This window comes from Aedes albopictus, chromosome 3 (genome assembly GCF_035046485.1).
Source record: "Aedes albopictus strain Foshan chromosome 3, AalbF5, whole genome shotgun sequence".
In the NCBI taxonomy this organism is placed as follows: Eukaryota; Metazoa; Arthropoda; class Insecta; order Diptera; family Culicidae; genus Aedes; species Aedes albopictus.
In genome coordinates, this window is record NC_085138.1 from 330,355,420 (window position 1) to 330,499,598 (window position 144,179).

General features: G+C 40.0%; 1 protein-coding gene and 2 long non-coding RNA genes across 3 annotated transcripts; 1 reads left to right on the top strand and 2 right to left on the bottom strand.

The window, feature by feature from the left end:
• Window positions 1-28,598: 28,598 nt before the first annotated feature.
• On the bottom strand, window positions 28,599-29,427 carry LOC134291570 (uncharacterized). Its single transcript, XR_009999163.1, has 2 exons — window positions 28,805-29,427; window positions 28,599-28,693 (listed from the first exon to the last, which is right to left on the bottom strand). It is a non-coding gene; the product is annotated as an uncharacterized LOC134291570 (long non-coding RNA).
• Window positions 29,428-58,827: 29,400 nt separating this feature from the next.
• LOC109402318 (uncharacterized) lies at window positions 58,828-89,215 on the top strand. The gene is made up of 2 exons (XR_009995708.1): window positions 58,828-70,517; window positions 86,897-89,215. It is a non-coding gene; the product is annotated as an uncharacterized LOC109402318 (long non-coding RNA).
• Window positions 89,216-89,999: 784 nt separating this feature from the next.
• Window positions 90,000-91,653, bottom strand: LOC115260339 (uncharacterized). Its single transcript, XM_062858048.1, has 2 exons — window positions 90,825-91,653; window positions 90,000-90,765 (listed from the first exon to the last, which is right to left on the bottom strand). The coding sequence occupies exons 1-2, from the start codon at window positions 91,118-91,120 to the stop codon at window positions 90,000-90,002; spliced, it is 1,062 nt and encodes a 353-aa protein (XP_062714032.1). The 5' UTR covers window positions 91,121-91,653.
• Window positions 91,654-144,179: the final 52,526 nt, after the last annotated feature.

Here is a 144,179-nt window from a genome sequence, read left to right on the forward strand (position 1 = left end):
GCCATATATGAAGGTATCCTTGGAGAAATTACTGGAGAAATTATTGCGGGAATTATTGGAAAAATCCCTGATGGCATTCATGACGAAATTCTTGGAGAAATTCCTGGACGAAGCACAGGAGGCATTCCTGGAAGAACTTCAAGTGGACTACCTGGAGGAATCCTAGAAGGTATTTTTTTCAGCATTCACTGCAGGAATTTCTAGAGAATCCCATCAGGCATTGTTAGAGAAATCTTTAAAGAAATCTTCTTGAAATTCCTCCACATTGCATGATGGGGTTCCTATAAAAAATCTTGTTCTGATTGCTTTAGAGGTTTCTCCAAGGATTCCTATATATATCCTTCCTGCTGTGACTCATCCAAGGATTCCTACACAGATTTCTCCAAGTATTTCTATTGAAATTTCTCTGATTCCTCGACAGTTTTGTTCAAGGATTCCTTTAGGAATTTCTTGTAGAGTACAGCGTATATTCCAACTAAGTTCTCTCCAAGAATTCTTGCAGGGATTTCTCAAAAAATTTCAACTGGGGTTTCTACAGTAATTGCTCTTGAGAATCCTTGAAGGATTTCTGGAGGATTACCAGCAAGAATTGTCTGAGAAATCCCAGCAAAACTTCTTCATGGATTCTACCAGAAATTTCTGAATAAACCCCGGCAGCATTCTTGGAGCAATTCCTAGTTAGATCTCACGTCAATTTCTAAATTCTAAGAAAATTTCTGAAATCGTAGTAATTCTTTGCATTAGTTTTCGGAGGAATCCCAACTGTATTAACAAGCGTTGGCAGCTCTTTTTTCATTCTCCTAAACAAACACGAGAAAAAGAAAGATACAAGAGTGGGTACTTGCTTCCTATTTTATGAGGTATTACAGCAATTTTTTTTTGCAGCAATAAAAGGTTTTTTCAGGAATTTTCTCCTGAGAGTTGAGAGCGTTTCCAGTGAGGTAAAAAGCAGAAGGACTTGTGTTTTATCACAAACAACAACTTTGTAGAACACACGTAAGTTCCCAAAAATCCCTAGAAAAAGTTGATACGAAAACTATTTTAAGTAGTCGTACACTGTTTCCAAAGGCCCAATTTCCTGGTAATAATAATTTTGGACCTGAAAAGTTTATTTCAGAAGGTTAGTGTTAGTAGCAACTTTGCAGAAGACACCAATACTCTATCTTCATTTATAATAAAAGTGAATTTAAATAACATGGGCTGAAAACTAACGTTTCATGTTTCACCCAATATACTACGAAATTTCTGCTAGAACTTCTGAGGTATTCCTCAGAGCATTCATTTGAACAATTTTGTGGGAAATGGGAGAGTATTTAATTTCCCGTTTTATTGTGATGAAAACCCTTGAGGAATTTCTTGCGGAATTACTGTGAATTGCTTATGCAGAAAAAGCAAATTCTTTGCGTAAGTTTTTGTCAAAAACTACAATAATTTTAGATGTTATTTCTGATATACTTTTAATTAGGTTGCTGACAGATTTTCATGAGGAATTTCGAGAACTTTTATATAATTTATGTCTGCAACTTTTGACGAAACATATTAGAAAAATATCTAAATGGAGATGAACCAACAGCAGGATAAAAATTATTTAGTAATAAATGTAATGTCCAGAATAAGTTTTGGTGGAATGTCACGAATATCCTTTAGATAATTTCCTGGTAGAATTTTGTTGGTAAAGTCATACCTTGAAGTTACATTCTAATTTTCTAAAACTCATATCAAACATTTAGCAAAATTTAAATATGTTGTGAATTCCGCAATTGCCTCCTTCATTCTACTAAGAATTCTAACCTCTACAAATATTTGAAACAGAAATTGTACCTGATAAATGACTAAGTATGGCTATTCTACAAACTTCAAAAGTTCTGACGGAGTAGAAACATTTAGGCAGAAGTTCTAGTTATTGTTATCGTTTCTAGCAGATTTTCTTAAAATCTCAAAATGTATATAAAAATAAAAATAAAAACACTGTGAGCCTTTTTTTACCATTGCTGATTCTATTTTAAAAAGAGACGTTTCGGAATGTATTAATTAATCTGTGGAAAAACTGGGAATTGAACTCGGACCTCCTGATTTATGGTCACCCATCTTAGCACCTGCACCACACAAAATCGTATCCTCGAAAATAAAACCATCACTTGTTGTGTCTGACTAATCTAGAACGTAAGTTGAACTAAGCCTGTATAGAGGCTGAAGAAGCGATGTGAATTTTACGAAAGCATGCTTTGGGTGACGTGTCAAAAATTATTTGATTAAAGGTTGAACAACAGATGATTAATTCTGCATGTTGGTGTATGTTTTGAAGTTGGTTATTCAGATGAATAATATTCTACTTGATATTCAGCCATCTATGTATTGCTGATTAAAGAGGTTGAACAAGCCATACTTCAGACCAATATTTAGTTGTCATTTTATTCAGCCACTGACACCATTTACTAGCCACTGTTCAGTTACTACTCTCACTGTTCAGCATTCATTGTTACTTGGGCAGCGCATACGACAAACTAACGGCATTCGATGCTGTGGAAATATCTACAAGACCAAACTGAACTGAATTCCTTCATTTTGGAGCACGCACACCCACACACTTAATTTTGAATACCGTTCGAGGTAACAATTTTATGCTGTACAAACATTTTTCTAACTATTTTAAAACAGCCTTCATTTGAACAAAAGCTGAGCACAAGAGGTATAATCATTTATTCAGCTCCCAAACATCTAATTTGTGCGATTTTATTCAACCTTTAACTCATTCGAGGATCATTGAAAGGCTGTTTTAAGGCTGAATAACCACTTAATTAGTAACTATTGTGTAAAAAATGGACTTTCGTAACATTTTATTTACCATTTGCGGCTTTTTATTTCCAGAAGAGATGCTTAGGAATGTATAAATGAATCTATGGGAAAACTGGGAATTAAAATCCGACCTCCTGATTTATAGTCACTCACCTTAGTACCAACACCACACCCAATTGTATACATATCCTAGAACACGAAAGTATTACTTGTTGTGTCTGAATAAACAAGAACATATTTGATTAAAGGTTGAACCAAGGGGGTGGACAGCTTTGCTCAGAGCAAGCTTTTGTTGATCGAGCAACTGTGAGTTGCTCCCATTTGCTCAAACATTTTCCTCTGGCCCAAGTAGTCAGACATTTGCCAAACACTGGACTTGTCAATTTCGCATGGATTAGAGGTCTCGGGATTGGAGCACAAATATGAATTCTGAACCTTAAATTGTTAATTGATCGGACTTGCGTGTAAGAAATGCGAGCTCTACTATGACATGACATTCTTGGCGAAGTTTACTTATGTGACAAGCGGAATTTTTAGTTCCAACAGTAGCAGCAACTTTCGCATAGAAGGGGTTAGTTTTTAAAATTTCTCAAATCAATCTACTCCGATCAATTGATTGGCGCAGTATCATAACGACCGAGGCCATAATACACCAGGACTTTATGGCGCATTTTCCGTCGCATAACGTCCGAACACGCAGATATACCACACAGTTCCTGGAAAGAAGTCACGTAGAATATCTTACGGATCTAAGTTTTTGGACATTATTCCGCAAAGAAACGCGTTTTAACAACCGGGACATTTTGACCTCGGACGTTATGATCCGGCCCCCGTCCGCATAAGGTACACCGGGGCAAGTTGAAACGGGTGGGGCAAGATCGCGTTTAATCCGCGCGAATGCGGTCGGTCAGTTTTTGCGGTGCCCGGTTTTACTCAGCCTCGCAGAAACATACGCGATAATTCTAGTCAATTACAGCACTGGATTCCGCATTAGCATACTGCAGATACTCTTTTTCCCACTCCAGATTGGGTCTTTCACCCAACAAGGAAAAACACGAAACATTGATGGGGTAGGACTGCAGGCGGTACACACATTTTTCACTGCGTAAACAAATAAATCCAATGGTTGCCATGTAAGCTAACATTGTGCTGAGCAAAGCGAGTTGCTCAGAGCTGCTCAAAATTTGCTCCCGATCAGCTCCGAGAGTAAAAGCTGTTTTCCCCCTTGTGTTGAACAAGAGATGCTTAATTCTACATATTGGTGTACGTTTTGACGCTGGTTACACAGATGAATAATATTCGATTTAACCTAATATTCAGCCATCTATGTATTGCTGATTTAAGAGGTTGAACAAGCCATACTTTAGACCAATATTGAGCTGTCATTGTATTCAGCCTCTGACACCATTGACCAGCCAATGTTCAGCTATTACTCTCACTGTTAATCATTCATTGTTACTTGGGGTGTTCGGTAATTTTTTGACGATAATAGAGCAACTGAATACAGCAATATTGGTTTATTTACCTTTTGCACCCGTTTTGGACAGTATGTGTACTAAGTCTCAGTAAAATCGATTACCGTAATCTGGGAGGTAGATGATCAGCGGGGTAAAGTTGATCACTATGTGATCCTCGTATTTCAACCGATGAGGATGCTACAGTTCTGATTCAATAGAAAAACAATTGTGTGTATATATTTTAGTTTTTTTTGAAGGTTTTATGGCAATTGTGTAAGATTCTACATAAAACTATTGCCTTTATTAGACGTGTATAAAAACACGTTAAAGAGACTGTCTTTCAAAAATTGTCTCCCATCATCGCCTTGTATATCAGATGGCTCACAAATCACTTTAATTGATTCATGGTAGGCTTATTGAACATAGATTTGAGTTAAATTTGATGTAGATATATAAGTTTCATTTGAAAATAGCATATTTTTGCAAAAATGCGATGTGTTTTTTATTAAAATTGTAAGAATTTTGAATACTTATTTAGATTCAGTATCATCGAATTTAGTTTGTTCGATTTCTCAATATTAGAATGTAATGTCATTGGTTGATCAACTTCACCCAGGATTGAAAATTTTCAAATTTGGCCATTTCAACATTTTTTACAAAATGTAACAGTTTCTTGTAAGAATTTCGTTTACGGAACTTGATACATGTCCACTTAGTACATGTTTTAAACGTATTTGTTAGGAAGCATATGCATTGTACCTGATTTTGTTGAAAAGAATAGAGGAAATGTCATGAATTCCCACTACCAACCCTCCACCCCCCGCCCCTTCCCCGATTACGGTACCGAAACTACAGAAACAATTCTGATGTTCTATTTTCATCAAAAAAGTACCGAACAGGCAATACAGGATTGCGTGTGCACCGATGACCACGATGCTACTCGATGCCGCGGAACTATACTACCGAGTTTTTTTTTTTTGCTACTGACGACCGAACAATGCAAATTAAACAAGATTCTGGGGCTATTAGGGCAGGAGCACCTATTGTGGGCACTTGTTGCTATAACTCAGTCAATTTTGAACCGAATGACTTGATTTTTGAGACACGATCAGATACGCACAGTATCTTGCCATGTGCAAAAATTCAAGACAATCGGTTTGAAATTGACTGAGTTATAGCAGCAAGTGCCCAAAATAGGTGCTCCTGCCCAAATGGTCCCAGATCCTATTCGAAACGTTGGTGCCAATTCTGGTAAGAAGCTTAATATGTACAAACAACCTAATACGTTTTGTTTTCAAAAGAAAAATAATAGGTAAACCACAGAGAGTAACAGACGTAACACTCTTCAAAACGGCTTGGCAAATGCATTCAACGATCAATTTAAATTTCATTTGATTTCCGCGATCCTTCCAACAGAGACGCTAGTGTTCGATCGCTTTAACGTTTACCAGTGTACACGTTGCTAAATGATGCAAACGAACATTACAGGCGATTTGTGTAGTAGTGTGCGTGTTAGACAAACGTCAAATCAAAATCCATCATGGCCGACATTGTCTCGCGTGATTATACCAACAGGTGGCAGTGTGCTCATGAAAAAGACATCATGCAAAATTTATTGATGAATTTCTTCTAAGAGTAAAGTCTGTTTATCTGGCAAACAATAAAATAAAAAATGGCTGTGTCAAATGGCTTAAGAACAGAATATGACCCTTTCAGAACACACCGTCGGCGAAAAGCATAAAACAAGATGCGGAATATGAGATGGTGATCGTCAACAAGACCTTTGCCTCCGGGTGACCGCGTGGTATTTATTGGCCGTAGTTTTCGATCGGCCTGCGTGTGTCACTCTGTCCTTTACTCCACCTGTGCAGTAGTGGACGGGCTCATTTACTCCGTTCGGGGTGTGAATTTTCCCTGTGGCATAATTTATTTCGTTATAATGTGACATTTTAATGAGTTTTATCTCTGCGATCATATTTATTATAATTGAGTCCGGTTTGGGATCGGTTCCGCGAGATGCTGCGAAGCATAAAATAAAGAAAGACAGCGAATCGAATCGATCAGTTTTGAATTACAATATTCTTGCGATGATACTTGAATTTGCTGTCTTCATTAATGGGTGACAGCCTTTTGAAACGCATCCTGAATGAAAACATCATTGACCTTCTTCATCCTTGGAAATTTATGGCTTTAGGTCCGAAGAGTTTTACACATGTACTCCACCACGACTTGTTGCTCGGTCAAGATAAATCGCTTCTTGGGTATAATCTTTTGTCAATGTACTCACAAATGATGCATAGTCCCGGCCGATCTATTTGCTTGCAAAACACCATAAACGATTTATTAGCTGTATTGCCATCATCATCCAGCTTAGATACGCAAACACTTTGTCGAAACGACGCAGCAGCAGAATTAATAGGGAAACATTTGTTCTCCAGAGAATCTGAAACAGTTTTCGCCATCGTCATCCTCGCGTGGCCATCTCTTCTTGCTTCAGGAAGCATCGGTTTATTGTGAGATCATCCCATAAATTATTTACATCACATTTGCGTTGAGTCGTGTAGCACCCTCAGTAGTAGGCACTTCCAGGGCGCATAACATATTTCGAGCTTTCCTCCTCTGGAGAAGGGCATTAGTCCTACGTCATGTTGAATTATGACAAACAGCAGGAGGGTTCTTGAACTTAAGGCAAGCAAAACATGCAAACAACTATGACCGGCCAAATGCCCCGCTTTGAATATTTAATTAATCCGATTAATGCGACTAGTAGCAGCGGACCTTCACCCGTAACGAACGGAGGCGTTCAATTATTCTGTCAATCAAGCTTTCCGCGATAAAGGGAGGAATAAATTGTTTTCCAACAACTATCCAATGTGCCATTCTCCCCTGGACTTTTTCGATGTCACAGTTCTAACAACCGTTTCAAAAAGACTATTATCTCCCGATTAATCTGTGCGGGCGGGTGCTCGAGCGAGAGCTTTCAACTGCCAAGCCGGAACAGTTGGGGCTGGGAGAAATAAAATCCAGCACCGGACAAAGTTTGTGCGGGACAAACCCAGGAAAAAGTTTTGCGCTTTCAACAGCCAAACAAAACTGTCGGAGGAAATTTACGACACGTTGCGAAATAATGTGCCAGGGAACTTCTTGGCTTGGGCGATAATTAATGTTCTTTTAAAGGAGCGAGCGAGGAATCAGAAGAAAGTTCTAATTGTTTTGAAATGGGCCTGTTATTGCATCTGTGTCTTTCATTGCTCTACTCTACAAGCAAATAGAGAAATAATGTAGCAACCCAGATGCTAATTGTTTTGCTTCTCAAAACGAAAGAATATCCACTTCATAAGAAAATATTAGCTCATCATAACTCAAAGAATTTTTCAAGGAATTTCTGGAGGATTGTTTTAGGAATCCCCATAGGAATTTAAACAAAAAACTAGGAAAAAAAATCAAAATGAATTCCTACTGAAACTTTCCATAAAAATCCTTAGAATACTAATAGAGTCTCTGTTGTTATTTCTGAAGGTATCTGGACATTTATGAGAAATTGGAGAAACAATATCTAGTGGAATTTCCGTATGGGTAATTCTCGCTGAGACCGGCTCACTATTCACACCTTGTCTTCAAAAATGTTTAAGGTGGCGATTTTACGAAAGTCCTCGCTAGAAAAGTAAAGAAAATGCATTTGATTACTCAAATTGATGGATCCCCCGTTAGTTAGAGCCACAACCATTTTTGCAGACCCCTCGATTTTGGTCAAATGGTGGCATATTTAAACCGTTATAACTCGAAAATGTCTCCAAAAACCACCTCAAAACGAATTGTTGTTGAAAAGAGGAAAGATAGAGCTACTATTTACAATAATAAAAAGTTGGGTCAGCCATATTTATTTTGGCCGCCATCTTGGATTTTTATACCAAAACATTTTTTCACCATGATGGCAACCATTGATTTTCAAAATTTTTGCATCAATTGAAAGCTGAGAAATTTCAGAACATATCCAAAAATTGGAGATGTCTTTTTCTTCTTTCAAAAGTTATCTACCGTTTTGTAAACCATGCCGAAAATTTGGAGAAATATCTGGAGAAATGTTCTGACATTTTTTTTGAATAATTTTTTGGAAAACTTCCAGAGAGTGACTATGAAGGAATTTCTAAAAAAAAACTATTTTTTAAGAAATTTCTGGAGAAACCGTGGGTAGAATTCACAAATGAATCCTTGATAGATTTTTAGAAAATCTTTTTGGAGGTATCATTGGAGGAATTTCCGGAAAGCCTTAAAAGAGTTTTTGATGTTTTTTTTTATTTATTTTATTTTATTTTATTTATTGTCCTTCATCGGGCATTAAGTCTTCATGAAGTCTGTCAGGGAAAAGCCTCTAAGGGCCGATTTCTTCACCTCGGCTTAACCGGTAAGCCGGGCTTACCCATACAGTTAAACCTGGCTTAACGCTTAAGTCAGGGTGAAGAAATCGCCCCTAAATCCTTAAAAGAGTTTTTGGTGCATTTCCTTAAAATCTCACCAATAGAATATCTAAAGAAATCTCTGCTAGATTTTCTAGAGGAAACCCCGAACAAATAAAAAAAATCCTGCAGGAATTTCCTGAAGCAATCTATGCCAAATATGAAATAAAAATATTTTTGAAATTTCTGGAGCACTTCTTCCTAGAAAAAATCTAAAGGTATTCCTGAAGAAAATTTCTGAATGAATTATTAGATTTTTTTTTAGGAATCCGTAAAGGAATAAATCACTGGAGGAATATCTTAATAAGTCACAGAGACATTTATACGTTTAAATGCGCTTAGTGTAGAATTACAAAATTGTTGAAATTAAAAAAATGAATGCGCAAAAAAGGGAAAACAATCCACATAAGCGATTGTCTTATAATTTGGAAAAGAAATTTATGGTACGGTTTTTGCATCAATTGAAAGCTGAGACATTTAAACAGAACATATCAAAAAATTAGAGATGTCTTTGTCTTCTTTCAAAAGTTATCTACCGTTTTGTAAACCATGCCACTTTTGCGCACTGGCCCCGGTGTCGGCCGTTTACACAAATGCAGCGTTATTTTGCAGTGTTTACAGACATGAATTTAAAATCTGAACCCACTAATGGAAAGCTGAAGGTTTAAGCTTTACAAAACACTAAAAAAGTAATAAAAGCAAAGCCCGCATAATTGAGAAACAGTCAAAAACGGAAATGAACTTCCGATTTGCTAAAATTTTGCGGCAGGTGCCTTTGTGTATACATGCAGGCGTAAACTCGGATGCCGTTGAATGTCGTTGCCGGGTGCGCATGGAAATGTATGGAGAAAACGTGGCTTAATTTACAAAACTGCAGATAATTTTTGATACAAAAAAAAGACATCTCTAATTTTTTGATATGTTATGTATAAATGTCTCAGCTTTCAATTGATGCAAAAATTTTGAAAATCGGTGGTTGCCATCATGGTGAAAAAATGTTTTGGTATAAAAATCCAAGATGGCGGCCAAAATCAATATGGCCGACCCAACTTTTTATTATTGTAAATAGTAGCTCTATCTTTCCTCTTTTCAACAACAATTCGTTTTGAGGTGGTTTTTGGAGAAACTTTCGAGTTATAACGGTTTGAATGAGCCAGCATTTGACCAAAATCGAGGGGTCTGCAAAAACAGTTGTGGCTCTAACTAATTTCCATCAATTTGAGTAACCTAATGCATTTTCCTTACTTTTTTAGCGAGGACTTTCGGAAAATCGGCACCTTAAACTTTTTTGAAGACAAGGTATAAATAGTGGGCCGGTCTCAGCGAGAGTTACCCATATGCATTTCTGAAGGAATCTCCAAATGAAACAAGTCGAGTTCCAATAGAAATCTCTGGATTTTTTAATACATATTGGAATACTTAAATCAATTCACGAGGAAATCTCTGTACGAACTCCTGTAAGTCCTGGAGGAACTCATGCATGGACTACTGGAAGAAATCAAACTAGGACATCTGGAGGAATCTCTGAAAAAAAGATCTTGGAGACATTTTTTGGGAAATTTTCAATAGAATCTATCATGGAGAAATTATTGGAAGAGATTTTTGGAAGAGTTCGTGATAGGTTTATTATCTGTATGAACTCATAAAGGACTTCCTGGGCAGTGTCTAAAAACAAAATTCTGGAAAAAAATCTTAAAGGCGTATTTGGAGTATTTTTATTTTCATATCAAACCCCTGGAGAAATTTTTGAAAAAATCTGAAGAAATGCCTGAAGAAATTTCTGAAAAACACCTAGAAAGATTTCATGGAGAATACCTGAGAAAACGCTTAAAGGACATGTAAGAAATCATTGTTTTTTTTTTTAAGAAAATACACAGTTGAATACCAAGATGAATTTACGAGGGACCCCAAGTAACCACTGGACACGACTATTTGCCCTGCGTGTTGATATAGCGCTGTCATAGGTCTGATGTGCTCCATAAGAAAGAGATAAACCAGCCTAGGGCTGAAAATCTCCATAATAAAGTAATAAGAATATGCTCTATATTGTCCGAATAAAAACCTTTTAAGACCAAAAGAGGTAAATGCAGTGCTTGTGGTTATTTGAAAATCTTTGCACGAATATATGCAAAAAATCCTGGAGGAGTTCATGCTTGAACCATTGTATGAAATCATGCAAGGATCTCTGGAGGAATCTCTGGAGAAATTCTTGGAGCTATTCCTTCAGTTACTTCCAATGGAATCAAACTTGGAATCACATGAGAAATTCCTGAAAAGGTTCATGAAGGAATTCATCTGTATGAAGGAATCCTAGAAGAGCCCCAATGAAACCGCTAAAGAAATTTCCAAAAATATTCTTCGACAAATCTTTGGAGCACCATATTCTAGAACATTTTTAGAACGAACCATTGGAGAAAATTTGCAAGGAATCCCCAAAGACTTTCTTAGGAAATCAGTGGCGAAATTTGTGAAAAAAATCTTAAAGAATCTCACGAAAATTTTTCATGTAACTACTGGAGGAACTACTAACAAAAATCTTGGAAAAATTGATGGAGAATTTCTGAAGGATCTTCTAAAAAAGCCTTTGAGTGCTGCATGTAAGAAATTTATCTATAGACTTCAAAAAAAAATCTCCTTCCAGCGGTTTTAGAATAAATTTTAGAAGCAATTCTTGGAGATTTTCTAAAAGAATCCCTGAAAGAATTAGTGATGAAAACTTTGTAGAAATATCTAAAGGAGTTCGTCATTTTAGATTTTTAAAAGGATTGCTCTGGGAAATCCGAGAGACTTACCTTCCGGTGGAGTCATACAATTTCAAAGTAAGTCATGTAATGCTTTCCAGAGATGGTGAAATTTCTGGAGGGTCCTGGAGCTCTAGAAAAATTACTGAAAAGATTCGCGAAGGAATTTGTGCAGCAATCCACGCATCTATTCCCGAGCAGAAGAAAATAACAAGTGAATAACATATCAAGGTATTTATCTTAAATACTACCATACCTTGGTATGCCCTTCATTAGGTGGTAATAAGAGGCAAAATAACGAAAACGAATACCAAAATTTTGTATAAATAACACCTAGAAAATAACAAGTCTTGTTATTTCAATAATGAATGCATACCTAAAATTTCAATTGCTGTATTTGTTATTCCAAAGTTATTGAATAACAAACAAATAACATTTCTTGTTATTAAATGTTTCATAATATGAACATATTATGTTCGATGACTTAAGGCGAAACTGGAAGCATTTTCTCATTTTTTTTTTTATTTTGATTTTTCATTAAATAACGAAGCAATATTTTCAAAATCGGTTTACGTGCACATGTAGAGCATGGATCAAGGTATTTTCTGATTTTTTTTTGTGGTGGAAAAAGTTTTCCATTTTTGCAGAAACCATTTTTTGTGAAATTTTATTCAAAAATGGTTTCTGCAAAAACGAAAAACATTTTCCACCACGCAAAAAAACCAGGAGATACCTTGATCCGTACTCTACATGTGTACGAAAACCTATTTTGAAAATATTGCATCGTTATTTTATAAAAAATCAAAAACCAAAAAGTGAGGAAATGCTTCCAGTTTCGCCTTAATGATGTAATAGCAAATACATACGTACATACGTACAATAAAGCAGCAATAACAATTTTAGATATTAGAGCACGTTGCTCTTCGCATGGTATTTGTAAGGTATGCCCTTCTGCTCGGGTTTTATGAAGAATTTTTGAACAGTTCCGTCGAAGATTTTCCTAAAGTAAATCCTAATCTATTGTCTGAAGATATACATGCAGTAGTTTGGGAACTAATCCCCGAAATATTTTCTAAAAGACTTCTTGGAGATATTTCTAAGAAACTCTTCATCATGTTATTAAATATTACAGGTTGTTTTTTAGATTTCTTGATCTATGGAAGAGCTTTTGAAAAAAAATAGAGGAAATTGTAAAGGAATCTGTTGCAAATACTGTTAAAAGAATCAAAGGAATGACTGGAGAAAATCCTGAAGAAATTTGTGAAATATTTTCAAAAAGGGCCAGCAAAAAGAAGGATTTCTTGAGGAGTTTATGGAAATTTTCTAAAGGAATTCAGGGAAAAATTCCAGCAATTCTTTTGAGGAATATTTGTAGAAAACTTAGAAATTTCTGAAAACGATCTAACAAGATATTCTAAAGTAATCCAAGGAAGATTTCTTAACAGAATTGCTTGCGATATTTTTGAAAGAACCTCCAAAAGCACAGTGATACATATTGCCCTCTACTGGAATTTACCAGGTTTGTCTAAAATATACTGAAAAAAATTGTAATTTAAAGGCACGAATTGTTGCTAATTGAGTAGCTGAGAGATGAAATTTGTGAAAAAATCGCGATCTGGTGGGATTCGAACCCACGAATCCGTATTCGCTACACCGGCGAATCCCTAAAAAACATTTCCGAATCAATTTCTGAAAAAAAATTTGAAAAAATTTTGAATTAATTTCTAGAAGAAGTTCTCAAAAAAGTTCTGGAAGATTTTTTTAGAAATGGCAGGAGAAATTTCTGAAGAAATTCATAACAAATTATAAAGGAATTGGTTAACAAAAACAACACAGGGTTTTCAAGCAGTTCTTGGAAGATTTTCGAAAGGAATTCAAGGAGAAGTTCACGAAAATCTTTTGAGGAATTTCGTAGGAAAACTCTAAACACAGGCAAACGGACATCTCACTCTACTCACTTCGCATCGTTGTTCAAATATTATATGGGTCGCAAATCGTATTCACTCGTATCGTTTTTGATCCTGTTTGAGGTTTGCTCACTACTGCCACCTACCGAGTGATTTGCGTAACACAGCTTGGTTAGCATTTTGTTTTCGTTACGATGATTTCAATCGCAACTTGTTCCAAGTGGTACGCCTGTTTGTCTGTGCTCTAAAGAAGTTCTCGGAAGAATTTGTGAAAAAAAATGTGCCCAGAAATTCTGAAGCATGCGAACAAAATTTCCCGAGATACCCGGGCAGTGTTCAAGTACTGACGACCAAAATGCGATATTGGTTTGTTTAAGATAAGAGGTAAAAGTACTGAAAATAATAGCAAATATTTGTTCTTGAACCATCTAACCAATAGCAAAATATGATATTTGAAGATCAATCTAATAGCTCGCTGCTATTTGCTAGATCTTACCAAGAGCTAAATGGGCTATGATGATGATGTTCCAGGATTAAAATTGATTTATTATTTTCAGTACTTTTACCTCTTATCTCAAACAAACAAATATCAATTTTTGTTCTCCATATCAAAATATGCTATTATTGAGCTTTTTTCCTCTCTTCTGCATGAAAAAAGAAAAACAAAAAAATGACATCTTTTAATTTACAATTGGATATGAAGTCCTGGAGAAAATTTTCGAATTAATTCTGAAAGATGGTTTTATGAAAGAATCGATGGAATATTTTAGTGTCTTCTTCTTCTTCTTCTTAATGGCTCGACGTCCTCACTGGGACTTGGCCTGCCTCGCTTCAACTTAGTGTTCTTTGAGCACTTCCACAGTTATTAATTGAAGGGCTTTCTTTGCCTGCCATTGCATGAATTTGTATATTGTGAGACAAGTATAATGATACAATATGCCCACACGGTAAAAAATCTGCAGTGATATGAACGGATTGGCACTTGAATTCGCACTACTGTTTAATCAGTTTGTTATCAATTAAATATCATTCGAAAAAGAACATCCAATGCCTCTTCAATTTTAATTGAACTTCACTTCAATTCGTTGTTGACAATGTTTTGAATTCGAACCTAAAATTTAAAAAAAAAAAGTGCTCACCACACCCAGATTCGATACCAGGACTTTGAGATTCACGATCATCTGTTTTACCACTACACTACTTCACACTTGTTGGAGAGGTTCGATTCGAAGCGAAACACATTTTATCACCTGTCATCTATATTTGCTTTCATACCCAAAACAGTCATTATCAAATCAACAACTTTTCACTTTGGATCGTACTGCTTTTTACATTAGTGCAAATTGAAGTGATTTTTAGTTGATTTCTCCAGTGGGTTTGTTTTGGTTCTCAAATCAACACTGACAGCATTGCGATTTTAAAGGAAAAGCCTTTCTGATCATGCTGATTAGGATGTTGAATAGTTAAGGGATTTTTCCCTTACATTGAACGTGCAGATTTTTTACCGTGCAGGGAATCGAGAAAATTTTCCCGACCGGAACGGGAATCGAACCCGCCATCTCCAGATGGGCGATCCATAGCCTTGACCACTAGGCTAACTGGAGACCCCGGAGTATTTTGGTATATCGTATTGAAATTTTTATGGAAATCTTGGAATATTTTGTAATCGAAAATTTAGATAAATGTCTGGAGGAATGTTCTGACATTTTTTTAAATAAATTCTTGGAAAACTTCTAGAGAGAAACTATGAACGAATTTCTAAAAAATGCTATTTTTTTTGAATTTAAGGTTTAAATTTACACATAACTCCTTGTAAGATGTTCAGAAAATCCGAACTTTTTGGAGGCACCATTGGAGGAATTTCCAGAGAATCCTTAAGGGGCTGTCCATAAACCACGTGGTCATTTTTTTGGGACTTCTCTTCCCCCCCCCCCGCGTGGTCATTTGTCCATACAAAAAATTTTATTCGTCCATACAAAATGGTCATTGACCGAACCCCCCCCCCCCCCCTCATGACCACGTGGTTTATGGACAGCCCCTAATGGAGTTTTTGCGTGGATTTTCCTATGAACTAACCAAAAGAATATCTGAAAAAATCTCTGATAGATTTTCTAAAGAAACCCCTGAAGAAATAAAAAAAAAAAAAAATTGGGGAAATACCCGAAGCAACCTATGGGAGATATGAAATAAAAATATTTGTGAAACTTCTAGATCACTTCTTTCTAGAAAAAAATTCTAAAGCCATTCCTCAAGAAATATTTTTAAATGAATCATTGCATTTTTCATTTAAGGATTCCTCCCTAAAGGCATTCTTGTGGGAATTTCTGAATGAATCACTGGACGAATTTCGGAATAAATGTCTATTGGGATTTGTGATAGAATCTCCAGCCAGGAAAAAATCCTTTCACAGAGACATTTGCACGTTTGAAGGCGCAAAAAAGAGGATTTTTTAAAGATTTGTAAATATATTCAAAGATTATAAAATTCGATTCTCTGCTAAAAAAAAAGCCCCCTATTCATTTTTCAGAAACAAGCTAAAATATAGTGGATTTTTTCTTGAAAAAGTTTTGGAACATTTCGCACATTTTTTACATTTTCCTTTTTTTGAAGACGTGAAACATTTTTAAAAACATGTATGCAATATTCCTAATTACGGTTAAATCATTATTTAAAAAAACAACACTAGTGTTTATTTTTAAGGATTGATACAGTATCTTAAAGATATATTCTTTAAAATATTGCATCGATATATTAGGCTTTTGTGAACGTTTTCAACTAATTTACAGTTTCAGGGGTTCTGGGAGTTTGTGGGATATACATGTAGTTCTCAGTGGATTTTCATGCGTGGTTTCAGGGGTACCGGAAAGCCTTGGAGAGTGGGGGTTGATGTGCGTTTCAGAGGGTCTCAAGGGGCTGCATGGAGCCCCGGGGGATTTGAGGGAGTCAAAAAGGGTCTCTAGGGCGCTTCAGGGTATCTCAGAGACTTTTCGGAGGGTCCAAAAAGATTTCAAGGGGTATCTGCTACGTTCCATAGATCTTCAGGAAGAGGCCTCAGGAGCGCTCCAGGAGGTTTCAGGGGCGACTCAGGAAGTCTCAAGGGCATTTTAGGTCTCAGAGTTTCCTGCCAAGGGTTTTCAGGGGTTACCCATTTTAAGATTTGTTCACAATGCTCCTCTACCTCAATACTATGTCGTAATGTTTCACTGGTTCAACGAGGCACTGTCAATAACCCTAGTGTGGCCAACATGAAAGTGGATAGCTCTTTCGACTTCAATTTTTTTCAGTTTTTTATGGGTAATCAAAGGGGTATTCTTTACGCCGCCAGATTACATGGGTACATACGAAATGGAAACACTTATCTCTTTTCCCGTCGCTTCGTTTTGAATAACTTTTCTTGAGGCTTCCTCAACCTCTAATACCCAATCCCGACTAAGGGCGGGGTATAGTTTGAACATTTTTGTATTTTATATCTGATAGCTAGGCTAGGATTGCTTAGCATATCTGAAAATAACTGATAATGTCTTCTGAAGCGTATTTCCTTTTTTATCATCTAAAAATTTATGTTTTGGTGGCCTCACAGATGTAAAATAATTTTGCGGAATTGAACACTAGCATTATTTTTCCAAAAGTGATATGAAAAATTAAATTTTCCTAAAGAATATTTAAAAATCAAAACATTTCAGCAGTAATAAAAAATAGAAGAAAAAGAAATTAATAAAATCACGAATAAAAAAGTATTTTCAACCAAATCACGTTTAAATCGATTTAAGATGACGAATAATGATGTTGAGATCCTAATAAAAACACATTTCGTTGCTATAGTGAAAGAAGAAACATGAATTAACTTGAAATAAATGGACTTTGTACCATTAAACTATCTTTTATCATGTGTGAACTTTTTCCCCAAGTATGGGGCAAATGTTCGCATTGAAGTACTTGCATTAAAAGCTTTATTACTATAGCTACAAAAAGTTTTGAAGGTTACATGATAGGGAATCGTAAAGCAATAAAAAACGAAATTATTGTCTTTCCGCTTAATAGTTATTTTGTGGAGACTGTTAGCTGCAAACTTTTGCCCCAGCATTTGCTACAACTCTTGTGAAGCCATCAACCTTGCATCTTGAAAAATACAAAAAGTAAATTTTCTACCTCACCTTTAGGGGGATTGATCATTTTTACCAGAATCACGTTATTGTAGTGAAAAACTTTCTCGAAGACACCATGATGCTAGACGGCATGGTTAAATCAGCAATTGTGCCATATAGTAGTTGAATTCTTTGCGTGCAATATAAGAAATCTTTAAAACATCATTTCGTAAAAACACCGTTTCTCGAGAATGGCTTGACGGATCTTCGTGAAATTTTGTTGGTAGTTGCACAACCCCTAAAACTCCGTAGTCAACCTTTTCCTTTTTTGATATCGTGCATTTATCTGAAATGGCGAACAAAAAACCTCGGAATTTTTCGATTTTTCAAAATTTTAAATCAATGCCCCTCCCCTCTCCCAGTAGAGGGAGGGCCCATACTTCAGATTTATGAGTTTCTAGTCGGGAGCAATCAGAGAAGGCGAAATTAAATTCTATTCCCTTATGCAAATATTGACCTGATTCCAGCAAAAGCTGTTCAGATATTATGCCCAGGAAGTGAGGTAGAAAGAAAAAATACTCACCTACTTATCAACAAAAATAAAACCTGGTTGCGACAATCCGCGATAAATAACCGTCCATTTCCAGCCTGCAAGAGATCAATAAACTAGTCGCTGCAACCTCCCAGTCATTACCTAATTAATATGCAATTAATCTGCATTTGATAGCATCCCTTGCCATCGCGGCGTGGCGGTTCTGATTTCGCAACTGAGGAACTATTCCACCGCTATGGCGAGGACTGCAGCCATGGAAATCGGATCTAACGTCGAGCTCTACATCGTCATCAATAAGGTCCGGGTGAGCAAACGGGTGCATCGCGTAAGGAGGACATATGCAGAGTATGCAATGAGAGCCGGCTGCTGGAAAGTAAACTGTTACCGAGGCACTTCTGTTGAGCCACCGCATCGCCAGCACTGTGTCACTATTAGTGCAAATGATGTTCCCCTTCTCGAAGTTGAATTGCATACGCAATCGTTTGAGTAGGTTTCGATCAGGAATAGCATAGCATCATGAGTGGAACTGGAAGTTGTAATCCGCACATACTAGGCGGGCTTATCGACGCATTTAACCGACTAATGTGCTGATAATAATGAGTGTTATCCAGCCAGTGTGTGACCCACTTTCAGTATGGAGAACCGTTGTATGGATAGAACTGAGAACGTGGATTACGTTACTACTTTTTTTCCCAATAGAGCATTTCAGTGTACATAAATGATAAAGACATTATGACACAAACGAGCTTCCGAATCGAATGGGATGAGATTACAAAATAAACTGAATCTCAGTAAAACATGACGAGGACAAAGTCGTGTGATCATTAAATTTTAGTTCCTTTTCTTTCGCTATGATGTCTCATATCTGTAGCATTTATTGAATAGTCCATACGTGATGAAAAGTTTATTTGTGCACAGCCGGAATCAAATTGCATTGCATCTACCCCACAAAGTGAAATAAACCGATCAACTCTCCATTCGAAAGAACATGCAGGGCAGAAGTTCATACCTTGAATAGAAAGTACAATTTCATATTGTCATGCAACCGTTATGACTCAGCGCATGTAAAGTAGCACGGTGGAAGTAGATAAATTTGACATTCATGAGAACACGATTTGACCTCAAGAGAAACCAGCAACCAGAGCGAAGTACCTCTGTGTACGTTATGGAATTATTGAGTTTGCACATTCAATCGTTACAGGTAGCATGATTTTATACACAAAACATCGTTAACATTTTTGTAATATTTCTACAAATAAGTGATAGATAATATCCAGTCTAAGGATATATCCCAAGAGAAATATAAATATGAATAAAGGAAAGAATCACAGACGGAGTCCCGGAAAAATCCAGATGAAAACACGGGAGGAATCCCGGAACGATTCTCGGAAGGAATCCTTGAAAGTATTACATGAGGAATTCCAGAGAGAATCTTGAAGCAATCTCTGAAAAAATTACAAAAAATCTAGAAAAGAATCCCGAGAGGATTCCATGAAGGAATTCCTGAATGCATACAGAAAGGATTCCTGGAGAAACCATTAAAAGAATCTCGGAAGGATTCTCTGGAGAGAAACCTCTGAAACATTCAAACTCGAGATGAAATACCTAAAGGAAATCTGAAAAGAAACAAAAAAGGAATCGCAGAAAAAATCTTCGAAGGAGTCTCTAAATGAATCTCGAGAGGAATATCTGAAAGAATGACGTTAGGAATTCTGCGAGAAATCCCTAAAGACATCCCGAAGGAAATCCGCGAAAGAATCTTGTGAGTAATCCATTGATTGATTTGTCTTTATTGCAGAAACTTTCAGCCCTTGGCTGGTTCGTCTCTTAGGAAACCATTAAAGAAACCTGGGAACAATCAATAAAATGTTCCCGGGAGGACTCAATGAAGAAAGCCTGGGGGAATTCCTGAAAAAATCCCAGGAGAAAATCCAGGAAGAATAGTAAAGTAATCCTAGAAGGAATCATGGCTGAAATTCGGGAAAATTATTTTGGAGTAACGCCTGAAAATAGCTTAGAAGGACTCCCTTTGAATATTCTGGAGGCATCCCTCAATGATTTCCGACATAGATCTCTAAAAGGGTCATGAAAAGTTCCCTGAAAAAATCATTCAAAGAATAGTAGGAGAAATCCCGGTAGAATATCAGGATAAATCATAGATCATATATCATCAGACAGAACCTCCAAAGAAATTGTTGAATAAATCTCGGGAGGAATACATAGCTGATAAAATTCCATAAGGTATTTCGGAAGAAATCCGTAAAATAATCACAGAAAAACCCTTAATAGAATCTCTGATTTAATTTTGAAACAAACCCTTGGAAAAGTCAATAAATAAATACAGGGAGGAATGAATGAAGGAATCATGTGTGAAATTCCTGAAGGAACACTGGAAAACCCCTGGAGCAGTGCTGAAAAATTCACGGTGAATATCATTTGGCATTTTTCAAAGGTAGTCCGTGACATTTAAGTTAAATATTCGAAAAATAGCGATTTTCCGTGACTTTCTTGCAGAACTGGTCTAGCCGCACAAGTTTTTCATAAACCGTATTCTCAGGTTCAGCTTCTAAAATGAGCTGTAGGTGGTTGAATTAAGATATGACGAAATAAAATTTTCAGCACTGCCCTGGAGAAATCCCTGATGAAATCTCGGAAATAAAATTGAAAGAATCCTGGAAGAAATCCCTGGAGAAATCGAAAGGAATTCCAGGAGTGATCGATGAGGAAATCTTGGGAGAAATCCCTGGAAAAGTCCTGCAGAAATCTTCAAAGGAATCACTAAATGATTCTCGTTTGTAATTCCTGAAGCAGTACCGATGATATCCCTAATGAAGCCCCGGAGAAAGTGTCGGAATGAATCTCGGGAGAAATCTCTATAGGAAAAAAAACAAAGAAAGAAGCCTTGAAAAATCGCAGAATGAATCTTAGGAGAAATCCGTAAACAACCCGAGAAAAATTGACGAAATTCCAGAAAAAAGTCTTTGAAAAATTCTGGAAGAATTTCTGAAGAAATTTTAGAACAAATCCACAAAAGCAATCCTGAAAATGATCAATGATGTAATCCCGGAAAGAACCCCGAAAGAAATATCGGGGGAAAACGTTGATATATTATTGGGGCTAATCTTGGATGGAAACGTTTGAGAAATCCTTGAAAGAAACCTTGGAGACTTTTTTGTAGAAATCTCAGAAGAAATTCCGGAAGGAATTTCTGTAACAATTTTTGAGGAATCTGTGGAAAATCTCGGAAGGGATTTTCCCTTTGAGAATACTGGAAGGAAATCCTGAGCGAATGAGAAATTCCTGGAAAAATACTTGAAGGTATCGTGAGCAGAATCCAGTTCGGAATTCCTTGGACGAATACCCACAAGATTCTCGGGAGAAACAACAAGATAAAACCTTGTAGAAATCCTAGCAGAAATCTTTGGAGAATTATCGGGAGGAATTGCTGAATATTTTTATGAAAAAAGTCCCTGCTGGATCTCTCTCTCTTCTTGGCGTAACGTTCTCATTGGGACAAAGCCTGCTTCTCAGCTTAGTGTTCTATGAGCGCTTCCACAGTTATTAACTGAGAGCTTCCTCTGCCAATGACCATTTTGCATGCGTATATCGTGTGGCAGGCACGAAGATACTCTATGCCCAAGGAAGTCAAGGAAATTTCCTTTACGAAAAGATCCTGGACCGACCGGGAATCGAACCCGTCACCCTCAGCATGGTCATGCTGAATACCCGTGCGTTTACCGCCTCGGCTATATGGGCCCCGGATGATGGGTCCCTGCTGGATGCCGCACATATAGAACAAGGTATCCTTTATATGAATTACGTCAGTGGCATCTTTGGCAGTAATTTATAACTGAAAATCGACACATGGCTCATATACACTTGAACGGCTTTGCTTGCCCTATACCTGTTTCCTACATGCTTGCAGCAATGCATTGGCCTCAACTGAGAAGATTCCACACAGATTGCCACTATTTTTTCGAACTTATCTGGCAAGTCAGTAACAAAAAGTCTGGCAACATCTAGCGTCACTCGTAACTTTGAAAATCTTAAACTTTGATAATATTTTTATTCAAAAGTGCTAACTCTAATTTTACTGCATTGAATATTAAAAACTAAAATGACATTGTCGATCCTTCTCTTCACCTACTCAGTCATTTCTTAGTCAATGAATGCAAAATTGATCGAGAACTATCCATGATTACAGCCACAATTTCCACCAAAAACACGACAAAGTAATCAAATGGTACAAAAGCTGTGTTATACATATTTAACCCTAGTATGATGTTGGGGTCAATACGACTCAGAGAGGCTCGCTGAACGTAAACGATTGCAAGTGGTACGCCAAGCCTAACATCTTAGCAGGGTTAAATGTATATTATACAAATATTCATTGAGTCTCATCCAATAATAAAAAAAACAAGTGTCAGGCATCCGACTTTGAATGTGCAAGAAAGTTAACGACAAAAGAACATTGAACTTCAGCGCATCTGCTCCAGTTTTGGCGCAATGACTGTGATAAAAGACACATAGTTTTGTGTTGACTAAAATTTCCTAGGTTGATAAGATAAATTTTCAGAACACCAAGAGAATTTCGTTGATCAATAATCTGCCTTGAAAATAAAAATCTGGCAAAATCGTTGGTTTCTCTTTTTGTCTTTTTACCTCCTAAAAATCTGGCAGTGCCAGATAAATCTGGCATAATGGCAACCCTGGGATAACCAACCACAGTAGCTTATAGCCTGCCCAGATATTCCATAATCTAGGGGGACGAAGGGTATTATCGGCAGGTTTGTTCTTTTCGTCATTGGGGTTTTTGTGGGCCGAATTTTCTGAAATTTGGGTATGTAATTCAGCTTGGTTGGGAAGGATTTGGGGGCTGCAAGATGGTGAGTCGATAAAGAGAGCGTCCAACATAGCTCTGGTCCTCACAAGTTCCTACCTCATGCTGCCACGGGTCAAGCGATGACAAAGACCGCCAGCTAAGAGTTGTGTGCTTAGCTGGTAGTGCAGCCTGGGCACTGTTGTCTGACTTCAGCTAGATTGAGGAGGTACGACCCGAGCGTCTGTTCACCAAGGAGGTGCGGCTCAAACAGCGTCTGTTCTGGCATCCAGCGGCTGAGTGAGAAACGCTGCACCACGCCCAGCTAGATCCAAGGTGGTAGCCCCATCAGCGTGGTCGTCCTAGTGTTGGTTGGGACAGGACGAGACAGGACAGGCGAAACAGGAGTGTTGTCGTAGGCCCAATAAGCAACCCGTAAAAATCCCCATTGCGAATAACATAGGAGAAAATACGACTCGATACAATCGGCAAAGACCCACGCGACGAAATAAGGACTACGATTGGAAACTTGGAACATGGAATTGCAAGTCACTAGGTTTCGCAGGATGTGACAGGATAATCTACGACGAACTACAACCCCGCAACTTCGACATCGTGGCGTTGCAGGACAGAAAGTGTGGAAAAGCGGGCATCGAGCGGCTACCTTCTACCAAAGCTGTGGCACCACCAATGTACTAGGAACAGGATTTATAGTGTTGGGCAAGATGCGACAACGTGTGATCGGGTGGCAGCCGATCAACGCAAGGATGTGCATGTTAAGAGTTAAGGGCCGTTTCTTCAACTACAGCATCACCAACGTCCACTACCCACACGAAAGGAGAGACCTGATGACGAAAAAGAAGCGTTCTACGCGCAGTTAGAGCAAACATACGATGGTTGCTGAAGGCGTGACGTGAAAATCGTTGTCGGTAACATGAACGCGCAGGTAGGAATGGAGGAAATGTACATACCGGTAATCGGGCGAAACATCCTGCACGCCGTATCGAATGATAACGGCCAGCGATGCGTAAACTTTGCAGCCTTCCGTGGTATGGTAGTCCGAAGCACCTTCTTTTTTTTTTTTTTTATTCCTGTTCGGGTTTGTCACTGCGACCAGTTTTTAGATCTATTGTGACATTACCCGTATCCTTAGTGTAGTGCATGTCGCATTACTCAATTGCCATTGAGGGGCAATAAAGTATCGATTTTGATACAGTTTTTGTTTTGTTTTGTTAGAAAACAAAACAAGAGTACTGATATTGGCCATGCATCGGAAACCTAGCATCACCCTTGTTTTACTGCTAAATTCTCCCCAGGTTTAGGACCCCGGTTTTAACATTAGCAGCAATATCATTCCAATAATGGGACATGTGTTCAGTAATAAGGATTCTAGTATGTTCCTTGCGTACTAGCACTTTCCAGTCTTCGAAGAGTTAGTACATACATGGATCCCTAACCCAATTTGATTTCCTTTGCATTGAGTTTAGCCTCAGATGGTGAGGTTTTTAACTATATGCAAAGTAAAGTTGGTAAACTCAGTTTTATTAAAAAACTGGAAGTCTCCAAACACCAGTAGTAAGGACTAAATACTATAATTCCTTGAATTACCAGAACACATGTTCCAAAAATTGAAAAATAGGACGACACTAGATTTCGGTTTGGTAGATCTATCACCGCAACGCAACCCAAAAAGGCGATCTACCGACACTACGGGCTCCGTTAAAGATCGAGCATCTTTTAAACCCCCTCAACCATTCATCCCTCAGCACGGGTCGCCTGACACCTTGGATTGGGGTTACCTGTTCGGTGGACTTTTACCCCCGGAACAGGTGGTCCGTAGTGCTATTCTAAGCCGGCAGCTACACGGCAAGCACCTTCTTTCCTCGCAAACATATCCACAAAGCCACCTATAGATCACCCGACCAACAAACAGAAAATCAAATCGACCACGTTCTAATCGACGGTAAATTCTTCTCGGATATAACCAACGTCCGCACATACCGCAGTGCGAATATAGATTCGGATCACTACTTAGTCGCTGTATGCATGCGCTCAAAACTTTCGACAGTTATCACCACGCGTCGAAGTCGAACGCCGCGACTCAACATCGAGCAGCTGCGTAACGTAGAAGTGGCTCAAGACTACGCGCAGCAATTAGTAGTGGCCCTACCAACGGAAGAGCAGCTTGGCGCAGCTACACTTGAAGATGGCTGGAGGGACATCCGATCCGCCATAGGTAGTACCTCGGCTACAGCACTAGGCTTCGCGACTCCGAATCACAGAAACGACTGATATGACGGCGAATGTGAACAGTTGAAAAACGAGAAGAAGGCAGCATGGGCGAAAACGCACAGGCACAACTCAGTCTTCCGGAGGAAGAAGCGCCAGCAGGAAGAACGAGATCGCGAAGCGATGGAAGAGTTGTACCGCGCTCGCTAAGGACACACGAAAGTTCTACGAGAAGCTGAACCGCTCGCGCATAGGCTTTGTGCCACAAGCCGACATGTGCCGAGATAATCACGGGAATATTCTCACGAGCGTGAGTTGGTCGAGAGGTGGCGGCAGCATTACGATGAGCACCTCAATGGCGACGTTGCAAGTATCGAAGGTGGCGTGGTACAGATCTAGGAGTATGTGCACAGGACGAAAGACTTCCGGCCCCTGACCTCCAAGAGATTGAGGAGATGGTTGTTGGCCGTCTATCACCGATTGCAAGAGAGTTCGTGGGGCAATATCAGGCTGGATTTATGGGTGAACGCGCTACAACGGACCAGATGTTCGCCATCCGCCAGGTGTTGCAGAAATGCCGCGAATACAACGTGACCACACATCACTTGTTCATCGATTTCAAATCGGCGTATGATACAATCGATCGAGAACAGCTATGGCAGATTATGCATGAATACGGATTCCCGGATAAACTGATACGATTGATCAAGGTGGCGATGGATCGCGTGATGTGCGTAGTTCGAGTATCAGGGACACTCTCGAGTCCCTTCAAATCTCGCAGAGGGTTACGGCAAGGTGATGGTCTATCGTGCTTGTTTGTCAACATTGCTTTTAGGAGAGCGGGGATAAACACGAGTGGAACGATTTTCACGAAGTTCGTTCAGCTGCTTGGTTTTGCTGATGATATTGATATTATTGCTCGTAAATTTGAGACGATGGCGGAAACGTACATCCGACTAAAGAGTGAAGCCAGACGAATCGGATTAGTCATTAATGTGTCGAAGACAATGTACATGATGGCAAAGGGCTCCAGGGAGGAATCAGCGCGCCCGCCACCCCGAATTTATATCGACGGTGATGAAATCGAGGCGGTTGAAGAATACGTGTACTTGGGCTCACTGGTGACCGCTGACAACGACACCAGCAGAGAAATTCAGAGGCGCATTGTGGCAGGAAATCGTGCTTACTTTGGACTCCGCAGAACTCTACCGTCGAATAAATTTTGCCGAAACACGAAGTTAACCATCTACAAAACGCTGATTAGACCGGTCGTCCTCTATGGGCACGAAACATGGACCCTACGTGCAGAGGACCAACGCGCCCTTGGAGTTTTCGAACGGAAGGTGTTGCGTACCATCTACGGCGGAGTGCAGATGGAAGACGGGACTTGGAGAAGGCAAATGAACCACGAGCTGCATCAGCTGCTGAGAGAACCAACCATCATCTGTACCGCGAAAATCGGGAGGCTACGGTGGGCGGGTCACGTCATCAGGATGTCGAGAGTCATCCGACCGGTACAAGAAGACGTGGAGCGCAGCGAGCTAGGTGGGTCGACCAAGTGGAGGACGATCTGCGGACCCTACGCAGAGTAGAGATCCGCCCCTTTAATTTATTTAATAATCATCAAACTCACCAGTCATATCTACCTGAGACTGTGTGAGTATGAACCTTTGTCATAATGCTTTAAGAGACAACCAACTACGTTGGCAGATCTAATGACCTATACTCAAGGAAGTTCTTGAAGTTCATTAAACTGACAACGAACTCAGCTCCTGAAAACACACAGTTACATGAGACTGTGTAAGCATAAACTTCATTCATAATGCTCCAATAGATCACTGATCCCACTTGTAGATCAGATGGCCTGAACTCCAGGGAGTTCTCGAATCCTTTTAAGCTTTTAACTCTTAAAGGCTTAAGGCTGTATATCTCACAATATCACGCTTTTCATAATACCTAAGGTAGCACAGAACCATCTAAACACATTTATTTATTGAAATTATGTTTGATGTAGTATGCTACAGTATAGGTACAAAGTGGTTTTCTAAATAACATCAGAATTTTAAATGCAGTTTTGTAATAGTTGAAATGCCCAAAGTATCCCCCATCTCATATGGTGCTATATTAGATGTATCCGATTGGTGCATGGACAACTTTTTTGTTCATTGATGGATTTAGTTCGAATTTTACATACATCCTACATACATACTCACGATTAATATGTGTAAAAATTGTGGAGATCCATTCACTACTCTGGGAGTTATAATGTCATAAATTTGAAAAACCATGAAAAATTGTAAAAAGAAGCCCCGCACGGCGGTAATTGATTGTTTTCGAATATATCCAAGCGGAAGTCTTGTCATTCCCGAAAGTAATTTTTGAAGTCCTGTGACCGTAACAGGATCAAAACTCAAATACACTCAGTGTGTAATTTCCGAAAAGCCGTCGTCTTGCACATATCTGTCAGGTGCTTTGCGATTTCCATATACGTGAGTCAAGTATACGTAGACACTCAGTACTTCATCTACCATCATCAGCCTTTCAATTCGCGGAGTAGTGTGCGGTAGTTCGGCAGCAGCAAAGCATCGCGCGCTGGCTTTGCTAGATTTTTGCGATTTTTTCTCTTTTCTCTGCGGGGCTCCGACGACGGGACGCCAAGCAGTCAGTAGTGTGCGGTAGTTCTAGTTCGGCAGCAGCAAAGCATCGCGCGCTGGCTTTGCTAGATTTTTGCGATTTTTTCTCTTTTCTCTGCGGGCTCCGACGACGGGACGCCAAGCAGTCAGTAGTGTGCGGTAGTTCTAGTTCGGCAGCAGCAAAGCATCGCGCGCTGGCTTTGCTAGATTTTGCGATTTTTTCTCTTTTCTCTGCGAGTTCCGACGACGGGACGCCAAGCAGTCAGTAGTGTGCGGTAGTTCTAGTTCGGCAGCAGCAAAGCATCGCGCGCTGGCTTTGCTAGATTTTTGCGATTTTTTCTCTTTTCTCTGCGGGGCTCCGACGACGGGACGCCAAGCAGTCAGTAGTGTGCGGTAGTTCTAGTTCGGCAGCAGCAAAGCATCGCGCGCTGGTTTTGCTAGATTTTTGCGATTTTTTCTCTTTTCTCTGCGGGCTCCGACGACGGGACGCCAAGCAGTCAGTAGTGTGCGGTAGTTCGGCAGCAGCAAAGCATCGCGCGCTGGCTTTGCTAGATTTTTGCGATTTTTTCTCTTTTCTCTGCGGGGCTCCGACGACGGGACGCCAAGCAGTCAGTAGTGTGCGGTAGTTCTAGTTCGGCAGCAGCAAAGCATCGCGCGCTGGCTTTGCTAGATTTTGCGATTTTTTCTCTTTTCTCTGCGAGTTCCGACGACGGGACGCCAAGCAGTCAGTAGTGTGCGGTAGTTCTAGTTCGGCAGCAGCAAAGCATCGCGCGCTGGTTTTGCTAGATTTTTGCGATTTTTTCTCTTTTCTCTGCGGGCTCCGACGACGGGACGCCAAGCAGTCAGTAGTGTGCGGTAGTTCGGCAGCAGCAAAGCATCGCGCGCTGGCTTTGAAAAGTGTACAGGCCGCGTTTTCATTCGGTCGTCGTCGTCGTCTATTTGACTGCTCATCTTCGTACGGGGCGATTTAGTGAGTTTTTGGTGGCAAAGTGTACAGGCCGCGTTTTCATTCGGTCCTCGTCGTCGTCGTCGTCTATTTGACTGCTCATCTTCGTACGGGGTGATTTAGTGAGTTTTTGGTGGCAAAGTGTACAGGCCGCGTTTTCATTCGGATCGTCCGCGTGCACGTCGTCGTCGTCGTCGTCTATTTGACTGCTCATCTTCGTACGGGGCGATTTATGATACGATAAATGCAACATCAACATTTTTTGCGATTTTAGTCAACAGACATTGAAATGTTCGTCACGTCAAGTGTCGGCCCAAGTTCCAAAGCCACGTTGGTTCAAATCACTTTATTTTCTCTTTCGTTAATTTTCGCACTTCGAAAACTATCTGAATGGTTCGTCATCTTCGATGTCGGCATATGTTTTGTTTTAGTCCAAATGAAAATAAGTGGTTTGATATTAATAGGGTTGCATGAATCACTCCACTTACCAAAGTGAACTCATATCATGCGCCCTTTCCCCTCCCCACTAACAAAAAGTCCTTCCCATGACAGACGTGGAGACGCAGAGGTGATCTCGGTCTTTAGTAAGCAACGCACGTCATAATAACATTCCTTTCCTTCCTCGATGACCGTAAGGACGTGGCCGGCGCCGTTATTGACCTAATAAAGTTTGGAATTCTCGAAGATGCACATTGAGGACGGTAAGCTACTCCCAAGCTCCGTCTGTTGGTTCCTTGTGCAACTTCGATTGTTCTGGTCAATCACGGAGTAGCAACTACGAATAGTACGGTCATCTATGCTCTCATGCTCTCATGCTCTCATCATCAGCCTTTCAATTCGCGATTACAATCCGTTGAAAAAGTGGTACACTCATTGCACAATTATGGGTCACACACAATTATTAGTCACTTTTCAGTTTAATAGATAAATACTAATTAATGGCAAGCTTTTGTTAGCCATTATCATTTTTCGTTCATAAGTTGATCTGTTTTGTGTCATTATACGTATCGTACACGGACTCTACGTCAAAACATACATATTTTCGATATTTTTTTGTGCGGCGCAAAACCATATGTCAAAGAAACGCTTCGATTGTGAATATCGGAAAGTGCGTGCGCTGCCTTCGTAAGCTCTCTAAAAGCGAGCTTCAGTAATTTTCAAGTGCAAAATGGTATCGTCACCAGAACAAAGGTATAATTAACGTTCTAAATCTAGAAATTCATGCGACTGCAGCCAATTAAAGCTTATTTCTGGCAAAATGTAAGTGATTCATTATTGTGCTAAGGAACACCGAAAATCACACAATTATGGGTCACTTTTTGTGCAGCATAATATTGACAGTTCTGCGTACATGGGCATTGCATACTTTTAGGCGTTTATCGGCGGTTGTGTTGAAGATTTTGTCCTAATTTTGAAAAAAATGATTCCAAATCGTTAAAACACGCTTCGTTAAGAGGTTTGAGACCAGTTTCAGATTCTACTTTAGTTGATCTATCGAGAATAAGTGATCAATCAGTGAAAAAAATAGACAAAACATTATTGTTTAGCCGATTCATCTTGAGTGACCCATAATAGGCAACAAATTGACCCATATTTGTTACACAGCCAATTTTGGCCCATTATTGTGGTTTTCATTATTCATCATCATTTTAGTAATTTTCACCGTCTAAAGTGAATTTTACAAGCAAATTTTTATATAAAACAAAAAAGAGTTTCAATGAAGAGAATATAAAATAAAAATAATGAAAGTGTTATTTTTGTATGTAAATCAATTCATATTATGAAATTATTGTTCCTTGAGTGACCCATAATTGTGCAACGAGTGTACTACACTGATTAATCGAAATCCAACAAATAAGGAAACCCCATTCCCTCGATGCACATTTGACTGCAACGCCAAGTCAATTAATTAGGTCCAACTTTCGCGCGTTCAAATAAGGAATCTATGCCAGGGCAGCGAAACGATTTGCGGTTTGAGATAGGTAGGTACACAAACACAACACACAGTCAAAGGCAAACCGAAACCTGTGAGTGATTGCCGTGTCTAGTTTTGGTTTAGTGCGGTGGACATGCGTCCCCCTACTTATGGTTCGTTATGATTTACGCAGGGTGCTTTTTCACGCGCAGTTGGTCGCAGTCATGTCGTGCCATAAATTTCTGCACTGATGGTCTTGGAGCACTGCACTGCTGCGCTGCGGTTCGAAAATAAAGACCTCATGCAATGGAACGAGAGCGAGCGAGGAGAGTCAAGCTGCCGTATCGCTCAATTAATGGAAGAATTTTATAAGCGGATTGGGAGACATAAATATTTTGCCATCCTTATTTGCTAAGTGGGTTGCGTTTGTGGTGACTTGAATTGGTTTTCATTTTTAATAACGAAGAGTATGTGCCCCGGAATGACTTCCATTGAATCAACTTTGTTGGTGCGCATTTTGTATGGCTGTGTAATTGGACTTAGCTCGTTTGAAGCCATTTTAATGGATTTGTTATTATAAGCATCAATCCGTTCCACGTACATTACTCAAGTTTCAAAACTCGTAGATTCTCTACTAAATTAGTAACGTTAAAAAATATAAAAAAAAGTTTCACCAAATTTAAAATTATGACTATTTACAAACACCAATTTTTGTTTGGAGACCCAAACTTAAAAAGCTATATTAAATCCCGCAAATTGAATACACTAGGGTCTTGAAAAGGTAAAGCAATTTTGATAATATAGCCCAAAACCAATTAGGTATGCGACGAGTCGAGGCGAACATCCGAAATCGATTTTTACAAAATCTGGTCAGTTGTTTGCTTCGCAGAATACATATACCAGCATAAAAAAAAAACAGAATGTTGACCCTTTTTTCTATTCTTGATCAATCGTTTGCTAACCTTATTCATCCAACAATTCAAATTCGAGTTTGAAATTGTACCCCGTGTGGCTGAAACCACTGCGAAACCATTTTAATCAGAATAAACACTTCAAATGTGATCCACGCGGCACAACCGCACCACGAACACACGCGGTCAGAAATTCCATTATACTTTGGTGAAAAGTTTTCAGATTATTTGAACTCTACTTTTGAGGTGTGCCGACCGAATGTTTTCGCGTCGCAACTGCTGGTGCTGATGAGACTCCTACACAATGGAATTCGATCCAATTCTGTGCGGCAAGAGGGGGGACGGAGCATGAACGAATAAAGTAAAAATTTGGATGGCACCCAGCTTGTTACCTTTGGTGTTCCTGCTGCCGCCGCAGCCATGTTCGCCACGGTCGCGGTCGGTGGCCCAGCATGGTTGGGTTCATTTGAATAAAATAAATAGATTGGGTTTGTGCTCCACGATCAAACGGAATCTTTGTATTTCGGCGCAGATTGCGCTGTTCTCGTATTCCATTTTAGTTGGATTTCAAATGTAAATATTCGGTGGGTGTCGTGATGGAGAGTACCAAATTCATCAAAAGTTGAACGAGTTTCTTATTTTACGCAAAGAGGTCTTGCATTAGTAATGACTTTAGGTGATGGAGCATCATATCCAAAGATCTAAAATTTAATATTCAATTCAATCTAATATTTAATATTCAAATGAACTAGGGTGCCTGTACCAGTTATGGTTACATTTTTTAACATCGGTTCCTTTTCGCACTATTTGCATTCATTCTTTATGGGATTAGCCATAACTGGTACACTATGGCGAAAACCGGTGCAAGGAAGCCAAAATTTAAAGGAAAATGATTTATTTCTACTATAATTCGAGCAAAATGTGAAGTTTAAATGAGTACAACCATCTTTTGTGAACGTGATCTGATGTTCACAATTTTTTTCTTGTTGATTTACATCGTTGAAGGGTGAAAATCAACTATGGCGAATAATTGGTACACTTACCCTATATAGTTGCGCCCACCGCAATTTCTCAGTTGTCTTTTAATCTATTATTACGATTTATTGCAGTAATCTAGCTCACTTATGCCCAACTACGCCTAAAAATCAATTCAATCGTATGCAAGACCGCAAGAAAGTGAGTTCATACCAACTGTATTTTTCAGATTAGTATTCCTGACTAAGCAGTTTCAAATAGCCAACTGGTAAGTCTTCCGATAACAAATCGGTTTCTGCAACAACCAATTTGTCACAACCCACTTGTAACAGCAATCAGATAAACAAAATTCATTATTATGATTAGCATAATGAAACCACTCGCCAGTTGCTTGGCTGTGTGCCAAACTCTGCACGTCGGTATTCTTCCACATCGCATCGTTGTATACCAGGACACTCTCTCGGTCAGATACTGTCAATACTGTCTTGTTCCTGGCAGCATCGTCCATCTCTCCCACACAGCGCGACCATCATCTAAGGGTATGTGGAGTGTATTTTAGCGGTTCAAGATATAACAAAACGTTACCTTCAAGGATGATTTGAATCAGTTGGCAATCTTTTGACTCATTTGAATGATGCGCATTTCAGAAGTTCAACCCATCCCAGACAACCAGGAGTCGCATAAGAAACCGCGTTGTACATCGTATAAAGTACTATTTTAAGTCACTATTCGCATAATTGCGTACTGCGATAATTGTACGACTTTGCTTGGTACTTTTCTTGTTGTGTCAGTTTACCTCGCATTGGTGTATGGATGAAATCGCATAAAGTACAAATAAACTCGTTGAAGTGTACATACAAACTCGCTAAGCAAGAAGGGTTTATGTTGGCATTACGCGATTTTATATGTGATAACAATTAAAGAGCTTCTGTTGTACTGTAGATGCAGTGCCAAAAAGCTACAAGAAAGTGAACAGCCATAATTATGATTGCAAAGTCATCATTTTGTGAGTAAGAATATCATGATAATTAATAATTTATCAGCTTGTTTCATAAGTAGCGTTTGAAGTTGTGTGTGAAGTGTGGCTCGACAATCCAGAGGTCATTAGTTCGATATCGAGCTGACAGAATTGTTTTTTTTTAATATTAATAAATCGCAAAAGATGCTAAATTGCGTCGCAATAGTGCACGCGGTGCATCGCAAGTCATATAGCGTTATTATTGTTCCGTCAATGCACGTATAGCGCCTCCACTTTTGTACGCATAAGGCACTTTTGTTGCATCTTATGCGATGTAACTGTAGCGCATAAAAGTACGTATAACATGAACATGAACTTCATTATACGTGCAAATTGGTTGTCTGGGATATCTGCCCAGCGTCCGTCCTATTTATAGGACAGTATACTTTTGAGATGAATATCTCGGTAATTACACAATATTTCAGCGTACTGTCTTCGAAGAAGTTGTCCAGAACATCCATACTTAGAACATGGTGAAAAATCAATTTAAAAATTGGATCTCTAAATGGTACAAACTTTGCTCCAAAAATTACATATGCTCGGGATGTATGACTAAATTGATTGTAAAGTAAATTTGTTTTCCTGGTACCTTAATCATAGTTATTTCAAGTTGGTGTCTTCGTCGGAGTAGTTCATACGAAAGTGAATCGTGTAACCATATGATTTTTAGTTGGAAATTTTCTCGCTAGATGGTGCTGTAGCACATATAATTGATTTGGCTACATCTTAGCTCAATAAACAGATACAATTTTGGTGTTTTGTGCAAATATGTTTATCTGACCTTAGTCCGGTAATGTCCGGTTATTATCAGTAAGAAATTCTTTGAACAGGCACTTCGATTTTTTCTATGGTTGGGATGTGTTTCAACAAATATAAAGTTCCCATTGAGGATTTCTCGCTGAATTCCTTTAGAGATTGAGGAATCTGGGATTTCCTAACCGATTTTTACTGGGTTTTTCCCGGGATTTCTTTTGAGATGTATTCCGGAATTCTTTCATTGGTCATTCCCGGTATTTAACCTTCAGAACTTTGTCATGGATTTGTCCATTTTTTTTTCTGGAATTTCACCCGAGATTCTTTCAGAGATATTTTCCGGTAGTTCATCAGAGATAACCCCCGAGATTCCTTCAGTTATTCTTCAAGGGATTCCATTGCGAATTTCTTACAATATTCCTCCCGAGCTTCTTTCACATATTATTCTCACGATTGCATTACGAATTCCTCCAGAATTCATGCTGGGGTTTCCCCCGGGCTTCCGTTAGGCTTCCTTCGGAGATTCCTCCGGTGATTATTTCACTGATTGCTACTGGGAATCCTTTGAAGACTTTTCCCGGGGTTCCTTCCGGGTTCTTTCACGAACTATTCCCGAGTTGCATCAGAGATATTTCCAGGGCCCATCAAGAAGGATTTTCACCCCGATTATTTATCATTGATACCTCCCGAGATTTCGTTATTTATTTTTACTGGGTTTCATAGAGGGATTCTTTCAAGCAATTTCCTATCAATTTTATCAAAAGTTTATTCTTTCTTAATTGATTTCTTTGTAGGGTTTTCCTGGAATTCTATCCAGGAACTATTCGTTGATCTTTCTTGGGTTTTCTTTAGGAAGGATCTTCTCCTAAGATTTCTTCATGGATTTTTTGGAAGTTCTGTCAATGATTTATCCACGAACTCTTTCTGAATTTCAGTTAGCAATTGCTTCCGGAACTCCTTCATTGATCCTTTCGGGTTACCTTCAGGGATATTTCCCTAAATTCTATCACGCATTCCTATCGGTATTCCTCCATTGATTTCACCCAGGATTTCTCTGAAGATTTCTTCCTGGATTTTTCCCAGGGCTGCATCAAGGACACTTCCGGAATTCCTCCTAGGTTTTCTCCCAGAATTCATTCAGATACTTCTCTTGGGCTTCCTTCCTATATATTCCCCTAGGGGTATCTTTCGAAATGTCTTAATAGATTACACAGAAAAAAATATTCATGTAAAATTCAGCGAAAAATCATGCACATAAAGGGAATGCTAGAGTTAGTGCATATTTACAAGAGATATCATGTAACATTACGTTACGTTCGTGTAAATTTCCGCTAATAGTCGCGTAACCGGTTGGAATCCATGATAGTTTACGCAATGGTTGGCGGAAATTTACACGATGGTAATGTAATTTTACATTATATCTCATATAAAAGTGCACTAACTCTAGCATTCCCTTTATGTGCATGATTTGTCGCTGAATTTTAATTACATTTTTTGTGCACTTTCTGGATTCCTCCAAGGATTTTCCCCGAGATTTCAACAATAATTTTCTTGGGATTGTTTCAGAGATTTCTTTGAAGATTTCTTCAAAAATTTCACTTGATATTCCTTCAGTGGTTTCTTTCAGAGATCACTCCTGGGATTTTTTCAGGGTTTTCTCTAGGATATTCAAATGGACTCCTTTTGAGGGTCTTTGAGGGATTATTTTTAGATTAGAGATCCCTTCAGAGGTTTCTTATGAGCTTTTTTCAAGGATTCCATTCGGAATAGGACACGTTCGATGTAGTACTAGAATTGTAGTAATGAGCTGAATTTTTGTATGGTGAGAAGGTCAATTCTCCGTTTCTGCAATGAATTGATTCAAGAAGCGTGGGTATTATGATTCCTTGGCTAATTGTATGCTGTTTGAGTAAAACTATGGGTAACCGTGTTGTTGTTTTCTCCATTTCTTACAACTTAAACTACTCAGTTACCCAAAGTTTTGCTCAAACAGTATCAAATTAGACAAGGAATCCTAATACCCACGCTTTTTTCACGATTTTCTTGCAAAAACGGAGAATTAACCTTCACACCATACAAAAACTCAGCTCAATACTACAAATCTAGTACTACACCGATCGTGCCCTATAGGAAGCAATCAGTGAAGTACTAGATTGAAAGTAGTGAGCTGGATTTTTGTATGGTGTGATGATCAGTTCTCCATTTCTGTAATGAAATGGTACAAATAGCTTAGGTTATATGATTTCTTGACTAATTTGATGCTATTTGAGCAAAAGTTTGGGTAACTGTGTTGTTGTATTATTTATTTCTTGCAACTTCAACAACACAGTTACCCAAACTTTTGTTCAAACTTAATGCTGTTTAGGAAAGAAACCATATAACGCACGTTGTTTGCACCATTTCATTGCAGAAATGGAGAACTGATCATCTCACCATACAAAAATCCAGCTCACTACTTTCAATCTAGTACTTCACTGATTGCGTCCTATTCCTTTAGGAACTATTCTCAAGATTCATTATTTGTTCCTCTATGAAGTAGTTCAAAAATTCTTCCCGGAATTTCTTATCCCGGGTTTGCATAATTTGTTCGTTCATTGATTTTTTTTTTCTGGGATTCCGTTTTAGATTTCTCACGGTATTTGCCTTCCTCGTACACCAAGTGTACCGAAAGGCTATATGTTCACTCCAAACATGAAATCTTGATAGAACCCCCGGAGGGCCAAGCCTTACCCAGCCAACACAAAGTCGTAAATGATGTTGAATAGGATGCTAAAGTGGAGGCCATATGCGTGCTTCCATTTAACCGCGTGTAAAGTGTACGCATATCGCCTCCACTTTAGCATCCTATTCAACATCATATGCGATCGTGTGTTAACTGGGTATATACTATTCAACTCAGCTCGACGAGTTGAGATGATGTCTATGTGTGTATGTTTATATGTGTGTGTGTGTGTGCGTGTGTATGTGTACACAAATGTTATCTCACTTTTGGATAGTAAATATCATCCGATTTCAACGCTCCGTTCCGGAGTTATGGCCATTTAGGTGTTCCGGACTGGTACCCCAGGAAGGGGCCAGATATGAAATTGCAACAAACCCATGCATGCGACCCATCCAACCATGGCATTTTCGATTATCTGATGAACAGTAAACAGCAAAATAGTCGCAGACTATACCTGAACCGGTAGTGTTCCAGAACCGGTTCCGGCTTTCCCGCCGGAAGTGGCCAAATATAAAAGTGAACCAAACCCATGCATGCAATACATCAAATCGCAACTTTTTCTATAACCTAATGAACGGTAAATAGGAAAATAGTCGCAGACTATATCTGAACCACTAGTGTTGCGGAACCGGTTCCTGGTGTCCCGCCGAAATTGACCAAATATAAAAGTAAACCAATCCCATGCATGCGACACATCAAATCACCGCTATTTCTATAACCTGATGAATGGTTAACAGGAAAATGGTATCAGACCATATCTGATCCGGTAGTGTTCCGGAACCGGTTCCGGCAATCCCACCGGAAGTGGTCAAATATAAAAGTGAACCAAACCCATGCATGCAACACATCAAATCGCTGCTTTTTCTATAACCTGAGGAATGGTAAGCAGGAAAATAGTCTCAGATCATATCTGAATCGGTAGCATCCCGGAACCGGTTCCTGGTGTCCCGCCGGAAATGGCCTAATTCATGCATGCGACACATCAAATCGTGGCCTTTTCGATAACTTGTACAATCAGCAAGAAAAAAAGCTAAGCCCACATTAGAAACTACTGATAGTGTTCCGGAATCGGTTCCAGGTGTCTTGCTGAAAGTGGCCGAATGTAAAAGAGAGCAAAAAAAAAACCCAAATTAATCCACCTAGTGGTGATAATGCCTTTCTCGTCGTATATGTTCTCACGACCTTTTCGTCGACGTAAATCAAAGTGTTCCTGAATCCTGATATTTAAAAAAAAAAAGTAAGCATTTTATCAAAGCCATCATTGAAATGACTTAAAACCTATTGATGGCACATAGTCCGACGTTATGTTCAACGTATAAGCAGAGCTGAATAATATCACATTTCTCAGTTGACTGCTTGAGCACCTTCACTAACACTGGGGGCTGATCAATATCAACACGATACTAACAAGTCCAGTTGGCCTAGTGGTTAAGGCTATGGATCGCCAGTCCGGAAACGGCGGGTTCGATTCCCGTTCCGGTCGGGAAATTTTTCTGGACTTACTTGGCATAGTGTATCATTGTACTTGCCTCACAATATACAAATTCATGCAATGGCAGGCAAAGAAAACCAGGCAGGCAATTAATAACTGTGGAAGTGCTCTAAAGTACACATAGTTGAAGAGAAGCAGGCCAAGTTCCAAAGCGAACGTCGAGCCATAAAGAAGAAGAAATGATCACAAAAGCTGCTGTACTGTCAAACCCCGCGTATTCGTCACTCTTTAATACGACACTTTTTAATTTGTACCCCGCTCATTCGACATTTGTCGAATTAAAAAATGATCAAATGTCACAGTATCATACACTGCAAATACGAATGATCAGATATTGTGGTGTTACTCACACCCACAGCGGCTCCTCGTGCAGCTGCTACTTCCAAAAGTTCAAATTTGTTGCTTTCCGACACCTGATCCGTTTGGTGATCAACCGCAGTGAACCTCGGAAGCCAACAATCGTAAAATGAACAAGCTATCAATTCGTACCACCTTCAGATTTGTGTTCAAAAACAAATCATACAATCTAAACAAAACTAAAATAGAGTTTGTTTCTCTTCATTGTCGAATTTCACATTTTACCACTTTCGGTTCTCTCTAAAACAAAAGCTCTCATTTTTGAGTAACGCCCATGCCGCACAGGGACTGTGTTGGAAACACACATTTTTAAAACTGCTCATACGCTCACATTTTTGCAAAATATCAATATTTTTCGGTATTTGAAGGTGGTTTATAAACCCAGTGAGGTTGCCATGTCGAAATTATTGCAAAATACATGCTCATGTGAGCGTACGAGCAATTTAAAAAAAAATGTGTGTCTCCAACACAGTCATGTGCGGCATGGATGTTTACTAAAAATGTGCAGGCCGAACACATTTTTGAGCGAAGGCGTTTTTGCGTGTTCACATTTTACGACTTACTGATTGTCCCTGATATGGTCTTAGACTAGTTTCATGCAAATTGTTGATCAGTTTTCCTAAAAAGTCGCAAATTGATGTAATGCATGTATGGTTTTGGTTCATTTGTGCATTTCGCCAGTTCCAGCGAGGTATTCAAATCTGGTTCCGGAACACTACCGGTAAATGTGGCCTGAGACTATTTTCTTGCTGATCGTTCTTCTTGTTATCGAAGAAGCCGTTACTTAATGTGTGCGTTTGGTTCCGTTCTACATTTGACCACTTCCGTCGGGGCACATGGAACCGGTTTCAGCACACTATTGGTTTCCCAAAGTATGGTCTAAGATATTTTTTTCATGTTAACCGTTCATCAGGTTACCTAAAAGTTATTTAATGTGTCGAGTTTATGGGTTTGGTTCTCCTTTACATTTGACGACTTCCAATGGGGCAATCGTAATCCGTTGCGGAACACTACCGGTTGTCCCCAACATGGCCGGAAACTTTTTTTTTGCCAAATCAAAATACCTAAAAATCCGTGATTTGATGTGTCGCTTGCATGGGTTTCGTTCACTTTTATTTTTGGCCATTCCCGGCGTGAAACCCGGAACCGGTTCCGCATCACTACCGATTCAGATATGTAAAATATTTCCCTGCTTACTGTTCATCAGGATAAAAAGCCACTAATTGATATGTCGCATGGATGGGCTTGGTTAACTTTTATACTTTGGCACCTCCGGCGGGACATCTGGAACCGGTTCCGATATGGTCTGACAATGCTTTCTTGCTAACTGTTAATCAGGTTACCGAAAAAGCTGCGGTTTGATATGTCGCATGCATGGTTTTAGTTCAATTTTATATTGGCCACTTCCAATGAGACACCCGGAACCGGTTTCGGGACACAACCGGTTCAGATATGGTCTGAGAATATAGTCCTGTTTACTGTACATCAGGATATCAAAAAAGACATTATTTGATATGTCGCATGCATGGGTTTGGTTAACTTTTATACTTGACCACCTCCGGCGGGACATTTGGAACCGGTTCAGGAACACTACCGGTTCCGATATGGTCTGAGAAAGTATTCCTGCTTACTGTTCATCGCGTTATCAAAAAAGCCGCGGTTTGATATGTCGCATGCATGGGTTTAGTTCACTTTTATGTTTGGCCACTTCCGGCAGGATACCTGGAACCGGTTCCGGGACACTACCGGTTCAGATATGGTCTGAGACTATTTTTCTGCCTACCATTCATCAAGTTATCGAAAATGCCGTAGTTTGATGTGCCGCATGGATAGGTTTGTAGCGTTTTCATATCTGGCCCCTTCCTGGGGTACCGGTCCGGAACACCTACCTAAATGGCCATAACTCCGGAACGGCTGGACCGATCTGAACCATTTTCAATAGGAAACAATGGGACCAGATTCCGCGTCGAATGAACCGTCGGTTATTAAAATCGGTTGAGGTTTACTGCCAAACAGTGATGTGAGTTTTTTTGTACACATACAAACATACGCACACACACACATACATACACATACACATACATACACACACACAGACATCACCTCAATTCGTCGAGCTGAGTCGATTGGTATATACAGGGTGTTAGGTTCATGAGTGCAAACTTTTTAAAGGGTGATAGAGGACCATGAATGGTGTAAAAAATTGTTCTACGCATATGGTCAAATCTCAACCGTTACGTAGTTATTGGACTCCCCATGTTTTTGACTCTTATTACCTTAACTGGCTATAACTTTAAAATGGTCAAACTTATTGCAGTTTTTTTACCCTTATTCGAAAGATTATTGAATTTTCTATCAAATAGCATCTTTGAACCGATTGGTTTAGCTAAATAACTAAGTTTTCTAGAGCAAAATAGCTAAAAATAATGTGTTTTTATTTGTTTATGCCCATTATCTTTAAAACATGCGTAATTAATTAAAATTCTTACTTTGGCAAAGTTGTGGCCCCTGTTCTACTCTACAATTTGTTCTTAGTCGCCAAACTTCTAACTCTTATCGTTTTCTTGTAATTTTGATTTAAATGTGCAGCACAGTGCGCAAATAAGTGCTAACCATGACGATTGCAAATTTCTGATCTGAAATGCGACGTTTAAATCGAAATTGCAAGAAAACGATGAGAGATAGAAGTTTGATGTCAAAGAACGAATTGTAGAGTGAAACAGGGACCACAACTTTGCCAAAGAAAGAATTTTAAATTATTACGCATTTCTCAAAGATAATTGACAAAAACAAATTAAAACACACAACTTTTAGGCTATTTGATCTAGAAAACTTAGTTATTTAACTAAACCGATCGGTTCAAAGATGTCATTTGATAGAAAATTCAATAATCTTTCGAATAAGGGTTAAAAAAGTGCGATAAGTTTGACCATTTTAAAGTTATAGCCAGTTAAGGCAATAAGAGTCAAAAACATGGGGAGTTCAATAACTACGTAACGGTTGAGATTTGACCATATGCGTAGAACAATTTTTTTCACTATTTATGGTCCTCTATCACCCTTTAAAAATTTTGCACTCAGGAACCTAACACCCTGTATGACTTGACCCCTCCGGAGGCTCTATCAAATTTTCGTTTTTGGAGTGAACATATAGCCTTTCGGTACACCTTGGTGCACGAGAAAGGCAAAAAATATTCTCGACACATCAAATGGTTTTTAAGGTATCCTGATGAACGGTTACCAAGAAAAAATATCTCAGATCATGCTTGGGAAAACTAGTAGTGTCCCGGAATCGGTTCCCGGTGTCCCTCCGGATATGGTCAAATGTAGAAGGGAACCGAACTCCATGCATGCGCTTCATCAAATCGCGGTTTTTGCGATCGCTGTTATGAGCAGCTCGTTCGTTACCAAAGCACAGAGATTTGGGACTGATCACTGGCTCTAAGGCAAGATTGATTGCATCGACGAAAAGACCATGAGTTCGACGAGGAAGGTACTATCACCACTAGGTGGATAAATATGTTTTTTTTTTCAAAATTCTTTCTGGTATTCTTTCCGTTGAATAATTTAGAGATTCCTTCAGAGATGTTTTAATTGATTCTTCACGGATTTACATTTGTGATTCCTCCCAAAATACTCTCAGGCAGGGATGGCATTACGTCCAGTGCAGCTCATTTCACTGATTATTCGACAGTGTAATGAACCAGTATGGGAACGTATTCTACAAAAGGCAGGAATATGTCAAAAATTGATATTAAATGCATAGCCATTTATGGCAAATTAAGGCGTTACGAAGGTGTTTTCGGCGGTTTGTGAGGGTCTCAGGTGCGTTACATGGGGTCCAAGGGGCTTTAGGGGGATTTCAGAGGTATTTCAAGAAGTTTCAGAGAACTTTTAGAGTCATCATCACAAAATCTTTTGAAACGCCCCTAAAATGCAATTTGATTTAAGGGTTTTCTTGAAACCTCTTTATACTACCCTGATCTAAAATGCCTCGAAACGCCACTGAAACCTCCGTAATCCCAACGAAATGCCCTTGAAATCATCATAATACTAAACAAAAAATCTTTTGAACGCTCCAGAAACCTCCTGAACGCACCTTAAATCCCCTTGAAAACCCCTGAGATGCTATCAAACGCCCTTTAAACTATTCCTAGAGGCACCCTTACAATTTTCCCTGAAACCCCCGGAAAATCTCTAAAATGACTCTGAATAATGTCTTGAAACACCCTTTAAACTCCTTGTAATACTCTTAAGACCCCCTGAATTGCCCTTAAAGTCTCTTGAAACCTGTCTGAAACCCCTTTAATATTATTGAAATGCTCATGAATTCCCCGTCATGGGATTACGGGAAACGCCAACATAACCTGACAGGCTCTTGAAATCTCCTGAAACAACAACCCTATGAAACGCCTCTGTAGCCCCTTGGAACCCTCTGGGCTTTCTGGGAACCTTCTGGAAACCTCCTTATAGCGAGTAATAGCCCATTATAGCCCAAATCCAAGTTTTGCACAAATTCCCCTCTTTTTATGCCTTTTTTAGTTTATGTAAATTTTTAATGTAAGTATGCGCCCCCAGCCATGTGCATAAAAAGATGTTCCAGTGTATTGGTAACAAAATATAACTTACGGTATTTACGGAAGATGATGGAAGACCATCAACCTAAAGGCATCCTCATCGGGGAGGAATAAGGGCGATGCTATAGTTAAGAGTAAAAAGAGGAGTGTGCGAGAGAGTGTGTGTGCGCGTGTGAGCTGTTTTGCTGAGCGTACCTAGAAAACATTTGACAAGACGCACATACCTGTCATAGTGAGCGCGTTGCAAAGCGTCTTTTCAGGCGTCCAACCACTCGGTCAAGTGCTTTCACGCGCGTGTGGACGCTTTTGCCGCTTGTGTTTGATTTTCATCAAAATGGCTATTGATGTGGAAGCTCTGATTTCGCTCGTGTTTTCGAGAAAACCGCTATGGGACCAACAAATAAAGCTGTATAAAAACAAAGTGATCGCGGAAAAACTGTGGCGGCAGATTTCGACGGAATTGGGCAACGACGTGACATGTAATTTCGAATCAATTAGCAATTTTTTGCTTTGAATTAATTCAATGTTTTACTTTTTTGTTTTCAGCGGACGAGGCCAAGAAAAAATGGAAATCGCTACGGAATTTGTTCGGAAAAGAGCTAAAAAAGGTTCCGGTTGGAAGATCCGGCGATGAAGCACCGCTCAATTTCGAAACCTACACTACGTGGCCGCATTTTGAATCAATGCTTTTCCTGAAGGATCAAATGCGACCCCGAAAATTTGGCGTAAATTTGCAGCCCAACGACGTTGACAATTCGAGGAACTCCGATACACAAGAAAGCGCAATCCAGCAAGCAAGGGAGCAAAATGAGGTGGTTGAAATTCAAGATGCACCGGAGATTGATCATACCGATGAAAATGATGACCGACCACAGCGACGGCCCCACAAGAGAGGTATTCAGCAGCAACTGATTGACATCGAGGCGAAGAAATTGAAGCTTCTGGAAAATAAGGTACGTAAAGGAACCTCCGGCGATGACGAAGACGAAGCATTTTTCAAAAGTTTGTTGCCGCATGTCCGGAAGATGCAGCCCGAGAAAAAGTTGGTGTTTCGCGTGCAGGTGCAAAATCTAGTGCAAAAATTCGTCTACCAGAAGAACGGATTGCTAAACGATCCGAATCAGAACCTTGATGATTCCAGAGCTTCTAGCTCGGCAAATAACGGCACATTTCAGCACTCCTCGCCATTTCGACGTACCAATGAGCTGTTTTGATACTGGTTTACGAACTCCTCTTCGATCTGATGTCCCACAGTATTACGACACACCAAATATCCGTCATCATGTTGAAGAAGCAGGTACCGTGCAGGAAATGGAACCGGCTGATACCTCAGCCCAACGATCCACAATAATTACATCGAGCAGACAATACTACACGGTCATCACGTCTCCGATTTCCAGCGTACTGACACAGCTGTAAACATGTTTGAAAATTAAACGATACAATTTGTTGAATTTCATTTATTTCCCTGAATTCGTTAAATAAAACTCGATGGTTGGATTCAATAAAAAAAAATCAATTATTCAAAGCTTATTTTTGTTCATAAATTCCATGAAGTAATTTCTAACGAAAGTTCCTGTTTTCGTTGAAATCTTATTGACGTAGTTGTTAGTTCTTCGTTCACCCAGATTCTGCTCCCCGGCTTCCTCCAGTTGCCTGTCAAGTCCTTCTCGGTCAATGATGGGCAGCCCATTTTTTTCCCATATAATATCGATCAAACGCCCCACAAGAAATGAAAAATGTTCCATAAAAGCATAATGTTATTTGCAATTATAAAGAATCGATTTCCCATACAATAACATGATAAGCCCATACATAATACATTCCGCTACCATATACACAGCAACAATTTCCATAACAGAGATGCAATGTATCAATACGTCAGGCAGAATGTTCATATACGTCTGTTAGAGAAAATCCTTAACATAAACAAAATATACCATAAAGATTGTAAATATGTTCCATAATCTGGCAAATACTGCTCCAATTATATCTTCACATGTTCAATATTTATTTCAATAAAACCCACAATTTTATACGAATTGGTAACCCAAATTTTGCTAAATGTTCCATTGATCTTTTATTGAAATCCATAAAAAAATGGTCAAGTTAAATGAATTTTCTTGATAATATTTTATCCATGTTAAGACCCCTTGAAGGCTCTATCGTTCAAATGCTTGATTTGAATTGGAAACCCTATTTCTACGAACATTCTGCCACTGTAATAGCTAAAACGTTCCCTAAATATAACAAATGTAACCCATAATTCATTTGCTAACCTACTAAACCCACATAATTCCCATTGAATATAAAAAACATTCCTTAAAAGGAAGATTAAAATTCCACAGAAAATAATGAAATACCCATACACCAGCAAAACTGTTCCATAAACATCCTAATCGACCCAGATAATACAGCGTTTTATGGATCATTTGCCTAGAAATCTGTAAGCAATTCCACATTTCCGGACGATTGAAACATTCTCAATACTCGTTTTGAATTTTGAGAACTTGGAAGGTTGTGCTACAGGATCATAGATGGTGTGAATCAAGGATGGGAACACTCACTTGCAAAGAGTTACACTCACTTGCTATTTTATCAGCTCAGAAGCGTGCAATCAAGAAACGATGTATGGACTACATTTGCCTTATGGATCTGTCCCGCATGTCCGGAGTGTGCAGACTGCGACGAGACCGCGGAGCATGTGCTCTTTGAATATCCACGTTTCGTGGAGCAAAGGTCGAGTATGCAGGAGGTATGCGGTAGAGATATCACGCCTGACAACATTGTTGAAAGGATGTGTATGGGGGCGGACGAGTGGGACTCCGTTACTTCCACGGTTTCTCGAATCGTACTTGAACTACAGAGTAAATGGCGAGCCGAACAACAGCTAGTTGAGTTGGCCCCCCTTCCCCATCCAGGAGCTTGAGTTCTACGGGTAGTCTAAGTACTAGCCAGGACCCGAGCCTCCAGGGGAGAGTGAACAACTTAAGGCGGTAGCTGGTGGAACGCTTACTATTAGAGCAGCGTTTCTCAATCATCATTTCTCAGAAACTTTTTTAGAACGAACTTTTCTAAAATTTATTGTATGTCTGATGGGGCAGCATCACAATCAAAAATAAGAACTTTGCTAGTATTTGTAGATTCCAGTCAAAGCATGCATTAAAAGCAGAATGGCATTTTTTTTGCAACGTCCCATAGTAGAGGTCCATGTGATGCTTTGTACTCTCAAGCGAATGGCAAAGAGAGCAAGTCTTGCTCGAGATTATGGAAATACCATAACAACCCCATGAGAGTTATATAACTGGGCAGTAGGAAGTAAGCAGCTGCGCTTATGCTAAAGTGCCGGTAGTGGCGCTTTTCTGATAAATGCGGTAAACGTGATAACAGTGTAAACAAGCAGAAAAGTTTGCGCTACGGAATCATAGACGGCGCTCGTGTTCCATGTGTTTTTCACATATACAGCGGCGCCGCCTGGCACCTATCCACTCGAAACATCATGTGCAACACGGGTGGAAAATGCCAGTTAGAAAAAAAGAAGTAAACAACTTGAAATTTGTATGGTGATGTAATCAATTCTCTGTTACTGCAATGAATCCAGAAGAAACGCGTAGGGATAATGATTTTGTTTCGAATTTGCAACTTTTTGCCCCAAGGCACAAATCGCTGCGATGCGGAACGAGTGCAAGCCAACGATTTGTCCATACAAGAAAAATGATTTTACTTTTAATGTGGTGGCGCCATCTCTGAGAAAAACAAGCTTTGATTTCTTACTGTTGAACAGACAGATAAAAATATAACTAAATTAAATTTATGTTACATATCCACTGAACAGTACATTCAAATATCAGAAGATCTCGAAGAAATATATAATAACGATACAAAACAATACCAGGCACTCAGAAATTCCATAGTTTTTTGCCTATTCCTGGTAACAAAGTAAAGGCAACTAGGTGTTCTAATTCAGGAGATGAATCAAAAATATTTACCATGATCGGAAAAAAATAGAAAAGAACATGTTTGAAATTAGCTCTAAGACATATAAAACCCTTCCAAATGACTGAATAAATTAGACAAAATGTTGTTATGGCCTTCACTGGTTCACAACAAATTAAACTGAAAAAAAAATATTCGAACAAGAAATTTTTTTCCTTTAAAGTGCTCATCTTGTGATGTATGGACGGTTGGGAGGGAACATAGTTACCTATCTTGAGACAAAATTTCATCGAAATCAAAAATGTTTTTTTTTAAATCGACTTTGAATTTTTTTTAAATGATTTTTTTCAGTGTTGGATGTTTTTCTTAAAATTTGACTTATTTTGTGATAATCACCTATACCACCCATACCCCATACAACACTTTTTTTTTGTAGGTGTTCATTTTTTTATTAAACACATTTGAAAAAAAAACGATCAAAAAAGTTTAGCCCTTTTCAAAAAGTCAGTCAAGAAAAAAAATTAAAAAATGAGTATGCAAAGTGTCTTATCTGGGCAAGGTCTACACACCAAGAAAGTTTCGTTGTAATCTGAGAGGGTGCTGCCAACATTTGTTCGAGTTGGCGGGTAATCCGTATATAAAAATTGTTGTTTGTTAAGAAAATGATTGTATTTTCGCTGTTCAAAGTTGTGCCCATACTTTCTGGGACACGCTATATTATCGGTATACTGCCGTGATTCTGCAATGTAACGTAAGCGACATTCACAGTGTTGGCCATGCTTGAAGAGGACCTCCAGGCACTCGGAGTTTTCGAGTGACACGTGCTAAGGACGACCTTTGGCGGTGTGTGGCAGAGAATGATGCACCACAAGCTCGCCGCACTCAAACTGCAAACACAGCGTCTAGAAAAAGCCACGACCGGAAGTAAACAGTGGACAGGGACAGGGCATGTTGAAGGAATGGTGGGCGAACACTAGGCCGTCCCTATTTTTGCAAAAGTTGGAAATGTTAAAAGTTCAATATTGCAAAACGATCGTTTTAGCTAAAAAATCATCATGCCAAAATTTGAAGTCCCTATCTCAAGGCTAAGTGGTCCCCCTCGGGGCCTAAAGTTCTCAAAAACTGTATGGGATCAAAAAAATAATGAAATTTTTTCGACGAAAATAATATCCTATTCTACTAGAATCGGTGATTTTAGGACCCTAAAGGGCCAAAAATATGCTCAGAATTGCGATACCTCATTTCGTTTTTGAGTTATCGGACAAAATATGGCAGGTTTCCTCAAGTATTTCAAAAAATCTGGAGCTCGATTTGAATAGGTCGTATGTGCTTTTGTCGATTAAAAATTCGATCAGTTGAATTCGCTTATTATAGCGAAAATCGTTGAAATTGAGCAAAGTTTATACATACAGTAGAATCCTCACAAAACAGGCTTTCTGTTTCATCATTAAAAGTTTGCAAAATATCTGCCATATTGCTACAATGACTAAAATGAACTGATCGAATTTTATATCGACAAAAGCACATACGACCTATTCAAATCGAGCTCCAGAAATGGTCAAAATGTTCATTTTTAGGTAGTTTTTGTCAATAACTCAGAAACGAAAGAAAATATCGCAATTCTGAGCACACTTTTGGCCCTTCAGGGTCCTAAAATCACCGATTCTAGTAGAATAGTATATTTTTTTCGTCGAAAAAAATTTCATGATTTGTTTTACCCCATACAATTTTTGAGAACTTTAGGCCCCGTGGGGGACCACTTAGCCTTGAGATAGGGATTTCAAATTTTGGCATGATGGTTTTTTAGCTAAAACGATCGTTTTGCAATATTAACATTTCCAACTTTTGCAAAAATAGGGACGGCCTAGTTGGTGTTTGCTATTGATCCGATTGGCACCAGAATGTTAGGAGCGCAAAGAGCACGGTGGACGGACCAGGTAGAGCGTGATTTGGCGAGCATTGGGCGTGATCGAGGATGGAGAGCGGCGGGCGCGAACCGACTAGTGTGGCACACGGTTTCAAAATCTCGATTATTATGGAACTTTCATGTACCTCGGATTTTTCTTCGAAAATGATAAGCCTTTGGGCAGGGCCGGATCTAAGGGGGGGCCGGGGGGGCCCGGGCCCCGGGCCCCCACATTTTAGGGGCCCCCACAAAAACATTTTTTGGTTGCTAACATTAACTTTATTTTTCATATTGCTCAAGTACTGTTCGAAAATAAGGAAAAACATTTTTGGTCATCTCTCCGAGGGGCCTCCACATCCGCTCGGGCCCCGGGCCCCCACAATTCTTAATCCGGGCCTGCCTTTGGGCTATACATATATTCATAATCGGAAGTCTAGAAAATATTTCATCGACGGAAATTTGTCCATACATTTTGTATGGGACCTTTCTTAGGCTAAAACAGTATTTATTAAATTTTAGTATGGAAAAAATCCAAAAACTCATCTAAATCAAAATTTTTGCGATGAAATATTTTCAAACTTTCCATTTATGCAAAATAGCCAAAATACTGACATTCTGTGAAGACAAATCCGAGGTACATGAAAGTTTGTTAATAATTGAAATTTTGACACCCTTTAAGTCGTTATTTATTATGCCACCTTAATTTGCAAATTTTCTAGATAGGTATCTAAACAAAACTAAACTTTTAAATGAAACGAATAATTAGACTCTCTTGTATTTTTGTGCTCGTCGTTCTTGGTTTTCGTCCATCTTCTAGCTTATCGATCACTGACAATCCTTTCTGAAACCTACGAACGAACGTTGAGATAGGTTGAGATGATCCGATGATGTAAAGGCAATAATTTCAAAAAAAAAAAATGCAATTTTACAATTTCAAATTTTAGCATGCGAGTTTATCTATATCCTTTTGCGATGGGTTAGCTGATTGTATTCTATCTTGAGCGAAATCTCAACAAAGTCAACTGCAAAATCCCACAGATGTAAAAATATACTCTAAAGAGAAACTGGGCAAAATTTGATTAATTTCGATGGAGGAGGTACGAAGTTAGACAACTTCGTAAATGGCGCAAAAACTACCGACTCGCCTTTTACTATTGTTGATAAGGTGTTATTGTTCTCTTGTGCAGATAAATGGATGCATTTAATTGTTTGACCGGCTAGAAAAACTGGAAAATCTCCATTTTGAGGATTCTCTATGAAACTTAACATCAACAACCAGAGCAGCACAACGTTTGTCGTGAGTGCCTGTAAAAATATATATTGTATGCTCTCGCACACTGCACACTGACCATCTAGGAAAAGCATTGTCAAAATCAAAACGACACTAATTAGATCTTGCCCTGTGACCTATCTTGCCCGTGACCCTTATATCTTCGGAAAAGCCTATCATGATCATGATTATAGGGAAAAACTCAATGCAAGGTGGTTTTCCGAAAGGTTTGTAATTTTTTATCACCTAATTCTTTGTAAACGACAACTGCTGCTCAAAGGAATTAAAATTCATTTACAGTTAATGTATACGAAATGCAACCATGCCATTTGATCCATTGGAAAAACTTACAGGATAATTAGAACCACTCCTCGTACCCAATTAGCTAACCAACACAGCATAAGTGGTAATGCTCTTCGGCTATTCGGCTGAGCCATCAGCGCGAAGCATTTTTCGTCCACAGGTGCTGGCGCATGGATGAATTATTGGAAGGTCTAATTCATTGTAGCTTCTCAAACTTCACATTTGGCCTCACAAGTACTATGTAATATTTACTATTTTTTTATATTGCAGAATACTACATTTCGTCATTCATCGTCATTGATGTAGGTTTTGTCAAAAAATTTAAGTCTGAGAAATTTAAACTAATTATGATACACATAAAAATAAAGTTTATATTTAAAAAAAAACATACGAATTAGCGTTCAAGTGTAAAAATACGAATTAGTGTTCTAGTGTCTAGTGTTGAACGGCTTCTGTAGTCGTTATTGCACGAAACCGTACTCATGCATCATTGCCATTATATGGTGGCAGTTTAAACTGAACAATGGGTTTTCGAAAGAAAACTGTTCTCGCTGTTACGTATGTTTGTCTATGATATAATCTTTATATGAAACAGCTGGGGAAATAGTCATAAACTAGATAAGAGTGGACAATGGGATAGGGTTCAAGATAGGTCATTGGTCAAAATTCTCAAAAATGTAATATATCGATGCAACCTAGCATAAGACCTTCACATTCAACATTCTGCGATCTGCCATCAAAAAGACCAAAAATCACGAACGGAACTGTTTTCAACTGCCCACAAAGACTGGACAGTGACCACGAAGACCAGATTCCTCGAGATGAAGAAACTGGCATTAAAGTGCTACTGGGTTAAGCCCTCCCATCGCGACAAGATCGAATATCCATGAGGAGGGTTACAGTATTTTGCGCCCTAACACGTGAAAATCAATATTGTCGGGCCGTCACCAAACCGGACTTCGCACAATCAAGTCGCGACGCGACCCAACTCGCGACGTTTTTTAGTCCTGTCAAAAGTAGTGCGCATCCTTCCCGTTATTGTCAGCAACACAGCGCACTAGATGCGAAACAGTTGCGACACTTGTGGACCAAGAAATTGGCAATTTTTGATTGAATGTCGGTCTTGATTCCAACCGGATAGATAATATCATCACCAACATTGCTGTCGTTTCGTAAAATGGCTCATAGTGTTAATGGATTACGTGACGTCATATTTGCTCGATACACTCTAAATTCACGGTAAAACACACTAAAATCGTATTTCTCAACCATGTTCCCGCGAGTCTATGGTATGTATAGTGTCTATAATCTATATAATTTTTCATTAGGGCCTAACTGACTTGATCGATTTCTCTTCGTCGACTGTCTCTTACGATAACAACTTGACCAAAACGAACAAAATCATTATTCTTTTTGTTTCTATATCAAGATGTAGTCGTCTTCTTTGCATTTCAACCAAAAAATCTTTGGAAATTTCAATATACATTCTGTAATAATGCAACGTAGCCGATCCTTCGTCATCCCACCCCACTCGACACAGCTGCGACGTAGCGCTCTAATATACGGAGCATGTCTCTGGAACAACCTTCCGTTAGAGACGAAATCCAAACCAACTCTAGATGCCTTCAAACGATCGCTACACTCTAAAGAATTTTCACGTCCGATTTACGTGAAATATCACGTAGCTCATCCTTATTCACAAAATCTCAAAAGTTACCTGACGTTAGTAACTATCACCCGATAATCACGGCGTATGCACCGCCCTGTTTGGTAAAGTCCACCAAATTTTCACATAAATCGTTTGAATGCGTTTGTGTTAGTGAACTTCTGACTTCGAAGTTTCCGCAAAACGAAAGTTACGTGACTTTCAGGTGTGAAAAAAATATTCAATATGGCGTTGAGAAGCAGTTTGGTGCACAAGCTGTTGCTGATTTGAGTTTCCGTGCAAGTTGCAGCAAGTATTGAAATAATTTAATTGTATAAGACAATTGATAGTTATTTATTAAAAGGAGTTATGACTTTTTTATATTTTTTTATTAATTTCAGAAGCTGGAAGAAGGTGTTATTATACGACTGACGGTGACGGAGGTCCTACAAAGTTTTTGCATCAAAATCCAAAGATTGTTTGTATTAAATTATCCAATTTTAGAAGATCCGAAGCGTATATATATATATTTATTATTTATGAATGAAAGTGTAGATTTAGGTATGAATTACTCCAAAATAAAAGACTGATAAAGATTTTTCTTACATTTTTAAATATTAGTACCAGCTTGTACCGTATTTGAGGAGACAAGATTCTTTATCTCTATAAATTGCATTGATATATTTATTTTACAATTGCATAATTTGGCTTTTTTCATTGCATTTTGTAAGAATTTAAAATCTCTTGTCCCTTCAAATACGTTGCAAGCTGGTGCGACAGCTTTATTTTCATTTAAAAATAGTGTATAAATTACGCGAAATTCACGTAGAACTAACCATGTTCTCCCGTAAAAGTTACCGGAAATTCCAGTAGCACTCGCCCACATTTCACGTAAATACTTGTCAAGTTTACCTGATTTATCACGTCGATCAACGAAGCTCAAATTTATCCAGCTACCTGACATTCCGATGAAGGTTACGTGAAAAATATGGTGGACGAAAACCACCTATCTTTTCACGTAAATCGGACGTGAAAATTTTTCAGAGTGTATAGATAATACTTACAGAAACTTGTCAACTACTTAAGGGGCTGTCCATTAATTACGTGAGGGTTTATGGAGGGAGGGGGGGTTTGAGAAATCTTACGCGCCATATAAAATGTTCTGGGTTCTCATATAAAAAATCTTACAAGGGGGAGAGGGGGTGTCGGAAAATCGGTAAAATTCCCTTACGTAATTAATGGACAACCCCTAAGTATATTGTTAAAATAGTACTTCAAAAATGTTTGTTTCCTTGACCTCTCCTAAACATTTAATGTAACAGGTTCGCGTAGTTGATTAAATAAACTATTAAGAGAGGATCGATGAAGAGAATTTGAAAATGTCAGTTAGGCCCTAATGAAAAATCAGTGTCGAATATAACCTATAATATAGCAGGAGGAATCGTCTTCCGACAGTCGGGAAATCATCTTCGGACAGCCGACAGGCAGAATAATTGTCTTCGAACAGCCGGAGGAATCATCTTCCGGCAGCCGGAGGAATCGTCTTCCGACAGCCGGTGGAATCAAGATGATTTCTCCGACTATGGAAGGATGATTCCTACTCCTGTCGAAAGTTGATTCATCCGGCTGTCGAAAGATGATGCCATCTTCCGACAGCCGGAAGAATGAATCATTCTCCAGCAGGAGGAATCATTCTCCGACAGCCGAAGAAATCGTCTTATGACATGATCCTTCTGGGTGTCAGAAGACGATGCTTTGGACTGTCGGAAGGTGATTCCTCCTGCTGTCATTCTTTCGGCTGCCGGAAGACGTCATCATCTTCCGACAGGCGTAGGAATTACCCTTCTACAGTCGGAGGAATCATCTTGATTCCACCGGCTGTCGGAAGACGGTTCCCCCTGCTGCCGGAAGATGATTCGCCCAGCTGTTCGAAGACAATTCCTCCGTTTGTCGGAAGATGATTCCATCGGCTGTCGGAAGACAATCCCTTCGGCTGCTGGAAGATTCCTCTGCAGTTCGAGACAATTCTTCCGCCTGTTGGAAGATGATTCCTCCGGCAGACTTTGATCTTCCGAAAGTCGGAGGTATACTTTTCCGATAGCCAGACGAGTTACGTTTCGACAGCCCGATAAATTTGGTAGAGGAATCTTCCGGATGCAATTTTTAGTCTTCGGTTTTTGCACTTCAAAACTTACGTTTGTTTTTCGCCTGTCGTCCTCCCCGATTTGTAATGCACCGACGTTCCTTATGGCCGGGTCTGTAAATGTTATAATAGTTTAATTCATAATCTAAATCGTGAATTTAACAGAATTCCTTACCTTTTTAGCGTTTTCTTTGCCAAAAACTTTACTGGCGGTCTGAGACTGGCGGCAATCCACCAAAACAAAGAACAACCAACAGTACACGCATAAGCAAAAGTACCGAAATATACGTTAATTTTACCCAACACGGAAAAACGACAAACCCAAAAAAGTATTTTCAAATTCAAAATTTACATCAGGCCAAATCATTTCAATAGGTCCTATCTGCATTTGAGAGGCTCTTTTTTTCACTTTCTCTTTCAATTAGGCGCCGTCAACAAATTACGTAACGCTCTTGGGGGAGGGGGAAGTATGGCTGAGCGTTACGGCCCATACAAATTTTTTCGGGTTTTCATACAAAAAAGCGTTACGAAGGGGGGTCGAAAAATGTCGATTTTAGCGTTACGTAATAAGGCTGACACAAATTTCGATTTTCTCTTATGTCACACCCCCCCCCCCCCTCCCGGAAATTTTTGGTCGGAATTAGATATTATGAGGGGGGACACAAATAAATTATTTGGGAAATTTAAAAATTTTAAAGTGAAATTAGGGTCGTCGAGAAAATTTGTTTACAAATCCGATGAGTTTGACGATCTCGATTTTGCCATTTATTTTATGCACATTTATACACATTTATTATTTATCATCCCCTCCCTTGACGAGTCAAATGTGACTTTAACTGTGCGCGCTGTTTTTAAATTTTCTGTGGGAGTGAGCAGTATAGACACTATAGATTCCATAGACTCGCGGAGGCGAAGACAACTGTAGCCAAACGAACTGTCAGTTCGTGTAGCCAAACGAGCATGACGTCACGATTTCAATAGCGACAATAGATTGCGTGACGTCATATTCGCTCGGTACGCTCTAAATTCACGGTAAAACACACTGAAATCATATTGTCCAACCATGTCTCCGCGAGTCTGGAATCTATAGTGTCTGTAGTGAGCAGGTGAGCAGGACAGGGCCGAGGACAGGGCCGAGGACAGGGCCGAGGACAGGGCAAATTCGTACAGAGCCTCATATTGTGGGCTTCGTGGCCGTGCGGTTAGCGGCGGCAGTCGTCTAGGCGTATCGTTAGCCTCGGAGTGTGGGTTCATAACTAAATCGCATTTATGCATTAAGATTTCTAAGAAATAGACTCTCAGTGCGTATATTTAATAATGAGAATGCATAAATTAATTTAAGTAAGAGAATGTGTAATTTTTAGACTCCTGTACGGTGGCAACTTATAATAAAAGCGCCGCAGTTATAGATTCTGTTTCTGACTTTCCGTTTTTGTTAAAAAATTTCAAGTTTGTATATTTATTAAGTAATATTTATAAAACTGTTAGTACAACTCCAGAAGTTCCGCATAAGGGATGCAGTGCAGTCTTACGTTGTCTTGCCATATCTGCGAGAAGTGATATCAGAAAAATGGCGTGGTGAGTAAAACGAATCGGCCCCTTCATTTTATGTAACCACGAATATTATCCTTATCCCATATTTAATTACACTATATCCTTTGCAGAGCACCAGATTGACACCGTGGGCAGGTTCCTGTTGGTGGCTCAGATATGGACATGCCAAATCGGAACATTATTTGTGGACCAGGATGCTCATCATAGAGCCCAGCAGGCTAAGGGAACGTTCATATATTACGTCCAACATTTGGGGAGGGGGGGGGGTCGGAAAATGTGACAGTACGTGTATAAGGTATAGGGAAATAGCGTGACTGAGGGGGGAGGGGGGGTCTAGAAATCCCGAAAAACGATGGACGTAATAAATGAACCTTCCCTAAGGATTCTCAACAGAACCATTGAAAGGGAAAATATTGAACTTTGTCAAAATAGGGTCCTAAAGTTAAAGACGAAATCTCGCTTATATTGAATAATACGATCAAGCATGGTGTTCTAATCGGAATTGTACTTTACTCGAACTTGAAAAACAAAGGAATAATGAGAAAATTCGAAATAAGTAAAATGGTAAATAGTTCTACGGTTCTACTTTGACATTTGAGGTCAACCTTGTGTGACTGAGCTCGACATTTTTCGCTCTGGGATTTCGAAAATGTTCCTATCTGACATACACGGTGAAAAAAAAATCACTCAAAGTATGTGTTATAAGCTAGGGACGAGACAAAAGGCTAAAAAATAAAAATTATATATTTTCAACTACGGTTAATAAAAACGTCAAAAATTGAGTAAATATGTACTCTTGAACCATATATTGTGGTTTGAAACAAGAATCCCGACAGGACTTTAGGAGCCTATTATTCATTTTTAGATAAAATAAATTTGTCATTAAGCTTGAAACGCTTCATGTTGAAATTTAGCTGCTAATTCACCGATTTAATATATTGAAATGAAATTCCTAAAGAAAAGCGTAATTTTACTTAAATTTATACATTATACCCCAGACAGACATGTGATACGAGTGTGATTCCTGTACAACGGTCAGTGTCATGAAAATTCTAACAAGACTGACTTGAACTGAGAGAATTTTCAGTATGGCTGTTGCAGATGCAACAATGGAAACAACTTTCCGAAATCTTATTACGTTTAATGGCACGCTGTCTCGTGCAGCGAATAAAATTTTCCTACAAATACATTTTATCTTTAGGTTATGTTTTAGGTTATCTTTAGTAGTGTACTTACGTTTGTAAGTTTCCTTTTCTTTTGCCGGGTCGATCGAGTATAGGTTTAAATTTTGCACAAATAGCTAGTTACCTTTAGAATTTAAGTAACATTTGGATTCAATAAAGCCGGCGCAACATCCTTCCAATTTGCCACGATCACTAATCTAAGTAGGTATAGTTTCATTAGATTTTAAGTACATATAAGCATGATCACTTTTTCTCACCAATAAGATTTAGGTTTAACATTAGATTTAGTAATTACAGATATAGGTGCACTACTTTTACGGAAAAAATAACTAGTCTTAGGTTCTTCTAAGAGCATCGCCACGGGCGTCCCTATCTGGGTCCCTATCCCTATTTCCGGGCCCTGAATAGGGACCCATGTTCACACCGGTGGTATCTAAACGGGAATGAAAAATAAGGACGCGACATGGGATTAGCGATGGGTTTCCACATTTGGGGACCCACTCAAATCTTGCACTGAGTTGCTATTCCGATGATTTGTGTGACGTCACTTTCTCTATTTATATTTTGCGTTGAAGTGAGCTGAGCAGTGGTATGGAAAATGAACAGCACTGCCCCCATTCACACAACAGTCCCATGTGAATAGGAAACCCAGCAAACATGGGACTGTTATGCGAATAGGGACAGAGCAGTGGATCAATAAAGCATGTGGTGAATGATGCACTTTGTCTTACGTGACTATAAATAGATGTTTTCCAGAACCCTATCACAAACAAACAGACGCAACACTAATAATTCCCACGTACACCGATTCCACAGTTTATTTAAAAATTTAATAGTTGGCCAACTGTCCATCTGTGGCGCTCGCAGCGTTTTTGTTCAAGTTTTACATTTGCTCACTATTGTCACCTAGTTTATGATTAGCCACTCTATTGGCCAAACTCAGTCCTTTTAGATTGGGTGAATATGTTTCCGCGACTATGATTTTGAATAGCAAACATATCAATTGAAAGAAATTGCTATCAAAATCATCGTCATGTAAACATAATCCCCAATCAATGCCAAACACGCTATTTCACAAAACGCTCAGTAGGTGCCGGTAGTGAGCGAACGTCAAACAGGAGCAAAAATTATGTGAGCGCCATCTGCGAACAATTTGCATACTACAGAATGTTTGATTTAAATATTCTTTAAAAAATAAAACGATAAGAAATGACTAGAGGGAGACTGGAGACGTATGCTTGTCTGTGACGAAATGTTAGAAGTGTTGCGTGTGTTTGTCTGTGACCCTTTTTGCCTTTGTGATTTTATGCAAGATTCATCAAAAGCCATAAGGACATATTTTATTTGTTTCAGTTTGTACTACGTCCGATAAAAAGTAAGGATCACTTTTAGCAACGCACGGTGGAAAATCAATATGTTTTTCAAGTCCCTAAACCCAAAATAGAAACCACTGGTGGGAAGGTGGGGTGCTATCTTAAAATAGCACCCGACAAGGAGTGGTATAATAGGGATAGCGATGAGGACTCCTGTGGCGAAGCTCTAACTATAACTGCAACCGTATCTAATTTTCTGCTCGTCATCTGCTGACGTTTGATTTCTTCTTACTTCGCCTCGCTGCTATCGCTGACATTTCTCGGCTGTCACGTCATCTCCACTCCGTCGGGAGCAAAGTATTCGGAACGGCAGGTCAGCGATCAATGAGGGTAACAGTCAGGTGCGGCGGAACACGTAAAGTGTTCGCAACAATGGCACTCCCCGCATAACCAAATACTGTTTGTGTTAATCTCCACACAGTATGTCTCCTTTATCAGTTACTGTTATACTTATGACACACATGTGATACAAGTATCACTGTACAATTGCCCTTGAAATGAGTTCCACACAGATAATTCTCTCTGTTCAAGATAGTCTTGTTAGAATTTTCTTGACACTGTGTACCGTTGTACAGGAATCACATGTCTGTCTGGGGTATTACTGTACCACGTACAGGTGTTTCTCTGTTGAAAATATGGATCTCGAAGCTTCCGATCATAAAGAACGGTCTGTGAAGACCATACCAAGTTGTAACAATTTGTCATATTGTGCTGAAATTATTGAGCAATATAGCTCGCAATATAGTGCCGAAAACTCAAGTGGCATGGTGGCAATGCAGAATGACCTTTTCTCAAACGGTTTGCGAGTTTTTTTTGCAACACACTTACACATGTGCATTTCACTGTACTCCACTTAAATTCAACAGTTTCTCAAATAGTAGCTTTCATTAGTATCTGTACCGATCGCACTTTGCAGTTTGCATTTAGAAGAAAAAAGCAAAAAAATTTCGCCCGCGAGCTGAGTGAACAACAAAATAAAAACTTGACTCGGAAAATGATTTGAAGCTCTTGGAGTGGTCTGGATGGAAAAAGGTATGTTTTGCATGACATAAATTATTCTTGTGTTATATCTCATCGGATTATAATTGTTTTGCAGGATGCCGGAACCTGATCCGGCCTGACTGCGTGAAGTGTCCCGCAAAAAAGATTCGCCCTGCTGGGGGCGGAATCCGTGATTAAAAATCCGCTCTTACCACAGAAATCTTCAGTAAATCAGTTATTCGCCGTAGGTATTATCGAGCCCAGCATGGGACGTTGAATTTGCTTAATAAAAAAATCCAATGAACGCATAAACGCTTTTATTTTTAAACAGTTTAAATATAACCGAGCCATATATTATAAACTTAAAATACAATGCAAGACCATAAATGAATAGTAACCCATACAGTGTTCGTTTTTCTTCTAGATTTATTGTTAAACTGATATATAACCATTTGTTATGCAGTGCATTGTCTGAAAAACTGGATAATATATTGACCATACCCTTTACTGTATTGCGAAAAATTTGTTCGAGAAAACGAGCGATTATTTATGGTAACCTATCTTAACCGCCTATTCCACATACTGTAAATTGGCGGATTACCGTTTGTCAAACTGGCAAATCTGTACATGGTATGGTTCGCTTACTGTTATCTCCGATAGTCTGAGAAATAGTTCAATGACAATAGGCTCCTAAAGGCCTGTCTCAATTTCTGCATAATTCGATCAAGGATTGATTAAAACGATATGTTTACTCATTTTTTAAGTTTTCCTATTAAGTAAAGTCCATAAAACATATTTTCAAAATTTTTAATAACTTTTGCAACACTCCTTGTTTAGCACTCAATTTTGGGTAAATTTTGTTTACCGTGTATGTCAAACAGGAATATTTGCTGTCAAAAGTGAGCCAATGTAACCTTCACGTACCCGATCCCCGATAACTCATTTTCAAAATGCTGGCATTTCGTGAATTTTCCTCCGATTTTTTTTTAAGTCTCCCTTGATTGATCATAAATGGACTACCAAGGGGCCAGACACGTACAATTCGTGGTTTAGTATATTATAGTATACTGCAATAGATTAGTGCATCGTAGCAAACTCTGCAGCCGATTTTTTCGATAAACAATGTTTGATTTTTGATTCATCTGTCACAGTCTTGATTTCAGCCAGTACGATGACTTTGATGGTAATACATTAATTTACAATAGTATACATTCATGTATTAATATACTAATATACTTCTAATACACTCATTATGCTAATACATGTCTAGCCCCTTGTGGACTACCTGCTTTGCGCGCAGCCACAGTTGATCAGCAGGAGTAAATCAATTTAATTTTGTATGGCGAAATGCATCTAAACTTGAATTACTTGAAATACAAAGCTTTTCCCGAAAAAATATTTGGTAGGCTTAATAGTGGTCACCATTGTGCACAACCACTACCAAATATTTTTTCGAATAATGTGTTCCACTTTGAAGAATTTGCCTTTAGATGGTATTCGCCATACAATATTTTTGCGATTTACTTTTAGCGATTTTTCGCGCATAGAAGCTAGCGCCACATTGGTCGATGCGGAGAGTAGGAAAACAGCCGATGTGGTTAATTCATTGGTGCTTATTCATTACACTCAGGTGGCCATGTAGTATCCGGAACAATTCCGGATATATTCCGGATTGTACTGGAGTCAGGGGGTGGGGAAGGGGTCTGTTTTGCAAAATTACTAAAAGTGATTATTTCGTGTGTGTAATTGTGTCTCAGAGGCCCCAGCAGAACCTGCTCCAGGTGTTACGGAGCGGTCATATCAATTGATACATACTTAAGTCATTTTTTTCTATCCCATTCTTTCGAAATCATGAGGATTGATACGTGGCTCCGCATGTTTTGGTTGGAAATCAGAAATGTCCCCGATGACACCCCCGTAGAACCTGTGCTATATGTTCCGAGGTGGCCATATTAGTTGATACATACCCAACTAACAAAAGTAGCTGCATAAGAGCTTATGGAACAAACGCATATGCAAAAGTGGTTAATTAAGCACTTATACAGCAAAAATGTTAGTTGGGCACTTCAGTCTATCGTTTTTGACTTAGTCATTCGAAATCATGAAGATTGATATGTCGCACGGCATGCTTAGGTTGAAAATCACAAGTGTCCTCAATGAGGCCCCGCGGAACTTGTCACGGGGATCCGAATGGGCCAACTTATTCAAATCTGGTTATTGCAGTTGTGTTTCACTGTTTGGCTGAAAATCGATGATTCAAACAACAATACACAAAATAATCACTTTTAGTCATTTTGACAACCAACATTCTATCTAGCAAAACATTTGATCTACAACTAGATGTCTTTAGCCGTAACAGGACACCATTTGCAAAACACTGTTTTCACGCGAGCGTAACGCTGCGCTCCCAAAACTAAATCAAGAATATTTCCAAAACTATACATTTCTCAGTAAAACCTACTTCGGCAATCTTGTTCACATCAATCCGAAGAAGAAATGTCTAAAAGACTCTATTATTCAAAACTTCATAACAGAGCTGATATACGCATTTCAATTTGAAAATTTCAAAAACAAGATTTCTGCGATGGTGTCCCGTTACGAAATGTAACATGTTACATCATGTAAATTGGAACCAAATCCTCATAAAACAAGTATTGCACCAGAAAGTACATCTAATAGGTTTGTTATAAAACCTGTTAAACCATATGATTATGAACATTATATTCGATTGCAGACGTCATTTGTTCACGAAAGTTAGTTCCTCGCGGTGTCCCGTTACGCTGGAATGTGTCTATTCTATGTTAGTTTTGGGGAAACGTTGAACTTGCCGTTTGGTCGAGGTTAGAGAGAACCAGGGAGAACAAAGTTTTTTTTTTAAGGGGATGGGATTATGGGGGCTAATTCATAGAACATGTTAAAAAGGTTATAGCTTTTAAAGAGTATGCTGTCATCACAAAACTTAATAAAACATCACTTTTTATACTGATCCACCAGAATACCTGCCCTTTGTTTACGTAGTTTCCGCGGAGAGCTGAGAAGTGGGCTTTGTTCCAGTAGGAGCGTTACACCAAGAAGGATAATGAAAATATATACACCCTATACTATCATTTCATCATGGTTACAGATTTTTGGTTAAATATTTGACCAAACCAAACTTATTTATCCACTTATGAATGTCTTAAAAATTTTCGTAACGGGACACCAAATCTACGCACTCATTGTAACGCCTAAGATAACGCGTCGATCAAGGTAACCCATATGTTGGAAGAAAGGTCGCCACGAGTACTAAGATAATCCTGAAAATCATTTTTCTAAAGCTAGTAATAAACTCGCTATTACAACAAATATACTATTTTCGTAACGGGACACCATTAAATTGCGGCTATTGCAAAAAGTGCTTAAAACATATAAAAACCCATTTTTATGAAAAGTGTCCTTTGGGTGTATAAAATATACGTTACTATTGTAAAAGAACAACAGGGCAGTCAGGCCATGGTGAGTTCCGTATCACCCGTGCCTATCCCTGCGGATGACAAGAGATCTGATGGATTGGATCTCACAAAGAGGAACGGAGGTTGACGTTTTGGACGGGAGATGCGATAACAAAAGTGCAACGTAATTGTACTGACGAAAAGCAAGTGAAGACTAAATCTCGACATTATCCGTATTTATGATCGATTTGTGAAGTGGATGATTAGAAGGCATTTGAACTTAATTGTCAGTAAATTGTCTATCCTAAATTTCTTAATTATAATTAATGGAAAATTGATTAATTTGTAGATCCTAAACCTAAATAGTACGGAGTCCCCGAGCAGAGGGAAAAAGCTCAATAATAGCATATTTTGATATGGAGAACAAAAAGTGATATTTGTTTGTTTGAGATAAGAGGTAAAAGTACTGAAAATAATATCTCAATTTTACTCCTTGAACATCATCATCATAGCACATTTAGCTTTTGGTAAGATCTAACCAATAGCAGCGAGTTATTTGATTGATCTTCAAATATCATGTTTTGCTATTGGTTAAATGGTTCAAGAACAAATTTTTGCTATTATTTTCAGTACTTTTACCTCTTATCTCAAACAAACCAATATCACATTTTGATCGTCAGTACTTGAACTCTGCCCGGGCGATAATCACATGCATTTGTCGTTCATTGAGTCAAAATTTGTAAGTCATGCTAATTTGAATTGGATTCTATTATACTACTGTTAACTTATCAACTAAATATGTTAATCCTAGATAAAATTCGTGCGAATTCAAGCAAAACCGAATTAAGAAGTGTTTCGGAGTAAAATAGGAAGGACACGAAATGTAAGTCCAAAATTGTGTACATTTGAGCATTACCTAACCTTCAACAAATATACTTACAGCTTGAAGCTGCATTCGCTGCTGAAAAGACGTGGCCACTTAATACCTATCCGAAACAACTATACTACATTAATAAAAAAATAGTTGTAATGTTTTCGAACTTTACCGTGCCAGCAGGCATATTAGAAAATAGGAAGTAAGCAGCTGCGCCTATGCTAAAGTGCCGGTAGTGGCGCTTTTCTGATAAATGCGGTAAACGTGATAACAGTGTAAACAAGCAGAAAAGTTTGCGCTACGGAATCATAGACGGCGCTCGTGTTCCATGTGTTTTTCACATATACAGCGGCGCCGCCTGGCACCTATCCACTCAAAACATCATGCGCAACACGGGTGAAAAATGCCAGTCAGAAAAAAAGAAGTAAACAACTTGAAATTTGTACACTGAACGGCGGCTTGCGGTGAAAATTACTATTCTGAGGGTAAATTTAAATGCACAACGCCACTAAATTTGTGCAGACTAAGTTTCGTTTTATTTCAACAGATTTATGTTTTCAATTTTACCATGGACTCGATTTTCAATTAAAAAAAGTTTCTGTTGGCAACCGGATTCAAACCAAGAACCTTGACATCACCAGGCTCGCACGCTACCACTCAGCTATCGAACCGGTTGATGTGAGAAGAAACAAAACGCACACAAGAAGCATTGGTGAGTCGATGGTCATGTTTTACCATGGTAAATTTAAAAACATTTTTATGCTCTTGTCATTACTGCAAGGCTCCTTTCAGTGTATGGTGATGTAATCAATTCTGGAGCTCGATTTGAATAGGTCGTATGTGCTTTCGTCGATATAAAATTCGATCAGTTTTTTTTAGCAATAGTTGAAATATGGATGATATTTCGGTGGCTTTTAATGATAAAATTGAAAGCCTGTTTTGTAAGGAATCGCTTTTATGTATTAATATTGATAAATTTCAACAGTTCCCGCCATAAGAAGCGAACCCAACTGATCGAATTTTATATCGACGAAAGCCCATACGACCTATTCAAATCGAGCTCCGGAATTCTCTGTTACTGCAATGAATCCAGAAGAAACGCGTAGGGATAATGATTTTGTTTCTAATTTGCAACTTCTTGCCCCAAGCCACAATTCGCTGCGATGCGGAACAAGTGCAAGCCAGCGATTTGTCCATACAAGAAAAATGATTTTACTTTTAATGTGGTGGCGCCATCTCTGAGAAAAACAAGCTTTGATTTCCTACTAATATCAATGAAAACTTCATTTTTCTTACATAAAATGCTATTACTTCACCTAGATATTTAAATACGTAACCAGTCAAATTTTGAGTAAAACAAATCTGGAGCTCGATTTGAATAGGTCGTATGTGCTTTTGTCGATATAAAATTCGATCAGTTTATTTTAGTTGTTGTAGCAATATGGAAGATATTTTTGAGACTTTTAATGATGGAATGGAAAGCTTATTTTGTGAGGATTCTGCTGAATGTATCAACTTTGTTCAATTTCAACGGTTTTCGATACAATAAGCGAATCTAACTGATCGAATTTTTAATCGACAAAAGCACATACGACCTATTCAAATCGAGCTCCTGAAATGGTTTCCTATGATTGAATTTACCCTTTTTCATATGCTGGAAAGCTTGGGGCGAAACAATCATTTTGATAATTCACACCCTTGGCGAAGAGGTGCGTGGAATGTGTCAATAAAAGAAAAATCCCCTTTAAAATGTAAAATTTATTTCAACGAATATTGGCTCCCTTGTTCCATCCAGACCACTCCAAGAGCTTCAAATCATTTTCCGAGACAAGTTTTTATTTTGTTGTTCACTCAGCTCGCGGGCGAAATTTTTTTGCTTTTTTCTTCTAAATGCAAACTGCAAAGTGCGATCGGTACAGATACTAATGAAAGCTACTATTTGAGAAACTGTTGAATTTAAGTTAAGTACAGTGAAATGCACATGTGTAAGTGTGTTGCAAAAAAAAACTCGCAAACCGTTTGGGAAAAGGTCATTCTGCATTGCCACCATGCCACTTGAGTTTTCGGCACTATATTGCGAGCTATATTGCTCAATAATTTCAGCACAATATGACAAATTGTTACAACTTGGTATGGTCTTCACAGACCGTTCTTTATGATCGGAAGCTTCGAGATCCATATTTTCAACAGAGAAACACCTGTACGTCCCGCATAGAAATTTACAATTCACGATATCGTTAAAATCATAAGACATTCATTCGTGGAATAATAACTACAAAAGCAATAATAGTTCTATGATTTCATGATTAAAATCGAAAAAAGGAAATTATTCAATACTTTTCAAGTATCATAACGTTTGTGATAACGATGCATTGAATGATACATGAATAATTTCTAATAATATATTTCCATCTAGGTGACAATGGATTTTAATATTTGCAGACTTTTTTAATGTTTGAACATTACAATGGCATGTAATTACTGTAGTGTGCGCTTCCAGTTCTTTATCAGTGACAAATTTAAGGTCTTCTGAATACTTCTGAGCTTTTCTGAGCACAAAAAAACTACACTCCAGTTGGACATTTTTGCTGTAGCGGGGACGAGTGCAGGGATCCCATTGTCATCGAAAATTGCCACTCTTGACGGCTGCTGTTTCCATGTCAGCAGCTACAGTTCTCTAATTTCTGTGAATGCACTTGAAAGCTTACCTTTTCCGACTTCCACTGCATTCCAAAATTGAACTCCCCATTTTCATGTTTCCACCTGGCGATTCCTTCATCGGAGCAGTCCCGCTGCTGATGGTCTTTACCAACTGCTTTTTCCTTTCACAATAACACTGGGTTCCAACCTACCGCGAGCACTGATTCCGCTTGGTGTAGTGCGTAAGCAGCACACGAAGAATTATCAAACAAATTGAACACTTAAATCGCGGTTCGATTCCCGATTCAACAGATAAAAACGCAGCGGATGTAAACAATGATTCACATAATCATAGGTAAACTTGACAGTGTCCGACAAATGCCCACAGGGGTGTATTTTTTTTCGGGTCGATAAAGCAGGTTTGGTGAAATATTTCCGTTTTGTTTTTATCATTCGCTGTATCATGAAGTTGATGATAAAGTGATTATAATGTGTATAATTCAGCATAATTTTTGTTCGAGAAATATGGCATTTTTGAATGGTAACGATACTTAACAACCCATTCAGTGTATCATTAAAACTCCCAAAATTATAACTTCTATCATCAATATGATTTGTGGTATTACCGATTTATAATCCAGTTTATGATAACACCAATGATGAGAAAATCTTACACTGTACAATAGATGTATGATACCGTTTTATTCGGGGTGGTACAGTAATACCCCATACAGACATGTGATTCCTGTACAACGGTACACAGTGTCAAGAAAATTCTAACAAGACTATCTTGAACAGAGAGAATTATCTGTGTGGAACTCATTTCAAGGGCAATTGTACAGTGATACTTGTATCACATGTGTGTCATAAGTATAACAGTAACTGATAAAGGAGACATACTGTGTGGAGATTAACACAAACAGTGTTTGGTTATGCGGGGAGTGCCATACTGAAAATTCTCTCAGTTCAAGTCAGTCTTGTTAGAATTTTCATGACACTGCGTACCGTTGTACAGGAATCACACTCGTATCACATGTCTGTCTGGGGTATAATGTATAAATTTAAGTAAAATTACGCTTTTCTTTAGGAATTTCATTTCAATATATTAAATCGGTGAATTAGCAGCTAAATTTCAACATGAAGCGTTTCAAGCTTAATGACAAATTTATTTTATCTAAAAATGAATAATAGGCTCCTAAAGTCCTGTCGGGATTCTTGTTTCAAACCACAATATATGGTTCAAGAGTACATATTTACTCAATTTTTGACGTTTTTATTAACCGTAGTTGAAAATATATAATTTTTATTTTTTAGCCTTTTGTCTCGTCCCTAGCTTATAACACATACTTTGAGTGATTTTTTTTCACCGTGTATGTCAGATAGGAACATTTTCGAAATCCCAGTGCGAAAAATGTCGAGCTCAGTCACACAAGGTTGACCTCAAATGTCAAAGTAGAACCGTAGAACTATTTACCATTTTACTTATTTCGAATTTTCTCATTATTCCTTTGTTTAGTTCGAGTAAAGTACAATTCCGATTAGAACACCATGCTTGATCGTATTATTCAATATAAGCGAGATTTCGTCTTTAACTTTAGGACCCTATTTTGACAAAGTTCAATATTTTCCCTTTCAATGGTTCTGTTGAGAATCCTTAGCCTGCTGGGCTCTATGATGAGCATCCTGGTCCACAAATAATGTTCCGATTTGGCATGTCCATATCTGAGCCACCAACAGGAACCTGCCCACGGTGTCAATCTGGTGCTCTGCAAAGGATATAGTGTAATTAAATATGGGATAAGGATAATATTCGTGGTTACATAAAATGAAGGGGCCGATTCGTTTTACTCACCACGCCATTTTTCTGATATCGCTTCTCGCAGATATGGCAAGACAACGTAAGACTGCACTGCATCCCTTATGCGGAACTTCTGGAGTTGTACTAACAGTTTTATAAATATTACTTAATAAATATACAAACTTGAAATTTTTTAACAAAAACGGAAAGTCAGAAACAGAATCTATAACTGCGGCGCTTTTATTATAAGTTGCCACCGTACAGGAGTCTAAAAATTACACATTCTCTTACTTAAATTAATTTATGCATTCTCATTATTAAATATACGCACTGAGAGTCTATTTCTTAGAAATCTTAATGCATAAATGCGATTTAGTTATGAACCCACACTCCGAGGCTAACGATACGCCTAGACGACTGCCGCCGCTAACCGCACGGCCACGAAGCCCACAATATGAGGCTCTGTACGAATTTGCCCTGTCCTCGGCCCTGTCCTCGGCCCTGTCCTCGGCCCTGTCCTGCTCACCTGCTCACTACAGACACTATAGATTCCAGACTCGCGGAGACATGGTTGGACAATATGATTTCAGTGTGTTTTACCGTGAATTTAGAGCGTACCGAGCGAATATGACGTCACGCAATCTATTGTCGCTATTGAAATCGTGACGTCATGCTCGTTTGGCTACACGAACTGACAGTTCGTTTGGCTACAGTTGTCTTCGCCTCCGCGAGTCTATGGAATCTATAGTGTCTATACTGCTCACTCCCACAGAAAATTTAAAAACAGCGCGCACAGTTAAAGTCACATTTGACTCGTCAAGGGAGGGGATGATAAATAATAAATGTGTATAAACACAGAAAAAAATGTTGTGTAATATTACATCTGAACCGCTGCAACCCGATCATTACGTCGGTTGCATGAATATTACACAGGACGATGTATACATAAGAACAAAAGATTTTACATCAAAACGATGTATTCGTACATAGGAATCGTGATTACATCGATTATTTAGTACATCGGAATGAATTACATCGGGCGGGTTGCATTTATTTTTTGCTGTGAATGTGCATAAAATAAATGGCAAAATCGTCAAACTCATCGGATTTGTAAACAAATTTTCTCGACGACCCTAATTTCACTTTAAAATTTTTAAATTTCCCAAATAATTTATTTGTGTCCCCCCTCATAATATCTAATTCCGACCAAAAATTTCCGGGAGGGGGGGGGGTGTGACATAAGAGAAAATCGAAATTTGTGTCAGCCTTATTACGTAACGCTAAAATCGACATTTTTCGACCCCCCTTCGTAACGCTTTTTTGTATGAAAACCCGAAAAAATTTGTATGGGCCGTAACGCTCAGCCATACTTCCCCCTCCCCCAAGAGCGTTACGTAATTTGTTGACGGCGCCTAATTGGCTTCTTTAGCGGTGTTGAGATAATTCCATATTCTGAATCTGCATGCGAAACTGAGCCGAAATCCAAATTTTCATGAATTTTGGTGCCCGGGAACCTATTTAAAAATCAATTTGAAGTTTGCATGGGAGCGATTTGTCGAATCACCCCTCGTCGCATTTTGTACTGGGTGGAGCTGTCAAACAGTTACCCAGCTGTCAAAAGGTGATTTCAAAAAATCTCTTTGAAATTGATTTTAGGTACCAAAATAAAGTTCAAAAAATCTGAAAAAAATCATAGTGGCTCAGAAAAAGGTGCGCTTTCATATAAAATAAAAAAATCGATACATTTTTCTTAATTTAAAAACCCAATTGAAAGAGAAAGTGAACAAAAAGAGCCTCTCAAATGCAGATAGGACCTATTGAAATGATTTGGCCTGATGTAAATTTTGAATTTGAAAATACTTTTTTGGGTTTGTCGTTTTTCCGTGTTGGGTAAAATTAACGTATATTTCGGTACTTTTGCTTATGCGTGTACTGTTGGTTGTTCTTTGTTTTGGTGGATTGCCGCCAGTCTCAGACCGCCAGTAAAGTTTTTGGCAAAGAAAACGCTAAAAAGGTAAGGAATTCTGTTAAATTCACGATTTAGATTATGAATTAAACTATTATAACATTTACAGACCCGGCCATAAGGAACGTCGGTGCATTACAAATCGGGGAGGACGACAGGCGAAAAACAAACGTAAGTTTTGAAGTGCAAAAACCGAAGACTAAAAATTGCATCCGGAAGATTCCTCTACCAAATTTATCGGGCTGTCGAAACGTAACTCGTCTGGCTATCGGAAAAGTATACCTCCGACTTTCGGAAGATCAAAGTCTGCCGGAGGAATCATCTTCCAACAGGCGGAAGAATTGTCTCGAACTGCAGAGGAATCTTCCAGCAGCCGAAGGGATTGTCTTCCGACAGCCGATGGAATCATCTTCCGACAAACGGAGGAATTGTCTTCGAACAGCTGGGCGAATCATCTTCCGGCAGCAGGGGGAACCGTCTTCCGACAGCCGGTGGAATCAAGATGATTCCTCCGACTGTAGAAGGGTAATTCCTACGCCTGTCGGAAGATGATGACGTCTTCCGGCAGCCGAAAGAATGACAGCAGGAGGAATCACCTTCCGACAGTCCAAAGCATCGTCTTCTGACACCCAGAAGGATCATGTCATAAGACGATTTCTTCGGCTGTCGGAGAATGATTCCTCCTGCTGGAGAATGATTCATTCTTCCGGCTGTCGGAAGATGGCATCATCTTTCGACAGCCGGATGAATCAACTTTCGACAGGAGTAGGAATCATCCTTCCATAGTCGGAGAAATCATCTTGATTCCACCGGCTGTCGGAAGACGATTCCTCCGGCTGCCGGAAGATGATTCCTCCGGCTGTTCGAAGACAATTATTCTGCCTGTCGGCTGTCCGAAGATGATTTCCCGACTGTCGGAAGACGATTCCTCCTGCTATATTATAGGTTATATTCGACACTGATTTTTCATTAGGGCCTAACTGACATTTTCAAATTCTCTTCATCGATCCTCTCTTAATAGTTTATTTAATCAACTACGCGAACCTGTTACATTAAATGTTTAGGAGAGGTCAAGGAAACAAACATTTTTGAAGTACTATTTTAACAATATACTTAGGGGTTGTCCATTAATTACGTAAGGGAATTTTACCGATTTTCCGACACCCCCTCTCCCCCTTGTAAGATTTTTTATATGAGAACCCAGAACATTTTATATGGCGCGTAAGATTTCTCAAACCCCCCCTCCCTCCATAAACCCTCACGTAATTAATGGACAGCCCCTTAAGTAGTTGACAAGTTTCTGTAAGTATTATCTATACACTCTGAAAAATTTTCACGTCCGATTTACGTGAAAAGATAGGTGGTTTTCGTCCACCATATTTTTCACGTAACCTTCATCGGAATGTCAGGTAGCTGGATAAATTTGAGCTTCGTTGATCGACGTGATAAATCAGGTAAACTTGACAAGTATTTACGTGAAATGTGGGCGAGTGCTACTGGAATTTCCGGTAACTTTTACGGGAGAACATGGTTAGTTCTACGTGAATTTCGCGTAATTTATACACTATTTTTAAATGAAAATAAAGCTGTCGCACCAGCTTGCAACGTATTTGAAGGGACAAGAGATTTTAAATTCTTACAAAATGCAATGAAAAAAGCCAAATTATGCAATTGTAAAATAAATATATCAATGCAATTTATAGAGATAAAGAATCTTGTCTCCTCAAATACGGTACAAGCTGGTACTAATATTTAAAAATGTAAGAAAAATCTTTATCAGTCTTTTATTTTGGAGTAATTCATACCTAAATCTACACTTTCATTCATAAATAATAAATATATATATATACGCTTCGGATCTTCTAAAATTGGATAATTTAATACAAACAATCTTTGGATTTTGATGCAAAAACTTTGTAGGACCTCCGTCACCGTCAGTCGTATAATAACACCTTCTTCCAGCTTCTGAAATTAATAAAAAAATATAAAAAAGTCATAACTCCTTTTAATAAATAACTATCAATTGTCTTATACAATTAAATTATTTCAATACTTGCTGCAACTTGCACGGAAACTCAAATCAGCAACAGCTTGTGCACCAAACTGCTTCTCAACGCCATATTGAATATTTTTTTCACACCTGAAAGTCACGTAACTTTCGTTTTGCGGAAACTTCGAAGTCAGAAGTTCACTAACACAAACGCATTCAAACGATTTATGTGAAAATTTGGTGGACTTTACCAAACAGGGCGGTGCATACGCCGTGATTATCGGGTGATAGTTACTAACGTCAGGTAACTTTTGAGATTTTGTGAATAAGGATGAGCTACGTGATATTTCACGTAAATCGGACGTGAAAATTCTTTAGAGTGTAGCGATCGTTTGAAGGCATCTAGAGTTGGTTTGGATTTCGTCTCTAACGGAAGGTTGTTCCAGAGACATGCTCCGTATATTAGAGCGCTACGTCGCAGCTGTGTCGAGTGGGGTGGGATGACGAAGGATCGGCTACGTTGCATTATTACAGAATGTATATTGAAATTTCCAAAGATTTTTTGGTTGAAATGCAAAGAAGACGACTACATCTTGATATAGAAACAAAAAGAATAATGATTTTGTTCGTTTTGGTCAAGTTGTTATCGTAAGAGACAGTCGACGAAGAGAAATCGATCAAGTCAGTTAGGCCCTAATGAAAAATTATATAGATTATAGACACTATACATACCATAGACTCGCGGGAACATGGTTGAGAAATACGATTTTAGTGTGTTTTACCGTGAATTTAGAGTGTATCGAGCAAATATGACGTCACGTAATCCATTAACACTATGAGCCATTTTACGAAACGACAGCAATGTTGGTGATGATATTATCTATCCGGTTGGAATCAAGACCGACATTCAATCAAAAATTGCCAATTTCTTGGTCCACAAGTGTCGCAACTGTTTCGCATCTAGTGCGCTGTGTTGCTGACAATAACGGGAAGGATGCGCACTACTTTTGACAGGACTAAAAAACGTCGCGAGTTGGGTCGCGTCGCGACTTGATTGTGCGAAGTCCGGTTTGGTGACGGCCCGACAATATTGATTTTCACGTGTTAGGGCGCAAAATACTGTAACCCTCCTCATGGATATTCGATCTTGTCGCGATGGGAGGGCTTAACCCAGTAGCACTTTAATGCCAGTTTCTTCATCTCGAGGAATCTGGTCTTCGTGGTCACTGTCCAGTCTTTGTGGGCAGTTGAAAACAGTTCCGTTCGTGATTTTTGGTCTTTTTGATGGCAGATCGCAGAATGTTGAATGTGAAGGTCTTATGCTAGGTTGCATCGATATATTACATTTTTGAGAATTTTGACCAATGACCTATCTTGAACCCTATCCCATTGTCCACTCTTATCTAGTTTATGACTATTTCCCCAGCTGTTTCATATAAAGATTATATCATAGACAAACATACGTAACAGCGAGAACAGTTTTCTTTCGAAAACCCATTGTTCAGTTTAAACTGCCACCATATAATGGCAATGATGCATGAGTACGGTTTCGTGCAATAACGACTACAGAAGCCGTTCAACACTAGACACTAGAACACTAATTCGTATTTTTACACTTGAACGCTAATTCGTATGTTTTTTTTTAAATATAAACTTTATTTTTATGTGTATCATAATTAGTTTAAATTTCTCAGACTTAAATTTTTTGACAAAACCTACATCAATGACGATGAATGACGAAATGTAGTATTCTGCAATATAAAAAAATAGTAAATATTACATAGTACTTGTGAGGCCAAATGTGAAGTTTGAGAAGCTACAATGAATTAGACCTTCCAATAATTCATCCATGCGCCAGCACCTGTGGACGAAAAATGCTTCGCGCTGATGGCTCAGCCGAATAGCCGAAGAGCATTACCACTTATGCTGTGTTGGTTAGCTAATTGGGTACGAGGAGTGGTTCTAATTATCCTGTAAGTTTTTCCAATGGATCAAATGGCATGGTTGCATTTCGTATACATTAACTGTAAATGAATTTTAATTCCTTTGAGCAGCAGTTGTCGTTTACAAAGAATTAGGTGATAAAAAATTACAAACCTTTCGGAAAACCACCTTGCATTGAGTTTTTCCCTATAATCATGATCATGATAGGCTTTTCCGAAGATATAAGGGTCACGGGCAAGATAGGTCACAGGGCAAGATCTAATTAGTGTCGTTTATACTCTGACTGCATTTATAATAAAGTTCGCTCGAAAGTTCTCACATTCTAGCATGACGCTTTAATTGTGGATAAGGTAATTTTTCTTCCACTACTCCAGTAGGTGTTCCGTTTCCCAAAACCTGACAATGAGCCTGTTAGATTATAATTTATTTTAACACACCTTAATGGTTACTCATTGTCTAGTAGTAGGTAGTTGCCCTTTGCTCGGTTACCTATCTCTTTTTCACTTCTATCAGTAGTGTAGGCAAAACATGATCGTTCGAAAAGGCCGTTCGTTTCGTTTTTTCTACCTTGATCGAACCTGTGCTGATCCTAACTCCTATATGAGAGCTAAACAAAATTTCAAGTTAGTCTGAAATACAATCCCTTCCAATTCGCATTTACAGTCTTATTTTGTTACAATAAACTAGTGAGTTAGTAGAACGCGATCTTTTCGTTCACGGAGACAAATTTCGTTCGTTCGAAACAAAAATATTCATGTTTATTCGGTAAACTGTTAAAATATTTATAACTAAAACATTAATTTTTAAAACCAACTCAATTACATATTGATTTCTACAATACCCATTGAAGAGCCCCCTTTTCCGCCGTCGAGAACATAAACAAAACTCTCAAGTTCCAGCTGCAGCACCAAACAAGATTTCCTCTTGCAAAAAAGGCAAGTTTCATCAAAAGTTTCAACGAAATCCCATTGATTTTGGGAGCGTATGTTATCTACATGATGTTGGCATTGAAAGTGCCAACCGGGAAGTGAGTTTTCCTAGAGGAGAAAATGACTGTAAATTTAATTGGAAAACAAATATTTCTGTACTGCCGGTGGACGCATAAATGTCCCATGTGCAAAAACAGACAATCGAGAAAATCGCGTCCAAAGTTCGAAAAAAGTAAATTGTCTCAACTATGAAGTATAAGTTTTGAATCGTGTTCTAACATCAACCAATTTTTAATTTGAGCACTATTTTTTGTTTTAGAGCGATTTTATAGTCCCATAGGATTTCCAATGAAACGTGACGCTTATGCGTCCACTTTTAAGAATGTTACAAATCGGCCATGCATTTTTTCAACAATTTTCGGAACAAACAACCTATTTTTATTTCCCCATATGATAGTACCCCCCGATACATGGTTATGGGCTGCAAATTTTCAATATTGCCAAAAATGCACATGGGACAATTATGCTTCCACCGGCAGTGTAGGGCCGACCTGCCACAAAAAAAAAACAACAAAAAATACATTTGTTTCTAACAAACCTGTCAGAAGATGCATGTTTGTTTCAGAATAGGATTGAATTTACTTCAAATGTGACGTTCGATTTGCTCCAAACAGTTTTATTTTTGTTGCTAGAACAAATTGACAACTTATTTGAGTTTACCTGAAATATTTTTGATTTTACCATGCTTTTTTCTGCGTGATAGGTCTGGGTCATTGTATGACTTGTATTTGTCCTCTACTTTTTAATAAATTAGTTAGCTATGCTAAAAGTCGATAAAAGGTTCATAAAATACAAAACATGCTTTTGAACAAGCAGTTTTTAAAAATGATCGATTTGGCGCCTAGAAAAAAAAAACAGTGCAGGGCAAGATGAAATAATTGAGATTTTATCAACGATAAACGGCAATATATACGATTTTTGTTATAATTCTAAGCGGTGATTCCGCTTGGTTAAAGTGAGTTTTGAGATAATCTTGTAATAAACAATAAATCTAATGACGACCTTGGTGGTCTAGTGGCTACCGCTTCTGACTCATGTGCAGAAGGTCCGTGGTTCAATTCCTGGCTCGTCCCTTTCCTCCTACTTTGTATTCTATCCAAGATTCTATCTACTTTCACTATACTTTCTTATTTACATGCATAAACATCTCATCTATAAACGTATGTTCATTAAACCAGAAATGTATTGAAAAAGCCATTTCCCTCCTTTGCAACTTTCACAGCACAGTGTATATCTAACATATAACACCTACAAGTTATGCTACCAAGCGAAATGTACCGTTTCACAGTAAATCTTCTCATAACCCATCATTTTACTCCTGGCATCCACGCACTAATGCGTGAAACCCTATGCCAAAAAATAAACATTTCCCAATACTCCGATATCCGCTCGCGGATAAGTCGATGTTGTCTCTAATGACTTCCTGGCTTAAGGTCGGACAGCTCTTTGAAACGTGGAAAGGGGGTATCCGGGGAAAAGTAGCGCAGTAGCGTAATAGAGCCATGTACAAAAAATCAAGTAAAAAGATGTGAAATTGGCTGAGTTATAGCGGACAATGCCCAAAATAGGACCAGTGTCTAAATGGTCCCAGACCCTATCACAAACTTTAGTAACAATAACATCAATAAGAAGCAAGCAGCTTCGGTTATGCTAAAGTGCCGGTAGTGGCGTTTTTCTGATAAATGCGGTAAACGTGATAACAGTGTAAACAAGCACAAAATTTTGCGCTACGGAATCATAGACGGCGCTCGTGTTCCATGTGTTTTTCACATATACAGCGGCGCCACCTGGCACTTATCCACTCGAAACATCATGCGCAACACGGGTGGAAAATCAGGGGGGCAGCAAAAGCCAAAATCCCCGTAGCTCACAACAAAAACACGTCCAAAATTGTTTGTGCTGTAAATCGATGCATTACACAATTTCTTACTGATTTATTTGCTATCTTCGCGTTGTCGTGTAATTTCGAACGATTGCACGCTAAAATTTTGATAACCTTTTGCTAGTTTTACACGTTTTACTTAAGTAATAACTTATGGTAATGACTAATTCGCAAATGTCGTTCACATCCCAGATCTGTCAGAGTGCCCAAAAGTGTCAATTTCCCAAACATGTCAAATTCATGTGGACTACGGCTCATCTATTCGTGGTTGACGTCCGCGCTGCCCCGCTGTGGAAAATGCCAGTCAGGAAAAAAGAAGTAAACAACTTGAAATTTGTATGGTGATGTAATCAATGAATTAAATGCTTTGGCTGTTTTCCTACTCTCCGCATTGACCAATGTGGCGCTTGCTTCTATGCGCGAAAAATCGCAAAAAGTAAATCGCAAAAATGGCGAATAGCATCTAAAGGCGTATTTCTCGAAGTGGAAGATATTATTCGAAAAAATATTTGGTAGCGATGACCTGTTTGATGCCTACCAAATATGTTTTCGGTAAAAGCTTTCCATTCCGAGAAATTCGAGTTTAGATGCTTTTCGCCATACAAAATAAAATGAATTTACTCCTGCTGATCAACTGTGGGCGCGTGCCAAGCTGATAGTCCATTCTCTGTTACTGCAATGAATCCACAAGAAACGCGTAGGAATAATGATTTTGTTTCTATTTTGCAACTTTTTGCCCCAAGGTACAAATCGCTGCGATGCGAAACAAGTGCTAACCAGCGATTTGTCCGTACAAGAAAAATGATTTTACTTTTAATGTGGTGGCGCCATCTCTGAGAAAAACAAGCTTTGATTCCTTACTATACCGTCTACCCCCGTTGGTTTGAACGACACCTCATGCAAACCAACGGGGTTCACTTTTAATTTGAACTTCTAGTAACCCTGTGGGTGTTGAAAAACACACTAATGGTAACCTGATTTGCTGTTTTGTTTTGATACTGCGTTCCGTTTCACCCCGTTCCATGAAAAGAATGACGTTTGAACCATTTTTAGTTTGAACGATGTACAGATTAGCGGGGGTCAAATTAAAAAGTGTTCAGATTAGATGAGGTCAAACCAACGGGGGTAGACGTTACCTTAAACAAACTCAAATGAAAATCGGGATAAGTTACTGTTAATGATGATTAACCTGAGCTTGTTAGGGGGATATCTGTAAATAAAAAGAAAATCGGGTTAAGTACGGTTCCTTTGAATTCCACTAAGAATTTGCATCCTTTGACAGATACGTATTTCACCTCAACTGTAAGGTCGTCTTCAGTGTCTTGTACTTGACTTGACAGTCGAGTCAAGTACAAGACACTGAAGACGACCTTACAGTTGAGGTCGAAATACGTATCTGTCGAAGGATGCAAATTCTTAGTGGAATTCAAAGGAACCGTACTTAACCCGATTTTCTTTTTATTTACTGTTAATTTTAATAGGCCTTTTCAGTTGACAGGTCCGCGCATGCCATTGTTTACAACTGCCGATCAAAGGCGCAAACGCTAAACTGTCATTTTCATAGGAGAACTGTCAAAGGCCCTAAAAATCAGCTGATTTAAGACGTCAAATGAAATGCCCATTCCTGCTAAGTATTTGCAGCCTATGACATATACAGTCAGGTCTTTTTTACGCGGTTTTCATTTACGCGGCCGTGTAAATGAAAACTCCATACAAAAAAATTTCATCGTCTTATTTTTGCATGATTCGTCGAGAAATACTGAGACCAGTGAAGAGAATTGTCAGACAAAAGAAGCACAAAACAAGCAACAAAGAAGGCGCAGCGATTGCTCTTTATCCCTACTGGTAACAGATAATGACATGATCTCGAAAATTTTTGTTGCAGACAAAACGGAAGCTGAATTTGTTGCGTACATTTCAACTTGTGAATTATCAATTATTTAAAACCAAAAGTCGAAACTGTTTGATGATAGATCTTCAGCAGAGTTGCAGTGTTTACCAACTTGATGTTACCGTTCGAAAATCGCAATGCTATGCTGAAAATCTTTAAACTTGTGGTGTACGATGTTTATCCTATTATTTTCAAGTTGGGACAATCTTATGTTGCATTGGGTGGATTGTCGCAACAAATACAGATTGCGACATTGTCATTATTGTTGCGCGATGGTTGAATTTTGATTCACTGACTGAGACTTTTTACGGGGTTTTTTGAATTTTAAACTGAGTTATTTTTTACGGAGTGTGTAGTAGAATTTCATCCGGGTGCCAGTTCGCGCGCGTTTGCTCCTATGGTTCGATTTTTTCTTTTTCTATTGCGAAGTGAGCATTTCGACGGCGGCGGACCCAGCGTACATCAGTGTGTAGTAGAATTTCGTCCGGGTGCCAGTTCGCGCGCGTTTGGTTCGGTGGTTCGATTGTTTTCCCTTTTCTATTTTGTATTCCGAAGTGAGCATTTCGACGGCGGTGAGTGTGCGGTGGACGCGTCGTGGTCGTGGATCGAGTCGGTTCTGAATTTTTTGCTTCCCGTCGCGCTAGTTCCCAATACACTTTTAGTTGATAATAAATATTTTCTTTCATTTTTTGCATTTACACAAAAGAGTGTGAAAAGTGTTAGTTCGGGCTCGCCGGTCGAAAAAAAAATCCGAGCGCCGACAAGTGAGTCGCGTTCAGTGTATTTCTGTGTGGAATAGACTAAAGGTTTCTGCTCCCTAGTGGAGTGGAGACGCGCGATAGAATTTTCTTTTTGGCTAGTTTTTGCGTCGAAAAGTGGTCGGTTGTTAACGGCGGTTTGTGTATATTGATCCATTGTCAAATCATATCACCAACCATAGGTGACTCCTGGACTGACAATGTACCTTACCCTACTAACAAAAAAATCCTTCCTGAGACAAACGTGGAGATGCAGCGATTCGCGGTCTTTATAACAACGTTTGTCTTACATTCCCTCCCATCCTCGATGACCGTAAGGACGTGGCCGGCGCCGTTATTGACCCTATTAAAGTTGAGAGCTCTCGACCTGTGTACATTGAGAATAGTAAGCTAGTCCTAAGCCCTATTCATTGGTTCCTTGTGCAATTTCGATTGTTCTGGTCAATCACGGAGTAGCAACTACGAATTGTGCGGTCATCTATGCTCATGCTCATGCTCATTTAAACTGAGTTATTTTTTACGCGGTACGTATCCCCCGCGTTAAAAAAAACTGACTGTACAGTTGTGTTCATAAAAATAGCAGTAAAAGTCAATTTTCATACAAAATGGCCAACTATAATATTTTGTATCTTTGTTCTCTTATGACCGATTGAGTCAAAAATTTGCCAGCGCACTACAAATATGGTCATTTTTTTTTACAGAATATAAAAGTTTGCAATTTTGTATGAACATTCGCTTTCACTGCTTCGACCTCAACTGTAAGGGCGTCTTCAGTGTCTCGTACTTGACTCGACGGGTACAACCGACCTCACCGACCAAAGCTCGATTATATGAAGGCGTTCTGTATGTTATGCTGCTTCAATGTATAATTACAATATTGGCCAATGACTTATCTTGACCCACCCTTCTCATCGCAACCTTACATATTTAATGACTATTTGCTCAGCTGTTGTAAGATTGTATGTATGTTATCTAAACATGTTAAAAACTCATCAATAACGTATCAGCATACTTGATTGTTCTGCAATAAAATTGTCTCAAAATTACTCTAAAATAGCTCCCTTGAGGCCAAATGTGAAGTTTGAGAAGCTACAATGAATTAGACCTTCCAATAATTCATCCATGCGCCAGCACCTGTGGACGAAAAATGCTTCGCGCAGATGGCTCAGCCGAACTACCGAAGAGCATTACCACTTATGCTGTGCTGGTTAGCTAATTGGGTACGAGGAGTGGCTCTAATTATCCTGTAAGTTTTTCCAATGGATCAAATGGCAAATAGTTGCTTTCATAAAACGTTTGAATAGATTCCGAAAGTCACATTTTCTCTTAGTTGTGCGAAAACCGTCTTGCGTAGACTTTTTCCCTCCAAAAAATATAACAGGCTCTTCCTGGGAAATATGGGTCATGGGTAAGATAGGCCACGGGCCAAGATTGGTCAGTACCGTTTTCGAGCGTTAAACCACATCTGAAGAACATAATGTATCCTAATGTTCGCAGTTCAAGCAAGCATCAATTACAGCCAACATTAGTTTGTTGCACAAGGCTTTCAGCACAAGATCCCAGTACACAGGGTTATATATTTGTCCAAAAAGAAACCACTCGATCGAAACGGATATATATTTAACCATGCTAAGGCCTCAATTAGTGAAAAACTTGAACTAATTGACGATCAAACGGAAAGCTACATGGCGCAGGTGGCGCTTTTCTAAATAAGTAATTCACGCGCCCTTGTCTCAATTACTAATGATACAAATGGAAGAAAAGTGAAATTATCGCAGTTTCTGGTAACGTCCCTACAATATATTGACCAGAAATATGTTATTTTTACTTTTAAAGTTGAAAATTTTCCGCCTATCGGCCTATCTGGATTTGGAATTGTATCGCGAGTTACTTAGGGCCAATTTCTTCACCTACCCGGCTTAACGACGTCAGCCTGGCTTATCTTAAACCACACTTAAAGTTAAGCCAAATTCTTAAGCCAGGTTTAAATATTTGCATTTCTTCACACCGGTTTAGCAAATAAAGGCGACGGCTTACGCTAAGCCAAGCTTAACGATATTTCCCATATCGTTCCAGTGACTTTCCAATGGAAACGTCATTTTAGGCCGCCGATATTTTGAAATGCCCGTTATATGCAGTATGGATTAACAACAACAAAACATCCGCTGAAATTTTAGCAGGAAAAGCGAAATCGCTCGGTATTTTTTTCGGATACAGAAGGAAGTTAACAATAATGATCTACCTAGACTGTTGATGTTTTACCCAACGCTAGTATCGAAGATCTACGATTTAGTACCTACTACATATGATCGTTCCACAACATTTGGTATTCGAATTTGCCGCTCATTGTACAAAGTTTGAGTGCCACATTGCAGAAAAGGCGTTGCAATGTTGATGTTATGTTTTGATATCCATAATCGCCTTCGAATAAAGTTGCATTTCGATAGTGAGTTTTCGAAAATGTGTTTGTCGTTAGATGCTCCAGAGTTCAAACCATTTTTCGAATTGTTTAAAATTATGAACTGTGCACACTGAAAGCCACAGCAAAATTCAAGTTACACTAGAAACTGAAATCCATTAATAGAAACAGTTTATTCTACTTTTATTCCAATTCGTTGGTGTTTTAATACCATGCAAAAAATTTAGGATTTTAATATAAAAATGCGTTAATACGATGCACGATGACTTGTACTAAAATATGAAACGGAACATTTTTTGCAGTGCTGAAATAGTTATTTATGCCACAAGTTGCAAAAATGTTGATTTTTTCAGCACGAGTTGTACATTTATTCAACCAGGCTTACCGAGCATACAAAGTTTTTTGTAATTACGAAAAACATCCATCAATTACAACCTTAACTGCACGTTCTGAGAAAACATGCAAGCGGGCTTCCACGTGTATTAGCCGTCTTAGCCTTTTATCCGATCAAGTAGGCGGTTCATTAGGCCTACAGACCAGGACAAACCAAGATGGCTGTCACAAATTTTCAAGCATCCCTCCAGTTCAGTCTGGCACTTTTTCTTCTAGAAGGAGAAGTTTATGGAAGAAATAATACAGGAAGTGACCGTAAGGACGTGCGCGGACATAACATTTATAGATTTCCGGCATATTAACTTTGTTAACAATTATAAATTAAGCCAAACTAGGAGCAAATTTCCAATCAAACAACAGTGCCAAAAAGTACTACTTGTTAAAGTTTGGTTGGAAAAGTAGGCAAATTCGCTGCCTTTTCACCAATTGAAAAGTAAGCATTTTCGAAACGTAATTACAAAAATGTAATTTCGACCTATCTAGATTCAATGTCATCGAATATCTTCGAAAAAGGCAATAGGAATTCTCCGTTTTGGCAAGGAAATCGTGCAAAAAGCGTGGGTATTATGATTCCTTGTCTAATTTGATGCTATTTGAGCAAAACTTTGGAAAACTGTACTGATTAAGGGACAAGAAATAGCCAAAACAACAACACAGTTTTCTAAAGTTTTGCTCAAACAGCATCAAATTAGGCAAGGAACCATAATACCCACGCTTTTTGCACGATTTCCTTGCAGAAACGGAGAATTTACCTTTTCACCAATGGTCACCAAAAGTCACCATACAAAAAATCAGCTCATTACTACAAATCTAGTACTTCACCGATCGTGTCCTATTAATATTCATCATGAAAAAAAAAATGGGATCAAATGTGCGCTTTAAAAATCGAGTTTTGCAACGAGTTGCAAAACATTTTTGCAATGAAAAACAAATCACTAGAATATGATCATTTCTATCAGTACCATCATGCTTCGCGGTGGTTCGATGGGAACAGTTATGTATTCTATCATGCTAGACACTAAATTTTGATCAACCAAGCTGTACCACAACCGTGACAATTTGGCAAGCTCTTGCCGTGACAACTCGGGTTGTGGATCAAACAATTGCATTATGATGATTATGAACCGAAATCAGTTACATTATGAATCATATTGCAATTGTTTGGTATAGTACGATAAACTAGTCCGTTGTGATACGGCAAATATAAATCAAATTTCATAGTGCTGAGTTGCAAAATAGTAGTTTACGCAACAAGGTGCAGAATGACGATTTTTACAGCACGAGTCGTACATTTATCCAACGAGGCTTGCCGAGTTGGATAATTACGACGAGTGCTGGAAAAATCGAGTTCTGCACCGAGTTGCGTACAACGTTTTTTGCAATTTCATAAATTACCCTTGAGGATAGTTTTTAATAAAACTTTTTCATCAAACTGCACACTGATGTTCATAGCCAATGCTAAAGAAAATCTGATCATAGCAGGTTATACTGTGCAGTTGTCACAATTTTTCAAAACTGCGTGCAGAAAGCATCAAGAAGTTGACCAAAACTAAAAACAGTGCTGTAATGGTTCATTACGCAACGCAAATCAGTGCTGTAATGAACCATTACAGCACTGTTAATTTGGTGTGGGAAAGTAGGCCTTTTCCTGTCAGATTTGCGTAGGGTAAAACAGCCTATTACGATGAGAAATTGCAAAAAGATATTTAAAATCCACTTGCGTCGTGTTTTTGACAGTTTTGTTCTCTTCGTCACGGGAGGTTTTTAGAAACCTATTGAACTCAAAGTTGGCCTCAAATTCTTCCAAAGTAAGCTGAATGATATGGCAATGTTTCAGGCATTTTGGCCGACAAAAACCTCCATGACTGAGAGGACAAATCTGCCAATAATATCCAACGTCACCCTATTAGGTATTCAAAATAAGTTATGTTTAGAAGTACACCACGAATAAAACTTTTTATATTTAGAATTATGAGTCAAAATGTTGAACATTCGATAGGCTAAACGTGCTTTGAACTAAGTTTTTATAAGAAATCAGTGTATAAAAAGGTATTAGAAGATTTTTTTTTGAGTGTCATCCTAAGTTTGTTTGTAAAACAAAAATAATATCTCTTGAACCATAAGAGACGAAAATGTTTATTGTTACCTGAAATTATGGAAGGACCGGGTTAAAATAAATAGAAACTTCAATGCAAATGTAGGTACTTTCGACATCCAAATCAATATGGCAAATTTCCAAAACTATCAACACGGTGCCTTTTTGAAGGGTTTCAATCTAATGTAAAAACGTGATTGTCCCGATCCGATGTGTATATTTTATATTGACGACCAGCCGGCTATAGGTTATAATTTTCTTTATCATCGTCTCCATCCGTAACCAAACATTTTACAATTTTATCGTTCCTAAGTGTACATGTTTCTTAAAAAATATTTTCTGCCGTTTCAAAAAATTATTTATGAAGTAGGTGAAGAAACCCAAACTCTGCAATTTGCGGCTTAAGCCTGGCTTAGCGCTGCTAAGCCACCTCAGAGCACCGCTTAAAATAAGCCACACTTAACGTAAACCGTAGCTTTATTAAACCGGGTTTAGCGATTAAGCCGAGGTGAAGAAATTGAAAAAAAGTTAAGCCCGGCTTAAAATGTTGCTAAGCCTGGTTTAAAATTTAAGCCCGGGTGAAGAAATCGGCCCTTAGTGGTATATCGTAGGCTAATTACTTTCCAAAAATGAACTAAATTGGTTGAAATACAACAGCACTGGCCAAGATCACAAGGTTTGACGGTATTAAAGTGAAGAATGTTAACTTGAATTCTTCTACTGAAAATATCACCTTTGACACTAGTGTGAAGAATTAGCATTAAGTTAAAATTCACAAATACAAAGAAATAAAAAAAAAACCTTTGACACTTTAATGCGCCTCTAACGGTTCATTGCGAACCGGCTACTACAGATTGAGTATGGCTGATTTATCAGAGATGTTCGATAAACAGGAGGGACCTACTAGCACTTAGTAGTTCTATACCCAGAGAACAGTTCCACTCGGTTGAGTCTGGAACGGTTTTGAGAGTCGTTGTGAATCATAATGAAAATATTTGTGTTTTTTGACGAACGGAAACAATCGGTGCCGTAATCGCTTCTTTTCGAATAGGACACATACCCTAGTAATATCTCGTATATTCAATTTTTCATTACAGGAATTCTTCGATATAACGTACAAATAAATTTTCTCTTTTTACGTTATATCGTAGCAGAAAAAAATGTAATAGAGTAAGGTGGGGCAAAAGTTCGACCTTAGTTGAAAATTCAACCTATTTCAAAAAAATCGAAGCAGATACAAATAAATAAATACCGTGTGGGGATTCTACCATCCATGAGCTAAAATTTTGCTGAACAAAGTTACGCCAAATGTCTTTTCAATTTTGAGTTATAACACTTTTTGTATGTGTGTGTTTTATTCGAACTCTTGCCCCACCACTGGGGCTAAAGTTCGAATCTAGTGTTTGTGGAATTTCGCTAACCGTAGCACACTATTTTGACACTTTGGTAATAGGAATACCTGAAATCACTTAATATTTGATGTTAGAACTGGAATACACTTTAAAATTCGATTTGGATTTTACCCAAATCAGGGATAAATTTACTACACCAAAAATTAGTAGTTTTTCGCCAAATTCAGATAAAACAACATTTTTTTCAACTTTAATCGAATTTACTCACTAATTCCATCACTCTTAGAGATAATATGTACATTTTGCAGAATTTTAGGTTTATACCCAAAGTTGCCACATGACTCGAACTTTTGCCCCACAATTCGAACTTTTGCCCCACTATGTGTAAAATACGATTTCCAAATCTTTTTTGCAAAAAGTTATACATGCTAGAGCATCTTCAAAATATACCTAGTTACGTCCCAAAATAAAATATCGAATTCGATTTCATTAAAATTTCATTCCATGGGTTGGAAGGGCCATCGCATGTTACAATTTTTTGATCAAAAACCAGCATTTTGTCAGAACTTCTCGAAATATTGATCAATTTTCATAATTTTTGGAGTGAAAGACTCTTTTTCAAAAAGGGTTCGAACAACCTTGACACCCGAAAGAAATAATTTGAATTGAGCTCAAAAACTTCAAAAGAAACTCTTGCCCCACTCGAACTTTTGCCCCACTTTACTCTATTGTGTTGACCAATCCGTCGTGAAATCATCCCCAAATAATGATTTCGGTGAAATTCACAAAACCAGTAATGAAAAACACGATATTGTTTGCGCCATGTCGACCAACCAGCCCGGCGATCCCCAACCAATGAACAGCTACGACAACACCGGATACAACAACGATACCCGCTCCCACAGTACTGCCGAAGGATCGACTTCGATCAAAAAGGGTAGCTAGAGGGTAAATCGCGATGACAGACTGTCATTGTAAAACCATTGTTCATGAAGAAGCAACAAGTAAATCTTCCCAGTGAATTTGAAAATACATGCCGCAAATTTATTAAATTGTTAATTATTTCATGCGCTTTAATGCGATTGATATTACTTAGATTTGAATCAGTTTTTTCAAGGTGAGAGTCCTATAGAATTCTATAATATGAATTGTTATTCTAATCAAAACGGCCTTAAGGCCTTGTATTGTAGGACGTTGTAGGACACAAATAGCATACGTGGACCATTGAATTGTACGATCCTGTAATCAATATCCTCAGAAAGGTATTGCGCAGTGCGACGAGGAAATGCGGAATCTGAAATAAAAGTGCGATTTAGTGTCAGATCGTTTCGGTGTCTTCACCGCACTTATTCATTAGCTCATGATGAATAAGTGCGGTGAAGACACCGGAACGATTTGATGCAATATCGCACTTTTATTTAAGATTCCGCACTTCGTCGCAGTCCAGTTAGCAATGCAATAAACTATAAAATAGTTAAATTTGTTTAACCACTAAACTTTGTAGAACACACGAAAATTACCAAAAATACCCAGAAAAAGATATAACGAAAAAACTATTTTGAGGGGTCGTTCACAAAAAACGACACATATCTCTTATAATTAAGCAAATAAGGTAATAGTTTGTTCGACAAACTTTTCAACAATACAGTTTTCTACAACTTTGCAGAAGACACCAATACTCTAACTTCATTTTTGAAAAAAGTGAATTTCTGTCGCACTTTTAGGTGGATTAATCACAAAAGTGAAAATCCCAAAATAAAGAGTTCAGTATACAGAACAAAATCTTCTAAGATACTATACCGCTAAAGTCAATACATAGAGTTGCAAAAAATGGGTTATGGTTGTGTACCCCAGTATACAGTATGTGGCAGGTTCCTGCGGAGATTATGTCCGGTGGCCACATCCGGTAGTTCCTAAACGGTCAAAAACTGTGTGGAAACAATGTTTGGTTGCAGAGGTATAAGTTTTAGTGAAACTAGAGTGAGTTTAATAGCGAATCATAATGGAAAACACTCTGTGTACCGCAAAACAGCCCTTTTTATACGAATCTGACCCAGTGACCCACCGGAATAACTCCGGCCATAGGGACCATTCCGACGTTCTCTGTCCACTTTTTCAAACTAGACATATGTACGAGTGCACTGTCAAAAAATTATTCAAATCCGTTGTGTATTCACTGAACGGCGACATTTTTAGTTCATATGCGCTGACTCAGGCCGATACGGGTTAAACAACAACATTCTTTGAACCTTGACATGAGATGACATGACATCTAGCATAACGAATAGATACTGGTGGTAAGCAAAAATAATAACTTATTTATATTTTGCCTTTACATTTTTCTAGGCCATTTAGCAAAAACTCATTTTTTTTAATGCAAACATTGTACAGTCAGTCCAAGATAAGCTAAGCTCAGTAGTACTGCATTTCTTCGTCGGTTTTCTGCATTCACATATGGAAACACCATCTATAATCTCGTAGCGCAAGCCTTCTAGTTCTCAATATTTGTTCTATGGCATATTTGTGGAACATTTAAGCTGGTGTATGTAAAATTTTATATTTTTATTTTTTTTAATAGTTTTTCAACTCAGCGTGAGGTCGCCATTCACCGCTCATTTAACGGCATTTTCGTAAAGTATATGACATTAAAAATCGACGTTTGCGAATATTGCACTTTAGTTTACGTTAACAACTCTACAATTATGTTGTTATTATAGAAAAAATATAAAACGATTGTAAAATATGTTTACAGCCGAAAAAATAAAAATTCAAATTTGTAATCTCTTGGCTCCTATTACCGCTCATGCATCCATTCACCGCTCACTGGATTATTTTTTCATGGAATCACAGAAACTATTCATTTATAAAAACAAAATAACTTTTATTTACCAAAGTATTGAAGATTCATGACGTCCAGTTCATCCTGTTTTGTCAAAATAGAATCTTTAACGGGTTTTACCTGTTGGATATTGTTTCCGCTGTTTGCCCTGAACAGATCCCATGTTGTCCTGCAGCGCAGTGTGAGAAATATTTTTTGAGAACGTGATTTCAGGTACACCCATATAAAAACATGGTGAAATGAAAGTTTTTAAATGTGGCAGCATGTTACACTCACTTTTGTTACGATACTTTACTAACATTTGACCATTTTTGTATGATTGACCCAAAATGAGCGGTGAATGGGGCATGAGCGGTGAATGGCGACCTCACGGTACTGCATTTCTTTTTCGGTTTTCTGTATTCACATACACCATCTATGATCCCGTAGCGCAAGCAAGTTTCCATTCTCTTCTATTCCTATTTGTGGAACATTTTATCTTGTATATGTGAAATTTTATATTTTTTATGTGGAATGTTTTACCTCATCAATGGAATTTCCATAATTTGTAAAGGAAAATTCGGTTGATATGTGAGTTGTAAAAGTTATATTTATGGAACGTTTTATCGCTTAAATTGGTACAATAAGTTGTTGCAACCTGAAATAGGGTTTCCAGGGTAAACTAACCATTTGAACGGTAATGCTTCCGAGGGGTCTTCAAATGAGATCATCTTTATCATCAGGTTTTATCAATTTGTAATGGGTCCTTACAATCAGATTAAGGAATTTTATGCAATATTTAATATGTTACTCTTTTAGTTTTATGGAACATTTACAATTGGCGATGGAACATACAAAGATATGATTGGAACTGTATTGGATAGTTTATGGAACCTACTTCATTCTTTAGGGTTTATTTTTCCTATATGAAGGGTTTTATTGGTAATGTTTATGGAACAATTTCGCTCAAAATATTGCAATTTATTCTCATTTTTTGGAATTTGTCATTGCTGATACCGGTACACGATTTATTATTTATGAGGCAAATAGCTTTTTTTATTGGTAATTTCACTTAAAAAAGTGGAACAATTTCCTTCCTTTTATGGGATCCATTTCAAGTTATTATTGAAAAATGTAGCCGAAACATGTGCAAAACAATATATTGTCGTCAATGATGACATTGTGCAGGATACAAATTGCCTTCACGATATCGTCTGCAGATTCCGGTGTAGTTTCAATCGATTTCAATAAGAGTCTCCATTTGTTGCTCATTATACCGAAACCGCATTCTACGCAGTTTCTCGCCCTGGAAAATCGTTGGTTGAAGTACTCGCATTCCGGACACAAACTTGACCTTGGATATGGTCGTAGGAGATTCCGTAACAAAGGATATACCTCATCCCCCACAAACACGTGCGGCATTTTTGTTGGAAGATCCGGATCAGGTAATGCAGTAACTGGAGGTACGTTTAGTGTTCCCTCATTCATCATCCGGAACATATCCGAAGCATTGAACGTCCCTCCATCACTCTGTTTACCATAACCTCCAACTTCCACCATCAAAAATTTGCAGTTGGAGTCTGCCACAGCTTGCAAGACAATCGAATGATACTGCTTATAATTATAGTACAGTGACCCGGCTCCAGCAGGGCATTGGATTCTGATGTGCTTTCCATCGATGGCGCCGACACAATTTGGAAAGTTCCATCTTGTCCAGAATCCCTCAGCTACCGTACGAAACATTTGCTCTGTAGGTGGTGGCATGTAAATTGGCTGGAGCACTTCCCAAAGCACCTGACAAGTTTCACGCACGATGGCAGCGACTGTTGCCCGGCCCATGCGGAACGAAAATCCATGCGTCGTGTACGACGATCCGGTTGCAAGATGTCTGTAAAAAATAAATCCAATGATTAGTTTAAATCAGTGTTTAAGTTAACAGTTTTATACCTCAGGGTAACAATCAATCTCTCACAAGGAAAGATTGGTTGCTTGTTGAAGTTTGTCCAATCTTTCAACAGCTTGGCTTTGATCATATCCAGGATGAAATCAAAAGTTTCCATATCCATTCGCGTGTATGAACGAAATTTTTCCGGAAACTCTCGCAAGTCCGAATAAAGCCGATAAAATTCGCCATCTTCTCTTCTGTTTTGATTAATTGGATGAACCGAATATTCTCGCTGTTTATTCGTAATGAAATCTACTGTGTTCGAAGAAGCGAAAAACTCTTCGTCGGAGGAATCCATGTTCACCGTAAACAACACTATCAACACTGATTGATTTTGACAGAAACGGCTCAACTAAAATTAAGCTTAACATTAGAAAATACCCTAAGGCCAAAAGGTATACAAATCGAGATACAATAGCATTTAAAAATTCTGGCGTTCAATTTCAGTAGGTTCCGCATCACCGGAAAGATATAGTTTTGGGTTTCGAAAATATTTTCCATTCATTACGTTACACAAAATCGAGCTTTTAAATCTTCCTCCTGATCCATCCGTTACGTTTTTTTTTTCATAAAGATCCTCATTTTTTGTGTCATCACTCTGCCTGAGACACCCGTAATTTATGCTAAATAGCTCAATATGAGATGCTAATAAGCGGCGAAAAATATTTGAATCACATTTTTTTTCCATTTTAGGGCCGGAACAAATGTTACTTTTTTTTCTTTTGTCATCACCCCCCTTTCCCTCGAAAATTTCCAAAATTTTTGAAGGGGGAAATAAAAAAAATTCGTACAAGTTCCAAGGTTCGAGGAGATAAAAATATTTAAATTTTTTTTTGAATAATTTAGAAAGTTTTTAATTTTTTTTTAATACTGACGAGTTTTTAATTTTTACATTCATTTATCACCACCCCCCCCCCCTTCCCCACCCTCCCTTGACCAATCCAAGAGCGCTGTGACAAAAGATGAAATTAATATTTATTCCGGCCTAACGATTTAAAAATAAACTCTTTTCAAATGTTTTGCAGTAAGTTGTAGCTGGCAAAGAATGCAAGAGTAGCTTGCAAAAACTCTTCACTATATCATAGCACGCGTCTTTTGACGCGTCCAAGAGTTTCTGCTCAAGTGAGCTACACGCGTTGCTTGACGCCTCTCTTTACTATAGCGAGGCCGTAAGAGTGCTTCGAAATGTGTGGCATAAGGGGCATACATAGGACTGCCAGCTTGACCCTTACGGTCAACGTGCATGGGACAGTTTCATCAAACCAAGAATGATTCCGAGGATAGATAGTTGGGTAAAGAGGTGTCATGGGGATGTAACATTCCACCTGACTCAGGTCTTTCGGGTCACCCACGGTTGCTTCAGACAGTATCTCAACCGTTTTGGTTATACTGTTTCTCCCGAATGTATAGTTTGAGCAGCTAGAGAGTAACATGTGGAATATGTTTTGTTTATATGCCCGCGTTTTCTCACAATACGTAACCGCATGCTTGTCACAATGTCACATCCCAGGTAACCACTAAGCATTTGAATAAGCCGTACAGTAGACCGTAATAAGCATTTCAACTACTTCCTGCCCTACAAAAGCAGTTCGAATAAATAGCTGCCTTGAATTAGCATAAGCTGTGCTACTCAAAAGCTTTTGGCCGTTAATTAGCATTTCAACTGCTTGAGGTGTTTTTGCTCGAATGCATTCAGAATGCCTTTCAACTGCTCTTCAAATTCTAAGAGCAAAAAGTATGGGAGATATGTTATGAGTTTGACAGCTCATGCTGTCTCTCTTTTACAGGGTTTATGCCTCTGTTGACAAATTAGCACATATGAGCTGCTTATTCGTTTTCCCTTACTCACTCAAGGCTCAGCAGAAAACATTGCTGCAGCTGATTTGGTTTGGGAACATGGCTATCATCATTTCTCATTTCGTCGGAACATACCGAATTGGTGGATGCTTTGGTTTTAAGATTATTCGCAAGAGGAAATCATATGCTATAGATCAATGACGGAACGAAAGTGCTTTTTACAAAATGGAATATCTGTTTGTTTGAAAACAAGTTTTGGGTGTTGGAACTGAAGCTATTTTCAGTTTCAGATCATTCTTTATATTGGGGATAAAATCAGCGCACGACATCGGAACAGCGGTAGCATATCCTGGAGCGTGGAGCAGAAACTTGAGCAGCAAGCATGATTGAGTAATCTCCGGATCGTAAGTCAAACACCAATAACTGCTAAAACATGCAAAAAAGTACCACCTAACATCAGCTGGAGTGTGCAAGGACGAGGAAGCGGGAACGCTGAGAGAGCGAGAAGCAGACGTAAATCTATTTTTGTTTTGTTTTGCTCGACGAGGCGTTACGCTTTTTTGACATTTTGATACGACGTTCCTGAAGGTGCTGCACTCAGACAGCCCGTTATTTTGCCAAAACCTGCTGTGGGGTAGCACTATAGGAGCATATACGGTCAATTAGCATTGAATGCCTTGTCCTAAGGACTACTATAATGCTGAAGGAATGCTATTTTAAATGCTTACTGGTTACTTGGGATGTGCTGGGGACACGAACCCGGACAATCTTGTCCAGAAGATGTGTAAGGATGAGCTTGGCTAGAAAGCGGTTCTCATCGGCCTCCTATTGTAGGTATCCTCGGAGCTACAAAGGAGGTGGCGCTTCGACTAGAGGAGTGGTTAGTTCAGACGCTAATCATGAGGTGGTCCAAGGGTTTGGAATCGGCTGCGTAAGTCATACCAGTGCCTTGCGATCAAACTTGACCCTTCTATCGTACAAATGGCCATGAGGAGAACATCCTGATAGCGTTGATATCATAGCGTCGGTCTACTGTGTTATATCCGATACTGCGGATGGAAAGGGACTGTTCATAAACCATGTAGATGTGGAGCGGACCTGGTGTGATGGTTAGAACACTTGACTATCACGCCGAGGATCTGGGATCGAATCCCACTCCCGACAAACTCGCAATATGTGAGTTCTTCCTTCGGAAGGGAAGTAAAGCGTGGGTCCCAAGATGAACTAGCCTAGGGCTAAAATCTCGTTAATACAGATAAAAAAAATCCACGTAGATCGTAATTTGGTCATCACAGACAACACCACCCCGCCCCCTTCCCCTTGTAGACTCTTGTCCATACAAAAAAAAAAAAATGAAAATTTTGTATGGAGCGTAGACTTTGACCAGATAACCCGGGTTGCGAGCTAGGACCATGTCAGCAAGTCCTTCTATGTGCTAGCTGATAGGGTCTCATTTGCGAGAAGGTTCTATCGCTGTATGCACGGTATCAATTCTTGATACTTGCTGTGTAGCTGGCGGCAGGCGTGGTATCGACCCGCCTTCCGAGGACAATGCGGCAGCACATTACTTTGGTGTCCTCCTAAAAAAGCATGTGATGTTAGTGATGTTCTTTGCTGCAAGGCTTCGGAGTCAACCTCGAGGATGCGTTGTGCACTAGCTTTTATACAAAGCCATGTTGTCTAGGTGATTCCGGAGAGATGTAGGCAAGGATGTAGGTCTTGGAAGGTTTAGTAGATTAGGAATGTACTTCTGCCTCCTTCGTTGACTGTTGAAGGCGATCCCCAACCCCACTTCCGCTCGGGTATCTGTTGAGCAGATTAACCTCCCACTGCTTAGAGAAAAAAAAGAAATACGGCAAAGACTTCGAAAAAATTTTTGTTTCCGGTGCTAAGCAGGTCATCCCCAGAGTGTTACTCATGGTGGCCAATCGTCGCGGAATGTTCTTGAATCATATTGAAACTTATTAAATTGCATATCCGCCCCTTTGCTAAAACGCCTAAATTTTTAAATTATGTATCGCATACCCTTATTATCAATCGATCTGACGGTCTTCTTCGCGTAATTAGTGGTCCTCACTCAGCTTCCTTCTTCGTCGGTTTTGCTTATCTCTGTGCCATCCATCGAACGCGTTCCCCAGCAAATCGGTCCCCTTCGGGGGTGTAAAGTGTTTGTTATCAATCGCCCATTGATGACCGACCATTCCTCGAACCGGCGGTCGAATGCATCGTCATGCCGTGTTGATCGGACGCTAATCAACGGTCTTGCCGCATTGAGCCCTGGGAGGGGAGCGCTGTTGAACCATTTGTCGTTTGCATGGGCATTAAATTATCGCCTTTCCAACCGATGGCAACGCGCTGATAAGCTGGATACAGCGAGCTTGTGCAGCACGCGGTCACTCGCCGTAAGTTCTCTCAGCTTGATGCCACCAATAAATTAAGCAAGCCGACGTGGCGTCGGAGTTTGGCCGTCACACCATGCGCCGATGACGACGCCGACGACGTAAGGTTCCCTGCCGAAAAAGATGAGTTAGTCGAATGCGGTGTTGTTGTATCCTGCTGGGATGAGTTATGTATTGATGTCCGAAAATGTTGTAACCTGCCGGGAAATGCCGGTTGGTTATTGATTTAATATGCACTCATTTGCGATGATTCAGAAGCGGGTGAGTTATGTATTCTACCTTAGTTATAATTATGACCGGTATATTTTTTTAAAATAATTGAAAGATAGGACTTCCAACGTTGGAGACAACTCCACGCTTGCACTTTTGTTTCGACTAGGTGTATTAGCGTTTTACTTGCTTCTCAAGACCCAAGCGGACGAACTGGGGTTTGGCTCCTTTGGTTTTTGCTCGTTTGAAGTGTCATCAGTTATCAACTGTTTCTTTCTCTGGGTACGCAGCTCACGCTGACGTAGGTTGTGACTCTGAGATATGGCCAATGTTGTGTAGGAACAACGAGGTTGCGATTTTAGTTGATGGCCAGATGCATACCAGTATTTGTTTTCAGCATCAACTACTGTACATCCAGTAAATGAATCATCCAATTTCCTCACATCGAACTGTTGATATTAGCTGACTCATCTCAGTCCTTTCGAATGAAAACATGTATGTATAGTAAATTGAAAGGGGGAAAAGAAAAATCTGCTAAATTCCAATATTTACCACACATAAACAGAGGAAGGCGTCGTCGTCGTTATATTGGCACAGAAGGGTCACCCCAACGCAAAACCACACAGATGAGGAAGGGAAAAATCTTGTCTCCACAGAAAGGGGGAACGTTGCAGCCTTGGCTTGTCACTAATCGAATTCACTTCCGCCTGTCGAGAGTTTTATCTCTTTATTTTCTTGGAATTCTTGTTAGCAGATTGAAAGGGGTCAATGACCTGATGTTACTTGTAGACAATGTTTTCTGTTTTAGCTCTCCGGGCATGCAATTATTTAGGCTTTATTGCTTATTGGACATTTAAACACCTAATTAGCAAAACTATCTCCTTCGCAGATTGCTTGTAATTAATGCTAGAAACATGCAAAACTGCGCTTGAATGAACAACGACAGAAGTAAAGTCCCGAGTAAAAAAAAGGCCGGAACGCGCACATCTGTCCGCATGAGATACAAAGTAACCTGAAGGCGAAGACTTTTTATCCCAAGCAAATTCTTCAGAACTCTTCCTAGCTCGAAGCAATCATTAGCAGGGATGGGAACACTCACTTGCAGCTAGTTACATTCACTTGCTATTTTCTCAGCTCAGAAGCGTGCAATCAAGAAACGATGTATGGACGACTTTTGCCTTGTGATTTCGTCTAAAACTTTGCCGAATAGAGTAGAGGTCGCACACGAATCCCAAGGTCGTGACAGAGCTGTGAAAGCGACTCTCCACGAGGTGAGTGTAATTTACATTCTCCTCGTGGAGAGTTGCCTTCGCAGCTCCCTCACGACTTCGGTATGCGTGTGCGACCCCTACTCTATTCGGCAAAGTTTTAGACGAAATCACAAGGTAAAAGTCGTCAATACATCGTTTTTTGATTGCACGCTTCTGAGTTGAGAAAACTGCAAGTGAGTGTAATTCTTTCCAAGTGAGTGTTCCCATCCTTGATCATTAGCACATGGAACCCTCCACTCTGCGCCTGAATGGGCCGCTAACAAGTCCTCGGGTAATTTATAACGTCAGCGATAAAAACTTATGTTGGTTAATGGTGAAGCTTATCGCAACCCGCGAGGGCACGGAAGCTCTCAGAAATGCCCATTGCCCTCAGGTGGGAAAGTCATGAAAAACACACACATTTTCTCCTCCTTGTTCAGGCAAAAATTGCTTGCCAAACTGCAAACAGCAGGCACCCGTTTGTTGATACAACTTACAAGGCTGCTGCTGGTTGTTGGCAAAAGTCGAACAACAAATTAAAGCATCAGGCTGTCTAATCTTCGAAACCAATTCCTAGAACATGGCGATGGAAGCTGCCAACCAGCTTGGTTTTGTGCATATATCAAGCTAAAGCGCAAGACACCACATCGCACCGCGAAGACCAGGACTGTAAAGGCGACGAAGACGGGCGATCACGCCAACAACCAACCGTCCCCCACACGATCCCGTCCTTGTTTGCTTTAGCTTGATGTCCCGCGACTCTCGAAGATGGCTTCTGCCTGCTGTCGACTGAGCTGCAGCAGCAGAGGTCGCTCCGGCCACCATCGAACGGGGTAGCGATGTTGCATTTCTGTAAACTAGAAGCGATATTGATTGCTGTTTTTTCAGCCTTCTTCCATCCAATAAATAAACACAACATTACTTTTACACACGTACCTTATCGGATAACTGTTCGGAGATGCTAGGCCACACCATCGTCGTCCCGTGGAATCTGAGCCTCGGCATTTCAGACACAAAAAGATCAGTCAACAGAGGGAAGCATCATTGGTGAGGACAGTGTGTTAATCGTAAGTACGTGAAGACTTAGCCAATATACCAATCGTAACGCATAATGTCAGGGTGCTTGAAGTTTGTAGTCAAAACTTCACTGCATTAATAAGGTCCATGGGCGTAGTCAGCGGGTAGCGTGAACCCTACCTGGCTACCATAAATTTATTTCCAATTAAAGCCAATTATCAGAGTTCCAAAAAAAAAAAAATCAATAATATTATCAACATAATTATCAAACTTTATCTTTTCGAGAACCACAATAAATTTCGCCAACTATTTCTTTGATAGCACCACTTCAATCTACCAATTAACAAGCTTGGTTGCAAAGCTGAATTTTGTAATTATTATTCATGGAAAGAGGAGGACTTTCTTGAACCAAATGCTGCTATCGAGTGTAGTAACTCAAAATACACGAATTTGCACTCGTATACAATTCGAACAAATGTTATGCTAAGAGCAAAAATTAACTGTGTTCTTCATGAGTTCGTCAAGGGTTACTTTCAGAAATTCCACAAGATATTTCTGCAGGAACTTCTCAAGAGATTCCTTCAAGAATTCTTCAAGGGACTTCTCCAGGAAGTTTTCCTTCGTAACTTCCTTCACGGGCGTCTTGTGGTGTTCCAATAGTGATTGTTTCAGGACTTGTTCCCAAAAATGATTCAGGAATTCCTCCCACGATTCCTTTAGAAATTTTTAGAGATACTTCTGCAAGAATGCATCTACAATTCCTCCAGGAATTTTCCCATAGTTTTCCACAAGGATTCCAATATGGATTCCTCTAGAGATTCCTTTAGGGATTTCACCAGACATTAATCCGGGAATTTTCCTGGGATATATTTAGAGTTTCCCCCAGTGGTTGTTCCAATGTTTTAGTTAGAGGAATCCTTCAGGTATTTCTGCAGGTATTCTTTCAAAGTTTTCTTCAGAGATTTCTCCGTATATTCCTTCAAATATTCTGTTAGAGTTTTTTCCAATAATTTCATCTGGAATTATTCGAAGTATTTCTGCAGGAATTTCTTCCAGGATTTTTTTCGTCCAGAAATAACTGCAAACACCAATTATTTCAGATTTTTTTGAGGGATTCCTACAACAAAATCTTCCAGGACTTTGTTAAGAATGTTTTCCTAGTATCTCTAAGGAACTCATCATGGGATTGCTTCCGGAATTCCTCATGTGTTTTTTTTTTCAGGAATTCCTCCAATGAATCCAACAGGGATTTACTCGCGAATTCCTTCTGTGAATGTTTCAGAAGTAATACCAGATATTATATTGAAAGTTCACTCAAGGATTCCTCCAGGAATCCTTTAGGAATTCCTCCGGGAATTGTTTCAGGGACTTCTCCTCGAATTAATCCAGGACTTTCTTTGTGATTTTTTTGAGGATTCATTTAGGAATTTCTGCAGGGACTGTGTCCGGGTTTCCTCCTGGGGTTTCTTCAGGAACTGCTATAGGGATTCCCCCCTGAACTCTTCTTATGATTCCTTCAGGATTTCTCCAAGATTTTTTTCTGCGGTTTTTTCAGTACTTACTGTGATTTCTTCAGAATCTCCTCCTGGGATTCTCTTAGGAATTCCTCCTGGGATTTCTTCCGGAATTCTTCCTGGGATTCCTCCAGTGTGACTCCTCCAGAGCTTCCTCCAGAGATTCCTACAGGAATTCTTCCAGGGTATTCTCTGTGAATTTCTGCAGGAATTCCTTTAAGAATACCGAAAGGTATTCCACCTGGAATTTCTGCAGGGATTTCTCCTGGGTTTTGGTAGGAATATCTTCAGGAATTCCTCTTGAGATTCATTTTGGAGTTCTTCTAGAGATTCCTCCAGGAATTCCTCAAGAGATTTCTCTGAGCATTCCTAGAGGATTCCATTCAGGAGTTTCTTCAAGGACTCCCCCAGGAATTTCTCCTGGAATATCTCCGGGAATTTATCCAGGAATTGATTCAGAAAATTTTCCAAGAATTACTTAAGAAATTTCTACAACAATTCTTCCAGCAATTTCCCCAGAAAGTCTTCAGGGATTCCTTCAGAAATTCTTCCACGAATTTTTCCAGGGATTACTCCAGAAATTCCTCTAGAGATTCCTTCAGGAATTCCTTCAGGGGTTCCTCCAGGAATTCATCCATGAATTCACCTGGGAATTTCTCCAAGAGTTCCTCCAAGAGAAACCTCCACCAGAGAAACTTCCAGGGATTCTTCCAAAGATTTTTCCAGGAATTCTTCAGGGATTCATCTAGGTCTTCCTCAAGGAATTCCTTCAAGGATTCCTCCAGGATTTTTCCAGGGATTCTTCTAGGGATTCCCCCAGGGATTTCGCCAAGGATTGCTCCAGAAATTGCTTCCTGCATTCTTTCAGGAATTCCTCCAGGATTTCCTCCAGAAATTATTACAGAAATTCATCCAGAGTGTCCTCCAGAAACGGATTTTTTCCTGAAATTTCTCCAGAGTGACTCCTCTAGAACTTCCTCCAGACATACCTCCGAGAATTGCTTCAGGGGGTTCTCCGTGAATTTCTTCTCGGATTCCTTCAGTACTTCCTCCAGAAATTGTACCAAAGACTCTCTTCCAGAAATTACGCTAGGACTTACTCAAGGATTTTCTTCAGAAATTTATCCAGGCTTTTCTCACAAAACTCCTCTAGGGGTTCCTCCAGAATTTTTTTCCTAGAATTCATCTAATGATTCCTCCAGGAATTCATCCAGAAATTTTTCCAGGGATTCCTTCAGACATTCCTCCATGTATTGCTCCAGAAATTCGTCCAGGGGTTCCTCCAAGAATTTCTTTAGGGATTTCTCTCGGAATTCCTCCAGCATTTCCCTCTGGAACTCCTCCTAGGATTGCGGCAGGATTTTGTTCAAAAGCTCCTCCAGGCATTTCTCTAGGATTTTCTCCAGGAATTGCTTCAGGGATTCCTCCAGGATATCTTTCAGAGATTTCTTCAAAAGCTCTTCCAGAGATTCCTCCCAGATTTATTCCAGAAATTACTCCAGAGATTCCTTCCCATATTTCTCCCGGAATTTCTCAAGAGATTTTTTCAGAAATATATCCAGGGATTCCTTTTGGGTTTCCTCCTGGAATTTTTCTAGAAGCTCATCAAAGAATTGCTCTATGATTTCCTTCAGAGATTATTCCATGAATTGTTTCAGAGATTTTTCCAGGGTTTCCTCCATGAATTCTTCATGAAATTCCTGCAGGGATACCTTCAGAAATTCCTCTAGAAATTCCTCCAGGAATTGCTCAAAGATTCCTTCAGGAATGCTTTCAGAGGTGCCTCCAGGAATTATTGCAGGGAATGTTCCTGGAATTTCACCAAGAATTCCTCCAGATATACTTTTAGAAATTCCTCCAGGATTCCTCCAGGTATTTTTTCAGTGATTGCTCCACTAATTCCTCTAGTGATTCCTCCAGAAATTCCCTTCGGGATCTCTTCAACAAATTTATTCAGGGTTTCCTTTAGAAATTTTATAAATTCTTCCTTCATCTTTTCCAGCAGAACACCAGGTATCGTCCAGAAATTCTACTTTAGTTATTTCCAGAATTTATGCATGAATTCCATTATTTGAGAATTCTTCGGAAATATCTCAAAGAAATTCTTAAATAGTTTCTTCATGGATTTTCTTGGAGAATTCTTACAGCTTACCTTGAGGATTTCTTTTTAAGGCATTTATTAGCATACCTTCAAGAACCCTATTATCCTTCCGAGAATACTTCACTTGAAATTTTATATGATTATGCTCTGCGATGCGCATATCTAGTATATCTGTATATAAAATCATCTTAAGGAAAATTCCGGCAAGGATGTACTTGGAACAATACAACTAAAGATTTATTCTTAAAGGAATAGAGATTCAGAAGCAAAGCAAAGCAAAGATTACCGTTCAGGCGGGATTTATGGGTGGACGCGCTACAACGGACCAGATGTTCGCCATCCGCCAGGTGTTGCAGAAATGTCGCGAATACAACGTGCCCCCACATCACTTGTTCATCGATTTCAAATCGGCGTATGATACAATCGCACGAGAACAGCTATGGCAGATTATGCAAGAATACGGATTCCCGGATAAACTGATACGATTGATCAAGGCGACGATGGATCGAGTGATGTGCGTAGTTCGAGTATCAGGGACACTCTCGTCCCTTCGAATCTCGCAGAGGGTTACGGCAAAGTGATGGTCTTTCGTGCTTGCTGTTCAACACTGCGTTAGAAGGTGTAATAAGGAGAGCGGGGATAAACACGAGTGAGACGATTTTCACGAAGTCCGTTCACCTGCTTGGTTTTGCTGATGATATTGATATTAGGGGCTGTCCATAAACCACGTGCTCAGGGGGGGGGGGTTCGTCCAATGATCATTTTGTATGGACAAATTAAAAATTTTGTACGGACAAATGACCACGCGGGGGGGGGGGGGGGGGTTGAAAAGTCCCAAAAAAATGACCACGTGGTTTATGGACAGCCCCTTATAGCTCGCATATTTGAGACGATAGCGGAAACGTACATCCGACTAAAGAGTGAAGCCAGGCGAATCGGATTAGTCATTAATGTGTCGAACACAAAGTACATGATGGCATAGGGCTCCAGGGAAGAATCAGCGCGCCCGCCACCCCGAATTTATATCGACGGTGATGAAATCGAGGCGGTTGAAGAATTCGCGTACTTGGGCTCATTAGTGTCCGCCGACAACGACACCAGCAGAGAATTTCAGAGGCGCATTGTGGCAGGAAATTGTGCTTACTTTGGACTCCGCAGAACTGTATGATCGAATAAAGTTCGCCGTAACACGAAGTTAAATATCTACAAAAAGCTGATTAGACCGGTAGTCCACGAAACCTCTACTTGCAGAGGACCAACGCGCCCTTGGAGTTTTCGAACGGAAAGTGTTGCGTACCATCTACGGCGGAGTGCAGATGGAAGACGGGACGTGGAGAAGGCGAATGAACCACGAGCTGCATCAGCTGCTGAGAGAACCATACCGCGAAAATCGGGAGGCTACGGTGGGCGGGTCACGTCATCAGGACGTCGGATAGCAACCCGACTAAAATGGTTCTCGAGAGTCATCCGACCGGTACAAGAAAACGTGGTGCGCAGCGAGCTAGGTGGGTCGACCAAGTGGAGGACGATCTGCGGACCCTACGCAGTGTGCGGTACTGGAGACAAACAGCCATGGACCGAGTGGAATGGAAACGGCTACTATGTACAGCAGAGGCCACCCCGGCTTTAGCCTGATAGGTAAGGTAAGGTAAGCGGTGAAGGCGCCTTTCTCGTGCCCTAGAAAACTCATTTCAACGAAACTCAAGTGACATGTTGATGAATATTGCACTTTCGTACGTTTAACAAAAATCCATTACATGGCACCGGAAATCATATCGTTTATCTTGCTTTTGATGTTTGAGTCTTAAACTCATGAAAATAATCGCAATCTTGAATTTTGATCCGTCACTTTCGATTTAAGTTCGCCATGTTGAAAATTTTTGTCACCATTTCCAGACTTCTTACCATATATACCCATATTGCATGGTTTTAGAGACTAAAAATCCATTAAACAGCCGCCATTTTGAATTTGGAGCCACCATTTTTGGAATTTAGACCGCCATCTTGTATACTCTGGTCGCCATTTTTGGATTCCAGGCTTTTTCCTGCGACAACGTTGGTCACGTGGAAGTTCCGCTGCCTGGAAGGGTCCCAATCGTTTTCCGCAAGACACCTCGTCTTCAGTGGGTCTTTAATCCGGCCAGGAAGTGTTCTGGTCGGTGTGCCGTCGGGTGGTTAGGTTGGGCGTGGATCTTCGGCTGGCTGGACACTCTTGCTCCACACGGCTTGGATGGGCCTCGGTTGACGTCTCACAGAGTGCTCGGTCCGAGAAGTATCTTCCAGAATATTTTTGAACGGTTAACGTCAAATTCTTTGTTCGGAGCTCGTACCACGACTAATCCCTCTTTTACGATTCACCTCACTCCCTTTCTTCCTCTACCTACTCTTCGCTCTCTCATCGTCCCACAGCTTCGTAGTTTCGCCCCGGATGTTTAATTGCCATCGTTGACTTCGCTCAAATGGGTAGAGTTGTGAGGGGGGTAGGTAGTGTTAGTCATAACATTTTTTATGGCTGTACTCCATGCATAGTCTAACTATATATATTTGTGTTTTTTTTAATTAGAATTCTGGTGCATGATAGCTGGTCGGCTATTGTTGATGAATTCGGTAACATTCCTCTTACAAAATATACCCTATATTGCATGGGTTTAGAACCTAAAACAGCATTAAACAGCCGAAATCTTGAATTTGAGGCCACCATCTTGGGTTGTTGCTTGCCTCCTTTAATATTCTGGTCGCCATTTTTGGACTCCAGACTTCTTCCCCATACCAAATATACTCCATATTGTAGGGTTTTCTGGAATTTCTGGTGTTTTTGTTGTTGTGTTGATTTCCGCACAAAATCCGTCAACCATGCTAAGCGTTACAGAAATCGCCGCAGTTTGATGCTGGGTTATTAGGCCGAAGGTCATAAGGCCGAATGTTATTAGGCCGAATGGTCATTAGGCCGAATGGTCATCAGGACGAATTGAAAGTTAGCCGTTGTTTTTACCTTTTCCAACAATTTTTGCCAAAAACTAGTTTAACAATGAAACTAGAAAGAATAGCCTATGTTTTAAAGAAGGAAACATTTATGAATTGAATATCAGCAGTTTCAGCGCCAAAAACTATTTTAGCAATGATAATAGAAAGAACAGTCTATATTTAAAACAAGGAAAAATTCATGGGTAAAATATCAGTAGAATCAGCATCAATAAAGTATCTTCCTGCCGGGGCCCGTAGCGTTGTGGCTACACGTTCACTTCATAAGTGGATGGTCATGGGTTCGATCCCAGCCCCGGCACTTGCAATTTTTCGTCAGTTGCTCTTCCCCCCGAGAGCGGCTGACACCTGACCCTCTTCTGAGCATATGCTCTAACAGACCCGGAAACTCGGATATCGGCTAACGGCAACTCATAATGGACCCCCAATCGGACTGGAAATGGAACAAGAGCCACACAGCAACATTGTGCTCTTCATTCTACCATGGACAGGGTAGAAAAAACAGCAGCGCAAAGGCTACCAGTTCGAATTAGAATTAGTAGAATTAGAATAGAATACATTTAGGCGCTGCACAAAGTGTGAGTGCAGCCGCCAATTGAAATCGCTCACGCAGTGCCCTAGTGGACAAAAGAGCTGAAAATTAGGTTAAGTGGTTGAAGAATAAAAAAAAGTATCTTCGTGCCTGTCACACGATACACACATGCAAAATGGTCATTTGCAGAGGAAGCTCGCAGTTAATAACTGTGGAAGTGTTCATAGAACACTAAGCTGAGAAGCAGGCTTTGTCTCAGTGGGAACGTAACGGCAAGAAGAAGACCCAATGACCATTCGGCCTGATGGCCATTCGGCCTAATGACCATTCGGCCTAATAACCATTCGGCCTAATGACCTTCGGCCGAATGGCCTTCGGCCTAATGACCTTCGGCCTAATGACCTTCGGCCTAATGACCTTCGGCCGAATGGCCTGACACCCTCCGGAACGCCTTGACCGATCCGAACCATTTTTAATAGCAAACAATTCGGTGAAATTCCGGTTCGATTCGAGCTATAAGCCAAAAATCAGTTAATGGGAAGTGCCTTAAAATTAAGTTTTTTTTTTGCGCACAGACATACATACATACACACATACAGTTAGCATAAAATTGGTCGAAAAGAGTTTTTTGAGTGAACTTAGTCATAATTAACCCTTCCGGACGCGCGCTATTGTAAAAAGTATAACACTAGGTAGGGTATCGGGATGCTTCGTTGGCATAGTCCTCTCGTTCGGCCTATATCAACGTAAACCAAAAACTCAAACAAAAACGCATAAGTGGATATCGGAAAGGCTATGCGCCATACAACAGTTAGCTTTCGTTTCAATTTAAGCATTTTGGAGCATTAAAATTTAATGAAAATGTCACTTTGTTTAGCTTTTGTAGACGCCATGATTTTTCGGCTTAGTGGGTAGTCTATACACATGATCATAAATTGCATGATTCTGGAACATTTCGAATTGACTTTTCAATAACTGAACATTTGATGCGATGATCAAAGACGCTATTTTGAGCTTGTGTATTTGTTTTCAACGAATAATAACTATTTTACAAATTGAATATGGGCCGAATATTGAGGACATTTTTTTCACTATGTACCCAAATCTTGGCCCATCAGTAAAATGATGTCATAACACCGATAAAAAGACGTCAACAACATTTCCTGCGTAAGAACCAGAAAGAACGAACAGGAAGAAAGATTTTGTGTACGGTGACTGTAAAAATATAACACAATAATAGGGTTGCGTTGTTTTCGTTACTTAATTAAGAAAGAACTTTAGTTTAAGTGATTTATTTAGAGTTTTTTTTTGAAAATTTAGCTTCGCAAACGTAATTTAAAAGTAAGACTGGTGAACAAACAGAGATAATGCTTTAGCAGAAATATTGAAAAAATGAGATATTAGTGGTTCTAGTGCATGGAAAGCAATAGGCCAACGTTGTATCCACTAATAGGCCAATTTTTGTACCATAGACCAACGTTGCATACCATCGCATCGAATCTTTTCAACTAAATTAAGTAAATTCTTGAATATTTACGTTAGTTTACTTCCAATTGGTGAACCATACATTGCCTAGAGTGTGTAATAGGGTCAACATTATATTTCTAGTGCAATTAATTCATGAGTTATGGTCAAAATTGTCAGGGCGGCTTGCAAATTAGGCCAAGGAATGGTACATATACCCTATTAGAAAACCTCGCTCGTCGTATGCAGCGAGAGTGCGGTGCAGTTTTAGCTGCTTGATGGCGCTCATGCTGAAAGGTTAAGTAGTAGAAAGATTGACAAAAGTACAAACAAACAAACAATATTCTATAATTAATGTGTTATATCTTGCTTGGTCAATTGATTTCGAAATGAACCCGATTGCCTTTCCGTAAATTGTTGTCATACAGAAAAAAGTGCACATCCAGAAAAACCATTAGGTGGCAGCCTTTCTCCAGTACGATGCCATCGACCGTCGACAGATCACCCCGAAGTCGTGTGACGGTCATTAGGCGCGCCTCGGAACAGTTTTATCTTCGGCGAGGGCATGCCTTAAGCATTAGAGAAGCACATCGCTTAATCTTTATTTTTTCCCTTCTGATTTCTCAGCTCGATACAGCTAGGCGAGAGTAGTTGCCAAGGTGGTGGTCCCGGCCGGCTTATCGCTTGCGGCTTTTCGGAAGATCATTAATAAAAACAAAAGAGGAAAATACGGTCGATAATTGTATTAGGAGCCCATTATCCGTAAGCGCTGAGAGGCACGAGAAGAAAATGGAGGAATTTGTGGAACATGTCCACTTTTTGGAGTTCATGATTGATGGATTTCGCTTTCTGTGAGGTGAGAAGATGGACACCCTGAAACGGCAATTACTGCGAGCCGATGTTTGAAGGGAATACGACAACGATTCGAAGACGTGTTTCTCATGATATCGTGTGAGATTTTTTAACACTATATCACTATGTTTGAGTTTTCGCATTTAAATTAAAAATGTCGAGCGTATGTTGTAGCCCTTTCGAGTGAGTGGTTTTAATTGTATGAATGTTTCAATTGCTGCAGAAAACTTTAAAGAAGGGCATGGCGTGCCATTTTCGTGAAAAAAAAAACGGATTTGTTACTTTCGCTTTTAATCTCATTGTTCTGCCGGGTTTCATGCTGCAGCATGACTGCCGTCATTGCGTTCTTCTCCTCCAGCAAATCTCTGCATTTTTCATCGAACCCTCCACAGCGGGACACACAGAATTCGCCGTCATTCGACAACGCTTCCCGTAATATTGAGATTCGGTTGCTACAATCGCTCTAGATCGTACCGAGGCAACCGTCGGTGCCGTACATTATAGATAACGAAAAGTTTTGGGCTCATTTCGTCCATCACCGTGGTCAGAGTGAGTACTGGCGCCATTATAGGTAAAGATGAGGAAAGTGAGTGGTTTCCAATCTCTCCATATTATTGTCCATTTTCATTGAGAAATCACCATCATCATATTCTTCCAAATTTGGAGGAGGTATACGACTGGAAGGAAATGTTGAACTGTTGTGGCTTTCTCAGTCTAAGAGCATTGAAACGGCTAGTTTGGCATAGCCCGACGTTTCGGTCCCGTGTATTGGACCTTTTTCAAGGGATAAGCTTATCCCTTGAAAAAGGTCCAATACACGGGACCGAAACATCGGGCTATGCCAAACTAGCCGTTTCAATGCTCTTAGACTGAGAAAGCCACAACAGTTCAACAATTCTTCCAAATGTCACATAAAGCACCCGACATTTCTAAATTAGGTAACAAACGACTCTTTCACCGGGGTCGACCGGTAGCAACCGAAATCCGAAAACATTCCCACCCTTCCGAGCATATTGGTAGCTTGTCCGCTCCAGTATCGCCATTTTTCATCTGCCACACGGAAAGGTACCCAGGTAGGGCTGATGTAGCTACCGTCCTCGTACCCATCCTTATCCTCACCACCACCGCACCACCGCGGAGATCGTAATCGATGAGTGACATTTTTCTCCGTTTTGTGTCCGAATCCAAACAACCGCAGCCGAACGAAGCCACAACACGACAAAATCGATGAAAGGTGATTACGACCTATCGGCACGACGACGACACGGCACAGTTAGAGTTTAGAGGTCCGCATGGCAGGCATTAGTTCTCCTGAACCAAGCGAGAGAGGCGGAATGGATTGTAGTGGACAGAGAAAACAACGAATTAATTATCGATGGTAATTTATCACCTGTTGAGCATCGATTCCGATCTAGGGAAAGATTTGCCGAAAGAGAATGCTGATGACAGTAGGGTGGCACAAAACAAACATATATGAAAAAAAAAATATATATATACATACATATAATGTTTTCCCAACTTTGCCTCATGATATATTTTTTTAAGGAATACGAGATCCTCCAAAAAATGTCAGCTTCTCAGTGAATAGAAAACGTTGAATCATGATTTGCAAGGAAAAAACAAAAAAAAATGTTATACATATTTTTGATTTTTTTGTAATTTTTTGGCAAAAATTCCTCCTACAAATTAAATGTTTAACGGGCCGTACTGATTACCAATATTTTCATTTCAAAAATTTGAGTTGGAAATTCTTTTTTAAATTTTGGGTCACTCTATCGGGACAGTCAGGTGGTGGTATCCCAATGCGGGTGTATGCCGTATTCTATGGGACGGCGATAGAATTGGAAAAATGTCACAACAAATATAGGCGTATTTTTCAATATTTATCAGCCCCAACCGCACTGTCGAGCCGAACGGAATTCATTAATTGTCGCCATGGGAAAGGTTAATAATGATCGGTTCTGAATTTACAAGCATCGGGTAAATTGGAAATCTGATTGAGGGTACGACGGGGAAATCGAGTTCAGTGCAACTCGTCGAAATAATCAATTTCGAAAACAAAAATAATTATCAGTGGAATGTTTCATATTTATCCAGCGAGAATGGAATTCGCTGTCACCAGAGTGTACCGTGCGCAGCCTCGCGAGAAAACGTTGATACATTGCACCCAAAGTGTTGATTAATAGTGAGCCGATGTTCGAACTGTCGCCGCATTAGGAACTGAAATTGTGATCATTTATTATTTGTCTCTTGTGGTTGGCATTCTGGCTAATAAGGCACCTGGTCCATCACGGATGGGATCATTAATATCGACGACTCCCAGTTGCATCTTATCTGTGCATCTGAAATTTTAAACTTTAAATCATTCGGAACCGGGTCGTGGGAACGATAACCGAGTATGAGTCCGATTGGTGACATCATTGCATTGCATTGTAGCGCATCCATTTTTCTTCAATCTCTGTGAATGTGACATTGGACTGGCCCTGGTAGATATGACTACTTCGCCAGTTTCTTCCAATTGTCGTCAGTGCAGTGGGATGAATAAAAAAGCCGCAGAGATTTTACTTTCTGCATAGAAATTTCGGGGCATCAAAATGGAAATAAATGGCGCTGCTTCGTGGTCACGAGGATCACATGTTCGCTATGTGTGCGGATAGTCATGGGTTCAATTCCCAGAGGCTTTAGGACAGAAGGTCGAAGGACAAATGGTCGAAGGACAAAAGGTCGAAGGGACAAAAGGTCGAATGATGAATAGTTTTAGTAGACCAAGTTACCAGCCGGTGTGCCTAACTTATAAGGCAAACCTTTTTGATAAGTTTCTTTTGTCGCTCATTGAGAGAAACATTATAGTGCTGTTATAGAAATCATATGCATTTCAGCCACTAACATTTCTATAGGAAACTTTTCCTTCTTTTGTTTCTAGGGTATTCTTTCAAGCTGTGTTAATGTAGTATTAAATGGCAATTTAGTTGGATGTTCTTTAATCTTTCATTACTGAAATAATTATTTTTCAATCATAAATTTTGCCATCTTTTATTCAATAGCTGTTTTTTCTAACTATACTGCAGAAATATTCATTGACTACTTGTGCTTAGTGATAAAAAAAACTGTTGGGCTTCATTAAATCGCTGTAATGATTGTAGTTTCAAATGACATTATTTCAATCAATGATTTATCTTTCTTCTACCCATAGGCTCAAGGAATATTGTTTTCCACATTTAGCTTTAATGACATTACTTGCTTTAATATGTAGGCATCATTTTCGAATCGTAATGCGATAATAAATTGCTGCATAAAAGCTTTTGCAAGTTTTAGTAGACATTTTAATATCTTTCAATAATGATCTTTGGAAGTTGTTTAATAATGTTGGTATCACTGGTTCTACTTTTTTATCGTATTTTATCCTTGGCAAACAAATCTATGTTCGTTTGTGGTATCTATTTGCGGCCAAATAGTGACCCTGGGAAATTTGTCGCACACTCCGATTGCGTGGAACAAATTCTCAACAAAGCGGCATCCGGCGATTCTGTGGTTATTGTCGGTGATTACAATCTGCCACGTTTGATTTGGTACCACGATGACGATGTTAATTCTTTCCTCCCGTCGAATGCTTCTACTGAGCAGGAGCTTGCATTTGCCGAACATATGATGACTACCGGACTACAGCAGATTTGTAATGTATGTAATGTCAACGGTAGAATGCTTGACTTGGCCTTCGTAAGGAACAGCAGCGAGGTTGAACTGATTAAAGTGCCATCGCCGATTTTATCTTGTGATCGTCACCATATAAACCATTTGTCCTACGCTTGACCACGCATAGCAACAGCGATAGTTTCGACGGAACTTCCGACATTCATGACCTCGACGGTGTAATTACGATGCAGTCATGGAGGATCTTCATTTGACGAATTGGGTCGAAGCTCTTACCGGTGACAACGTCAACGAAGCAGTCGATACGTTCTACTCTCTGCTTTTTGAAATGATCAGCAGACACACTCCGCTCCGCAGACCCTCCCCTCGTCATTCAAATAGTCGTCCATGGTGGCCTGCCGAACTTCGACACCACCGGAATGTTCTCCGGGAAGTTCTTCGTCGCTTTCTGCGACATCGAAGCGAAGATAACAGGATCCTTCTTCGTAGCCTCGAGACCGAGTATAACGCGTGCTTATCTTCTTCGTTCCGTGAGTATATCTTTCGAATTGAAGATGAGGTGAAAAAGAATCCTTCCTCCTTCTGGCGATTCTTCAAAAGTAGAATAGGGTTCACAATCAGTCACCAGAACCAGTCACGACACCGTAGGATCAGTGGAGCTTTTCGCCGATTACTTCAAATCCGTTTACAATGCAGTCCCTCCTCCGGATTCACCAGAACTGTTGAATTCTCTGCCATCGCATAATATTCATCTTCCGCACCTCACATTCACTGTAGCTGACGTCATCAGTGCTTTGAACTCTGTGGATCCGTCCAAAGGTCCTGGACCGGTTAAACTGCCTCCAGCGTTCATTCAACGATGCGCTAATGAACTCGGACCCCCCATTTGCCGATTATTCAACCTGTCGCTATCGTCAGCTGTCTTTCTGGATGTCTGAAAGCTCTCTGCTGTCACGCCCATCCACGAGGCTGGAAATATTCATGACGTTTCTAACTATAGACCGATTTCCATTCTTTGTTGCTTAGCCAAGACATTGTAACTAATGGTGCACGAGAAAATGTACATAGCTGCCAAACCTATAATATCGCAGTATCAACATGGGTTTGTGAAGAGCAGGTCCACTACTACAAATCTCATGGTAGATGCAAGTGCGCTGAACTCTAGCATGGAAAAACGCTGCCAAGTGGACAGTATCTACGTAGATTTTGCCAAAGCTTTTGATAAAGTCCCCCACGAACTTGCGTTGAAGAAACTCGAGCGACTTGGTTTTCCAAACTGGTTGGTGAAGTGGCTACGGGCATACTTGCGTAAACGTTCTGCCTACGTAAAACTGGGATTCGATAAGTCCACTTGCTTTGGAACTCCATCTGGCGTACCGCAAGGGAGCCACCTCGGTCCTCTTATCTTCATTATTTTTATTAATAACGGCATACGGTGTCGGCATCGAACGTGTGACGTCCATTAATGATCTGGGAGTGACGATGGATAGTAAACTGGATTTCTACAAGCACATCACGATGACTACTGCCAAGGCCTTCGCAGTGTTGGGCTTCGTACGTCGGAACGCGTTGGAGTTCCGTGATGTGTATGCGCTGAAGACTGTCTATTGCTCTCTTGTTCGTAGTATTCTTGGATATGCGGTTCAAATATGGGTATGTAAAAGAGGAGCAACAGCATAGCGATCAGTGCCACCAGTAGTGAATAAGAAAGTAATCCACAAATTCTGTACAAATACAGCACAGCAATTATAGTGCTAACGCAGTGCTCTAGTGGACAAAAAAGCAGTAAGATTGAATCAGTAAATAAGGAAGAAAAATGGAGTATAGTCTAGTCTAGTCTAGTCTACACATACACAGCCATTCATTGAAAGAATCCTGGAAAATGGTAGAATCGACAACTTCTATCATTTCTCTTGTCATTATTAATGATTGCAGTACATCATAGATGCATTACAAGCATTAAAGCGGCCAGGCCTACTGTGCAGCTATTGAGTAGGGACATCTCGTACCAACCTCTCAGCTTAAATTAAAACAACAAATAAACGTGAAAAAACGGTGGGGGCGACGATGCTAATAAGGTTAATGTCTCCCCTTGGTCCTTGGTCCTGGTATTTGGTATTTGGTCCGTGTCCTGGCCCTAACGCCTAGGCTTAAGCGCCTTTACTCGCTCTCTGAAAATAAACTGAAAATTATGGCCAGGGTTCGTTAATTATTGGCCCATCTCACAAATGTCAATGAGAACTACAATCAATCACGTAATTTTATGCTAAACAAAGGGATCAAATCAGAAAGATCTCACCAGGAAAATGTCCTGCTCCAGCTGATCTAGTAAAATAAAGAAGAAAAATGGAGTATATGTCAAAAAGTTGACTTGCTAGTCCCTGTATAGCAACAGAGGCGTGTAATTACATCCGAAAGAGATTTGGATTGTGAAAGGGTTCAAACTATGGGCATTATTGGAATCGAGTTAAGTTCTGTGCCTTCAGGGGATGGAGATGATCAAGTGGTTCCGTAGCTTGAAGGAAAGAAGCGCCCGTCTAGCAAATTGGGAGCTGTGGGTCCGATTCCCACCGGAGCATGTTGATTTTTTTTTCGTAATGTGAATCTCAATTTGTTTATCAAATACGTGCTTCTGTTGAGTGCATGGATGTCAAAGCATTAAACGTTGTGATAACCGATTTTATTCCTTTTGGGCTCAAGTGTGTTGGAACTGCATGACTCGATTGACAAAGTTATATTCAACGTTCATTTTAAAGCTTGTCGTGGTCTCGAAAAATGTACTTTGTATTTAGTATAAACTTTTTCAATCTCATCATTTTGAATCAGATTATGGTTTCGACTGTAGAACAAACCTTTAAAATGGCTTTTCCAGTCTCGATAAAATTAAAATACTGCTGTATAATCTTGTCCAACGTTTCGGTTGCATCTGGAACCTTTCTCAGAGACTTTAACATTGGTTGTTTATTTAATACCGTTTAGTAATGCCTCTGAAATGTCTTTAAACGCCCCTGAAACGCTTTGCAATGCCCTTTGAAGCTTTTGAGACCCTCAAACCATCATCCTTCATCTGTAGTGCATTTTTACCACTGCGTCCATTATTTAGAAATATTGTGGTATGACCCATATTTAATTTTGTGCTAGTCAAATATCCTGTCACAATTGAGCTGTGATGGACAATGGTTGATGTAACACCTTATCCCAACTAGGCACAACTCGTTTTATAAAGTTTATTACCCTGTTGGGATTACTTCGCCAAATTTCCAAGGGCTCTACCTCTCACTTTACCACATACCGCCAATTTTTGATGGGGCATCACTCCACAGTTGCAGATTAAATGTTCGCCAGTTTCGTTCCCGTTTGACAGAAACGACACTCGGAGGATTGGATTTTCCAATCTTACTTGGATGAAATTTACTCGGGCAGTGGCCACTGGCCACTGGCCAGTCATCAGACCAGTAATTACCCTGAGATCTCTTTTGTTTAGATTCAATATAAATCATCATCTTAATACATTTAAACGACCCTGGAATCCCCGTAATGCCAAAGAAAACACCAATCAAACCTATCGGAATACCCTTAAAAGGCTCCTGAAATCCTCTGAAACAATCCCCTGAAGTATCCCTGGAACCTTTTGTATACCTCTTTCTTAGCTCTCTGGGAAGGGAACTAAAAGCAACGTAGCGGAAAGCTCTAATCTTCAGATTGATTTAAATACTATTCATTGGAATGACACGCAACTTTGCCTTGAGCACGTGCAGGGTCCACGTGTGGGTATAGTCATGACCTGGTCCCAGGTCATGACGTGTTGTAGGACGTTGAAACTTTGGAAATGATGCTATATTACTGATATGATGCCCATTCCTTCTCGAATTGCTCTAGAATTAGCGTTTTCCATAACAGTAACAATTTCGAAGGAAATTCAGACGACTTTTTTGCAGGAACAATTATTTAATCAATAGGGTGAAAGCTGTTCACTTTTCAATTGATTGCTTCGAGTTGGCGCCAGCAGTGAAAAGTTTGGACAAGAACCTTTATACACGGGGAAACGAAAAAAAACAAAAACAAAAACAAAACAAAAAAACAGCAAATTAAAACCAGTCAAATTCAGTCCAGAGAACTCAAATTTGAGTTGTTTCACAAGTACTTCAATTAAATTGATATTTAACTATTTTGGCTATAATAAAGTTTGGATTCAAAAAAAAAAACAAAATAAAGTATTTTTTTCTGGCCCATTTGATCGTTAATTTGACCAAATATTCCGATTTTAATTGAGTTCAAATGTGAAATCGTTCAATTTTTCGTTTCGTTTCGTAACATTAATAAAAGGCGTTCAATGCTGAGTGTTATTCACTTCTGTTGTATTTCATAACAAAAAAGTATCGACTACTGAAATGTAATGAACAACGCGTTTTCGAATGTTTACTGATGAGATAATGTTGGGGATCTTCAATCATTTTTGGATTTTTTTTCCCTCTAGCCCTTCCTATCAGCAAACAACTAATAACTTTTGTTTTTCCGAGAACTGTTTCTATCGGTTCTGGAACCGTGCAATCAGATTTGGTGATCAGAAAGTTGATATTGTTCTGAGGGGTGGACACATTCATGGGTATGTCCGGGATGAACAGGGAATTGATCAAATTTACGGATGATTCTGTTTCAAGAAGATTTTCGTAAATAAGAAATTCCTTCACTTGTGACATGACATGTCGCTAAAACCAAGAAGCAACGGTAGAAAAGGCCGAAAGGAACCGTTGCACTTTCTTCTCTGGGAGAGACACATCGCATCGCAATCCTGTGATCATCTCCATAAAGACTTTCGTGATTTCCTCAGGGGCACGCCATCTTGACAGAAGAACGGATTATCAATTGAGGATTTCACCGGCATCGGATCATCCTCGGTCGTTGACACTGGAGAAGGTAACGGTGCTTCCGACTCGTAACATTCTGCACCAACTTCTTCAGGGGATAGTTCAGCTTGATGGCGTGCCAGAAAATGCTTTTTGAAGCTGATAAAAAAGGAAAACAGCGGTCCACAAAGCGGACATCTGATTGGAATTGTCGATTTCCTGCTCGAGGGAACTTTGTGCACCCTAGAAATATGATTCTTCATCTCATCCAGGCCCCCCCGTGATCGATTCTGTGCACCCTTCGATGCAGCATTTCATACCTGAAAATTCAGATGCAAATTAACGAAAATACAACATTAAGGACAGACTTGTTAGAATCCCAAAATGGCCGCCCCAATGGCCGACTTTGACACCTACTCACGATTTCGAGGGCACAAATCTCTTCGTAAACAAAACCAGCGCACCTGAGCTTCTTATTTTAAGCTTATTACAAGTGAGCAAGCACAGAATAATAAAATGCACTGTTGTTTGAAACTTGCTTCGAGAGATTTGTGCGTTTTAAGTTCTGATGTACTGTTGAAGCGGGATTTCATGACGTTTGTCCTTAAAGGATGAGTCGTCAATTGTTGTGCCACCCTACCTTCAAGTGATTCGCAAACTGTCTACAGTTAACGAAATGAAACCAAATTTTTACTGTAGTTTCGTATATCTATGTATTTCAACTTTTTGGTATAGGTTCAAATTTAAGATGACAACATCTTTTTTAGAACTGTGAACTAAATTTATTCTATATCGAGCGGAATCTCACTGATAACTGCTCAATTCATTTTATGTAAACAATAGACTCTAAGAAGAAACTGTACAAAATTTGGTTGATTTTTGTGAAGTAGGAAAAAAGTTACGTTAGTTTGAAAATGGCACAATAATTATCGACTCACCCTTTATGTATGTAAAACCTTACCTGGCAGTTTGCGATAACTTCCCCCGTAGATTTTGTTCTTTTGCTGTTCCATTTTTGTAACTTGAATTTAAATTGCGTGCACAAAAACAACTTCACGCGAGCGAGCGAGCTGTTCGTTTGACAGGACGAAACTGAATGATGAGGTGTGCCCAGTGAGATTTTTCATTCAAAATAAAGTTTGGGCCCAACACTTTTTTTGAGTAGTTAAGAAGCATAGAAAACAAAACAAAATTAAGATAAAAAATATACAAGCCTGAGAACTCACTTATGAGTACCACTTGCATACAATAAACTAAAATTTAAGTTATTACAGAAGTACCTTCAGATTGCGTTAAATTTACTTAACGTTCAGTATGAAAAAGTACCCAAAACAGTAGTGTTGTAAGAATACCTAATTATAAGTAATTTTATGCAATTCAGTATCATAATTTACATTTTATATAACTCATTTTGGTATCATAATGGCCAATTTTTCCGAACTGGCACATCATGCAACTGAAATGAGTTGCATAATGAAAAATAGTTGTATAAGGTTCATAATGCAACTCATTTGAGTTGCATTATGAACATTATGCAACTCAAATGGGTTGCATTATGAAAAAAATCATTGCATAAAATTTTGTATGGAACTCGTTGCAGAACTCGATTTTTTCAGCACTCTTCGTATTTATCCAACTCGGCAAGCCTCGTTGGATAAATGTACGACTCGTGCTGAAAAAATCCACTTTTTGCAACTCGTTACATAAATAACTATTTAACGCTATTTTAAGTAGTTTTGTTTCCCCGTGCAGCAATCAGTTTCCGGCGCTGACAGCCCGGCGGCGCCACCATTGTTTGTATTCACTCCGTCAGCTGTGGTACCCAAGTAACAATTCCATCGCTGATTGGTTTTGTTTGATTTTTATTAATGTTGTATTACATCAATAATTAAAACTCACAGTTTTATGACTGCTTTTATGAAAACCATTAATAAAATGTTTTATAGTATAGTTGAAGATATTCATAAAGACAGATTTTAAGAGTAAACAAAACTTTCCGATATGTAAACCTTCTGGCAATCCTTATTACCGCAATAAAACTATTAAAACTCTTAACAGATGGCGATCCGTTCGATTAGTAACGACATCTGTTGGTGGAAAAGCAGAAACCACGACACTGCTAGGTTTATTGCGGGCATCATAAAAGTAAACTTGCTTTCGTTTTATTTTCGCTGATTATGGTCGTCGCCATATTGAAGAATTAGCTTACGTGAATGAAAAATTGATAATTTTGCTTAAATTAGCAATGAATTGGTAGTTTGCAACCATTTTCATAACCTGCTCTTATAAATAAACTCTCTCTGCTGAGTTTTCTTGTGATTTGGGATAGTTTTACTAAATTCACAAATTGATTTATTTCATTCCAAGATGATAATATTCACTATTTTCGAAGCGCATTAATTTTATGACCTTGCAACCCCAATATTCACGGTAAATTCGAATGCGCATAAGCCTACCAGCACAATGACTACTAAAATACTACTTTGAAATAATCGCTTTCTACTTACGAATGATGTATCCTCCTGAACTTTACGTGCCATCGAAGAAGCTTCTCTGCATCTTGAGCTGCCATAGTTTTTGTTGAAAAAAAAAAGAAAAAAACAACAACAATCGAGAATGGGAAATATTTCAACTAGGTTTTAAAACGGGTTTATTGCTACTCTTAATGCAGAGTGGTCCACTTAGCCGAAAGATGCTCTTAAAGAGGTTATCAAGAGGTTTGGATGTATGATTCAGTTTTATTGCAAGTTTTATAAAATTGGTCATGAAGATCTCTTGTAGAGCCGAACAAAACTTAAAATGTTACTTGGGACTCTGGGTTGTCAACATTCTGAAACTTTCACCGCAAGCTCACGGAAAAATGGTAGTCAAGAACTGTCAAATCGTATGGAAAATCGCGAAAAACGTTGATTGTTGGATAACGGGAGAGTTTTGTGAAAAGTTAGTGAATAGAAATCAACACTCTTAGAAAAAATCATGTAAATTTAACTTCACTTGGATGCACATAAAAGGAGCGGCCCATTTGACACAAATTTACATTTTCTATCACAAATAAAGTCGAGCTAGCAATCGCTAGAGCCGAATCTACATATGAACCAAATGAAAGTAAAATATTGGACTGGATTCGAACACTGGTCCGCTGATTGAGAGGCACGGAGTATACCTCTCGACCATATCATGGAGTTGTGAGCCTGAAGATAAATGTGAAACTCGTTCTACGTACCTGGTCAGATTGGTTTTTTGACACTCTGTGTAACCAACTCAAACTTACATGATGGATGTAAAATCGAGTCAAATTTGCTATTTAGTCACGGAATGTTTACGTACGTGGATGGTTTACGTCACGTGTAAATCCCTAATTTTTTAAGAGTGAAGGATTATTTGAATACGCATCTTTTTGTGTTCAGTGCATCCTCCGGAATGCTTGTTTCGAGAAATTTCGTTTTTACTACCACACAAAAAAGAGCCATCTGTTGTATTTTGAAAATTTTTCAGTTTGGAATCCGGTTGAAATACGATCTATTGTCCAGTTCCAGCGGATCAAACAAACTAGTCACAACTTTCCGTTTACTACGTGAACGGCAGCTGATCGTTTAGGAGTTCCACTGAAGGAAAAAAATACCAAGTTTTACTTAGGTAAAACCAGTCATACCCCACTCTTAAAAAATTAGGAATTTACACGTGACGTAAACCATTAACGCACGTAAACATTTCATGACTGAATGGCCAATTTGACTGAATTTTACATCCATCATGTAAGTTCAAATTGATTGCACAAGATGTCAACAAAACTATCTGACCATGAAGGTAGAAACAGTTTTACATTTATCACTTGCCCTACAACTCGGTGATATGCCGAGAGGTATAGTCCGTGCCTCTCAATCAGCGGACCAGTGTTCGAATCCAGTTCATTATTTTACTTTCATATGTTTCATCTGTCGATTCGGGTTTAGCGATTGCTAGCAAGACTTTATTTGTGATAGAAGACGTAAATTTGCGTCAAACGGGCCGCTCCTTTTATGTGCATCCAAGAGAACTTAAATTTACATGAATTTTTCTAAGAGTGCCCACAAAACAAATATACCTAGACTTTTTTGAATCCTTCATCCTTGAACATGGCAGGTCACGACTTTATTAGTAGGTAATCTCACGTAGCATCGGTCGAGTATTCCCCAGAACCAACAACGATTGCACTTTGTCAACAAACTTCATCATGCACATTCGCGCGGCACTAAATCTTGAGGAGAGTCACTTGCCGCACAAAGACATCTCCAGCAGCGAGAGTGTTCCACAAGTTTTACACTTCCAACCATGTGGCGACAAAGTGGAAATTTATGAGCAGCCGGCTCCGAGGTATATGAAAACTTTTTATCACATGCCGTTTTTTTTAAGGCTCGACACTTGCTTCTTCTCGTTTAGTTGGATGAGCACACCTAAACAGCTCGAGGCACGCGTCTTTGCCTGGTAAAACGCCTTCGGCATAAAATCACTTAGATCAGATGGAGCATGTTTCGATGAAATTGAAGCTCTCACATATGGCGTAAATTTGAAATAGATGGCTGTTTTTTCTCGTTCGCTTGAACCCGCTCTGAAATATCAAACACCAATTTATCGCACAGCGTTACTACCTACGAGTCTAGCAGTCAGTATTTGAATCAACGTAAGGACCTCGGAATAATTACCGGTCCAATAAATCGTTTCAATGAGATTAAGACCGTAGAAGTGGCCAGCTTTGGCACAGGTTAGCCTGTCTTGTAAGCTACACCTCGGCTGCTCGGCCATGCTGCTCTGCCCTTTCGTAGATGCCTCGACCATACTGGAATTACTCAAAACAATCACGTTCACAATTACGAATTACCTCGTTGCCGGGTGAATTAGTGCTATGACATATCGCGTTTGGTCGATCGAAACGTGCCATTTGGGATCGCCCGTTTGGCGAACGTTTCTGGCTGAGTTGTTTCTACTGGTGCTACTTACGTTATGCTTGGTTGGATTTGAACTAATAGGACATTTGTTGCTCTCCTAGCTGTATCAGGAGCTGGGAAATTTAGGTTGATCAATAAACAGATTTGATTAATAAGGGTGCCATTTGGAGTCACGATTCCGATTGCTACCACTAAATACTAACCTAAGTGTGATGCTAATTAGGTCACAGGGATATTTGATAACAAGTGAAATGTGAGAACTTGACTAAGTTCAACAATATTCAGCATTTTCTTATCTGCACTTGTTCAATTATGGTCCAATTTCGGACAATAGGAAGTAGAAATGACTGCAATTGGTTATACGATTAATCAAAGTCTTCTTAGGGCAAAGAACTGGATTCATCATGTTGATCAAACCATATCGTACTCTAAAGTGCTCTTTTATTTCCGCAACATTACACGCGAGGTAGCAAGAAACGGCTTATTCTATTGTAAGCATCCATATCCAAAGGCGGATTATTTTCACATTTGAGCATTCATTCAAGTCCCCTCGCCGCGCCGTCCAGCGTCCAAGTGAGAAGCAAGCGACTAGAAAATTCCGGTAGAAATTAATCGCAAGGCATCCGTCAACTTGGAAGAAGGGATTATGTCATGGAGAGACCGATATAAACGCTAGTCTGATGGCTATGGATGGAGGATTGGAGGATGCACTACTTTCCACCACAACCAGTCAGTGTGGTAGACCATTACCGGGGGCTACACTCGATCCATCACGGGTCAATAGTGACAGTGATTTATCTTGGCACACCGTGTGATGGCATCCAGCTCGCTGGATGGGGCTCGATTGCTGGTGCTGCGCTGCTGCTAATCCCACTCACAAGTCACACGGGACAGACGTGATTGTGTTCTGAAATGTTCCTGTCGCTTGGCTATTTCGGAAGCAACTTCTTGGCTAGACTGAAACGTGTTTTTGTATTGTGCTTTCCCCACCATGTAGCATGTAACTAGTGGTTGGCGGTTTGCCTCTGGAGTGCCTTTTGATCTGATTGCCTTGCGCCAAAAGATACAATTGCTGATAAGACCAGCCAGAGTACGTAACTTGGCATTAACTGCGAAAAAAAGAACAAGTACAAGCACTGAAATATTTCTGCGATTCCGTTGGATGTGAGCCTTGGGTGATGTTAGAGCATACCCATCGTTGCCTTATAACTTATTCTATTCTCCGAATTTTTATTATAGTTTTATGTATAAAATTTAGGCTTTAATTTTATATCTTTTCTAGCTTGCTGCACTGGAAGCACCATTTAGGTAGAATTAATGAGTTTAACATTACCTTAAAGCAGTGGTCACCAAACTGCGGCCCGCGGGCCGCATGCGGCCCTCGACCAGGTTTTGTGCGGCCCGCGAACTGATTTTGAAATGTAGAGGAAATCGGCCCACTTATAAATTTTACAATGAAAATCAGAAACTTCACCATTTTTAAAATTTTTATGAGAATGAATATTAACTACTGAAATTTTACCAATATCATAGAGAATTTTCCTCAAGGAGCAAGACTTACGTTAACTTTTACTTTTTACTTTAAAATACCACTTTTTTTAATTTTGTTCCGAAGATATTCGTATCTGTTGTTAAGAACGGTGTTTTCCACTTAAATAATGAGTTTAGGCTAAATTTCACAGATTCTTTGCCATGAATTTTGGACTTGTGAGCTCGTCATTAGTAATTTGTTCAATTTGCCGAAAATAAAATTAAAATAATTTTCATTTTATTTCAATCGGCGAAATACTTCCTTGTATTCGATATACTTCAACTTCAGAACTTCTACCAGGAAACTATTCCAAAAAAAAGTACAGAATTTTTTCCTTTAACTTCTCTTAAAAGGAAGTGGTATCCAAACTTGGAATTTTGCTAAAAAACTTCATGGATTGGGTAAGATACTTTTCATCCCCTAGCAATGCTTTTGGGAATTCCTTTTAAAATATCCATTCTAAATCGGCTACAAATACTTCTACACATTGTCGTGAAAAAAGAAAATCATGTCTGAAGGATTTTCTTAATTGGCTTCTTAAGGAGTTACGCAAGAAAAACTAAAAAAAAACTTCAAAGATTTCTACAACAGTATTTTCAGGCAGTTTTCGGAAATTCTTCCGAGAACCCTGAAATCCCTACAAATTCGGAAATTTGTCTGAACTGGAAAACATAACATAAAAACATGTACGTGTTCTTGTCTAGGACTTCCACAATACTGCACTTAAAATCTGCGCTATAAGTACTAATAAGCTTAAAGTTTATTCACAATTTTCGTAAAGATTTCGATATTCTTCTAGCCAGCGTTGATATTGCTTATTTTACGTATGACTTTGAAGTAACTAGTCTGAAATAAACAAAACCTAGATATTACGGTCTTAAAACATCTGTTTTCAATTCCCTACGATTTTCAGGATTTTTCAAGTGAAATACAATTTCCTGATAACCAGGTTGTTTAGTTCTTTGCTCCTGTTCAATATTTTGAAAAAAAAAATCAAAGAAATGGATTGTGTTGAATCTCGAAAATTGTTGAAAATTAATCCTTGAATGACTTGTGCCCCGCAGCCTCATATCAAAATTCAATTCTGGCCCGCAAAGACAGTTAAGCTGAGGATCACTGCCTTAAAGGAAAATAAAATTTTATTCAGAGCAATTGGTTGCCCTAAAATGAAGTTTAAGGAGAATCTACGGTGAAGGGTTTAAAGAGTGAGTGGTAGGGTGTTTTAGTCGAGTTTAATTTGAAAGGAGTAGGGAAACATGGGTAAGGATGATCTTATTGAACTGTCTAAGGTATCCACGGTACATCTACAAATAAAACTATGGTACACCGGGGAAAGCTGAAACAGGTGGGGCAAGATGAAACGCAAAGTTTTGAAATAGATTTTAAACAATTGGCAATCAAATTGTTTACCGTCATTAGAAAACATCATGTTAACCCGGTGTACTTTAATGATTATTTGGAGCACTACTTACTTTAGAGTCTTCAAAAACTCTCTTGAGTATGGACCATCCAATATTCACGCGTACCTGTAGATCTTTCGCTGTTCGTCCAACACTCATAATCAGGCTTGACAGAAACTCCCTCGCGAGAAAATGAGGAAGCGATTTCGGCGATTTTCTGAGGAGTGAAAATAAAACTCACAAATCACAACGCAAATCCTCAACAGCACCGAGCGTGAGCTTGCCGTGCTGCGAGGAGTTAGTCCAACACTCAAAATTTCTTGTGTTCTCACGTCCTCTCACACTCAAAAAGCTCTCGCGAGTTCCACTCCCATACAAAGGAAGACTCTCGAGGCGAAAATCGCTCTCAAAAACCCGAAATAATCATCGGCTCTTTTTTCGTTTCCCTCTTCCTCGCTCAGTTTTTACTGCCTCTCTGTTTGGGGTTCGTTCGCTCCCTCGCGACGAGGCAAAAGCATGGGCAAAAGCAAAACACCGCTCTAGAGCAAGTTGCAAAACTCTTTTGTTTTCGAGGAGGATTACCAAGCCTGCTCATTATTGCTCACGTCCACTCATACTCTAGACTCGCGAGACTCAAAACATACTCCTCCACCCGGGATCAACCTCGTTTGATTTTTCGTTTTCCTTTTCCATGCTTGGTTTTTATTTTCTCACTGCTCAGGGTTCGTTTGCTCTATCACGACGAGGCAAAAGTAACATCCCAAGCAACACGACTTGTTGCTAATCCAGTAACAGCAACCTTAGTGTAATTTATTCACTGTCCGTATGTCGGACGACAGAACACAATTGCTTCTTCTTTGAAACCCAAAAAGCGCAAATTCTGAATTCTTATGCAACATAAACGAGGAGGAATGATAAAAAAATGGGAAAAAAAATTGTCCAGACTCGAACCATGGACACCAGGAGTATTATCTACTCACCTTACATACTACACCAAAAGCTCTGTGAGAGAATCGATGCTCAACACACTATAAAAGTTACTGAAGTTACTTGTTACTTTATTGCACCTTCTTTGTCACAAGTTAGAGAACTGTCAAAATAAAAGACGCTGAAGTTTTCTGTAACTCATTTGGAACCTAATCTGAACAAACAAATCAGAGTAAGATGTTTCATGCATGTTACATAACACATTAAATGTAAGCTGACTATATTAACACTTGCGAGCAATATGTAAGCTCCGCCTCCACGAATCGATGTCAAACACGTGATAATTTGTGATTTCTATGAAACAAAGCCACAACTTTACGAATTTCGGAGTTTAAATGCAACTCAATTGACAAGATGGAAGTTTCATGTGCTTCTAGTGCAACTCATTTAGACCAAAACATAGAAGCCACAATCTGTATGATGTTGCAGGTGCTGCTTGGGATACCACTCTAGAGCATGTTACAAAATTCTGTTGATTTAGAGACGTTTTATCAAGCCTGCCAGAAACCCTCTTAGATGCTCTGAATCGGAATAACCCTGAAACACTTTGGAAGGTCTTAAAACTCCTCTAAAACCCCGTGAAACCTTTCGGGGATCTCCCCAACAAACATTTTTGCTGTACAAGAGTGGAACAAACCTCTCTTAAGCAAACTTTAGCTCAAGAAACTATTGTTCAGCTAGTTATGTTACTTGGGCTCTCCACAACTGAAGCCCACTGAAACGCCCCTTAACCCGCTCGAACTCCTTTGAAACTCTCAAAAACCTTTTTGAAACTCCCCTAAGACCTTACCAAACTTCTCTAAAATTCTCTAGAATCCCCCTGGAAAACCTTGAAACGTTTTTTTTCTGTTCGGATGAGCCACTGCGACCAGTACTTAGATCTTTTGTGGCAATACTCGTATCCTTAGTATTTAGTGCATGTCGCACTACTCCATTGTCATTGAGAGGCAATGGAGCATCGATTTCTGTACAGATCTTGTTTTGTTACCTCAGAGGTTTGAGAAATTGAATGTGATGAAAAAGTACCGTTTTCACAGGGAAATAAATCCCAGCGAAAGTGCACCCTTTAATCACACATAATCGTTTCTATTTCTGAGATAGATAAAACGGTAGAACTGATATTTGTCCATGCATCGGAACTCTGGCTTCATCCGTGTCCTGCTTCTAGTTTAGTCCCAGGACAACATTGAAAAACCCGGGGCTTTGGGCTAGTTGCAAAACGATGTCAAATTAGAGAATGTGTTCGGTAATAAGAATTCACGTGAGTCCTTGTATCACCAGTACTTATCAGTCCTTAGTAGGTTATTACGCAATTAGATACGCAAAGCATGTTTGTTTTCCTTACATCAAGTGTAGTCTCGGCGAGGACAAACCGAGTCTTTAACCATCCGAAGGCCAAATAAATGCAATTTTAGAAACTGTCACTAGTAACAAGGGCTTTATACCATGAATCTTTATTACCAAAACGCATTACCCTAGCTTAACAAGCGATGTCAAACCCCCTCAACCATTCATCCCTCAGCACGGGTCGCCTGATACCTTGGATTAGGGTTCCCTGTTTGGTGGACTTTTACCCCCGGAACAGGGGGTCCGTAGTGCTATTCGAAGCCGGCAGCTACACGGGTGAAGCGCCCTGTACCGTCCAGGGGCTCAACTAAACACTACACGGAATGTGATATCTTTTAATTCATAACAGTCCGACGATATCTTTTTAATAAACTATATTGAAGTATCACAAACCATCACTTAACTTATATTACAACGATTCACTTTTTCTTATATCACCTTTCTGTATTTCTTCACCGAAGTTGAAAAAACTGAACCGAACTGGACTTTTACTCTTACGTTGAAAAACTGAACTTTTACAACTACTATCTTTTCTGAACCAAGATTGAACACTCTAGCGTTGAAACTGACCCACTGTCTCACTGACTGTCTTTGAACTCAACAACTCCGTTCTTCAACAACTCTAACGTCGAACTCTCCTCGATTACTCTGTCCTTCAACAACTGCCCCGATTGAAGCCAAAGCCTCAGTATTTATAGCCTAAATTTCCTAGCAATACCCGAAGAAGTCACGAAAATTTCTAACGTTGCCCAAACCATCTTGGGCGTGTCCAAAAACCATCGATGCCAAAAATAAAAAAAGCTAAAAGTTAAGAACTCTATCTATCCTACTCGTTCTCATCATGATTACCATCCCCGCCTGACTTGGGCGTGTTTGAACAGAACCTATGAAAATCTTATTCCCAAGTCTAAATCTCCTAGCCACGCCTGACTTTGGCGTGTTTGAGCAAAACCTATTAAAATCTTATCCCCAAGTCCAAATCTCCTAGCCACGCCTGACTTGGGCGTTTTTTTTTTTTTTTTTGTTTGAGCAAACCGCTATGAAAATCTTAACACCGAAACCACGCCTGACTTGGGCGTATCCAAAGTCGACCCCCATCATTGCCATCTTCGTCAACATCATCGTCATTATCATCATCATTATCATCATCATTCTTAGCCCCATCATCTTTCGGACTTGGCACCAAATTCTCCAAAACAAAGCACCCGCTTTGTTATTGAAGTGTACCTTACTTGGGCACAGTGAACCCTAGCCGGCCCCCGGCCGCGGATGTTGGTTGAAATTATACCCCCACATTCTTTTCTTTCAGTTTACTCGAAGTCAAAACAAATCGAGTGCAAAACAAGTCCGGCGCCGTATGCCGCCAATACGGTGTCTCAATTTCAGAACATTCCAGCTAAGGTTCACCTGAGTTCAGAACCTTACCCGGCCAATTCGGCGCCTTGATTTCGAAACAAAAATAAACAATCTTTGTTCCAGCGCGATCAATATGATGTCGCGGTTCTATATCATTCTTTCGGGTTTATTACCCATCGTTGTCCCAAGCGTAATTGAAATTGCATCACACCGACCGGACCTAACGCGTTGCAACACGATCGCACCCGGCCACCACCGGACGATGATGGGTTATAAAAACTAGGTCAGTAACGAATGGTGCGATTTTCGTTGCTTCCAATATGCCGCGCGTGAGGTAGGTAGACCCTACGATGAAAATTGAATCTAAAATCCCCCGGGCAGCTGTTGGGAATGTGGGGTGAAAATGCATTTTTGTTTCAGTTGAATTGACTTTGAATATCGGAAGGCGTGGGAATATTTAGGTCTTTGCACGGGCACCCTTGAAACTTTATAAAACCCCTCAAATACACCATTAGCAATTCCGCTAATCTACACCTTTGAGAAGAAGCTTCCTGAAACACCCTGATACCCACTCGAATGCTTCTGAAACCTCTCTGGAATCCCGTAAGACCCATGGAAACTTGTCTTTAAGTCTGAATCCCCTTCGGAATCCTCTGAAACCAAATAATATCCAATGATAAGCATTGAATCCCCGGAAACCACAGATACTCCCAGGAGTTTCTCTCAAGCCTCTGGTAGTTATTGAAATTCCTGACATCCTTCCTAAACCCTCTGAAATGCCTTTAAAATGTTTTAAATCTCTCTAAAACGCTTCTGACTCCCGGAAAGTTTTATGAATCTTCTGGACAAACCCATGCACAAGGGAGGGGTTTTGGGGGTTAAACCCATTCCTTTGCCTCATACTTGACCCTTCGCCTCATCTAGCCAAAATTAGAAAAAAAAACCTGCCACCTTTTCTGTGCACAGGCCTGCCTCTGGGAGCTTTCTTGAACCCCTGATGCCCGTGAGAACCAAAGCCCTTTGAGACCCCTAGGATCTTTCCTGAAGCCCTTCCCCACCACCCATGGCTTGAAGTATACTGAGAAACATTAAAACGCTTTGAAAAAAATCTGAAAGTCCTCTGAAGCTCTCCTGAAGCCTATCCCTACGCTTAAAGTCCTCTGAAATGCCAAGAAAAGCTTCGAGCTTCATGAGTAACCCAGAGAACCCCTCTAAAACCATATGAAACCTCAAGCTCCCATCTCCACCTGAAGCCATTAGGAACTCTCTGAAACCCACTGAAATGCTTTGAAATATCCCGAAAACCCCTTGAACTCCCCCTGACGCTCTTTAAGTTCACAGCACGGATTTTGTGAGAGTCGTACCCTGGATATTGAGCCCGGCTCGTCGCATTACACTTTCAAGAGAGATGATGAATAATGTGTTGAACAGTAGGCACCACGAGGGTTCGTCACCTTCTCGCAGTCCATGGCAGAATTCGAACTAATTGGATAGTTCACCCTTACGTAGTTTTGCACATAATCCACCATTGCTTCTATCAGTCTGGTCGGCTACCCAGAACAGCCGTTTCGTCCATGATTTTCCATAGCAGTTCAAACTGTAGTAGGTAGTCTTGGAGTCGATGAACAGGTGATGCGTTGGGACCAAGGTTGGCACTAAATATTCTCGGTATTTCTGGAGTATTTTCCGTTTAATGATGATATTTTCCGTTGTCGATCTGCGGTCAATGAATCCGGATTGATAACTTCCCTTAAACTCATTCGTTTCAGGTTGCATGGGTGTTTCAGGGCGTTTTTGGGGGCTCTAAAGGTCTCAGTGGCGTTACATGGGGTCCGAGGAGGATTTCGAAGGTATTTCAGGAAGTTTCAGATGATTTCTGGCGGATTTCAGAGCCGCTATGCAGACGTTATGTAGGCGTTTTCGGAGATTTCTGAGGGATCTAGGTGCGTTACATGAAGACCGCGGGGTTTTAAGGGGATTTCGAAGTTATTCCAGAAAGCTTCAGAGGATTTTTTGTGGGTTTCAGAGGCGTTACGCAGACATTATGTAGGCGTTTTCGGGGGTTTCTGAGGGTCTTAGGTACGTAACATAGAAATGGGGACTGTGGGAGTTTTAGGGGAATTTCGAAGACATTTAAGAAAGATTCAGAGGATTTTTAGCGAGTTGCAGAGGCGTCACTCAGGCGTTACGTACGTGTTTTCGGGGGTTTCTGAGGGTCTCAGGTGCGTTACACGGGGACCGAGGGGATTTTAGGAGGATTTCAAGGGGGTTAACGGTTATGTTCCGACAAACTTTTTGCTTTTTTTCTACACCGCCCTTTTTAGCTGGGTGCCCAGATACCCTGCCGGCTACATAAGGGTTAAGGGTGCCTACAGTTTCTGAAAATACAATTTGGATCACTGCTCTTAAGCGAGCTTCAGGTAGATTTCAGGGGCGCTTTAAAGCGTTTCATAAACGTTTCAACTGGTTTCAGTAGAGATTCAAGACGTTCCAGACTGTTTACGATTGTAGATCCCATGACTTACACTCCCGATTAATCACCCCCTCAAAAACATATAATTTTTTAGGCCAATATCTCGGCAAATTTGCATCTGATTTCAAAACTCTAGGTATCATTCAAAAGATAATAAGTCAAAGTAACTTTGGACTTGATTTAGGTGAAACTTTTACAAAAATATTTGTTTGTGTTGCTAGAAATTGGGTCGACTAAAATTTTAAGATGGGAGAGGTAATATAACCTATTTTATATAAGCTTTGAACTGCTTTTACCGAATCTGGATGAACAAATCTAGGAAATAAAGTTATCAAGTTAATTAACTCTTGATACCATCGGCCAAAAGTTTGGGGTCACTTTCGTAAAATATGGGAAAGTGATTTGATGATATCTTTGTCACCAATAATTCAATTTTAATTCTTTTTGACTCATTTAATAATCTAAATTTATGTTTGATGTCTTTAATTGAACGTATTGAACGATTTGTATATGTATAAAGAAATGTTATGTAAAATAAAAAAAATCAAAAAATGAGGAAATTTTACATTCAGTTTTAGTATGTAAATTTTAACAAATATGTGTAGTTCAATGTCTATGCAGTAAGTACTATTTATTATGTTTCAAATTCAAAATTCAAATTGAATGAAAGATGACAAAGATATCAACAAATGGCTTTTCCATGTTTTACGATAGTGACCCCAAACTTTTGGCTGATATATTTATCATATTGAGGGGTGATCCGGAGAGATGCATGTTTACTTCAAACATAGATTCCATTTGTTTGAAATCTCACGTTTGATTTGTGTCAAATATTTTGGAGGAAAAAATTATTAATTATGTTTAAGTTTTAGAGGGCTTTCAAGGGAGTTTCTAGGGGACAGTCAGGGACGGCATTCCGCACTGAAAATATGCGCAGTGCAGCTCATTTTCATATTAAAACCGCGCAGACTTGCACACACACTGCGGAGCATGCCATCCCTGGGGACAGTTCGAGGCGTTCCAATGCATTACAGGTTTCAGATGGTTTTAAGGGGCTCCACAGATTCTTCAATGAGCTTCACGAGAATTGCAAAGGCATTACAATCCATTTCAGGGTGCATCAAAGGGATCTTAGAGGGTTTTACAGGCTCTCTGGTGAGCTTCACTACGAGGGTTTCAGATGCGTATCAGAACGTTTCAGGGTGTTTCAGGAGGTTCCAAATTAGTTTTAGAGGCCTTCACAGTCTCTTAGGTGAGCGTAACAGAGGGTTCATGGGGATTTTCGAGGCGTTTTATGGCATTACAATACATTTCAGGTGTTTCTACACCAAAAAACGATTCACAGCTTTGTAAGGAGGTAATGTTTTCAAACGTTTGCGTTTATTTTCTATTTTCAAAACATCGCCTTTCTTAATCTCTTTTGGATTCCTATAGAAGCAAGTTGACAAAAATTTGACCTGGCTACAGGTCAAGGCGATTGCTGGCAATCGCCCAGGATGGAAATCTTTCAATTCGGCCCTCTGCATCACCGTGGGTGCCCAGGACTGACAGTACAGAAAAATGCTCATATTCCCAGCTTTAGGAGCTCTATGTTTGCATTTTGTTTTCTTTCGTTCCAAACAAATCCCTTGCTGGAGATGCTCTAACTGCGGCAGGTTGGCCGAAAGTTCCGTTCGGTACGCGAGTAAAAACGAATTAACATTTAAAATGTAGAATGCTGCTTGTGTCTCGGATCGGGATCTGGTGATAAGATAGGAGCCGAGTATTTTAATTAAATTATTTAGATGTCTGCCCTTTAGCGAGTAATTACCGTTGGTTTGAGCCGCCGCCGCGTTTCTGTTCGTGCGGGAACCCGTAGCGATGGGAAATCCGTAGGAATCCTTCCTTTAGCGTGGCTGGATTGAGACAAACTGACGCACAAGCCCAATTGCTCTCTCCGAACTGCAATCAAACCTAAATGCCGGGTCATTACTTAGATTTATACTGCGAGGATAGGTTGGCGAGGATTGAGATAAGAACCGGGGACTTCACGCTCGCCGAGGGGCACCACTTCATAAAAACTTCAGAATCGGGCTCGCAGCGAACTCAATCATCAACTTTTCATCCCTCCGGGGCCAGTGGGAGGCTGGATGATGCTGCAAGAAGCGACCAGAATCGTCATCGCTTCGTCGTCTTTTATCGTGGCGTTGTTAGTGCCATTGCTTTATACCCGGCGCGTACGTACTGTACCCCCTCCGGGGCGAGCAGATTCTATTAAATCTTGACTGCAAGGTGGCAATAAATTGATAAATGTTTTCCTCTCCCAAACGAGCGGACCCTGATGGTTATCTTGAGACGGCTCCGACGGCCGGAGACTGAGTTTTATTACAAGCAATCATACGTCGCCTTTGTTGCCCGCTGGTTCCTGCGCGATTTCATATTTTCTTTTCCAATACACGCTTTAAGACCCCAAGGTGCGAATGCAATTCGCAGTTTTAGTGGCTCATCATAGTTGCAAGATTGCTTGACTCGGCTTTTGAATTGAGGAGCTGCGGTACACCTGGCAATCATCTGTGATTCCGATTCGAGGTTCGAGGAGAAGGTCATACCGAGAAGTTCTGTACCAAGGTGTGAATCGAATCGTAAACTTATGATTGTCGACAACTTTATTCCTAGAGCGATGGGTCGCAATCGGTCACGTGTGTTATAATAAAACGGAAAAATATGAGATTCTCGATTGCTTTCTGAAAAATTAATTGGCAATTCGTAAAGAGTAATATTTCACATCGGGATTTACGGTCACATGATTTTGCTTATTCTTTATGTATTATTTTAGGTTTAGAGAAAATCATACCATCTACCAGTGCTGCGGCAACACATGTGAGCTGGGAACAGCTTTTATCGTGATGGGTGGCATGCAGAGGCTGCATAATGGTTAGTCCATAAGGAGAGTGTCCAACATAGCTCTGATCCTCACAAGTTCCTACCTCATGCTTCCACGGGTCAAGCGATGGCAAAGACCGTCAGCAAAGAGTTGTGCGCTTAGCTGGTAGTGCAGCCTGGGCACTGTTGTGCTTCTGACTTTAGCTAGATTGAGGAGGTACGATCCGAGTGTCTGTTCACCAAGGAGGTGCGGCTCAAACAGCGTCTGTTCTGGCATCCAGCGGCTGAGTAAGAAACGCTGCACCACGCCCAGCTAGATCCAAGGTGGTAGCCCCATCAGCGTGGTCGTCCCAGTGTTGGTTGGGACGTTAAACAGAACTGGCACGATGGCCCTCCGGCGAGACAGGAGTGTTGGCGTAGGCCCAATAAGCCACCTGTAAAAATCCCCATTGCGGATAACATAGGAGAAAATACGACTCGATACAATCGGCAAAGACTCACGCGACGAGATAAGGACTACGATTGGAAACTTGGAACATGGAATTGCAAGTCACTAGATTTCACAGGATGTGACAGGATAATCTACGACGAACTACATCCCCGCAACTTCGACATCGTGGCGTTGCAGGAACTTTGTTGGACTGGACAGAAAGTGTGGAAAAGCTGGAATCGAGCGGCTACCTTCTACCAGAGCTGTGGCACCACCAATGAACTGGGAACAGGATTTATAGTGTTGAGCAAGATGCGACAACGTGTGACCGGGTGGCAGCCGATCAACGCAAGGATGTGTATGTTGAGAGTTAAGGGCCGTTTCTTCAACTGCAGCATCATCATCGTCCACTGCCCACACGAAGGGAGACCCGAGACATGAACGCGCAGGTAGGAAGGGAGGAAATGTACAGACAGGTAATCGGGCGAAACAGCCTGCACGCCGTATCGAATGATAACGGCCAGCGATGCGTAAACTTTGCAGCCTTCCGTGGTATGGTAGTCTGAAGCACCTTCTTTCCCCGCAAAGATATCCACAAATCCACCTGGAGATCACCCGACCACCGAACAGAAAACCAAATAGACCACGTTATAAATTCTTCCGGATATAACCAATGTCCGCACATACCGCAGTGCGAATATAGATTCGGATCACTACTTAGTCGCTGTATGCATGCGCTCAAAACTTTCGACAGTTATCACCACGCGTCGAAGTCGAACACCGCGGCTCAACATCGAGCAGCTGCGTAACGTAGAAATTGCTCAAGACTACGCGCAGCAGTTAGCAGTGGCCCTACCAACGGAAGAGCAGCTTGGCGCAGCTACACTTGGAGATGGCTGGAGGGACATTCGATCCGCCATATGTAGTACCTCTTCTACAGCACTACGCTTCGCGACTCCGAATCACAGAAACGTCTGGTACGACGGCGAATGTGAACAGTTAAAAAACGAGAAAAATGCAGCATGAGCGAGAATGCTGTAACACCGTACGACAGCGAATGAGGCACGTTACAAACCTAGTTACAGACAGGCGTGGAATAGGCAGAACTCAGTCTTCCAGATGAAGAAGCGCCAACAGGAAGAACGAGATCGCGAAGCGATGGAAGAGCTTACCGCGCTAAGGACACACGAAAGTTCTACGAGAAGCTGAACCGCTCGCGCAGAGGCTTTGTGCCACAAGCCGACATGTGCCGAGATAATCACGGGACTATTCTCACGAGCGAGCGTGAGGTGGTCGAGAGGTGGCGGCAGCATTACGATGAGCACCTCAATGGCGACGTTGCAAGCACCGAAGGTGGCGTTGTAACAGAGCTGGGAGTACGTGCGCAGGACGAAAGATGTCCAGCTCCTAACCTCCAAGAGATTGAAGAGGAGGTTAGCCGGTTGAAAAACAACAAAGCCGCTGAAGCAGATCAACTACCAAGCGAGTTACTAAAACAAGGTGGAGAAGCACTGGTGAGAGCACTACACTGAGTCATTACCAAGATTTGGGAGGAGCAATTATTACCGGAGGAGTGGATGAAAGGTATCGTGTGTCCCATCTACAAAAAAGGCGATAAGTTGGATTGCGGGAACTATCGCGCGATCACACTACTGCGTGTACTTTCTCCAATTTTATGCCGCCGTCTATCACCGATTGCAAGAGAGTTTGTTGGGTAATATCAGGCTGGATTCATGGGTGAACGCGCTACAACGGAGCAGATGTTCACCATCCGCCAGGTTTTTTTTGTTATTATTTATGTGTATTTTACCAATTGGCAAATTCTACACTTTCATCCGCCAGGTGTTGCAGAAATGCGACGAATACAACGTGCCCACACATCACTTGTTCATCGATCTCAAATCGGCGTATGATACAACTGATCGAGAACAGCTATGGCAGATTATGCACGGATACGGATTCCCGGATAAACCGATACGATTGATCAACGCGACGATGGATCGAGTGATGTGCGTAGTTCGAGTATCAGGGACACTCTCGAGTCCCTTCGAATCTTGCAAAGGGTTACGGCAAGGTGATGGTCTTTCGTGCTTGCTGTTCAACATTGCGTTCGGAGGAGTAAGAAGGAGAGTGGGATAAACACTAGTGGGACGATTTTCACGAAGTCCGTTCAGCTGCTTTGTTTCGCTGATGATATTGATATTATAGCTCGTAAATTTGAGACGATGCGATGGTGGAAACGTACATCCGACTAAAGAGTGAAGCCAAGCGAATCGGATTAGCCATTAATGTGTCGAATACAAAGTACATGATGGCAAAGGGCTCCAGGGATGAATCACTACGCCCGCCACCCCGAATTCATATCGACGGTGATGAAATCGAGGCGGTTGAAGAATTCGTGTACTTGGACTCACTGGTGACCGCCGACAACGACACCAGCAGAGAAACTCAGAGGCGCATTGTGGCAGGAAATCGTGCTTACTTTGGACTCCGCAAAACTCTACGATCGAGTAAAGTTCGCCGTAACACGAAGTTAACTAGGGAATCGCGCTACTTGGGCAATGGCTTCTATATTCGTCTGTTTTCCACTATAACTCAGTCAATCTTGAACCAATTGACACAATTCTTGGAATGCGGTGAGATAGGTATAGTATCTACCCGTGTACAAAATTTCAAGTCAATCGGTTCAAAATTGACCGAGTTACAGTGGAAAACAGACGAAAATAACAGACGAAGAAAACCACCGCCCAAGTAGCGCGATACCCTATCTACAAAACGCTGACTAGACCGGTCGTCCTCTATGGGCACGAAGCATGGATCCTACGTGCAGAGGACCAACGCGCCCTTGGAATTTTCGACCGGAAGGTGTTGCGTACAATCTACGGTGGAGTGCTGAAGGAGAACGGGACTTGGAGAAGGCGAATGAACCACGTCGGTGGACGGGTCACGTCATCAGGATGTCGGATAGCAACCCGACTAAAATGGTTTTCGAGAGTCATCCGACCGGTACAAGAAGACGTGGAGCGCAGCGAGCTAGGTGGGTCGACCAAGTGGAGGACGATCTGCGGACCCTACGCAGAGTGCGGAACTGGAGACAAACAGCCATGGACCGACGGCTACTATGTACAGCGGAGGCCACCCTGATCGGTAAGGTAAGAACTTGAAATTTGGTCGACCTAATTTCCAGCAACACTGCCGTAAGTTTATATTCATTTTTTAAAAAATTTGGGCCTAAAAATGATATGTTTTTGAGGAGCTGACTCCAAACTATTGATCGGGAGTGTTTGTAGTAATTTTTCTAGCAGCCTTAACTCTGTAAATTTTGGTTCGCGACATGATGCCTGTTCAGGATGCGTTGAGCTTCTGGTAGAACTTCCTTGTTTCTAATGAGCGGCACAGTAGTCTGTACTGTCTTCTTCACAGAAAACTCCATTCTTTTCCAAAAAGAAAAAAAATAACAACTGTGGTAATTCAAGCATTAGTAACTGGCATAATCTCAGGCAGAGATGAAAAATACCACAATTATGGTTATTTATGAGCGATTTATCTCCTATTCTTGTGGTCGTGCCGGAAAAGAAGCTGCCGTGCCTTCACCAACCTATTCGCCCGTAACGCGCAAACGGGTACCTACCTACCTAATGTTGATCCCGGTTTGATGTTGACAAGATTAGGCCATTGAACAGCTCCAACGACCAACGCCAGTCCGCAGGAGACAAATGATAGGGTACCGAAGGTTGGGTTTATCATGTCACTCTGACGATGACGACGACAGCTACGGGATACAGTGTCCGAGTCTGGCTGAAAATGCATAACAAGCTTCGTATAAAACTGTTAGTTTAGATTACAAATGATTTCAATTAGAGATATATCGGTGCGGAGCCTCGAGGGTTTTCGGTCGGGAACGGGTGGTCCCCACTCTTGGGCGGCGCGGAATGGACCCAGCCCCAGCATCAGAGGTGGATTCAATCCAAACAACGCGAGACCACGCGTTCCCGGGCGTCAATGGAGAATAAATTATGAAAATTTATTATGCTCTAAATGCAGAGGAAAAACGCGTCGACATCTCCCGGAGGACGGACGACGAACGGACAAACGGACGGCTAGCTCTGCTCTAGTCGGTGACGTTTACGGGGACTGTGAGTTACGATAACGATTTATTTATGCGCTGTTGAATTAGTGCGGACATTAATGGGTTCGGTGTGAATGTGCGACTATTTGAAACCATGCAAATTAGTGTTTGGGTGGATATTTACGGGTAACAATATTGTCGGTGCAAAAAGGAAATAAATTTAAATAATTGACAGAAATAGAGGTATGCTTTAGATGTAAATAGGTATATTTCAAAAGAAAAATCTTAGCTTAACCCATATCCATCCAGCGTCCTTTTTTTACGACAGTAAGCTACAAATTCAAGATGGCGGCTGTTTAATGGTGTTTTAGGCTCCAAAACCATGCAATATGGGTATATTTGGCTAAGATGTGTGGAGTTCAAAAATAACGACAATAATATGCAAGATAGCGGTCTACAATCCAATATTAAAATTCAAGATGGCGGCCGTGTAATAAAATAAACCATTCATTGCGTGCGGGCATATTTGATATGGAGAAGATGTTCAGAGTTTAAAAAAAGGTGACCATAATATCCAGTACAAAACTCAAGATGGCGGCCCAAATTTCAAGATGGCGGCTGTTTAACCCTGAAAGGGACACGTTCATGGCCTCAGTTTCGTCACTTCGCTGAGTGTGTTCCATCAACGACGAGCTCTGAAAGGCGCCTGGGGTCCAATGGACCCCACACAGATAAAAATAATTAGATTTACATGTCATGTAAACTTCAGTTTAGTCATGTAAACTTTGTGTTATGATGGCTTACATGATATGTCATGTAAATTTGTGTTACATGACATAGACACACAGAGTCATGCTGAATTACATGACATATAATGGAAGTTTACATGATATGCCATGTAAACTTATGTGATATCCCACGCTCCAATTATGTGCGTGCATCATATGTCACAGAATTTTACACTCTTTTTTCGATCTGTGCAGGTATTCCTTTTAGGGTTAATGGAGTCTTAGGCCATAAAACAATGTAATATGGGCATATTTGGTATGACGCAAATGTTCAGAGTACAGAAATAACGATTATAATATCCAAAATGGTGGTCTAAATCCAAGATGATCCCTCCAAATTCAAGATGGCGGCTGTTCAATGGAGTTTTAGGCCCCAAAACCATTTAATATGGGTATATGTATTTTTATATGGGGAAGATGACCTGGAGTCAAAAAATGGTGACCAGACTATCAAAGATGGCGGTCTAAAATCTAAAATGGGGGCTTCTTATTCAAGATGGTGGCTGTTGAATGGTGTTTTAGGCTTTAAATCTATGCAATATGGGTATATCTATCTATCTATCACGAACGGCTGAACCGATCAGGATGACTTTTGCATTATTAGATTCGTATTCATGGTAACTGTGTTTATAACTAAAAATAGTAACAAAAATCAAACTAAAAACCCTAATTAATCCACCTAGCGGTGATGGTGCCTTTCTCGTGCTTTGAAATATCCTTTCAACAAAACTCGAGCGACATGTTGATGACATTGACATAAATACAAAATGAAAAACTGCTTGCTAAATCTACTCAATATGGATACATTTTATATTAGCATAACATCCAATATTCAGAAAACATAAGACAACAATCCAAAACTCAAACCAAACAAGTGTCATGAAGCCGCAAAATTTTGAAACGTCATTTTAGATTTTCCGGTCATTATTTTATGACTCCGGATATCTACCCCAACTAAACTAACCGCCATCTTGAACATTGAGACACCATCTTGGATGGTCTGGTATTCATTTTTGGACTCTGCACCTAAAATGACATAAAATAGTCGCCGTATTGAATTTTGGCATGTCGTTTATGGTTTTTTGGTTACCAGTTTTGGACGAAGACCGGCATTCTTCCCCATTCAATCTATAGTCATATTGCAGACCTTGTGAAACAGCGCACAGCTTGGGTTTTCTGATTACAAATTTTGAATTCTGGACATATTTTCATACAAAATATGCCCATAATGCAAGAATTAAAAATCCTATAAAATAGGCACTACCTTGCATACTGGGCCATTATCTTGGACTTTGGACCGCTATTTTGGATACTCTGGTGGACTCCAAACAAATTTCCCATACCAAATACACTTATTTTACATAGTTTTAGAGCTCAAAATTCCTTAAGGCTCAAATAACTATCATTCAGTCATCAGCAATCACCAATTTTTCAAAAGCAGTTTTCTTCCTCTAAGTCACAAAACCGTCAAACAGAATTATTTCACTGTTATCCAGGTGGTGGCCAGAGTGCAGTGATAATTTTTTATTAACATTGATTGAGATTTTTGCGAGAAAACTGCTTTTGATTTTTTGCTTAACGATGATGGTTTGTTTCCTCTTAAAACAGCCACCATCTTCTGTTTACGCGATCAAATTCTTATTTTTCCATTCAACGTTGACCAATCCTGCTATAACTTTACACCTCAGGAATCTTAAATGGTACGATTTGATGAAATCGCTTTAGTTTTGTCTATATTTTGTTCTCATATATGAGAACTCAGACCTATTCGTCACTGTTGTTCATACCTAATGTTTATCAGGCCATTAAACAAAGTCACGATTTAATTTTTCACATGAACGTTGGTTCTGCTACACAACAGCTAGTCTCTAATGTGATCTAAGGCTATTTTCTTGCTAACCGTTCATTAGATTATCAAAAAATCTGCGATCTGATGTGTCGTATGTATGGGTTTGGTTCATTTTTATATTTGGTAATTTCCGGTGGGATAGCCGGATCTGATTCCATGAGTCATGGACCATGACACTACCGGTTGTCCCAATTATGGTCTGAGAATATTTTATTGCTATTTATTCACCTTTACCTAATCACCGCGGTTTAATATATCGCATGAATGGGTTTGCTTCACTTTTACTTCTAACCACTTTCTAAGCCACAGCTGAACCCGCAACACTACCGGGAATCTAATGTGATCTGACCCTATTTTTCCGTCAGGTTGTCGATAAGTCGTGATCAGTCTTCGTTCTACTGCTCGTGTTGTGTGTAGGTAAGAGGTAACGATAGCACACAAATGTAACAAAGCCGACTGACACCCGACTGCGGCAACGAAATGAAGGTAGTAAAAAGTGTCGAATGTTTACAAGACTGGTCGTGATTTGATGTACCGCATTCATGGGTTTGGTTAAATTTAACATTTTACAACCCGGATCTGATTCCGGGTAACTACCGGCCGAACCAAATATGATCTAACATTATTGTCTTGTTAACTGCTCATCGGTTAACCAAAAACGCTGCAAATTGAAGGTGTCACATGCAGGGTTTGACAATTTCGACGGGACTCTCTGAACCAATTCCGGACCACTACCAGTGACGTAAGGCTATTTTCTAGCTAACTGTTCATCAGGTTATCGCAAAAGTCACGATTTGATGTGTCACATGCCTGGATTTGGTTCACTTTTACATTTGGCCTCTTCCGGCCACTCAAAACCGATTCCGAAACACTTGCTGACCGTTCATTAGGTAATCTAAAAAGCCGCTATTTGATGTGACGCATGTACGGGTTTGTTTTTCTTTCAGATTTAACCACTTCGGCGGGAACCCCGGAACGGGTTCCGGAACACTACTGGTTCAGATATGATCTGAGATGGTTTTCCTGCTCATTGTCCATCAGGTCATCGAAAATGCCGTGGTTTGATGTGTCGCATGTATGGGTTTGGTTCAATTGTATATTTGGTCACTTCGAGCGGGACGCCTAGAACCGGTTCCGGAACACTACCGGTTCAGGTATGGTCTGAGATGATTTTCCTGCTCATTATCCATCAGGTCATCGAAAATGCCGTGGTTTGTTGTGCCGCATGCATGGGTTTGTTTCAATTGTATATTTGGCCACTTCCAGCGGGACGCCTAGAACCGGTTTCGGAACACTACCGGTTCAGTTGTGATCTGAGAGTATTTTTCTGCTTACCGCTCATCAGGTTATCGAAAATGCCGTGGTTTGATGTGTCGCATGCATGGGTTTGGTTCACTTGTATATTTGGCCACTTCCAGCGGGACGCCCAGAACCGGTTCGGGAACACTACCGGTTCAGATATGGTCTGAGACTATTTTCCTGCTTACCGCTCATCAAGTTATCGAAAATGCCGTGGTTTGATGTGTCTCATGCATGGGTTTGGTTCACTTTGATATTTGCCACTTCCGGCGGGACACCCGTAACCGGTTCCGGAACACTACCGGTTCAGATATGGTCTTGGACTATTTTTCTGCTTACCGCTCATCAGGTTATCGAAAATGCCGTGGTTTGATGTGTCGCATGCATAGGTTTGATGCATTTTCTTATCTGGTCCCTTCCTGGGGTACCGTTCCGGAACACCTAAATGGCCATATCTCCGGAACCGCTGAACCGATCCGAACCATTTTCAATAGGAAACAATGGGACCAGATTCCGCGTCGAATGAACCGTCGGTCATTGAAATCGGATGAGGTTTACTGCCAAAAAGTGATGTGAGTTTTTTTTGTACACACACATACACACACACACATACACACACACACACACACACACACACACACACACACACACACACACACACACACACACACAAGTTATCGTCGAAGGGTTGTTCCCTCAACACGAGCCTACGATATGGCCACCGACTCCATACGGCCATACAGGCGAGGAGAGAGTGAGTATCACCAACGACGAGCTGATAGCAGCGGCCAAGAAAATGAAGGCGAAGAAGGCGCCCGGCCCGGATGGTATCCCCAACATAGCGTTGAGAACAGCTGTCGAGGCCAACCCAGATATGTTCCGGACATCTCTGCAGGTCTGCCTAGATGAGGGGTGTTTCCCGTCTCAGTGGAAAAGGCAAAAACTGGTACTGCTACCGAAACCAGGCAAGCCACCCGGTGAACCAGGTTCATTCCGGCCGATATGCTTGCTGGATACGCTCGGCAAGCTGCTAGAAAGAGTCATCCTCAATAGGCTGACAACTTTCACGGAAGGAGAGCATGGTCTGTCGGGGATGCAATTCGGATTCCGAAGAGGGAAGTCAACGATAGATGCTATCCAGGCGGTTGTTGCTACAGCCGACAAAGCAAGGACGAAAAAACGACGGGGTAACCGCTTCTGTGCCGTCGTCACGATCGATGTGAAGAATGCATTTAACAGCGCAAGCTGGGAAGCCATCGCTACAGCGCTGCACGAGATGAAGGTTCCGGATTACCTCTGCAGGATTCTCAGTAGCTACTTCGAAAACCGGACTCTGTGCTACCATACTAGTGCAGGGCAAAAGAACGTCACGATAAGTGCAGGCGTCCCACAGGGGTCTATCCTAGGTCCGACGTTGTGGAATGCAATGTACAACGGGGTGCTGACACTGCAGCTACCGACAGGCGTCAAAATCGTCGGATTCGCGGACGATATCACGTTGGTGGTAGTTGGCGAGTCCCTAGAAGCAGTGGAGATACTTGCTACGGAGGCGGTAGATGCTGTTGAGAGCTGGATGCAGAGGAAGAAACTATCCATAGCCCACCAGAAAACGGAGCTGGTGCTGATCAGCAACTGCAAGGTGGTGCAGAAGGCTGCAATCATAGTCGGGGAACATGCCATAGACTCCAAGCGGGAATTGAAGCATCTCGGCGTTATGATCGACGACCGGTTAAATTTCAATAGCCACGTCGATTATGCCTGCGGAAAAGCAGCAAAGGTGATCACAGCATTGTCGAGGATCATGCCGAACAACTCGGCAATCAGCAGTAGCAAGAGGCGGTTACTAGCTAGCGTGTCCACATCGATCCTAAGGTACGCTGGTCCGGCTTGGGCGACCGCAACAAAAACTAGGAGGAATCGCGTTCAGCTCTGCAGCACGCACAGACTGATGGCCATGAGAGTGGCGAGCGCCTATCGCACGATATCATCGGATGCGGTGTGCGTGATCGCCGGAATGGTCCCTATCGTCTTCGTTCTGGAAGAGGACAAAGAGTGCTACGAGGCCAGGGGCGCTAGAGGAGCTCGGAAGGCAGCGCGAGTCGTCACGATGGCGAAGTGGCAACACGAGTGGAATACCACAGCGAAGGGAAGGTGGACCCACCGGCTTATTCCAAATTTGGTAGAATGGGTAAACAGAGATCATGGGGAAGTGAATTTCCATTTGACGCAGTTCTTGTCAGGTCATGGCTGCTTCAAGAAATACCTGCACCGATTCGGACACGCAGGGTCGCCGTTCTGCCCTGAGTGCGGAGATGTCGAGGAATCGCCGGAACACGTTGTTTTCGAGTGTCCACGTTTCACTGTGGAGCGCAGCGAGATGACAGCAATCTGCGGTGCTGGTATAAGGGCCGACAACATTGTGACTAGAATGTGCCGCGACGAAGCCTGCTGGAACGCGGTGAATGCTGCGGTGGTAAAGATAATGTCGTTTCTCCAGCGGAAATGGCGAGAGCAGCAAATGAATGATCGTAGAGACAATCCGGGGCAAGCGTAGTAGTTCCGTCCGCGTGTGGTAGATCCGCCGTCGGGGACTACCGGTGTCGTGAGCGATTAAGGTGTGGAGCTTACTGGCTCTCGGTCGGTATTCGGGAGAACTTCCTACGTCGGGGAACTCTCTGTCGGAGTAGGATAGATCCACTGCCGGGGAGTATCCGAGTAGTGCGCGTAAAGTCATTGTGCTCAATGGCACACGGGCGGTAACGGGAGAACGTCTTTCGTCGGGGACTTCTCTGTCGGAGTAATACAGATCCACCGCCGGGGACTGTCAGAGTAGAGCGATCGGGAAGAAGCACCGGAGCATGGTCGTCAGGGCGCCTGTGAACCGGAAGCCGTCTCCAACCGGAATCGCAGGACTGACCTTGGCATCTGCCCGGGAAGTCGGTTGCGGGAGAAGTTTCAGTGTCGGGAAACTCTTCGTCGGGTAGGATATATCCACCGTCGGGGACTATCCGAGTCGTGCGCGGAAGCCTCGAGTGCTGATTGGCACTCGGGCGGCACCGGGAGGGCATCGTTCTTCGGGGCACATCAGTAGGAGCCGATGAACTCAGCGTGGCTTTAGAATAACAAATTTGTGGTACTAACATAGAGTTTGCCGCTCAATGGCGGTACGCTAAGCAATAACAAGCTAACAGGAGCCGAAAGGCTAAGAACGAATTAGAATAACAAATTTGAAAAATAGCATGCATGTCGCTTAGTGGCGATACTGTAATATTAACAGCATACTAATGAAGCGGTGCGCATAGCATGAAGAAAACTAGGATAACGAATTGGTGATGGTGCACAAGGCACATAACGCCTCCCCTCCGAAGAAATACTGCATGGTGGTACCGGAGGGGAATTTAAGGTGGAGGTGAACTAGGAGAGTG

What these genes read in the sequence shown, in the direction of transcription:
- LOC115260339 (XM_062858048.1), bottom strand. Translation starts at nt 91,120, where the DNA reads ATGGATTCCTCCGACGAAGAGTTTTTCGCTTCTTCGAACACAGTAGAT. An exon ending in AGATTGATTGTTACCCTGAG is followed by an intron (nt 90,766 to 90,824) that starts GTATAAAACTGT and finishes TATTTTTTACAG; the next exon opens with ACATCTTGCAACCGGATCGT.